This window comes from Hippopotamus amphibius, chromosome 16 (assembly GCF_030028045.1).
Source record: "Hippopotamus amphibius kiboko isolate mHipAmp2 chromosome 16, mHipAmp2.hap2, whole genome shotgun sequence".
Lineage (NCBI taxonomy): Eukaryota > Metazoa > Chordata > Mammalia > Artiodactyla > Hippopotamidae > Hippopotamus > Hippopotamus amphibius.
The window spans coordinates 59,174,439-59,308,316 of NC_080201.1; the positions used below are offsets into that span (position 1 = coordinate 59,174,439).

Consider the following 133,878-nt stretch of genomic DNA (forward strand, 5'->3'; position numbering starts at 1 on the left):
GGCCATCAGTCGCTGGCTGTGCTCCCTTGGGCCAGTCCCTCCTCCTCTCGGGGCCCCCATTTCCTTCTCTAAACCGCGACATCAGTGACAGCACTGCAAGGGGGCCCAGAAGAGGGTCTGACCAGCAAGGGACCAGCACGTGTGAGCTGGGACTCGAAGCCCGGCTGGTGGCAAGGAGCACATCCGCTCCAGTCCTTTCTGCTGAGGATCACGCCTTGCTGTCCCTCCGTTTCCTCGTCTGAGAAATGGGAATGGGTAACAGGTGCCACACGGCACGGGCTGGGAGGGCAGGGGCTGGAGGGACAGAAGCAGCTGTTTGCCAGCCGACGTCCGGTTCCGTATGTGGATGCGTCACTGTCCCCCAGCGCCCCGGCGCCGTGGAAGTGCTATCTGCACTGTTGGGTGTGGTGGCCACCCGCACGTGTGGCCATCGAGCACGTGCCATGGGGTGAGTGTGGCCGGGGAACTGAATTGTTCATTTACCTTAAATTAATCAAGAGTTTTTTTTTGGCTGCACCCTGCGGCAGGCAGGATCTTAGTTCCCCAACCAGGGATCGAACCCGTGCTCCCTGCAGTGGAATCACGGAGTCTTAACCTCTGGACCACAGGGAAGTCCCACTTTAAATTAATCTAAAAGTCGATGGCCACACGTGGCTGTGGCTGTAGTGGTTACTGTCTTGGATGGCGGGGTACGGCCATCCCAGTGCCTCCCGGCTCAGCTTTGGTCCCACTTGGAACCAGTTCTGAGTCCTCAGAGCTTGGGTTCCTTCTGCTCAGGGGTCCTGCCCGACAGCCTCACAGGGCTCTCCCAGGACTCTGGAAGGACTTTGAAGGAGATCAAAGCTGGAGAAACAAACTTAACTAAGAGTGAGATGCCCAAGCCAGGCTGGCTCTGCCTTTGTCATACAAGGCCTGCTCTGTGACAGGCCTGTGCTGAGGGAGCCATGGGCCCACAGGGGAGGAACTACAGCAGCCCCACTTCACAGAAGGGCATACTGAGGCGCAGTGAGGTTCTGAGTCCTTGCTGTACCCATGAGCTTCTGGACCTGGGCAGGTGCCAAGAGTTGGAAGGAAGCGGAACCTCCAGGCCCCCTGTACTGTGTGACTCTGTGTGACTCGGGGAGGTGGGGGTGGCCTAACACTGCTGCTGAATTGAATCGACCCAGGAGAGAGCTACCACCTAGCCTGGTCTTGGTGGTTTTCAAAACAGCGGTCACTGCCAAGGCTTCGCAGGCATGCACGGGGGTGAGTTTGCAAGCGGGGAGGACCCTGGTGTGAGCCAGCCTGACTGTGGCCTCCCGCCCCCCTGCTCCCCTTCCTGTCCCCTGAGGGGCAATGTGGCCAACCGTTTTCCATCTCAGGGTGTGCAGAACGACTACATTTTTAAAAAGGGGGTTCTCCTAAAAGGAACCAAAAGTTGAACACTCCTTGACCAGGAGCAGCGTTCCTCAGACATCGGTGCGCGTCCGGATAGGCTGGGGGCTCTGTGAAATGCAGGTTCTGAGTCAGGGGATCCAGGACGAGGCTGAGACCCCGCATTTCCCAGGGATGCTGGTCCTGGAGCAAGGGGTCAAGAGTCCCCTAAGTGTGCAGTCAGGTCCCAAGTTCCATTTCCAGGTGAGTAATAGACCCTCCCCTCCCCCTGCCCTATCTAGGGGTGTGCTGGGCGGGGGTGCAAACCCTGGTTAGAACCTCGATTGTCACAGATACGAGACATGGGGCCTTGGAAAGGGGACATCGCCTCTCAGGGCTGTAAAATGAGGAACATAGCTAATCCATCTCCTCGGATGGTGGGGAGTCAGCGGTCCCACATCTGTGACGGGCTGAGCGCGGCGCCGGGCTCAAAGAATGGTCTCCATAAAACTCTTCTATGACTGTGGCTGTCCTCTTCCTCCTGGATAGCGTCACACTGTCACTTTAGGAAGGATGGACAGGTGGAAAGAGCATGGGTGTCAGGGAGACCTGAGTTTATACTCTGACGCACCGCCTTCTGGCTGTGTCCCGCTCTGGCCCCCCAGGCTCTGTCTGCGAAGGTAACGACACCTAGCTCGGTATCATTGCCTGTCCAGTGCTGGACACGTCAATGACAGTGTTATCATTAGTAAATCATTACTAACAGTTATCATTTATCCTCACTGGGTCAGAACAAATCTTTTCCTCATTCTGTGACTCCACCCCCCCCAACCCCCCATATATAAACCCAGCATTACCAGCTGGATCTGAAACAACCATTTATCACCGGTGGGGCGCCCGCAGAATCACCTGAAGGATCTCTGTCCCCCCAGCCCCAGCTGGATGTGGACTGGACACCCCCACCCTGGTAAGGAAAGTCCGCCATGAGAATAGGCCTGTACGTCCTCTCCCCTCCGGGGTCTGAAGGGCATAAACAAGACTGAGAGGCCAGGAGCCTGTGAGGTACCAGAACTCCGGTGTCTTTTAAAGTGGAACCTTCTGAATCTATTATTATTAACGATCTAATTACTGTTATTATTAACGATCCTAATTTCCACTCAAACGGTCTGATGGGCCAGCCCGTGGCCCTCCCTGGGCTTCGGTTTCCCCCTCTGGAGAGCAGGAGTCTAGGCCTGGGCTTTCAGTCCCAGCTCTGCCACGTCTCGCTTGGTGATCTCGGGCAAAGGACCTCCTCTCTCCCGCCTCAGTCCCCCCTTTTGCCAAACTAGACATGATGATCATGCCTCCCTGCCAAGGACCCCCGTGAGGAGAAAACAGAACGAATCCACGTGGAATCAGCAGTACAGAGCCTGGCCCAGGGTAAGCGCTCACGCGTGTCAGATCTTATCATCATCTCCGGCCCTGTGTTCGAGGGGTCCAGGCAAGTGGACGGCAGATCTCCGCGTTTACCGCCTGGGGTTGCCCCTCTGGGAGAGCTGGGGCTGCTACTGCTTTCTGACCTTTGTCACAGTGTTTGAACAAGAGCTCTGGGGCCTAAGTGCAACGCCCCGACAGGCGTGTGGGCTGAGGGGTTCAGGGGGACACAGCTGAGACAGGAAGGGAGTGGCCTGGGTCGCTGCCCCAGCCCCGCCTGGCTCCCTCTCTCCTCCTCATCTGGGTCACACACAGGCTTCTTAACTCCCCCGCCGGGACCCCGTTCTCACTCTCCGCCGCCCTCTTGAGGACCCAGCCGGCCCCTGGGGTGGATATCTGCCTGCAGGGCCCCCACCAGCTCATCTCCCAGGCCTCAGATGCAGCCTCTCCCCTCCACCTGCCATGACAACAGTTGCATGTAGGTTTCCAGGCAACACGGGGGCATCCTGGCCCTCTTTTTACTCTCCTGCCACCCCCCTCGCTGGCAGAGCCACCCCACTCTCAGGAACTGGGAAGGGAAGGGAGAGGGGGTTTCTCCCCAGCAAAGATGGAGGGTTCCTAAACTCAGGAATGAGGAGGCTTCCTGCACTCTGCCAGAGAGGAAACACAAGACGTTCTCCCTACACCCCGACAAGGGTGATGGCAGAGGAACCGATGGTGGGGCTGAGCACTGTCATGGACCCAAGGGGACCCCTGTCATCCGCACCCTGACCCGGAGAGGAGACCAAGGGAAGCCCCGCCTCCCCTGGAACAGAACCCCACATCCTCTGAGACCTGTCCTGGGACCAGGCGAACTTTCAACGGTGTACCTGCCCCCCCTTCAACGCACAGGGAAACCCACCCCAGCCTGTGGGCTGCAACCTGACCCACGGGGTACAAGGGTGGGGTCTGGAGCCCACCCCAGCTGTCAGCCAGCCAAGGACAGGCTGCAACATGGTGGCTTCATGCAACGCTGACTCTAGATACCTCGAGGGGCTGTGGTCACAGAGAACTTGTGTGTGCACTGCAGCCTGGTGGTCTTAAGAGTCTTCCCACCCTTGCTATGGCAGGGAGGCAGGCCCTGGCTCCAGGGAGGCTCGGAGCTGGGGCAAAACTGCCCCTAAAGGATGATGGGGCAAGAGGGGCAGGCAGAGAGAGCCCCTGGCAGGGGGGCTCTGATTCTGGAGGAAAACCAAGGGAAGGAGTGTGGAGAGAGTGGCAGGGGGGCAAAAAAAAAAAAAAAAAAAAAAAAAAAAAAGAGCCACTTAGAGAGGAAAGAGAAGAGAAAATAGAAGACGTGGAAAACTCAGCTGACTACAGTATCGGGCAGGTAAGACAGATGGATGAAGCAGGTTGGAACAGAGTAGGGAGGGTTGGCCCTCGGGGTACCTGAGCACAGCCCACTGCTACCCCACGGGGAGAATTATTCAAAAGAAGCTGATAATTGGGATTTTTTGAGATGTAATTGAATATAACATTATATTAGCTTCATGTGTACAACACAATCCGATATTTGCAAAATGATCACCACAATTAAGTCCTGTTAAAAATCACCATGTGTAGTTACATTTTTTTTGCGTGATGAGAATGAATTTTTATGTGAAATCGCTAAATTAAAAAAAAAAAGTTGACAACACATTAAACACTTTGAAAGCACTGGGGGGAAATAACACTCATGGTCCACAGGACACCAGTGTAAGTGCCCAGGGCTGTGGGGAGGGCGAGCTCAGGGAAAACGCAGGTGGAGGAGGAAAGGAGACAGAGATGCAGGTGGAAACGGATGGCTGGAGGTGAGGGAGAGTGATGCAGAGGGACCCAGAAGAAAGTGCAGGGAGTGTGGCTGAAAAGAGATGGAAATGGAGGCAACTGTAGACCGAGAAGCCAAGACCGAAAGGCACCAGCCTGGGGGGGTGGGGTGAAGGGTCAGCCTAGGGGAGAGAGATGGGAGACAGAGGTGCAAAGATAGAGACTCGAGGTCCAGGATGCCCGGCCAGAGAGGTTGGGGACGGGAAAGATGGGGAGGGTGTGATAAAAAGAGGGTCCACTGTCCTAGCAGAGGAGACAGGTGAGCCATGGGGGTGGGGAGGAGAGGAGCCCGGCACCGGAAGAGGCTGAGAACTCAGCGCTCCTCCTTGCCCCCACAGCACCTCCGCCAGGAGACCTGCCTCTCGCCACGTGGCCTGTGTGCGCGTGCTCCCCTGTGTGTGCACTGGGCCCTGGCTTCATTTTCCAGAGACGTGTCAATGGCCCTCTGATACCGGATGTCTTAATTCTGCCGAGCCCTCTGACTCGGGGAGCACTCTCCCAACTGATTCTGGGCGGGATGGAGGGCGGCTGCTGGGGTCCCTCCAGCACACACATGGGCCCCTCACGCTGGGCTCTGAGACGGTACCAGCAACACGTGGGGCTGCATCTCCACAGCTCTGAGGCCACCTCCTGCCTCTCCATTTGTGTCTCTGTGAATGTGAGGTCACAGGGCGAGCAGGTGTGAGGACCTCTCTGGCTGTCTCTCCAGGAGGTGTTGCCTCTGTCTCTCCCTCCGTGTCTCTGTGTGTGAGGGACGGTGTGTCTCTGTACGTCCAGGTCTTTCTCCTGGCCTCTGGCGAACTCTGGGTACCGAAGCTGACTTTGTAACTGGGTGTCCCTGATTCCACATCTGGGTCTCCGGCTGCGAGTGAATGACTCTGTGTGTGTGTGTGCGCGCACGCGCACACGTGTGAGCACACGCACGTGTGCACCTCTGCCTACACATGCCTCTGTGTCTTTCTCACACTCTCCCTCCCACCCTCCGCCGATGGCTGACTCTCTCTGGCAAGTTGGACCCTGTGCCTCTAGTCGCCCCCTGCACCTCTTTGGTGCTGGAGTGGCCCCTGGCTCCCTCTCGCCTGCACCCTGGGCCTGCTCCCATGCTCCCAGAGTCTGCGGCTCCCTGTGTCTCTGCTCCCTTGCTCTGTGTGTGAGGATGGCGTGCCTTCCCCTCCCTCCCCGACTCTCCTTTCTTTTGGAAATAGTGAGTAACTCCGTATATGTCTGGCTCCATGCTGATGCGCCCTAATTGTGTGTGTCTGTCTGGGAGTCGGGTCCCCCTCTCTCGCTCTGGCTGTGCCTCTGTCTCTCTGGCTCCCACCCTCCCCTGCCTTGTCTGAATGTCTCCCTCTCACCTCTTGGCTGCTTTGCTCTCTGTCCCTCCTTTCTGAGCGTTTGAACACTCAAGTGCTAGAATTAGAGGAGGCCCAGGAGGAAGGTGGGGAGAGGAAAAGGAGATGCAGGTTAGAGGGAGCAAGGAGACAGGAAGAGGGAGGGGCTGAGCCTGGCCACTGTTGGGGGAGGGGAGTGGGGAGTTTTTAACGGGGAGAGGATGCTGCCCGCTCGCTGTCTGGACCAGGAGGGAAGCGACTCTGGCTACTCCCAGCTGCCGCGGGAGCCCGAGTTCCTGTCTGGCGGCTGCGCGGCCGGGACCTGGGATGTGAGGCGCATAGCAATGGGGCGCTGCGGAGGCTCGACTGCAGCTCCCAGCTGGGGAGGGCGTGGGGAGGGGGCTGAGGGGCAGCCCTGTGGCTCCCTTCCCCCCTCCCCCTTCCCAGCTGGGCTCTCCCCAGGGGATTTCCTCACCCTGAGAAAGTCTCTTCCAGAAAGCACAGCCTGAGGCTGCAGGGAGCAGGGCGGGGAGAAGGGGCCGGCGCTCTGGAGGAGCGGCAGGGGTGGGGGTGGGGAGAGAGGGGAAGATGGGAGTGGCAGAGACACAGGATGGGGTGGGTGGGCGAGGGGGCATCCTGAGCAGCAGGACCCACCGTCCTGGAGAGAGACTGGTTGGGCCCGTGGCCCGGGAGAAGGAGGAGCCCACGGATGTAGGGGCTTGAAAACGTGGGCGGAACCCTGGACAGAGCCTGGGTCACGGCCTCCCCGGGACTGATGGGGAGTTGGAAAAAGCCGAGGGTCAGAGACCGAGAGGTTCCAGAGAGGAGGCCCCTAGGACTGGGGGGTCTGGGATTGGGGGATCCCATGAGGTGAGGAGACAAGGGATGCGGGACCTAAGTGAAGAAAGGTCACAGAAGGGGGTGCCGGACAGATCGGGATGGAGTGACAGAGGCTGGGGGTGCTAGGGAGAAGCTCCACCCCTGCCCAGGTGAGGGTCCTAAGCAGAGAAGGGAAGTGATAAGGGGGTCCTGAGAAGACTGGAGAGAGGAGAAAGAGGCTAAAGTTGGGGTCTCCTGGAGAAGGGATCAAGGGGGATATCTGGGGGGAGAGAGTGAGAGACGGGGGGATGAGAGGATCCTGAGGGGAAGATGAGGTACAGTTAGAAGGTCCTAGAAGAGCAGGTATGAGGGTGGGAAGGCTTGGAAAGGCAGCAAATGTGGGAGGGGAGGTCCCCAAGAGGAGAGGGCTAAGGATGGTGGGAGGCAGGTAGTGGTCCCAGAGAGACACGTGCCCAAGGATAGAAGGCCCAGCAGCAGAATGGGATCAAGAAAGGGGGTCTTGGGAAGAAGGAGGGTCCCGGGGTTCGGTTGCCCATCAGTAGGGGTTGGGGGACCCCAGAGGGAGAGGGGCTGAAGATTGGGGAGGGGGTTGTCTCGTTCCTCAGTCACCCCCTCCGTTTTTCCCATTCTCACTTCCCAAACTCCCCGGTTCTCCCCGGTTGCCACGGCAACCGCTCCTGCCAGGCGCGGTCACCAAGGAAACCCCGTGCCCGCCTCTCCCCCCCATCACTGGCTTGCCCCCCCCACCCCAAGCAGCAGCGATGTGGAAGGTAGGAGGGGCAATGGGGGGGGGGAGAACCCGGACTCCCGCCCCAGAAAGGGGGGCCCGAACCTACACCCAGCGAGGGCCCCCCCCCCCGCCACAAACCTACATCCTCAGCCCCACAGCTGTATACGCCGGACGTAAATTCCGCCCCCCTCCTCCCATCCCTAGGCAGCGGCGACCCCCCCCCAACACAGAACTAGCCTGGCCCGGAGAACCCCCCCCAACTACCTCCCCCACCGGCTTCTTCTCTCCATCAGGCCCCGCCCACTGTCCTCTGCCGCTGCCCCCCCCATCCCGGAGGAGGCCTAAGACCACGGTCCCCTAATTAGAGAATGCCCCCCCCACCCCCCGCGGTTCCTCCTCCAGCCCCCGCCCGGGCCCTTCGGCGGCTACTCACAGCGAGGAAAGGGGCTCCTTCCGGGGGGCAGCATGCCCGGCCCGCGGGGGGAGGACCCCCCCAATGAGGCGCAGGGATTTGGGGTGCGAGGCCCGCTGCGGGGAGGCGCGGGGGGCGGGGCTGCGGCCGGGCCCGGGTCTCTCGCGTTCTGCCCCCTCCCCGGCTCTTGGATGGGGAGGGGGCTTCCGCAGCTGCAGCGATGGGGTTCGCGGGGCCGCTCTGCCTCCTCGCTCGCCCGCCCGGCCGCCAGCCGCCCGGCCCGGCGCCCTCGTCCGCCGGCCCGCCTTCCTTCTTGCCTTCCTTTCTTTCCTTCTTTCTTTCCTTGCTTCCTTCCTTCCAGCCTTCCTTCCTTCCTTCCTCCCTCCTCGGGCCGCCGGCGCCGCTCTCCCCCCACCCCACCCCCCCCAGGCCCCGGCCCCGGCCCCGGCCCCCGCCTCGGACGGTGCGGCAGCGACCGAGAGCAGCCGAGAGCGGCAGAGACGGGAGCGGAATACTGATGATGGAGGGGGAGCGGGAGGGAGGGGAGGGAGGGCGCCGGGAGGGGGGAGGCTGCCCGGGAAGGAACGGAGGGGGGAGAGGAGAGAAGGAGAGGAAGAAGGGGGGGGGAGAAAGGGGAGGGAGGAAGAGGGAGAGGATGGGGAAGGGAGGCAAAGGGGGAGGGACGAGAGGGGGAGGGTGGCGGGAGGGGTGAAGCGGTGGGAGAAAGAGAAGGGGGAGAAAGAGAGGGAAAGAGAAAAGAGGGAAGGAAAGAGGGGGAGGAGGGCCGAGGGGGAGGCAGGAGAGGGAGGGACCGAGGGAAGAGCAGGGAAGGACGGAAAGAAGGGGAGAGGGAGGCTAGCTTGTCCCGGACGGGATGGGAGGCCAGGGGAGGAGAAACTCCTAGTACACCTTTGGTAAATCTCTGCGGGGTGAACGCGGGAGGGAAGGGGAAGGCAGGGCCAGAGCGATGGGATGGAGGGGAAGCCGAGCTGGGGAGCAGGAGGGAGAAGGCAGAGGAAGGGAAAGAGGGGCTGCAAGGAGAGAGATGGTTAGGGGGCTGGAGGAGGCCCAGAAGCAGGGAAGTGGGGGAAGGGAGGAGGGAGGGGAGAGGTAGGCCAGGGCAGGAGGAAAGGCAGGGAAGCTTTGGAGGGGATGTGGGGAGAGGGAGGGAGCAGGGGGGAGGCGCTGGCCAGACCAGGAGATACAAAGCTGGACAGAGATGAGAGGACTAGAGGGAGGGAGACCAAGGGAGGGGTGGGAGGAGAGGGGGGATCCAGGGCAGGGGAGAAAGGAGCCTGGGAGCTAGAGCTGTGGAAGCACAGGAGGTAGGGTGGCAGGAGCTTGAGGAAGAGCATGCAGGGCTTGCCTTGAACCCCTGCTATGTGCCCACTTCATCACCCCTCCCCCACTTCAGCACCCAGAGAGAAGGATACACACACCCATTTCCCGGATAAAGACACTGGGCTCTCAGGGAAACAAGGGCAGGATCCCAGTGCAGGGTCCAGGCTCTGGAAGGGGTATCTTGAAGGAGCTAGAGAAGAGGCTGGGCTCTGGAGAGGAGCTCCTGGCCCAGACCTGTCAGCTGGAGGCGCCTGGGAGAGGGCAGAGGATGGGTCCCACAGCCTCCCCCACCGAGTTCTCACCTCCCCCAGGTGTTGGCAGCGGGTGCTGGGGATACAGTTGGAGCTGTGAAGCCCGCACTGCACCTTGGGTGCAGGGAGGTGGGGAGAGGATGCAGGGGCCTCCAAAAGGTCACCTTGCCCTCCACCGCCTCATGAACTCCCCCGTTTGCTACCTCCAAACGCTCAGGCACCAAGCGTGGGGGGCACGGGGAATTAAGGGGCGAAGACACTCAGAAGGGGGCTGAAAGGAGGCAGTCCCTTTCCAGTGCACTGAATTTCCTCCCAGGCAGGAATCTCACCTCTTCTTTGTGCCCCCAGAAAGTCCGGCTTCTAACTTTGGACACGGAGGAGAGAGAAAAGATAAAGTTTCCCTCAGTGCCAGGGTCCCAGAGAGACTGACTCCATCTGCCCTTCTTCTGAGAGCCCTGGGAGGGGCACGTGTGTCCTCTTCATCCCCATGGGCAGAAGTGGGGCAAAGTGGAAGCCAGTCTGGGGAAAGATGGGGCTGGGAGGCAGGGAGAGAAAGTGGGTCACATTTGGGTGCATGAGAAGCAGCTGCGGGTGGAGGTTGGTTAATGCAGAGGCGTGAGAACTACAGAGAGGGGAAACTGAGGAAGGAGAGAGAGGCCAGGGCCTGGGAGCAACAGGTGGGTTGTGGAGTGCTGGGTCCCCACCTTGGCGCCCGCCGCTGAAACTTGGTTTAGGGGATTGGAGGTGTGAACACGTGCACCCCAGAGTATAGCATAACGCAGGCCCAAGGTCAGTGGTAACTCTGGTAAAACAATAATAGTAATAACAGCCAGCGTGTCCTACATGCTTCCTTGGGTCAGGCTCAGGTGCTGTGCCAAGCACTTCATGAACATCTAGCTGATTCCTTACAACCAGCCTCAACTGGACTTTCAGGGATGTGAGCACCGGTGGGCACAGGCAGAGAAGGATCTCAGAGGCCCCTGCTGTGCCCAGGGTTCACCCTTTGGTTTCCAGAGGCTTGCTGTGGAGAGGCAAGAGCAGGGAAGTAGAGAAGAATGTCCACATCTTACCATCTCCTGAGGCTTCCTGGTCTGGTCTGAACCTATTTCAGAGAAACAAAAGAGCACTAGGAAGACAGGGGCGGGTGGAGCGGCAGGCTTGAGGTGAAAAGATCTAAATGAGGAGAAGGAGGCAGTCACCTGGGTTTGCAGGGAAGAGCCCCCAGGCAGAAGAGGTATGGAGAGCAGAGGCCCAGGAATGGCAACAGACTTGGCCTGTTTTTTTTTTTTTTTTGGCACACGGGCTTAGTTGCTCCGCGGCATGTGGGATCTTCCTGGAGCTGGGATCGAACCTGTGACCTCTGCATTGGCAGGCGGATTCTTAACCACTGCGCCACCTAGGAAGCCCAAAAGGCTTGGCCTGTTTGAGAGAGGAAATAAGACAGGTGCTGCCGAAGCAGGGCGAGACACAGGGAGAGTAGAAAAGGAGGAGGAAGAGTCCCGGATTAGCGCAAACACAAAACCAAGCCCCATGTGACCATCTGTCCCCTAAACTTTACCCTAGAGCTTAACTCAAGCGGCAGTCCTGAGCAACTTAAACCCGGACCCCCAACTTTTCATTCACGTCTTCAACACTGATTGGGGCCTACGATGGGCCAGAAACCCTATTACCTAAGAAGGGGTGGCAGTGACCCGGGGACCTCCCCCCCATAGTAATGGAGACTCAGAAGGTATGTTTACTATGTCAAAAAACTAAATGTAAAGTATACATTTCCTTTGGGATGGTATTTAAGAGGTTAACTCAAAATCAAATTTCTCCGCTTTAAGCTGTTAAAAAAAAATATTTAAAAAAAACTTTTTTTTCTTTTTATCCACTCCGTGTGTTAAGTGCTCATCTCACCCTGATCAGAAGTTCTGATGGACAGTTAGGTTTACCTTTGATAAATAAAATATGGGCCAAGGAAGGAAATTTTCACTTAAAGTAGTTTGGTTTGCTCAGAAAACTCAAAGTGGGATCCACTGGGGGACAATGGCTAGAGGTATCACCCCCCCACCCCCACCCCTGCTGTTTTCATGTATTTTGTTCAATACCCTTACACTGAGCAGCTGCCGCGGGTAAAGAAACAGGACCGCCACTGACTTGGAGAGTTCCAGGAGGAGGGAACATACAGTGTGAGCTCAGCTAAGCCCTAACTCTCAGGAGAGATGGTGACTGCTGACCAAGGAACACAGAGTGGGATGCAGAGTAAGATTCCTGTGGCCTGCTGGTCCAGTTTCCAAAACACCTCTGTTTGTCCTGAGTCAGTGTGGCTGGTCCTATTTCCCAGAGATGGCTGCAACACTCTCCCCAATCCCACACGCTCTGGCACTCCCCCATGTGCACGTGGCTCAAAAACTGGGAGGGCTTCTGTGACCTTTTCGACCAATGGAGAGCGGCAGAAGTGACACCACGTGACTTCCAAAGCTAGGTCATAAAAGAGATGCCGCTTCTGCTTTACGTGCTGGAATACTGGCTCTTGAATCTTTGGGGGCTTTATAAGCCGACTGAGGGACCTGAGGCTGCCATGCTGGGAAGACGTTCCAACTATTCCACGGGGAGAGGCCACACAGAGATGCCCTGACACTACCTGAAGAGGGAAGAGTGCCTGGCTAGCACACATCTGCCTTAGCTCTCCTTCCGTTACAGCTCTAGCCACAGTCTCACTGTAACCACCTTAGAGCCAGAGTTTCCAGCTGACTCTTTCCCAAATTCTTGACTCACAGAGACCTGAAAAGATAATAAAATGATTTTGTTGCGTTAAGTCACTACATATTGGTTGTGATTTACTATACAGCGATAGGTAGCTGTAACAGTCAGTGACACAGAACACGACACTCTAGTTCTTTACTAGACAGGCCATCTCCAACCAGCTACATCCATCACTGGTTGAAAGTTTGGCTGAAATAAACTGTGTGCCCCCTGAGGCTTGGTTTCTAGATATTGTTCCTCCTAAAAGGAACCAGACTTCTTGGAAAAGTAGCTGCTTCCATGTTTGGGGGCAGGGCAACTACAAAGTAAATGTGGGACATCTTTTGTGCCAAAAAGGCAAGAAAGTGCTCAAATACTAATGGGGTCTGTTCAAAAGGACTCAGGAGCCAGCTTGAAGGTCCTCCCATTGGCAGCAGTTGGGACAACCTGAGCAATAGAAAGGAATGACATGTGTGTGTGTGTGTGTGTGTGTGTGTGTGTGTGAGAGAGGTAGTTCACAGTTTCGACATTAGATTTATGCTACATTTTTTGAGATGACATATCTTTGTGAAGCTGAGTTTTTGGCAGTTCTGTGATTAAAAGCCAGGATTGCCCTGAAAATCTCTGTGGAACCGGAAATGAGAGTGGTGGTGTCTCATCTGATTCCGAAGTTTGAGAGGTTGTGCAGTGCCCAACAGGTGCACATATCCCATTAGTGAATAATTAGAATGAAATAAAATATTTTTCTTTCAATTTATGTGCATTACTTTTTCAATAGGTGCTGACTCATTAGAACATGAATACTTCTTAAGTTGCATGGACCTAACTACTTAATAAATGGAATAGTTAGTTATTTCTTTGGGGCCTTCAAAATACCATGAAAAAATTACTGAGGCACTAAAGGTACTGTGAAGTGAGAGTATTTGGGAACCTCTGCTCCAGACTTACTTTCCATCTTATAGAAAATAGGATAGAGGAACAAGTCAGAAGACACCATGAAGAAACAATCAGACAAACCCAGAATGGGGAGGATCTGACAAGGTTATATGTCTGGTCTCTTTAAAAAGTCAATATCGTGAAGGAGGAAAAAAAGCGTGGACTATTTGTTCTAGATTAAAAGAGATTAAAAAGAGACTTCCCTGGTGGCGCAGTGGTTAAGAATCTGCCTGCCAATGCAGGGGACACGGGTTCGAGCCCTGGTCCGGGAAGATCCCATATGCTGTGGATCAGCTATGCCCCTGCACCACAACTACCAAGTCTGCACTCTAGAGCCCATGAGCCACAACTGCTGAAGCCTGCACACTCTAGGGCCCACATGCCAAAACCACTGAGACAGTGTGCTGCAAATACTGAAGCCCGCACCCCTAGAGCCCATGCACTGCAATAAGAAAAGAAGCCACTGCGATGAGAAGCTCATGCACTGCAACGAAGAGTAGTTCCATTTGCCACAACTAGAGAAAGCTTGTGCGCAGCAACGAAGAACCAACCAACGCAGCTAAAAAAAAAGAGAGAGAGAGAGAGGGAGAGGGATTAAAGAGATACCACAACCAAATGCAATTACATAGACCTTGTTTGGATCCTGGTTTGAAAGACAGTCTATGGACAATTGGGAAAATGTGAATTTGGACTTGATCTTGAAAACCTTAGGGAATGAATGTTAATTTTCTCTGGTGTGATAACAATATGATATTGTGGTTATGTAGGAGAATGTTCTTATTCTTAGAAGATTCAGGCTGAAGTATTTACACCTGCAACTTACTTTCAAATAGTTTGGTATTTGAAATGTTAACAATTATGGAATCTAAATGATAGGTATATGAATGCTCACTCGTTTTTTTCCCAATTTTCTGTACATTTGACATTTTTTTCATTAAAAAATTGGGGGAGGGGCATTCCGCTGAGAGAAGAAACAATAGGGCAGGTTGTCACCTGCAATGAACCCCATCTCCCTCCTCCTGCATAAATAACGTCTGCCTCTCTGCATCCACATTTAAGATTGCCCTGAAAAAAAGAAATGGTGGTCCAGTGGTTAGGACTCCACGCTTCCACTGCAGGGGGTGAGAATTCGATCCCTGGTTGGGGAACTAAGATCCCACATGCCCCATGGTGCGGCCAAAAGTTAAAAAAAAAAAAAAAGATTGCCGCAGTATCTCTCATCTTAGAAAAAATCACCCCAAAATTTCCTCCTTTGAGAACACATCACCTTGTGCCTCATTTTTTGTTCTCTTCAGCAAAACTTCTGAGACAGTTGGAAAGACGCACTGTCTCCACTTCTTCCTGTTCTGTTCTCTCTTCAAACACGGCTGGGCTTCTACCCCCACTCCCCTAAGCCACTTCTGTCAAGGTCACCAACGACCTCCATGTCGCAAATCCAAGGGCTGCTTCTCAACCCACATGCGACTCACCCACGTAGCAGCACTTGACACAGTACCTCCTTGAAACCACTTCTTCTTTTGGCTTTAGTGACTCTAAACCCTCCACTTCCTCCTCCCCCACCAGACTCCTTTGTTGGTCTCTGGATGTGGGAGGAGAGCCATGGGGGCCAGGTCCTCATCGTGCTCTGTGCTCTTTACCTAGGCGACCTCACCCAGTTCATGGCTTCAAACCCACTCCCCGGGGTGGGTCTCCAGCCCTCCCTTGCGCACGCAGAGGACCACTGACATCTCCACTTCTCAAACACAGCAGGTCTAAAACAGAGCTCTCCACTCCCACCTCACTCACACACACCAGTTTTGCTTCCGGTCTCCCTTATCTCAGCAAATTGTACCACCCTCCAATGAGTTGCTGAAAAAGGATGTAGAAACTGTTCTCGGTGGGGCTCTTTTCCTCACTCCTCGCCCCTAAATCCAATCCATCGTCCAGTCCTGTGGCTCTACCTCTAAAGAGACTGCAAACAGTCCCTTCTTTCCATCTCTTCTGCCACCGTGGCAGCAAAAGCCACCCTCCTCCCTCCCGTGTTGGGCTGGAGGCCTCCTCACTGGCCTGATAGCTGCCACTCAGGCCTCCCCGCAATCCATTCTCCACACAGCAGCCCGAGTGATCTTGTTAAAATGTAAATTAGATCCCATTATCCCTCAGCTTGCCACGCTGAAGAATTTCCACCCTACTTTGAGTTCAATCTGCATTCCTCACCGAGGCCTCTAGAGCCCTGTGTGGTCTGGGCCCCAAGTCTCTCTGATATCTCCTGCTGCAGTCCCCTTCACTCACTGTACTCCAGCTTCTTCCCCTGTGGTGAGCTCCTTCCCACCTCAGGGCCTTTGCACCAGCTGCTCTGCCTGGGACATTCTTCTCCCCTCCCAGACCTTCACATGGCTGGCTCCCTCCATGGTACCTCTTCAAACAGGCCTTCTTTGTCCAACTCATTTAAAGGCACACTCCTACCCCTTCCTGGTCACTTTCTATAACACCTCCCTGTCTATTTTCTTCATAGCATTTATTGATAACTGAACTTTTCTTATTTATTTACCTACTACTCACTGACTATCTTCCCTTCCTAGAAGGCAGACCCCATGAGGACAGAGATCTGGTCTATTCTCAGTGACTGTTATATCCCCAGTGTCCAGAACATGTCAGGAAAAGTATCTATTTTCATTAAATTTGTTGAATATAATACATAACTCATCCAGTCTTCTGGGTACTTCAAATGCTCTTCTTGAAACAAAAATCATCTCTCAACATAACAAAACATGAACTGTTTTTGTTGAGCCTGCTATATATTAGACAGGCACTCAAGTCATCCCTTCCAAAATCCTTCCCAAAATCCCCCAAGGAAGATGCTATTATCTCCCCCACTTTACAGAGAAGACTCAAGTTCAAAGAGGTGCGTGTTGATACAAGACCACACAGTGAGGAAGTGTTAGGTTTGGATTCCAAACCTGCTCTATTTGACTCCAAAGCACACGTCTTTCCTGTTCCGCCATATTGTCTGGGACTTAACTGAGTCCCAATTTCTTTTCATTTTAAATGTGATACATTGGGAACTCCTGCTGTTGTCCATGATGGGGTAACTATTACCAGAACTGCCCTCCCGTGATAAACAGCTATAAAACTGGACAGAATATATGAGGCCACTATTTTATGTATGTATGTATGTATGTATTTATTTATGTGTTAATTTTTGGCTGTGTTGGGTCTTTGCTGTTACTTACAGGCTTCCTCTAGTTGCAGTGAGTTGGGGCTACTCTTTGTTGAGGTGTGGGGGTTTCTCACTGCGGTGGCTTCTCTTGTTGCCAAGCACAGGCTCTAGGCACACAGGCTTCAGTAGTTGTGGCACGTGGGCTCAGCAGTTGTGGCACACGGGCTTAGTTGCTCTGTGGCATGTGGCATCTTCCTGGATCAGGGCTCAAACCTGGGTCCCCTGCATTGGCAGGTGGATTCTTAACCACTGTGCCACTAGAGAAGTCCCCTGAGGCTACTATTTTCAGGCATTAAGCAGATAGGACAAGAACTATGCCATTATAACCTCTCTTATAGCACAGTAATTTCACTCTTAGGTATTTACCTCAAAGAAATGAAAACATGAATCCACACAAAGGCTTGGGTCAGACTGTTTGGGGCATCTTTGTAAATAACAACATAAAACCAGAAATAACCCCAACTTTCGTCACCAATGGAACAGATAAACCAATTGTAGTGTATTCATAAAATAGAATACTCTCTAGGAATAAAGGAAACAAAACTATTGATAGATTCAACAACATGGATGAATCTCATAGATGTTACGTGGAGCAAGAAAAAAAAAACAGACACAAAAGAGTACATAGTGTATGATTCTATTTATGTAAAGCTCAAGAAAAGGCAAGATTAATCTTTGGTAATCGAAATGGACATAGTAATTGCCTATGGATTAGGGATTAGTTGGAAGGGGACAAGGGCACTTTCTGCATTGACGGAAATGTTCTATTGTCTTGAATGAGGTCTTGCTTACGTGTGTATAGATTTGTCAAAACTCAGTGAATTGTAAACTTAATATCTGTGCCTTCCACTGTACATAAATTGTTCCTCAAAATAATTCACTGATATAAAATAGGTAACTAACAAGGACCTACTGTATAGCACCGGGAACTATACTCAATATTTTGTAATGACCTATACAGGAAAAGACTCTGAAAAAGAATAGATAGATAGATAGATGATAGATAATAGGTAGATAAAACTGAATTGCTGTGCTGTACACCTGAAACTAACACAACTCTACTCCAACTGTAAATCAACTATACTTCAATTTAAAAAAACTATATATATATAAATAATTCATTGGCCTCTACCTCCTATAATTCACAAAAATAAATTCTATATGGGTTATATATCTAAACCTAAGAGGTAAAACAATACAGCTTTTAAAACGAAGCATAGGGGAGAACTTCTATTCATCAAAAGACACCATTAAGATGATGAAAAAGCAAGCCACAGATGGGGAGAGATTCTTATGTAGAATATGCAAAAAATTCCTTCTAATCAATGAGAAAAAGGAAAACCAAGAGAAAAACAGGCAAACTCCTTCACCCTGTTGAAGGGAGCACAGCTTGGTGTAACCCCTCTGGAAAATAGGTCAGCAGTGTCCTCCAGAGTTGAACATCTGCACACCCTCCGCCTCCTAGGTCTGTATCCACCAGAAATGCATACGTGTTCACCCAGAGACACAGACAGGAACTTTCACAGGGACACTGCTCATACCAGCCAAAAACCTGAAAACAATACACATGCATGTCGACAATAGAACGGCTGAGTAAATGGTGGTCTGTTCACAGAACGGCATCCCGCACAGCAAGGAGAATAAATGACCCACAACCACATGCAACAACATGCGTGGGTCTCAGAAACATTACATAGAATGAAAAAAGAAGCCAATCACCCAAGGGGCAAAAGTAACCTATGGGGTTTAAGGCTAGGATAACGAGTGCCCTCTGAGAGAGGGTGGTGTCTGGAAGGGCGCATGAGAGGACTTCTGGCTGGCAAGTGCTCTCTCTTGGTCTGGCTTCTGAGTACTTGGACGTGTGCACCTTATAGAAATTTACTGAGCTGGACATGTTATCATTTATGTTTTTCTCTGTGTATATTATATACGTGTGTGTGTGAGAGTACAGATATAGATAGAGATAAAGGTTTACTCTTCAAAGTAATTTATGTATTAGTTTTCTATTGCTGCTGTAACAAACTACCAGAAACTCTGTGGCTTAAAAGACACAGATTTACAGATTTATTCTCTTACAGTTCTGGAGACCAGAAGCTCTAAGTCAGTCTCACTGGGCTGGAGCCATGGTGCGTTCCTTCTGGAGGCTCCAGGGGGGAGTCTGTTCCACAGCCCTTTCCAGCTTCTAGAGGCACCTGCATCCCTTGGCCTGTGGCCTCGCCGCACACCAGCCGCTGCTTCTGTTGTCACATTGCCTTCTCTGCCTCTGAGCCTCCCGCTTCCCTCTTGTGGGAGCCCTTGTGACCACGTTGGGCCCTGCTGCATAACCCAGGATACCCTCTCCTTTTCAAGATCCTTAACTTCATCACATCTGCAAAGTCCATTTTGCCACATAAATTCAGGGATTTGGACGTGGGCATCTTTATTCTGTCTGCCACAGCGATCATGAGAACACAGGTGGAAAACAGAAAGAAGTAGGAAAAAAAAAAAAAAAAGTCCACGCTCTCACTTTCCAAATCCAATCATTCCTTAACAGTTTGGTGCATTTCCACTTAGTCTTTAAAAGCATAGTTACATTCATACTTCATACAAAATGTGAGCATTCTGCTTTTGTTCACTGAACATTACCTCACCAACATTTCCATGTTAATGTGCATTCTTCAAAATGTCATTTTAAATGGCTGTGTAATATTCTATCGAGTGGATGTAGCAGAGTTAACTTAACCGTTCCCTTCTAGTTGGGTACTCTGGTAACTTCATTTAAAAACAAAGAGCCATTGTAAATAACATCATGATGAATCTCTTTGTATATGAGTCTCTGTTTGACTTGCAGGTGGATTCCCAGGCTGTAAGAGCGTGAACATTTTTCCTGCACTGACATCTACTGCCAAATTGCTTTCCAAAAGGGTGGTGGCAATTTCCATTCTGACACCGTGTATGGGCACGGATATCTGTTTTGCTGCACTCACCAGCATTCAGCAGAACCTTAAAACATTTGTTGCTCATTTGATGGGCAAAAAAAAAAGAAAAAAAGAATCACTAAGTTGTTTTAATGCTATGCCCTTGGGTTTTATCAAAAGGAATGAAACAAAAAAGTTAATGTGAAAAATCACTTTGGCTTTTGCTGCAATGTTTTGTTAATCACCCAGTAATTCAACTCCTAGGGGCTTATGTTAAAGAAATAATCAGAGAGGTAGACAGAAATATTCGTACAAGGCTGTGTATCATAGCATCATTTGTAAAAACCAAATTTGAAGACATAAATGTTAAAAATGACTAGAGGAGAGGGGATGCTGGGGATGTCGCTGTACCTGTGTCCTGTTGTTTTCATTTTGAATCGCTCTTGCCCTCGCTATTTATTAATCATTCATTCATTCATCTCACATATGGACTAAGCTCTGTGCTGCCAGCTGGGGATACAGTGATGAATGAAACAGCGGGGAACGAAAAAACTGCCCTTTTGAAGCTTACATTGTGGTCTAGTAGATGGACCTACTTCACTGAAGGATCCCTTCACCTCAGTTTTTCTTTCTTTCTTTCTTCCTTTCTTCCTTCCTTCCTTTCTTTCTTTTTTCTTTCTTTCTCTTTCTCTCTCTCTCTTTCTTCCTCCCTCCCTTCCTTCTTTCTTTCTTCACTGTGAGACTTGTGGGATCTTAGTTCCCCGACCAGGGATTGAACCTGAGCCCTAGGCAGTGAACGTGTGGAGTCCTAACCACTGGACCACCAGGGAAATCCTACATCTTTCAAATAGAGGAGGTGGAGTAGATACCATCTGTGCTCTTACAAATCCAACTTCCAAGTCTCTAGTTAATCTGCTTGTTTATTATTCCCCTGGCTAGACTGCAGTCTCCTTGAGGGAGTGTAGTGAGTCTCTGTTGTCTTGTCAGCCTGGCAGGTAGTTCCTCCTCTTTCTGGTAATAGCACTATAATTTCCACTGGGAACTCTCCCTGTCCTACATTCATTCTATGGGATTTCAGTGGCGCTACCCCATCCTAGGTATTAGGAGAAGGTACATGAGCTAGGCCCGATGTCTCCCACTTCCGGACCTCTTCTGGGGTGAGTTGCCTCGATCCCAGGGTTGGTTAGCTGGTAGAAATGAAACCTGGAACTGCCCGTGACCATCCTGATATCCTCAGGGCCGTTGCACACGCTTGGGCAATCGATACTCTGCACACGTTCAGCCTGTGCTCCTCTTGCCAAACCTACATCCTGGATGCAGAACTGGGCTGGCCAGATGGAAGGGATGCCTTTTTGAAATGTATCTATCCAGAGTTAGTGGCTTTTCATAATTTGTCCATCCCAGGGGCCTCTTTTTTTTGTTGCTGTTGTGTTATAATTTTCCCATATGACACCTGGGGACCCTGCCCTAGTGGAGAAGAAGCTGCCTGAGAATGAAGACAGCACAGAGGAAAGCAGATGAGAGAAATGGGGAGACGTCCTCCTGACAGTGATGTCTGAGTGCCTGATCCAGCCGTTCCTGATGCTGGACCTAGTTCTGAACTTTTCAGTTACATGAACCAAGAAATATGCACTCTTTCTCCATCTTTTTTTTTTCTTACACCAGTTTTCACCGCGGTTCTGTTACTTGCAAGTGTGACAGAACTGACCGATATTGTGAGGGACTGCCTGCTATCTCTTCTCATACAGCTCAGCACACTCTCATTTCCCCTCTACAGGTTGTCAGTTTTACTTAACTCTAAAATGAAAGAGATGGGACTTCCCTGGATGTCCAGTGGTTAAGACTCTGCACTTCCACTGCAGGGGGCACAGGTTTGATCCCTGGTTGGGTAACTAAGATCCCGCATGCCGCATGGCATGGCCAAAAAAATAAACAAAATGGAAGAGCTGAATCAGTGGCCCTTCATATTTCAGTGCCAATTGTATATACTTGATTTTAGAGGAATCTTGTTACAGGAAGTAGAGAAGGCAGAGTTTATCGACCCCATTCTACAGTTGAGCTAATGGCAGCTGGGGGGCGATTAAGTGATTTGTTCAAAGTCACATGAAACAAGCACACAGAGCTCCCAGGATTCAGACCTTGGGCTATATGGCTCCAAGTCCTGTGTTCCACTGACAGGTGGGGAAGCTGAGATCTGTACAAAGGAAGCAAGTTTAAAATCACAGGGAATGGCAAGAGGGTTAATTAGTGGCAGGCGCTTCTGATTTCCACCTGGTGCTTTTCCCTCTGCATTGTGCAGCCTCTTGGCTGGTAGGAGCCGTAAAAGCATTTTGGGAAAAAGAAAGTCAACATACATTGCTCCCACAGGACTGGCAAAAACTAAGTGGACTGGTGTATAAGTGTTGATGAGGATGTGGGAAAGCCCTCTGTCCCATGGCTTGCAGAAGTGAAAACTGGTGTGCCCACACCACCTCCACACCCTTGCCATGGCCCCACCCCTGCCCCTTAATGCTGTGTGTGGTCACGTGACTTGCTTTGGCCAATGGCATGTGGGTGGAAACCGTGATGTGTCAATTCTGCATCTAGGACTTAATCGGCCTAGTATGTTGCCATTAGTCCTCTGTGTCTCTGCTCTGGCCATGAGATACTTGCCGTAGTAGCTGACTCTCCTTGGCCTGGGCTCCAGAATGAGACACCCAGAGCAGACCTGAGCCAGCTGGACCTGCAACCCACCACAGAGCAGCCCTAGATAAGCCAGGCCAGATCAACCGGCACAGGATTATCATCATTATTTTTATTATTTATTTATTTATTTATTTAGGCTGTGCCAGGTCGTAGTTGCGGGATCTTTTATTTGTGTCATGTGGGCTTCTTAGTTGCGGCATTTGGACTCTTTGTTGCAGCAGGCATGTGGGATCTAGTTCCCCGACCAGGGATTGAACCCAGGACCCCTGCATTGGGAGAGCAGAGTCTTAGCCCCTGGACCACCAGGGATGTCCCCCAGCACAGGATTATTATTTGAAGTTGCTGAGTTTTTGCTCCTCATTATATAGCAATAGTTGAAAGTTACAGAAGTGCTGATTAAAATGAAAATGCATATACCCACATGACCTGATGCCGCTGCCTCTCCTTATTGACCCTAAGGCAACATACATGTGCCTGAGGAAACCTATATAAAGATGTTCACAGCAACATTGCAAGAGCAAAGAAACCAAAAATAACCCAAAGGTCCAGCAACAGGAGAACAGATAAAGACACACAAGGTTTTTTGGAACACCGCTGCAGCTCTTAAAAGAAATGGTACAGAGCTATTTAAATAAATCTGGATAGATTTCCAAGACATATTGTTGAGTTAAAAAAGCAAGCTGCAGAACAATATGTACAGCATGATCCCATTTATGTTAAAACACACTCACATGCTTGCTCAAAACAATACTACTCATTTACTACACTGTACTATGCATACACTATATTACTAGATATATGCACACACTTATAGACAAAGATCTAGAAGGACCCACCATAAGCGGATAACAAGGATTACTTCCAGGGAAGAAACTGAGATTGTGGAGAGGCGATCAAAGGGGACTTTAGCTTGATCTGTTATACTGTTTTTAAAAAGAAAGGGCACTCTATCCATATATTACTTGTACATTTGAAAAATAGTTTTCTAATATACATATATGAATATATATACATGCATACTATGAATACAAACCTAAGGTTCTATTGTTAAGTGTCCATTAGAGGCAGACAGGTCTGACTTCTAATCCCACTTCTGCCACCAGCAGCTAAATGTGTGACACAAGTCACCCCATCACTCTGAACTTTTCTCATTTGTAAAATGGGGATACTCATTTCTGTTTCATAGGATTGTCATAAATAAATAATAATGTATGTAAAGTTCTGAGAAGAGCATCTGACAGGTAGTATGTGTTCAGTTAGGTGTCAACTTCCTTTCCTCCCATTTCCCAGCCTCTCCTCACCCTAACCTTGCTTCTAACCCAGCAGTCAGACAGTGGTGACTGCTTTGGGGTGCTTCCTCAACATTCCTCCCTCCTGCTTCTGATTCATTGGGTTTCTTGAATCTCTAGGTTACAGTTTCTCATTTTTTAAAAATTTTATTTACTTATTTATTTGGCTGCATCAGGTCTTAGTTGCAGCACATGGGATCTTTGTTGCGGCAGGCGGGATCTTTTGTTGAGGCACGTGGGCTCTTCATTGCAGTGCATGGGCTTCTCTCTAGCTGTGGCGCATGGGCTCAGCAGTTGTGGTGCACAGGCTTAGTTGCCCTGCCGAATGTAGGATCTTGGTTCCCTGACTGGGGGTTGAACCCGCATCCCTTGAATTGGAAGGCAGATTTTTTAACCACTGGACCACCAAGGAAGTGGTTTAAAATCAGCTTTTCATTTTTAACTTTGGAAAATTTGAAAAATCCACCATTATTTCTCTAAATATTCCTTTTTCCACATTCTCATTCTCCTCTCTTTTGGGGACTCGGAATATAAATATAGATAAGACCCTTTCACTCTATTCCTCATGTCTCTTAACTTCTTTTGTATGTTTTCTATCTTGTCTCTTCAAGGTTCATTGTGAATAATTTCTTTTGACCTATGTTCCAATTCACTTTCTCTATTCAGCTGTTGCTTTTAATTTTAAATCTATTCCCTTAGTTTGAAGTTTCTACTAGTTTTCTCATTTTTAAAATATCTAGATAAAGTTTATGGTTTCTTGTTCATGAAAAAAAGGCAGTCTTGTATTTTATCTAAACAAAGCATATTCGTTTCTTAAAAATTAATTAATTTATGTTTGGCTATGTTAGGTCTTCGTTGCTGCTCGCAGGCTTTCTCTAGTTGTAGCAAGCATGGGCTACTCTTCGCTGCAGTGCACAGGCTTCTCACTGTGGTGGCTTCTCTTGCTGCGCAGCATGGGCTCTAGGCACGCGGGCTTCAGTAGTTGTGGCACACGGGCTTATTTGCTCCAAGGCATGTGGGATCTTCCTGGACCAGGGATCGAACCCCCGTCCCCTGCATTGGCAGGTGGATTCTTAACCACTCCGCCACCAGGGAAGCCCCAAAGCATATTGTTTTTATGTTTGTCTGATGATTCCAATATCACAAGTATTTGATGGGTCTGTTTCTTGTGTCTCTTATTTCTGCTGGTTCTCTCTCCTGGCACTTTGTCCATTTGGTTATATCTGACTGTGTGCAGCTCCCTTCCTTGAAAATATGTTTACAGGAATGATTGGGCCTTTAATGAAGGCTTTTTTTTTCACCAGAGAAAACTTTTTTGTGTGCTTATTGTTAAGAGCTTAGAAACACTACCAGTCTGAAACCAAACTAAATTCACAACCTGAGGTCTTTCGGACCATCCACGTAATGAACTGCAAATTCACAATTGAGGGTCCGTGTCCTTCTTGCTTCCTTTACCCTGAAGGTATAGCCATTGCTTTCCCAGTTTAATGTGGATTCCCTACCTTGGGTGGGACCTGAGCTTTTCTTATTCCCTTCACCTAAGCAAAAGTTCAAATTTGCCAAGTACTCTGGTTATTTCTCTGGGTTCTTGGCTTCCCTTCAGTCATGGCCTGATGAATCTTGTGAGACCTACAATGCTTTTAAGACTTAAAAAAATTTTTTTTTCCATCCAACATTTTCAGTTGCTTCAGTGGGAGGACTGATGTGAATAACCTAGCCTGCTATTATCACCAACTTCAATTACGCTGTCCTCTTAGCTTTGCTTGATTTTTCTTCTTAGCCCTTAACACTACTTGACGTTATATATTTATTTGCCTACCGACTGGGTTGAAATCTCCATGGGTGCACGTCCTTTGTTTTGTCCACTGCTGTTTCCCCAGCACCCAGAATACTGTCTGGCACATAGTGAGTACATGAGATTTATTGAATGAACGAATGAATGAATGAATGAATTTTAAAAAGCGATTTTGCAGCCTCTTTTGAGCTGTGGCTAAAGTGGGCCAAAGGGGGATGACTGGGGTATTTAGAAACATGGTCACAAATCTAGAACCTGTGCGGAGACCTTTCAAAACACAATCCCAAATCAAGGTCGCAACTTACCAAAGTGGCATAAAGCAGAAAGCTGGAGGCTCTCTGGTTTGCAGGACTTCCCAGGATCAGGTACTAGCATGGGTAGTGGGTCTCAGTTGGTATCCATGGGTGGGTCTGTCCCTGAGCCTCAGGTGACTCTGACCCTCTCATTTCTTTTCTTTGCTCTTGTCTTGCTATTCATCTCTATGACTTGGTCTCTGTCCTTGCGTCTCTATCTTTCATGTTCTCCTTCTGTCTCTATCCTCCTCTGTAAGATGCAATTCCAAGGTTTCTGACTCTGCCCGTACCCCTACTCCCTGGCTTTACCTCTAGGATGTCTGCCAAGCCAACCTCTACCTTGGTCACCAATCCCTCCATCTCTGCCCTGCTCCCCTTTCTGGTCTCTATGCCTTTTATGTTTCTCGACTGGGTCTCCATCATCTTCATTGCTGTCCCTCTGTTATCATCCTCTCTGCCTTGGTGTCTGGTGCTGTCACCACTTTGCTCTCTACTCCGAGTCTCTGCATTCTGTTTCTGTTCCCTCTCAGTCTGTCTGTGTCTCTGTCTCCTCCCACTCTGGATGCCCCATCTCGGTCCGCCACTCTTCTTCTGCATCCTCTATTCCTCTGTTTCTGTCATGGTCCCCTCTCTGACTTTGACCCTCCTCTAGCTCTGTCTCTGCCCCCTCTACTTCTGTTCCATCTCTTTCTCTGCCACTTTCCTTCTCTCTGACCCCTCTGTAGGGCGGTCCACTCCTTGTCTAACATGTACAGTTTTCTCTCACATCATCACCTTCCTTTATCTCTGCCCCCTCTGCCTGAAGCTGTTCTCTTTGCCTCTGTCACTTTTGCCGTCAACTTTGTCTCTGGCACCTTTCCTTCTATTTTTTGTCACTTCTCCCCACATGACTTCCATCTCTTCCCTCTGTTTTCTCTCCCCTTTTCTGTCACTGTCCTCTATATCTTGGTCGCCTCTGAGTCTGTCTTCTCTCTCTTTCCGTGACCGTCACCTTCTCTATATCTGCCTCCATCCCCCTCATCTCTTTCCCCCTTTTCGCTGTCCCTTTGGTCTTTGTCCCACCTGTCACCATTCTCTTCCTCCCTGTGACACTGTCCTCTCTGTCTCTATTATGGTCCCCTTGATCTCTCTCCTTTCTTAGACCCCTTGGTCTCTGTCCAGGACTCTTGGGGTCTTTGTCTCAGTCCCCTCAGACTCTGTGGACCACTCCTCAGTGTCCATCACTTCTGCAACTGTCACCTCTCCCTGACTCACTCTCTTCTCTCTCTTCCTGCTTCTTCCCCTTTGCCTCGGATGATCCCCTCCATTATGGACGATCCCACCTCTGACACAGCTCCTCTGTCATCTCTCTCTCTGTCGTTGTCCTCACTATCCTTGCCTCGGTCCCCCCTGCCTTCAGGCCCCCTGTGGCCATGGGCTTGCTTCTGTCTCCCCATCTCTATAACAACTGCCCGCCATCGTTCCTGATCACGGCCGCTGTTTCTCGCCTCTCGGTCCTTCCCTCTGTCGCGTCATCATCTTCCTCTGTTGCTTCCTGCTTCTCCATCACAGTGATTTTCTAACGTGTCTCAATTGTCTTCTGTTCCTGTAGGTCTTCATATGTGGGGATGTCTCTGTCCCTTTGGAGTTCTTTCTTCTAGTCTGTCTCTGGACGTCTGTCTCTGGGACTCTGTCCCTCAGCAAGATTTTATGGGGCCACACCGTCTCTCAGGCCTTTTCTGGGACTAAGGGGATCCCCCCTCCCTGGGAACATTTGTCAGTCAATTAGCCTGGCTGTCGCTCTTGTGCCTCTCGCCTCGCCTCAGGCCCCCTTTCCCGCCTTTTACCTCTCCATCACGCTTTAAAAAAAAAAGGGGGTGGGGGGAGAAAGAAACACGAGCGCATGCGCACCAACCACTGCGCTGGAGAAAGTGCGCGCAACCCGCCAGCGGGCTCGAAGGAGCTCACGCGAACTCGCCTTCGAGCTCACGCGCTCCAGGGACCAGCTCCGCAACAAGTGACGTCACCGAGGCTTTGCCCCGCCTTATTGGCTGCCTTCAACCAGCTCACGCTTGCTGGAGTAAGTGGCCAAGCGTTGCCGAGCGCCAGGTGGCGCCCAAGCGTCTGCGCTCAGGGACCCTGCAAACCCTACAGAGACTCGTGTTGTCATGGCAATACTCTAACTGGATACGGGCGCTAGTTGGTTGGATCCGCTAATCTGATTGGATGTCTGTTGAGTTAATTCCTGCATCTGATTGGATGCCAGGGACTCTTGATCTTTACTTCCTCTCAGCATTTCTCTCTTCTGGTCGGGTTCCTAGAGATGGAAAGAGACTTGAGTCGCCAGGGGGCGTGAGGGATGTTGCACTGGGCACTGGAACTTGGCCAAAGTCAGCTGACCAGATTGGCTCTCTCTCAGATACAGCCTCGCTTTCCCCCGCCAGAGGGCGCCGCAGTGTGCTGGGCCCTTGGCCTTGGTGACTGGTGACGTCACTGGCGAGCCCCTCTTGACTGGCTACATCTTTCTGCACCAGCAGTCATAAGAGAGGTCTAGAGAACGGTATCATAAGAAGAGAGAAAAGTGTGTGCCCAGGAATAAGGAATGACCTTGGTCTCAAATACTTCAATATGCAAAGGGCATTCATCTTTATTATCCTTTCCAATCTCCATAATTACCCCCACATGTGCAAACTATTGTTAGGGTGGACACCTACTCCAGCTATGGTCCCGTATAAAGGACACCTGTGGTTTTTGCGTGGTTGGCATGTTATCATTTGAAAATAAATTAACAGGCTTTTAAAAAATGCAGTTTTAGCTTTACAAAAAAAATTGAGCCAAAAGTACAGAAAGTTCCCGTGTACCCTAATGGGAACTCTGTACCCTAATTCTCTAGGCCCTAATATGCCCTCTCCTAATCTCATTTATTATTCACAACCTGCATTAGGGTGTACATTTGTTACAACTGAAGGAAAACACTGTATGATTCCACTTACATGAAGTACCTAGAGCAGTCAAATCACAGAGACCGTAGAATGGTGGTTGCCAGAGGCTGAGGTGGGGAGGTGGCGGGAGGAGTTGTTTAACGAATATAAAGTTTCTGTTTTTGCAAGATGAGAAGAGTTCTGGAGACTGGTTGCACAACAGTGTAAATGTACTTAACACTACTGCACTGAACTTTGGAAAGAGTTAAGATGGTAAATTTTATGTTATGTGTATTTTACCATAATTTAAAACAACACACTAATTCTGTATGCTCTTCTATGAGTTTTGACAAGTATATACAGTGTATGGCCACTTCCACAATCAAGATGTAGAACAGTTCTGTCATCCACAAAGGTCACTCTGTACCTGTATATAATCAATTCCCCATCCCTACTCCCCTGGTCGCAGGCAACCCTAGTCTGACTTCTGCTCCTGTAGGTTACTATTCCCTTGTTACAATCTCATAGAAATGGAATCATACAGTTTGTACTTTTTTCTGTCTGGCTTCCTTCACAAGACACACTGTTTCTGAGATTTGTCTGTGGGGCTGCACATATCAGTAGGTAGTTCTATTGATTGCTGAGTAGTATTTCATCCTATGGACATACCATTTGTTTACCCATTCCCGTTGGTGAACATGTCCATTGCTTCTAGTTTTCCAGATTGGGATAATTATGAATAAAGTTTCTGCGAACGTTTGTGTGGACATATGTTATTTTTCCCTCATGGGTAAACATTACTTCAGAGTGGGGTTGCTGTGTCACATGGTAAATTTACATTTAACTTTATGGAAAACTGATAAGCTGTTTTCCAAGGTGATAGTAGCAGGTTTAATGGTGCCCCTCAAAAGATATGTCATTGTCCTAACTCCCCAGAACCTGTGAATGGGACCTTATTTGGAAAAGGGGTCTTTGCAGATGCAATTGAGTTAAGGATTTCCAGATGAGATCATCCTGGATTTACAGTGGTCCCTAAATCCAACGACAGGTATCTTTATAAGAGAAAGGCAGGAAAAAAAATCATGTAGTGATGATTGTAACCAACTTATGTCTATTCAAAACAAATTGGCGATTAAAAAAAAAATTGTCCTGCCTACATTTCCCTACGCTGAAACATCTTTCTCCCTTCCAGAAAGCTGATACGTATATTTTAGGTCAGCCAATATTAAAGCGATTATGAAGATTCCTAATGCACAAAGATATTCTAATAATATATAGCAATTATTAGCAATTACAGTCACCATTATTATCCATATTAATAGCTACCATTTGAGTCAGTTACTATATACCAAATAACCACGCTGTGTCTCATGCCTATTTCACTTAATCTGCATAACATTCTTGTGAAGTAGGGGTTGTGTCATGTCTCTACCTTACAGTTAAAGAAATTGGGGCATAGAGAGGTTATATACTTTGCCCAAAGTCACAGAGCTAATACGTGGGGAGGAGGAATTTGAGTCTAGGCTCAAATTTAAAGCTCACTTGTAAAGACGTCACTGGCGGTTCAGTGGTAAGGACTCCACGTTTCCACTGCAGAGGGCAAGGGTTCGATCCCTGGTGGGGGAACTAAGATCTCACAAGCCACACGGTGAGGCCAAAAACCCAAAAAACCAAGGACAACAACAAAAAACAAAGCTTGGGACTTCCTAGGTGACGCAGTGGTTAAGAATCCACCTGCCAGTGCAGGGGACACAGGTTCGAGCCCTGGTCCAGGAAGATACCACATGCCATGGAGCGTGTGAGCCACAACTGTTGAGCCCGTGTGCCACAACTACTGAAGCCCGTGCGCCTAGAGCCTGTGTTCTGCAACAAGAGAAGCCACTACAACTGAGGAGCCCACGCACCACAGTGAAGAGTAGCCCCTGCTCACTGCAGGTAGAGAAAGCCTGTGTGCAGCAAGGAAGACCCAATGCAGCCAATAAATTAATTAATTAATTAAAAAGAAACAAAACAACCTCCCCCCAAAACTCACTTGTATACCAGATAAACTTGCTCAATGTTGTGGAATCATCAAAGATGGCAAAAAGAATAAACTAGCAGCATGCCCAGTAGAATATGACACTAATTTAAAGGATAAGTTTGACATGATAGACTGTCTTCTTAAAGGATTTTTCAAGATATTTATTAGGTTAATATCAACTTGCAGTTCTCATGGATGCTAATAGGCTGCCCTGTTTGCCTTTAAGCTGAACTTTTCAAATAGTATTGTACCTTTCTAACCTTGACATTTATTAGGGTTTTATTTATTTATTTGGTTGCTCTAGGTCTTAGTTGCAGCAGGCAGGCTCCTTAGTTGTGGCGTGCAGGATCTAGTTCCCTGACCAGGGACTGAACCCAGGCCCCGTGCATTGGGAGCAAGGAATCTTAACCACTGTGCCACAAGGGAAGTCCTATTACGGTTTTAAAAAGCGCTGCTCACTCCTCGAAGAAAGAGAGTTCATGTACTCCTAGTTAGCGTGCAATTAAAAAAAAAATCAGTTCTATGTGCTTTAAAATAGAGGGAAAGGGAGAGGGAGATTTGAGATACAGAGACACAGGGGACAAGGTGATGTGAAGACAGAAGCAGAGATTGGAGTGATGCATCTACCAGCCAAGGAATGCCAAGGATTTCCGAAAGCTACCAGGAGTGAGGTGAGAGGCATGGTACGGATTGTCACCCAGAGCCTCAGAAGGAACCAACCCTGTTGACACCTTGACTTCAGACTTCCAGTCTCCAGAACTATCAGAGAATACATTTCTGTCAGTTTCAGCCAGCCAGTTTGTGGTCATTTGCTATGGCAGCCCTAGCAATTGAATACAGTGGCTGTACTATTTTTTCATGGTAGAATTTTTTGAAATGGTGTATATGGGCAAGTGGGTGTGAATTAATGTCAACTAGTCGCGTAAGGACATTCACTACTTTGAAGGACTGTTCCCTGCCCTCTGCCACGTGATTCTGTTGCGGCTGTCAATCAAAGGACCCTCCATGTTCTCTACTAAAGGATGTTATGACTTCAGGAGATGAATTCACCGCTGGGCAAGAAGGGATGAGTTCCTGAGGGGGTCTGAGCCAATCTGGGTGAGATGGGCAGGGGAGGAGGAGTCAGCCATGGCAGGGGGCGGGCCCAGGAAAGAGCTTGCCAAGTGGACGCATGCTTCGCTGGAGGTGATCAGGCGATGTGATCATCCAAGGCCTGAGCAGAAGCAATCAGAATCCTTTTCTTGAATGATATGGAGGAAAAGGGAGAGGGAGACGGGGAGAGAGAGAGAGAGTAGAATATCCCAGTTTCGATTCCTAATTTTTTGCAATTGCAGCAGGTCGTGTCAATTTCCTATCCAACAATCACTCCTCTTTCTGTGCTTCCTTGCTGGCAAAGCCCACACCCCACGATACAGACTAGAAATGACAGATGCTCACTTTGCAACCCAGGCTGGACACAGAACCCAGTCTGGCAAATGAAAATTAACCAGAACTCTTCCAGGGAGAAAAAAAGAGCGAGCACATAAGGGAAGGCCCTGTCCACATTTTCTGCTTTAGAAGTCAGTGTCTGAGAACACGATGCATGGTACCGTTGCAGACAGTTTGTACCCATGAGGCGAAAGCAAAACGATTCTCAGAGATGCCAACCCAGTGCCTGACATTGAGCAGCTGAACTAACTCTGGGACTTTGTGTCTTTAAAATGTTTGTTAGATGAGCAAAAGAAATCTCTCCAATTTCAACTCTTTCTGTTGGGAATTCTGTTTTCTGTAGTGGAAGGCATCATAACAGATGCAGCATTATAAGCCTGCAGTTCCAAATGGCCATTTATTACCATTCCAAAGACCTGCCTGAGAATGAAGTCAATAAAGGACAAAGCAGAATCACTTGAACACCTGGATCCAACCATCCCTGAAGTCCTTCTGTATGCTCAGACTTGCGTGGTGGTCTTTCAGTTCTGCGTGTGGCTTACAGTACTTTGGGTTGCATTTTGTCTCCTATAATCACAGTGGTCCTGGCCAATGTGAAATTTAGGAAGGCTCAGAGAAATCAATGAAGTTGGCAAAGGTCACCCAGCCAGTGAATGAAACATTTGTCTGAATGCAGAGCCAGGATGTTCCAACCCAGCTTCCAGCTCCCAGAAAGGACAGGAGCCCCAGATGGAGTGAGACCCACGGTGTGTGTTTATTCTGGTGTTGATAGCAGCAGCAGTGGGGGGATCGGCCAGACTCGGGGTGTGGTGAACGGAAAGGGTGGACACAGGTGTGTGTGTGTCTAGGGGAACACGGAGGATTGGCCCATTGACATTCACGGTGAGAACGAGGGTTAGGACACCAAGTCTTGTACAAACAGCAAAGAGACAGAGAGACACACAGAGGTTTTTTTGGGGGGCAGGGGTCCCCCAGACATGCATGGCCCCTTGCCTGGATGGGTAGCCCTGGGGAAGTGAAGACAGACAAAGTGGAGACTGAATGCCCCCCACCCTGAAACAGGGAGCTGGGCCCGCCTGCCTCCCACCCCCACGCCTCCAGGGGTAGAAGGATGGGCGGGCCCAGGGCTGCCCCGCACCACGCGGCTCGGACGTTATGGCTTCGAGGAGATGAATTCACAGTCCGGGCAGGAAGGGATGGGGTCCTGAGGGGGCCTGGTTTGATCCCAAGCCTAGGCCAGACCTGCAGGACCGGACAGGGAGGAAACATCAGTGATGGCAGAGAGCGGGCCCATGACCTGCTGAAGCTCCGTCACCACCCCAGGGACCCAGGAATCTTGGTCCTATGTCCCTCCATCCTCAGATCTAGGAGTCCAGGCCCCCAGCCCCTCCTCCTTTAGACCCAGAAGTCCAGCCTCTCCCACCCGCAGTCTGGGTTCCTTACCCCTCACTCTGAGTTCTCTTTCTCTGATAATCCTTTGCTGCCTTTCGTGAAGCTGGTCAAAGTCTTTTCCTGAAGAGGGAAATCCAGAAGGCTCAGGAGCAGGGGACAGAGGCAAAACAGTTGCTAATAATCAACCTAATAAGACTTCAAACCTGTTTCCATCTTTTTTTTTTTCTTTTTTGGTTGCACCACACGGCTTGTGGGATCTTACTTCCCCAGCTATGGATTGAACTCGCCACCTTGATAGTGGAAGCGTGGAGTCCTAACCACGGGACCACCAGGGAATTCCCTGTTTTCATCATTTACAGTTCTCTTTTTTTGCCCAGCTCTGAAGTGATGGGACACGTGGTACAACAGCCCCATTCTACAGGTGGGGAACTGAGACACAAAGAAACAGTCACTGGAAACGTAAGGAGAGATGAGGATACCGGGGTGATGGGCAAGACCCTGCAGGGCCTCCGAGGAGCCCAGACCCAGTTCTGGGGGTGTTGGGGAGCCATGGGAGGGCTGAGCAGAGAAGGGGCAGGGTCAGCTCTGGGAGTAGAAGGACCCTCTGGGGCCACATAACACTGTTGGCTGAAAGTCAAGGTCAGGGCTAGTCTCCGCCAGGGTTCAGCTCCTCTCCATCGAGGAGCATGAGCATGGATGGCACACGGGAGCTTCTAGAGAAGTTTGTGAAGAGATGAGTGAGTGACTTAGAAGAGTGCTTGACGGAAGGAGGGAGATGCCCCATCCCGCCCCTCCATCCTCCATCGGTTTAAGTAGAATCACAGTCTTTTCAAAACTCACATCTGAGTTCTGTGCTCAGCCCTCTAAATCCCCCCAACCCTGGAAAAAAGTCCAAAGCAGGGCCAACTAGTCAATTCCAAGTGAGGAACTGACTCCTGGTGTAAAATTTAAGGGGCATCCAAACTCAGCAATCAAGATAAATCCTGCTGGAATGCAATCTTTAAAAAAAAATCAAAATTAATGTAAAAAGAATCCATGGTGAGCAAAATGTAAATTTTAAATAAAAGCCAGCCCTGTGCCATTTTAAATACATTAAAATAAAACTTGTTTTATTTAAAATTTTATTTTATTTATTTAACATTAAAATTTATTTAAATTGTAAATAAAGGCCAGTTCCTGGGCTCAGGAGCTGGAGACAAAAGAACTATGCACCGGATTTTTTTGTATTTTTTAATGGTTTTTTTTTTTTTTCCTGGCATATTAAAATAGTAGAGAAGATTTTGGGGGAAAAAAAAAAGAAGAGCAAGTGTATTCAAATTCACATTGTCTTAAGTTTAAATGTTTAATTTATACCCTACAAAGAATTTAGTATTAATTTTCTTTCTTGGCTTTAGTGACAGCAAATTCATCAACAGTTTCAAAATCTACTTTTTTGCTTTTCTTGGTTTCAAATGAGAGAACCATGTTTGAAAATGTCTCCTGACCAAGTAATGATCTTAAGTGATCTTAAATTTTTAATTTAAAAATCATCAAGCTGGTTCTCGAGTGCCCCACAAGGCCTCTTGGGATCTGTCCTTCCTCCTTCTTTCCCTGCCCCAGGACCACTGCTAAGCCCTGCTTGTTCGATGATTAAGAGGAACGGGCAGCCTTGCCCTCTCCCTGCAATCTTCTTCACTTAAGCCCATTCCTTCTCAACCTCCAGGCCTCTGCTCAAATGTCACTTCCTCTGAGAAGCCCTCCAGACCCCCTAACCTAAAGGGCATCCCCCCAGCCCCCATTCCAGATTCCTTCTACCTCCCAGATTCCAAAACGTTTTGGACCACAACTGACAGGGAAAAAATAAATTTAAGCTATGATCCTTGGTTTGCTGCCCTGTGAAAATGTCTGTTCTGCTCTATTTCAACTTTATTTTCTTATTCATTTCGAAAGAAAAATTGTTGATCCCTCCCCAGTAAACCACAATCCATCAATTTTCACAGCCTGCTTTAAATAACAAATAAAGAAAACCCTGCTCCATCTGATCACCTAGTGTTTTCCTTTTATTTGGGACTTAGCATCACGGGTAATAAGAATAACAGTAGCTGACTATTTACTGAGCCCTTGCTAAGAGGCAGACACGTAGTCCTGCATGAACTCACGGAATCCTCACATCTGTCCTAGCAAGAGATGGTGTTAATGGCCCCATTTCCCAGCAGAGGATATTAAGGCACAGAAAGATCAAGTCACTTGCTCCAAGTCACTCAGCTAGAGATGGTAGAGCGGGGATTGGAACCTAGGCAGCCGCGATGCATTGCGGGAATGAAGGGGCGAATGGCGTGGGGCGGGGCCTCGGGCGGCGCTCCACTCACCTCCACCAGCTGATGCCAGTGCTCCACGGGCTTGCGCGGGTTGGCCAGCATCTCGGCCCAGTGCTCGCGGCCGTGGGGGTCGGCGGCGTCGGGACCCACGCGGCACACGCCGATCACCTCGTTGTGCCCGATGCTGGCGGTCAGGGGTGGGGGTCGGTGAGCACCTGAGAGGGTGGGAGGGAGGCAGGCCCGACCCCACCGCCTGTTCTCATCCCCATCCCGCCCCGCTCCCCCCCTCACCAATCATAGTCCACCACCGCGATGCTGAGCCCCACGTTCTCCACGCTCTCGGGGGCCACGTCGAACACCAGCGCCTCGTTGTATGTGGGGTTCAGCGTGTTCTTCTTGATGGAGGTTTTCCGCTTCTTCAGACGCCGCCCCTCGCTGATCAAAGAGGCCTTCACATAGGGGTCTGGGGGCGGGAGTGGGGAGCACTGAACCGCGACGTCCTCCCTCAGACCCCACTGAGTACTCTAGACCCCTCTCCTCCCAGACCCAAGGGTTTGGGTCCCCAGCCTTGTCTCTCCCAGCCCCTCCTCCCTCAGACCCATGAGTCTGGAACCCAGACTCTTGCTACCGGAGACTTAGAGACGTCTGCCCGCCCTCCCCCCACCCCCAACCTCCTCCTCTCTCAGACTGTGGAGTCTGCACTTTCAGCCCTCTCCTCGCTGGGACCCAGGAGTCCCAGTCCCCCGCCCCTCCTCGCTCAGATGCCAGCGCCATCCTGGAACCCACCTGAGAAGCCGGTGAGGTCCATTGCTTTGAGGTTAGAGGCTTTGATGACGGTCACGGTGAGGCGCCCGGCCGTGGGGAGGTAGCAGAGTGAGAAATTGAGCTCCCCAAGATCTGCCTTTTCCTGCGGTTGGGGAAAGAGGGTCAGCGCTGCCTTGGCTCAGCTTCCCCCTGCCTCCCCGACTTTCTCTCCCATCTCCAGGCTCCAGCTCTCCTCCCTGAGCTCCAGGGCTCAGGTTTCCCACCCACTTAACAATCTGACTCCGGGCCAAACCTGGTAACTCCCTGGCCACAGCTGCGCGCCACCGTCAAAGCCTATTTGTTCTGCAGGGAAGGTTGGAAGAGGCATGGGTGGGGGGGAAAGAGCAGGAGAGGAACAGAAAGGGGGCGGGGAGGGAGAGAGGGGGAGGGAGAGGGAGAGAATAAGAACACCATGAGAAGTAGACTGAGACAGAGATGCTAACGGTGAGAGAAACAGTCAGAAAGCCAGACACACAGAGTTCTAAAGGCAGAAAGACCCAGAGCAGTGGGGGGTGGTAGAAACCCAGGCCCCTGGTGGGGGGAGCGGGGGGAGGGAACAGGGGCACAGACTTAGAGGGAGGACAGAGGCCTGGGAGGGGACAGAGTCCCCGGGGGCAGGACTAGAGACCTGGAGAGGGAGACAGAGACTTGGTGGGGGGTATGGAGACCCAGAGACAGTGTCAAAGACGCAGAATGAGAGGGGAAGGGAAAAGATCCAGAGAGAGAGAGAAACAGAGGCAGAGACCTACATCAGGAAAGGGACAGAAATCCAGGGAGAGTGGGACTGAGAAAAGACACGCACAGAAGTCAATATTAGGGCAGGCAATAGCCAAGAACCAGAATGAGGTTGCGAGGGAGGCAGAGCCTCCGCCCTGACACACACAGGTGGACCTGGAGCAGTGGCCAGAGCTAGGGGACCTGTGACCTGCCTGTACAGTCCTTCAGCCTTATCTCAGCCTCTCGCCTCCCAACCACACTGACCAGAGCCCAGGTCCCTAGACTCCCCACTCAGTCCCCTGAGGCTTTGTCCAGGCTGTTCTCTTGGCTTAAAATACCCTTCCTCCCCATCTCCTCTCAGCCCTCAAGCCTCAGCTTAGCCGTCACCTCTTCCCACAAGCTCCCAGACTCCTTGCAGCCCTGAGCAGATACTCCCCCTGTGCGTCCCCATAAAGCTGGCCCCTGACAGCAAACCGTGTGACAACCTAGGCCTGCAGCTCCCGTGGACTGTCTGGGGTCCCCAGTTCTCGATCCAGAAAAAAAACAGTTGTTGAAGGAATGCATGAATAAATGAAAGAAAGAGCGATCCCTGGAGTGATCAGGAGGGGGAGGGAAAACGAGAGGTGACAGAAGGAGACAAAGATGGATTCAGGAGGTTGATTTTGGGTGAGGCTGCCTTTGGGGAATGACAGGGAGGGGGGGTTGGTGGGACAGACAGGGGGTCCTGGAAATCAGGGCCCTGCAACTAGGCACATGGTTCTCAGAGGCTGGGCTTGGGGGACTGAGCAAGCAGGCTGCAGAGACCCCGTGAAGGGGACTTTAGGAGAGCCATGGGCACCCGGTTCAACTGTGTCTTTGTACATATAGGGAAACTGAGGCTCAGAGATGGGGAGGACCTTGAGTAGGGCCATCAGGTGGGCAAAGCTAGCCCTCTCATGATATGAGGACTGGGCTCACCTCCCTGACACACACTGCTACCCCAGACTGGCAGAGAGCTGCAATGTTGGGAAACCCACAGATTGGAACTGAGGGGGCTGAGGAGCTGGGAGGGTGTGAAGTTTGGGGCTTGGAAGGGGTCAGGACACCCAACAAAGATCTGGGAGCTGGGCTTGGGGAAGGATTGGATGTACAGGAGAGTGAGGCTGTGAGAAATGAGGAAGGGGCCAGTAGGGGGTGTTGGGGGAGTTTGGGAGATGTCAGGATATTGGGGATTCCAGTATGTCTGAGGCTTGGGGTGTCAGGCTATCAGGATGCTGGTGGAGACCGTGAAGAAACAGAGGATTCGATTAAATTAGAGAGTGTGAAAGTCAGGGATTTGAAACAAAATGTTCAGAGACCAGAGGGGTCTGGGGGGGGTGGGGGTGGTCAGGAAGTCTGGGAATTGGAAAATCCGGAGGTTGTAAGGGGAAGGAAGTTGGAAAAACAAAAGCCAGGAACTTTGGGCTTGGAAAGTTGGAGGGTCAGGAATCTAGGGTCAGAGGGCAGAAGTCACGGGGTCATGGCATGGAGGTGTGATAAAGCTGGCCGGTGGGTGCATCGCAGTTCTCTCAGTGGTTACCATCAGATGTCAACAGGGAGTCAGACGGTAGGAAGTCTGGGGCCCTGTAATGATGTGACTATTCGACAAAGTGTGGAGGGGGAACGGGGGTCCATTATGTCATTCTCTACTCTTGTTTGTACATTTTCAATATTTTGCAGCAAAATAAAGCTAAAAAGAAAACTCCAGGATCAAGGAGTTATGAGGTTATGAAGGGGGGGGGGGAAAGGAGGTGGCCACCTGAGGGGTCCCAGGTCCCCGGGGATGAGGGAGGCAGGAGCCACTGACCGAGCCACCCTCCACGATGTCCCTCCACAGCGGGCGGTCGGGGGGCTGCTCGGCCAGCTCCAGGAGGTTGTCCAGCACCACCTGGCCGATGAGGTCGTGCCGGGAGAAGCGGTCAAAGTCATAGACGCTGAAGTGCAGTTTGCGCTGGGCCAGCTCAGCGAGGGGCACCGAGAACTGAAACGTCTCGTTGAATACGGGGTTCAGGGTCTTCCTGTGCACCTGGAGGGGGTGGGCGAGGAAAGGAGAACCATGCCCGCCAGCCCCTCGTGCCCAGGACCCAGGAGTCCGGGCCCCCAGCCCCCTCCTCCCTCAGACCCAGGACGCTGGACCCCGCCCCTCCTCCCTGAGACCCGGGTGTGCAGCCTGCCACTGCCGACCTTGGTCTGAAACTTTTTCTTGCGGTCAGGCAGCAGGTAGATCTTGACGTAGGGGTCTGAGAAGCCGTTGGAGTCTTTGGCCGGGAGGTCCAAGGCCTGCAGGATCCGCACCACCAGCTGGTCGGAGCCGTAGAGGTACCGCAGGGCGAAGCTGATGCGGCCGCAGGGCGCCCCCGCAACGGCCTCTCCAGAGCCCGGGGCCCCGCCCCCCCGCCGGCCTCCGGGTCCAGTGCCCTGGTACAGTTCCGGCTTGATCTGCCCAATGAGCTTGGCCTTTTCTTCACCGCCTGGCAGGGGTAAGGGTAGGGCGGGCGGCCGCTCCTCACTGCCCGGGTCGGGCTGGGGCGTCAGGGTCTGCTGGGTGAGGGGCCGTGGCAGGGCTGGGTACCTGCGGGGGGCGGGGAAGACGAGGTGGAGTCAGTGGCTCCCATCTTTGACTGCGTCTGAAGACCCGGGAGGCTCCTCCCTGCCTCTTCCCCAAACCCGGTAGCCAGGATCCCCACCTTTGCCCACCGTGACCTTGAGCAAGGCACTTGAATTCTCTGAGCCTCAGTTTCCCCATCTGTATGAGGGAGGTGAGTATCCCCTTCTCTAAGCTAGCTCCAGCCCAGACCTGGCCTTGCACCAGCCTCTAGAAGCCTCCTTCTGACCTCAAGGAGTGACCCGGAATAACTTCTCTATGGACCCCTGGGGCCTCACACAGCCCAGACCCCCTGATCCCCCATCTGCCCGTTTTCAAGTCTTCCCAACCTGTCCTAGCCCCAGCCTTGTCCTCTCCCATTGCTCCTCCCGGCCAGTTCTTTCTCCTTCAATTTCCTTTTCTGGCTGTCTATGTTTGTAGAACACTCTGGGAGCCCAAAGCACCATCCTTAACCATCTTTGCCGTTTTGTCCCCTTCTCACTCACGCACTTGCCCTGGACAAGCTCATCTGTGCCCCAGGTTTCCACGACCATCAGCAGCCTGGTGTCTGCTAAACCTGTCTCCTGAGCTCCAGCCTGCTTCAGCCCTCAGCCTTGGCTGCCAATAAGGCACCACATACCCCTCATGTTCCCTGCTGGGCTCAGTGCCTCCTCCCAAACCTACTTCCTTTCCCAATTCCCCACAATCCACCTAGATTTGCAAGTCAGACACCTGGGGCCATCCTCCCCTCCTCTCCAATCCTTTCCCTCCCATCTCCCGAGTTTCCCCATCCCTGGGGTCCCTGCTCATCCACCCTCTCCTGCATAGACCATCACACCCAGGTCCCTAGCGATGGACAGTCATGACTGGACATGGCAGCCCCAGATGCACTGAGAGGCAGGCACTGGGCTGGGGGAAGTGGGGGTGGGCATAGAACCACGGAAAGGGATGTGGACTGAGATGCCTTCAGCTACTGACCAGCGGGCCACTCCCTGCTCCCACAGTGACTTTGACCATGTCATTAACACCCTTTGAGCCTCAGTTTCTTCATCTGTATAATGGGAAAAGGGGGAACTCAGACCGATGTATCTACCAAACCCTGGAAGGCCGCCCCAGAGACCTCAAACTATATTTTCTATGCACCCCTGGCCAGCCCCCTGGACAAGAACCACCCATGAACCCCTGGGGTCCAAGACAGTCCTTCTGGGAGGCAGTTTTTGCCTTGATGTTCCCCCAGGCCCCTCCCATTCAACAAGACCCAGATAAGCTCAGGGTCTCCCTCAAACCCACTGCTCTTCCTAAATCCTCTGACAGCCCCACCATTCACCCAGTCATCAGACTAGACTCTTGGATGCTGTCCTTACCTCTTCCCACCCCCTCCTACCCACAGACATCAGCCCCCAGGTCCATCCCTGACTCTCTGCCTCCTGACTCTCTCTACCTCGTCTCCTCCTCCACCAGCCCCGTGACCTCAGCTCAGCCTTGTTCCTCTCCTGCCTGGACTCTCGGCCTCCAGTCTGTTCCTCCAGTCTGTCTCCTAACGTGGTCCCAGAGAGGTCTTTCTACACCCAGAGCTGACCTCCTCTGCTCACAGCCTTCTGTGGCTCCCCAGTGCCCTAGGACAAAGTCTCAACACCTCAGTCCAGCATTCAAGACACTGTGTGATCTGGTCCCACCCATGTCCCCTAGGCTGCTTTACCACAGCCCTGGCCTGGCTGGATTGGGACAGTGGATTTGCAGACCCACTTCCCTCGGATTGTGAGTGACATGAGGGCAGGGTCTGTCTGCTGCGCTCACCTCTATTTTTCCAACACCCAACTCGGGTCTAGCTCATACTCGTTGCTCAGTACACATGTAGAGAATGAGCAACAATGGATGAAGGAACTGCAGGTCCCACCACCAACCCTGGCTTCGGGTGAAAGAGATGAATTGCCTTGTGCCCCAGAGACTCAGGGATCTAATCTGCGTTCTCTTCCACTTTCCTGATCCTGGAGTCCTATCTTTGGCCTCCTCCTTCCTCTGGATCCAAGAACCTAGACCTCAAGCTCCTTCTTCCCTCAAACCCAGGGGTCTGAGGCCCAAGCTTCCTCCTTCTCCAGGATTCATGAGGGCCATAGATCGGAAAGAGACGCAGAAGAGGAACAGAAGTTCAGAGTGGACCCCCAGCCCTGTAGCCTGTCTCACCTGGTGGTGGGTGCCAGGCTTGTGACCTGCTGGTGTGACTGGGCACTGGGCAAGCCCCCACCACTGGGGGGCAGCAGGAGCAGCCCAGAGCCTGCCCCGCTCTCAGAGGGCAGCTCAGGAGATGTCTGGCTCGGTTTGACCCCAGCGGCTACTGCAGCAGCGGCAACCTCTGGATACGAGTCCATGTCCAAGTAGGAGGGCTCAGGGGGTTCCGACCCCCCTAGGCTGCCTGGCTCCAGCAGCTCAGCGAAGGGTGGATGGTGGGCAGTGTGGGCATGGTGGTGTGGGCCCCCCAGCAGGGGATGGCCACCCAGGCCAGCCCCTAGGTGGTGCCCGCCGCCGCCTACCAGGCCTGCCAGCCCGACCCCAGGGCCTAGGTCTTTGCGCAGGGGGCCACCGCCCACTGCTGAGCCTCCCTTGTCCCTCCAGGGCACCCAGCACAGCTTCCAGGACACGAAGAGGGAGACACCCAGAAGGACAATGCCACAGAACGTCACGATGACCGACAGCAGGCTCACGGAGATGTCTGGAGAGAGTGAGGACAAAGGTCAGGGGTCAGGGTGGGGTCAGAGTTTATCCTCCCACTGCTGTCCCCAAAGAGCTAACCTTTAGTATTTGCCACTCAACCTCCCAAGCACTTTACATATACTACTTAGTATAAACTCCACGACCACGCAAGGTCGGTGTTTCTATCTAATCATTTTAAAGATGAGGAAACTGAGAGGCTGAGTGGCTTTTATAAGGCTGCACAGGCAGTCAATGACAGACCTGGGACTGGACCGGCAGTCTGTCTTTTTGTTCTCGATCGCCAACCCCCACTGCCTCTCTATAAGGGGATGCACCCTCCGAGGTGGGACCAAGGTTCCCCCAAATGCTCAGGGATGATCAAGGAGAGAGGAGACTGCGTGGCACAGTTAGGCGGGTCAGGGTTCAAATCCCAGCTCGCTGTGTGGCTTTGGGAACACATCTTAACCTCTCTGAGCCTGACAGTCCCCATTTGTCAAACGGGGAAAGTCAGTTCTGCCTCACATAGTGCTTTGAAGGAATGCAGGAAGCAAATGGTATGCAGAGCAAGCTGGAGGAGGTAACAGCAAACATTTCTTGAGAGGTTACTCTGTTCCAGACACGTAAGTGCTTTACAGGCATAAGCTTCCTTACGGCTGACAGGCACCCTAGGAGGCTGGCAACATTATCATGTCCATTAGTATTTTCCACAAAAGGAAACTGAGGCCAAGAGACACGAGGTTACCAAAGACACAGAGTCCTACAGCTGGGCGGGGGGGAGGGGGGAGTCAGCATTTGAGTCTAGGGTGCCTGGCTTTACCGTATTTACCGTTATACTACCACACCTCAATATTTCCCAATACATGGCAGTTCACACATGAATTTTTGTTCCAATAATAAATACTTTTGGTGCTGCCACATGTGTCCAACACCACTGCCACCACAGCTAACACCTGAATGCACACTATGTGCTGATATGCCTTTCAGAGAAACCCAAGGACAGCCCAGGTCTTGAACCGAAGGTTTCTGGTTCATTCAGTAATTGGTAACAGGAGTGGGGCTTTTCAAGGAAATGTGAATTTGATTTGGGGTTGGTTCCTGGGTCTCAGTGAAGTGGAACACTGGGGAAATTCCTGCTCTGTACAGACTGGGGGTTATGGGGAGCAGGGGGAGGAGCAGGTAACTGAACCATTGGCAGCAAGGACAGCTGGGTGGAATAGCTATGTCCTGTCACTTCAGGGAGCCCTTGGTGCCAAGGGGATGCCCTCCAGTCCTGAACGGCCCAGTGAATCTAAGTCGCTGGCCCATGGTGTTAATCCTCGTGACACTATATAACCTAGGGATGATTGATCCCATTTTACAGATAAGGAAACTGAGGCTCTGAGGGACAGGACGTGACCCTGCAGGGCCATATGGCAGGCAGTGGCGGAACTCTGAGTTTCCCACCCCGCTCCCAACCCCTTAGGGTGTTCTTTTTGAAATGACCAACATCTACTTAGAGTTCTAGGGGCCTGTTAGAAACCAGAGCAAGGACTTCCCAGCTTCCTAAACATGGGGAGAATTGAGAAAAGGGGGTCATCTTGGAAGAGAAGGGGGAGAAAAATTGAACAGATGCTTTCCCCCACTGTCAGCCTGACCCAGACCCTCTCCAAGTCAAAACATCAATCCTCCAAACTCTGGCAGATTTCTCATTCCTGTCTGCCTGGACTGGGGAGCCATTTGGTCTGGGTAAGGAAGTGTAGTTGTGCAGTAAAATATTAACCTCTCCCAAAGAAACACTTGGTCCTTGATCAGCTCCTGGGGGTGAATCTCTAAGCCCTTGGAATGTCCTGCCTGAAAGAGTGTTTTTATTTATCTGAGAAACCTTGGGCCACATCAGATACTCTATGTAACAATGTGATTGATGGTGGGGTCCTTGTGCCACGTGTTATCAGCTTGACCTCTGGAGGGGCTAAGTTCCCCCACATGGGCAGTCAGCCGTGTCTACAGGATAGAGCCCCAATAAAAACCCTGGACACTGAGGCTCGGGTTAACTTCCCTAGTGGGCCTTAGTCTTTGCATGTTGTCACACATCGTTGCTGAGAGAGTTAAACACTGTCCATGTGACTCCATCAGGACAGGACAACTAGAAGCTTGTGCCTGGACCCTACTTTATGCCTCTTTTCCCTTTGCTGGTTTTAATCTCCATCCTTTTGCTGCCATGAAATGTAACCATGAGTATAACAGTTTTTCTGGGGACTTCCCTGGCGGTGCAGTGGTTAAGAAACTGCCTGCCAATGCAGGGGACATGGGTTTGATCCCTGCTCCAGGAAGATCCCACGTGCCGTGGAGCAACTAAGCCTGTGCGCCACAGCTACTGAGCCTGTGCTCTACAGTCCGAGAGCCACAACTACTGAGTCCGAGCAACTCAACTACTGAAGCCCATGTGCCTAGAGCCTGTGCTTTGCAACAAGAGAAGCCACCGCAATGAGGAGCCCATGCACTGCAATGAAGAGTGGCCACCGCTTGCTGCAACTAGAGAAAGCCCGTGTGCAGCAACGAAGACCGAATGCAGCCAATAAATAAATAAATAAATAAATAAATAAATTTATTAAAAACAACAACAACAGCTTTTCTGAGTTCTGTGAGTCCTAGAAATCATCGAACCTGAGGGTGGTCTTGGGGCACCCCCCGACACACACACACACACACACAGAATTGCAGTAGTGTACTAGACTTCCTGGGGTCAAAATCTGGCTCTCCTGCATATAGGCTGTGAGAGTCTGAGTGAGCTGCTGCAGCTCTCTGGGCCTCATTCCTCATCACTGTCCCCAGACATCCTGCACTAGAGGTGCTGAGCCCCGCCCTGGCGCTCAGCAAATGTGACTATCCTTGTAACCTCCCAGCTCATACTTCCTCGAGGTTTCTCATCTGGACAAGGGCTCTCATGATACATCCTAGCTCTCAGAACCCTGCTGCTTCCCAGCTGGGTGACCTGGGGCCAATCACTCCACCCTCTGAGCCTCAGTTTCCCTCACTGAAAATAGAGATGATAACTATATTCAGTATCTTGTAATAATCTATAATGGAAAAGAATCTGAAAAAGAATATATATATGGAACTGAATCACTTTGCTGTGCACCTGAATCACTGTAAATCAAACCACACTTCAATTAAAAAAATTAAAAATAAAATTAAAAAAAAGAGAAAATAGGGATTACATATACCAGAAAAGGTCATCGTGAGTAGTTGATAAAATATGTAATGGACCTTGCATACTGCCTGGTACACAGTCGGTGCTCAGTAAGTATATTCCAACATTTATTGAATGACCACTGTGTGCCCAGCTTGTTCTTAGCACTTCACATGTGTTACATCATTTGAGTCTCTCAGCTGCCCCATGAAGTAGTCACTATGATCCCCATTTTCCAGATGAGGAAATTGAGGCCCAGAAGAAGCCATTCACTTAGTAAGTGGGGGAGGTGGGATTTGAACCCAGACAAGTCAGAGAGATGGACTCAAGAGCCTGAGCTTCTAGGCGCTGTGTGAGATGCACAAAGTTACCTGCAGCGGGTGTGTGGCAGCAGTGGAGCGGTGGTGGGGGAGGGTGGACAGGAGGCCCACAGGGCAAAATCTAAAAGGTCATATGTCAAGTGGACCACATAGCTCCTTCTCCTTAGATCAGAGTGTTGGGGGACCAGCAGCAGGCAGGATAGAGGCAAGACTCTAAGAGGGGCTGGCCCCGTAAGGAACAGAAAGCCGAGAAGGGCTGCTCTGAATCTCTGAAGATCCTGGCTATAGTGGAAGCAGGGGGCTGGCCAAGATGCCTGGGGGTGCTGACCTGCATCTGGGCCCCGGGGATAGCCTCTGATTCGCAGGTCGTTGAACTCTTGGCACCTGTCACTGGTGTCGGCATCTCGGACCCGTGCACAGAGGTCCGAGACCAGGATGAGTGCCCGACGGCAGAGGTCATCCTCGTAGTCTCCTGACATGGTGGCCACCGGATCCTGTGCTTGGGAGGGGCCGGGCAAGGGAGCAGATGGGGAATGGGATGAGGGAGAGGGGGAGGGGGTGGATAAGGGGCAGAAAGAGACAGAAAAAGGATGGGCAAGGGGACAGCGATTGGGGGTGGAATGACAAGGGGATGGAGATTAGGGGAGGGATGGACAAAGAAAAAGAAATTAGGGGCAAATGGTCAAGGAGGAGGAGACTGGGAAGGCCAGTCAAGGGGCAGAGAATAAGGATGCACAAATAAAGGGATGCACAAAGAGACAAAGATTAGGGTTGCACAGATGAAAGGATAGAATTTAGGGATGGAGAGACAATGGGACAGCCATTTCTCCTTTGTGCATTCAACAAATATTCATTGAGCACCAACTACATGTGAGGTACGGTGCTGCCTGCTGCAGATCTAGCAGGGAACAAACCCCACGCAGTCCCCGGCTTCCTGGTGTCCCAATCCAATGAGAGGAGACAAGGAGTAAACGAACCAACAAACACACATAAACAAACACACACACACATAAACACACAGCCCTCAGACTGTGAGAAGTGCTCTGAAAGAGATAGTTGGAGGATGTGTCACAAAGGAACCTGGAGGTGGGCAGTTGGGGGAGCTCTCTGAAACCTGATGGGTGAGAAGGAGACAGCCATGGGCAGTGGGGAGTGGGGCTGGAGTGGGGAAAAGCATTCAAATCCACAGGAACAGCATGAGCAATGGCCCAGGGTGGGAAAGGGCTTGGTAGGTCCAAGGGACAGGAAGGTGTAGAGGGGGTGGGGGAGGGATGGAGGTAGAGAGATAAGAGATGGTTGTGTGGTGCTGGCTGGGGAGGGATGGAGATGAAGGATGCAGAAATAAGGACCAAGTTGAGAGATGGAGAGATAACAGGAGGGGAGATAGAGATAATGGGGAGGGCAAACTGGGGCCCGGAAGAGAGGGACAGATAAACAGACAGACAGAGGGAAAGTCAAAGATTGAGACTTGGGATGGACAAGCCAGAAAGAATGAGCTGGTGTGTAATTCATGGGAGTGTGAAGGATGGATGCACAGAGGGGCAGTGATAAGTGCTAGGCAAGAGCATGGACAGAAATATCTTTGAGAGACAAACAGTGGACAGGAGAATGGATGGGGTGCAGAAATAAAGGACAGAAAAATAATGGCCAGAGATCACAGATGGACAAAGGATACAGCGGAGGACTGGGCAGACAGACATGGGTGCAGAAGGAAGGTTGGATTAGGGGGGCATAAAAGAGAGGAGATCAGGAGAAATAGGCGGCTGTTGGGAGAAGGGGAATTAGCGACACACGGTTTGGAGCTAGACATCAGAGATGGACTGGAAGGAGGGCGCAGGGGAAATTAGGGATGGACAGATCAGGACTCACAGATGGACAGGTGTCGTGGGGTGCTGCAGAAGGCCAGGACTCCGAGACAGGCATAATCAGACTCACCTGCGCTTATCCCTGCCGTGTCCTGGATGGCAGCCGAGGCGGCGGCTGGCGGTAGCCCATGGGGGTTGTAGGGTGGCCAAAGGGCTGCGGACTTGTCCCCACGAGCCAGGTGGTGGGAGGGGGTGCCGGATCTGGGGGTCGTGGCCGTAAGAAAAAGCTCAGTCCGAGGCTCACATCTTGTCCTACTCGGGCCAGCTGCTCGACCCCAGGCGACCCCCGGGAGGTCCAGCCACCCCTTCCCACCTCCGGGCCCCCAGCTCCCGTTAAGCTTAAAGACTACAATTCCCGGCAGGCCTTTGCGCTCGCGTTGCTGAGGCTTCATAGACCAGGCGCTGCAGGGGCTGATGGGAATTGAAGTCCTTAATGCCTTTCCCGGCTGCAGAGAGGTTGGGAATTTTTTTGGAGGTGGGGGGGTTATGAGGTTCCGGGGTCCCAAGGCGCTGCAGGGGAGAGGAATAATGTCTGGGACCTCGAGAAGCCGCGGAGTCCTAAGTCCTTAAGGACCATGGGGTGGGTAAACCGTCCCCACGCCCGAGGGATCGGTGGGCCAGTTTGGAGTACACCCAGGTGTTTCGGGACCCCCCTTTCAGGGCCACGTGCCCCTCCCCGGGGGCGGCCAGCAAACACTGCAGCACTCCCACTCCCAGGCCGGAGATCCGCGCACCTCTGCACCTACCCCCGCCCCCACGCGCCGGGGCCGCCCCCCGGGATGGGGCTGGGGCGGGGGCTGTGGCAGGGGGAGGGGGAGGAGCGGACTCACCCGGAGCTGCCGCCGCCGCCGCAGCAGCCCCGCGCGCCGGCCGCGGTGCCAGCTCGGCTCCTCCCCCCGCCCCTGTCGCAGGTCCGCGGCTCCTCCCCCTGCACCCCCTCCTTCTTCCCCTCCTAACCTGCGGCTTGAAAGCCGAAATAGCGAGGCCGCAGCGGGGAAGGAGGGAGATTTCCCGGGACCCGGGCGTCTGAGACGTAGCGCACTTCCACCGCGGAGGATGCAGAGATCGGAGATCTGAGGCTTCCCCAGGATCCAAGGGTCCCGGTCTACATCCCCACCTCTCCCAGACAGACAGAGAAGTCCGGAACCCCAGTCATCTCTTCCCCCGGGACCCAGGGTACTGAGCTCCCAACCCCCTCCACTCTCAGATCCAGGAATCCACCCCCCCTGCTCCCTCCTCCCTCGGGGACCCAGGAGGCCCAACTCCCGCCCCCCACCTCTTCTCCGCAGGACCCAGGACTTCCAGTCCTCCCAGCAGAGGAGCTCTGAGGGCTGGTGGTGAGAGGCGAGGCAGAGCCTGAGAATCAGCTGTCCCGAGTCTCAGCCCGGTGTAGAGGTGGAAGCAAGGACCTGGATGTGAATCCTTCCTGGGCCGGCTCCTGCCTTTGTGACCTTGCACTCTTTGCTGTGAGTTCCAGTTTTCGCATCAACAAAATACAGACAATAAACCTGTTTCCTAAGGAACCCGGAGGTTCGAAAAACCAGTCAATATAGAGAGAGCATTGGCACCAAGTAGGTGTTTAATGAGTATTTTTTAAAAGCAGCAAGTATACCTTTTCTCGTAAGTAATAGCAGTTAATGACAATTGCCACTATGATCTGGGCACTGGGCTAAGTGCCTTGAAAACATTCTCTGAGTTAATCTTCACTTTGGCCCTGTGAGGTGGGGGCAATTATGTTATTCCCATTTCAGAGAGGAGACAACTGAGGTCCACAGAGGTTAAATCCCTTGAAGAAGATCCAGAGCTACCTAGTCTCAGTGGCAGCCCACAGGGGTGACTTGGAGCCAAACCCAATCTTCCTCAGTGCTGCCCCCTGCCTCCCAGTGACACCCATATAAATATAATATCTAAGTAAAAAATTGCTGCTTCTTCTGCAGACGCTTTAAGACAAGTTTCCTAGGCCCTCCCTTTAATTAGATGATCCCTCCAATTGCTGCCTTTGTATACATGTTGCAGTCACCATCACACTGTTGAATCCTCCAGAAATGCCTTCCAGGTTCACTCTGAACCCTACCCTCAGTGCTTCTTGCGTTCTCTCAGATGGACCTACATTTGCACCTAGGGAAGCTTGCATGGGGGTGGTGCACCCACAGCTATGTGCACGCAGGTGCAGGCACCTTGAATACCACTCTCACAGTCAGACTTCTGCCCAGGGTCCACAGGCCGCTGTGTTGCACAGGGAGACACACGCAGAAGGAGTATGCAGCAATGCAGACACCCAGAGATGTGCACATAGATGAGCTTATTAGATCCCCATGACATGTTCCCAAAGAGGCACTCAGGCACTGTAGTGAACTGGTTGCATGTGACTGTAGGAGCGGGGTACCTGAGTTCAAATCCCAGCTCTGCTGTTTCAGCATTTGTAGCCTTGGGTGAATGGTTTACATTCTTGGTGCCTCAGCTCCACCATCTGTAAATGAGGGAAATCTTTTTTATTTTTCTAATTTTTTTAAATTGAGAGGGTAAACCCAGTATCCACCTCAAAAAGTTATTTTGCGGATTAAATTAAATTCACCAGAGATGCTTAGAGAAAATGATCAATGTTTACTGCTGTTGTAATTAGTAATTACATGCATTTGCTCACAGACTCTTTCACTGCATTTTACAAGTGAGGAAATTGAGGCTCAGAGAGGGGAAGTGCCCTGCCCAAGGTCACACAGCTGGGAGGTGCCAGAGTTGAGTTTCAAAGCCATGTGGTCCGACACTAGACGCCCCATGTTTAGCCACTCTATTGTTTGCATCTAGGAAGTTTGAGGACCTTGCCTGTCATCATCATTGGGGATGTAGAAGAGTGCAGAGCACTGGACAGGGAACCAGGAGACAGAGAGAGACATTCATTCAATTTAACCCATGCAGCCATTTGACAGATACTTACTGAGCATCTACTGAGCACCAGGCATTGTTCTCAGCACCAAGGATTTTGCCGGGAACAAAGCAGACAAAAATCCCAGCCTCATAGTCTAGTGGTGGAGACAGATGGTCATTAAATAACTCCATATGAGGATCAATGTTGTGAAGGAAAGTCCAGGGTGCTATGTGTCTGAGAAGGAGGTCACAGAAGGCTTCTCTGAGCAAGTGACATTTGAGTTGGCATAAGCCAGGTGAAGATGGGGGAGGGGAGAGGACTGCTCCAGGGAAAGGCAATAGTCTGTGCAAAGCCTGGGGTAGGAGTTTGGCACATGGAGGAGGACTGATGAGCTCCATGGGGCTTGTTTACTGCTGTGTCCCCACTGCCTGACATGGTGCCTGGCACACAATAGGCACTCAATAAATATTGGTTGGTTGAATGAATGAAGAAGTGGATGGATAAATAGAGAAGTATATGTATGTATATATGTATGAGTTGGATGGGTGGATGGATGGACGGATGGATGGATGGATAGATGGATGGATGGATGGACAGATGGATGGACGGATGGATGGACGGGTGGATGGATGGTTAGATGGATGGGTGAATGGATGGATGGATAGATGGATGGATGGATGGATGAACGGACAGACATGGATGGATGGGTGGATGGATGGATGGATGGCTGGCTGTATAGATGGGTGGATGGATGGATGGGTGAGCGGATGGATGAGCGGATGGATGGATGGATGGATGGATGGATGGATGGATGGACGGATGGATGGACGGATGGATGGATGGATAGATGGATGGGTGAATGGATGGATGGATAGATGGATGGATGGATGGATGGATGGATGGATAGATGGATGGATGGATGAGCGGATGGATAGCTGAATGAGTGGATGAGTGGATCGTTGGATGGATGGATGGGTGCATACATGCATGAATGAATGGATGAGTTTGCAAAGTACCCACGGATTCACACACACAAATGTACCTGCAAACAAATGCAGACACACATCCAGAGACATTCACAGCGTGTGTAAACACAGATTCACCTCTTCTCCTGGTGCTCCCCTTGTAGAGAACCACAGAGGACACAGAGGACATTGACTTGGAGTAACAATCCTGAGAGCGCATGACCGGCTACATGGCTGCAAGCAGTTCTGAAAGCAGAACTAGTCTCAAGGAAAACCGATTGAGATAAAGCAGTCATATAGCCCGATGGCTCCAGGCTCCAGCTCCGACTTAAAGATTAACTATCTCCTCTAGTAGTCATAAAAAAAAACAAGGTGTTCTACTTTTTTATCTAGTTGAAGCATATGCCTTGTGATGTCCATGATCGTGATTTATAATCCAGTCTCTGCTAGAATGCTAGAATGCTTTTTCTCAATAAACATGCTATGGGAATCAGAGCTCGGAACTCTTGACTGGCTTGGTCTTGAGTCCCCTGACCCCATGCTTTCCTATACTCTTGTGCGAATTTTCTTAATTCCGCCGTGCCACTCACATTCAGGTTCATTCGTGTGGATGAGATCTCCACACTCCCCTGGGAGAACAAACACCGAGAACAGAGGTAGACCAGGTTGGCCAGGGCCTGTGTGGGTGAGGACGCAGGGAGGCAAACCCTTTAACCAGAGCTACAACCAGCCCCACCCCCACTGTGGCTCTGACATAATTTCTGGAATAGAAGGAAAATGCTGATTCAGGGATCTGTGTCCCAGGCTGCATGTCAGGCCAGGGAGTGGGACACGGATGTCCTGAGAGAGTTGGGGTGAGTGGCAGAGGAGGCAGGTAGGGCTAAGGCAGAAAGACAGGGAAGGAGGTAGAGATAGGAACAGAAAGATGGCAAAATAAAGTGATCAGAAAGGGAGTAACTTTCAACCGAGTGTCTCCTCTATGCCTGGCTCAGATGTGGGGACTTTGCTGTATCTTGCTTTATTCAAGCACTATTAGCCCTTCATGGCAGCATTACTGGTAAGAGATGAGGAAAGCAAGGCTCAGAGAGGCAAAGACATTTGCCCAAGGTTGCACAGCCTGGGCATAGCATTTGATGGTAGTTTGTTTGACTCCAGAGTCCATATTCTCTTCTTCATCCTGTGTTACCTCATGCAGGCCAGGAAGGACAGGGCAGTGGACTTGGAGGATGCTGAGTGTGGTTCACAGCAATAGAGGGAAATTGTCACTTGTTTATTCATTCAACATACACGTTCTGCACTTCCCTGATGCTGAAGAGCCAGAGATGAGTCAGGAGTCCCTGGTCTGGAGTGGGAGGCAGACACAGACCCAAATCCCTGAGCAAGCCAGGCAGAGTGCACAGTGTTCAGAGGGCTGAAGAAAAAAAAAAAAGCTGATAAAGAACCAGCAGAGGAAGGAGATAGAAAACACAACTGGCAGGAGGGGAAGTCACAGAAGGCTTCCTAGAGGAGGGGGCACTTGAGCTTCTTATGAGAGGATGAGGGCATTTGGGTATCAGGAAAAGGGCAGAAGGCAGCATGTGGAGAGTAGAGACAGGAGAGAGGGGTGGGAGGGATTGATTAAACAAAGTAATTAATAAAAGGTGACTGAAGAATGTTTGAAGGTATGAGGTGAGAGAGGAAGACGGGACCAGAGCATGCAGCTCTCAAACGCCTGGCCGAAGGGTGGAAATGTTGTCCAGGGGTGCTGAGGAGCCATGGGAGCGTTGAGAGCTGGGGAGAGGCAGGGTCAGCTCCGAGTGCAGTAAGACCTCTCTGAAACCCTGTGGGGAGGGAAATGAGGGGGAGAGATTGAAGGATGTGAGGGCAAGAAGGAGGCTGGGGCGAGGGTCCAGGCAGGAGAGGACCTTGAAACGTTGAAACCTGAGTGGGTGTCAGGCTGTGGGAATGAAGAGAAGAAAGAGCAGTCAGGAGGCAGAAAGGAGAGAGCTTGGATGGGCCATGGGGGCTAGGTGTGCCTGTGGTCATGAGAATGAAAGATGTCTCCTGTCTTATAGGGATGGACTTGGCAGCTGGAAGTGAAGGACAGCCTGATGGGAGAGAAAAAGACATAAGAATGCCAAAAGGGAGTCAGGGCCACAGAGGAATTGGGCCTGGAAATGAGTCCATTTAAGTCTGGACTGTTGTAATTGCCAATGATAGAACCTCAAGTAACCTAAGCATAAGAGGGAATTTATTGGGTGGGTGAGGGTTTCAGGCACAGCTAGATCTAGGTGTCCTCGATCATCATCAGGAATTTGGCCTTCTGCATCTTTGGTTTCTGCTTTCTTCATGTTGTCTTTGCTTTTGGGCAGGCTATCTCCCCATATGGTGATGTGATGGTCCCCAGCAGCTCCAGCCTAAGCTCCAGCCAGCCTGGCAACCTCATTGGAAAAAGAAAGATCCTCTTTTATAACAGGTTCGGCAAAAGTCCAAGGATTGACTCTGTATCCTAGGTTGATTTTTAAGGTCACCCCTGAACAAATCACTCAGAAAATCAAGGTTCTACTATCTAAAAAGCAGAGAACCAATGCTTATCAAGCACGAATAAATGACAGTTAAGGCAGAGACCAGCTGAAGTGGAGAGAAGAAGACTAGAGAAACAGGTAACAGAGACCGACTGGGAAGATAGAATAAGCAAAAAGGTCCAGGCTCTCCTCCCACAGTTCCTGCTGAGAGCTCTGCAAACACAAAGAAGGGATGCCCAGTGGGCACCTGTATGACTTAACTGCTTTACTCCTGCACTTGGGGCCCAGGAGACCCAGCCCCTCCCCCATCAACTGTAGGTACCATGGCAACAAGGCCCCCTGCTTACCTTTCCCTCTCCCATACAGAACCCAGTTTCTGTTTGAATCTCTCCTGTATCTAACCAGTTCCTGTGTGAAACAGGGATGAGCGGAGGGCAAGTGGGAACAGAAAAGGGATGACAGAGGGAGGGAAGCCAGGGAGCCCCGCAGAGGCAGCTATGAGAGAAGAGAGATGGGGAGAGAGGGAAAAGGAGACTGGGAGAGATGGGGAGAGAGGTAGGGAGATAGAGAGGGGGTGATAGGGTTAGAGAGAGGCAGAAAACTATGAAGAGAGAGAGGGACGGGGGGCTGGGGAGATGTTGGGGAAACTGATGGAGAAGGAAACTGGGGAGATGGAACAAGGGAAGGGGAGAGATGTGGGGAGAAAGAGGGCAGAGAAATCAAGGGAAAGAGTGGAGGAGAGATGGGGAGAGAGACGAAGAGAAGTCAGGATAAAGAGATGGGAAGAGAAGGAGGAACGGAGGTGGGCAGAGAGATGGGGAGTGGATGAGGAAGCAAGTGCGAGAGAGAGGGGTGGGGGAAGAAACTTGAGGAGACTGGGGGACATGAAGGAAAAATCAGTAAAGTGGGAAAGAAGTAATTGGGGCACACAGGGAGTCCCAGAGGTTAAGGGAACCCAGATTCCTGTGTGGTCTCAGCCTTCCATATTTTTTTCCCGGGGCTTCAAAGACAAGAAGGAGGAAGCAGCAGCGAGAAGGAGCTGGGGTGGGTGGCTCCGTCAGAGCTCTTCTCCTCATCCTCCTGAGACAACCCCCACCCGCCTTCCCAGGATGCAAGAAGAGGAGGAGCCCCTGGGCTCCTCCACCATGGGCAACTCCAGCATGCACAGGGAGGCAGGTACTGAGTGGTGTCTGTCTGCGTTTTTATCCGACTGTGGGGGTGCGGGTCCTTCGTACAAGCATTGTGTCACGTCCTGGCTTGCAGTGTGATCTTAAGTGAGTCCGTAGCCTTTCAAAGAGAGAGCCACCCCAAATTCTTTTGTCCACTAGATTCCTGGGCAGTACCTGCTAGACCTCAAACTACATTTCCCATAAGCCTTTGCAGTTCCCTGACCAATGCTCTGGACCCAGAACTACATTTCCCATGAATCTCTGGGGCCTTAACAACTTTCCTAAGGCCATCATTCCCCCATAGACTTCCAGCCCCGGTCCTTCACACTCTCCTTGCCTCCCACACTGAACTCAGCATCTTCTCCCAAAGCCATTCCGCCTTCCTGCTTCCCGTCTTTGAATGGCCCTACCACCAACCCAGTCTGGACCCCAGGCACTGTTCCCCTGACTCCCATTCCCTCCTACGGCTGTCAGTCCCCAGCCCTATCTTCCTGCTTACTCTCTCTGCCCTGTCCCTACTTCTCTTTTCCCACAGCTCCAGTGCAGGTCTTGTCCTCTTCCTTTGGACCCTTTCTCCACCTAACTCCCTGGTCTCCAGTTTTTCTCCTTCAGTCCATCCCCCACATAGCTCCAGAGGAGTCTTTCTCACACCCAGCACTAACCCTGTCACTCCCTCGATCACAGCTCTCTCATGTTCCCCATCACTCCCAGGATAGAGTCCTAGCCTCTCAACTTGGTGTTTGAGGCCCTGTGTGGCCTGACACTAGCTGGCAGGCTGATCTTGCGGAGCTCCCTACTTCCACTCTACTTTAGCATGACATTCATTCATTCACTCATTCAACATTTCTCAGGTAATATCTTGGTGAGGATTCATTTGGCTAGCAGGTAATAGAAAATTGGATTTAATGCAGTAGAAAGAATAGGAAAGTCATTATCTTATTCAAAAAGAAGCTCAGATGTGGAGCAAGGTTTGGTTGTGCCAGGAGCTCAGTGTCATTGAGAAGCCAGTTTCTATTTCCCTGCTTTTTGGTCTGGGATATATTCCTTTCACACACCAGCTTTCAAACTTCATGGTCACAAAATGGCTGCCATAGTTCCAGGCATCACTTCCAGAGGTCTTCATGTTAAGGACCCCAAATAATCTCTCCTCACATCTCTTTGACCAGCACCAAGTCACCCTCACTCTTGCCTCAATCCCTGGCAAAAGGAATGAGATTATTATGATTATTTTAGGGAGAAACTTTTTAAAAAACCTCCACCTAATCCTACTTCAGACCCCAATTAACCAGAGTCGCTAGGGCTGGGGCCCTAGTATCTATAGTTTTTGATTGCTTGCCAGGTAGTTATCATGAGCAGTAAGGGTCTGAAGGCGTTGGTTTACACTGGGTAGGATATTTCTGAGGATACTCGGGATTGGTGAGCCTCACCTGATTGCCTGGGTGGGGAACAGACACTCCTCAAATGGAGGAAGAAGGGTGGGAATGGCTGCGGGGGTCTCCTTTCTGGGTGTGGGCTGTAAGCACCTATTCTGTTCCAGGTGCTAGGCTAGGCATAGCAAATGTCTAGTGACAAAACAGTTTCTCTGTCCTCAGGTCTCTTTTAGTGTCTTTGAAGATCTCTTTCATTTGGAGACCCCACCCCCACCCCACGTCATCTCTAACATAGACTGAGGCATCCACCTGATAAATATACTTTATGTACAGCTCCAGAAAAGTTGAGCGGAATTGAGTTGACCAGTTGGCTCCTTTTGTAGATCAATATTTGTTCATTTCAGTTTTGCTGTTTTCTTTGTGGTATTTTGGAACCAATAACATTTTTAGCTTGTTAGGTTGCGTACTGTGGCTTAGGCCATAGAAAGCCTGTGAGTCCCAAGTGTTTTGCCTGTAGTAATGAATGAAATGAACCAGCATGTTCTCATGCAAGGAGAGCAGATATGAGACACTCCGTCTCACAAATAATTAATAACCTACAATTGCAATAAGCACTCCTTAGCCTTGGCCTGAAGAGAATTCTGGGAATATTCTCTTTTGCTTAAAGGCCTTAGTGCCCCACCCCCACCCCTCTGTGGTCCCTCTGCATAAAACATCCCTTTCTCTGCCATTTCTTTGTTTGGCAAACTCCTCCTTTATCCCTTAAGTCTCACTGTAGACATCACCTCCTCTAAGGAGTCTTCCCTGATTGCCTCCCCCTCCCCATTGCCCTTTACAGTGGACACTTCCCCCACCAAACTGGAAGCTTTTGGAGAGCAGGGTGGGATCTCATTAATCTCTTGGTCTGCAGCATCCTCCAAGGCACACATGAAGCCTTGGAGATGCCTGTTGAAGTTTGAAAGTGTTGCATTTACTCAGTTATTCAATAAGTGCTTATTTTAATTTTATACCTTTATTAAGTTACATATATACATTGAAATGAATATATTAAAATCACGGTTGTAATTTAGAAATCTTTATTTCTAATGCCACATTTCATGAGAAAGAATTTTTTTCACATTTTAAACATACACCTTTGATGCCGTTAGAGTCACTTTTTGAGTCATTTCACACACCAGGGCATATAATTTTATTTCTAAGTTATTTGTGATGGGAATTTAAAATATTTTTTCTCTTATGGAAAAATTCAAACATACACAAAAATGGAGACAATGTATAAATGAATCCACATGTTCCAATATGTAACTTCAATAACTACCAACATGTGCTAATCTTGTTTCATCTACAAGCACTCCGTACACGCACTTTTTTGGGGTACATTCTATAGGACAAGTTTGTTTTATTTATATTTATTTATTTATTCATTTATTTATTTATGTGTTTGCCTGCACTGGGTCTTAGTTGTGGCACTCAGGATCTTTGAAGCATGTGGGATCTTTTTAGTTGCAGCATGCGGGATCTTTTTAGTTGCAGCATGCGGGATCTTTTTAGTTGCAGCATGCGGGATCTAGTTCCCTGACCAGGGATTGAACACAGGCCCCGTGCATTGGGAGTGCAGAGTCTTAAGCACTGGACCACCAGGTGCCGAAGTCCAGCTCTGGCGGGTCCAGGAGTACCCAAGGGATGAGTGGCTTCGGCGCAAGGAAGAGATGAGGAGGCCTGTGTCAGCTATGCAGGATCTCTCTTTATTGATAGAGCTTTGTGTGTTTATATAGTAAGCATATCTCAGAAAAAATCTTTTTATTCTCCGAGAGTAAGGGAAGGGTATATGGGACAAATAGCAGCACTGGTTTGACTTGCAAACCTTGTGACTCTGAGGTAAGCATATGTAAATAACTTCTTAATCTTATACCTAAGCAAACTATAGCCCTTAGCACCCATACAATCATGAGCATTCCTGAGTTTAAAGTATATACAAAAAGAGCCACCCCTCCCTTTGCTCTAGCATTTAGTAGCCTGAGGTGCCCGCCTTTTCCACCAAGGAATGGTGGGAGGAGACTTGGTGGGGCAGACACAGAGAAAGAACGTGTCAAACCCTGGTTCTTTCCTGAGGACATAGAAACAGGGAGGGGAAGTGGGTGATAATAACCTAAACATTCCTCTCATTCCTGGTTCCCCAAATGGTGCCCCTCTTCCTAGAAATATTTCTGAGTTTCCCCCAGGGAATGTTCTTCCAGGGGACTCTTGCTTCAGAGGGAAAGAACATGCTGGGCTAATCAAGATTCCTAGTAAGCATAGCATTACAAAGAAACAAAGAACAGAATGTAAAATGGGTGGAGATGGTCTGGGGCTTGTCCTTGCAGAGCAGTCGCCTTGCGATCCTCCTGCTCCAAAATGCCCTTCCAAGGAGTTCTCGCCTTGCGGTCCTCCTTGGAGCCTGGTGACCTTGTCACAGCATTGGCTTGTCCAGACAGCTCCCGACAACCAGGGAAGTCCCAGGACAAATTTGTTTTAAAACAAATTTTATTTATTTTATTTTATTTATTTATTGGCTGGGTTGGGTCTTCGTTGCTTTGAGCAGGCTTTCTCTAGTTGTGGTGAGCAGGGGCTACTCTTCATTGCAGTGTGAGGGCTTCTCATTGCAGTGGCTTCTCTTGTTGCTCTAGATGCACAGGCTTCAGTAGTTGCAGCATGAGGGCTCAGTAGTTGTGGCTCATGGGCTTAGTCGCTCCACAGAGTGTGGGATCTTGCTGGACCAAGGATTGAACCCGTGTCCCCTGTATCAGCAGGTGGAGTCTTAACCACTGTGCCACCAGGGAAGTCCCTAAAACAGATTTTAGAAAACAGACCTACCATGCCATTAATTACACCTAACAAAATTCACAATTTTTCTTGAATATGATCTCCTACCTAGTACATATTTAAATTTCCCTAATTATTCTAAAATTTTATTTTCACAGGTGGTTTGTTTTAATTAAGACCCAAACAAAATTGATATATTGCATTTGATGGTTATATTCCTTCAGTCTTTATCCAATAAATATTTACAACTAGGTGCCTGGTGCTTTGCTAGATACCAATAGGAAAAGACAAGTCCCTGACCTCATGTTGCTCACATTATAATTAGAGACATGGAAATAAATGTATAATTGCAACTGTGGCAAGAGCAAATACATGGTGTTATGAGTTCATGACAGGAACTCTTTACACACTCAGGGAAACTTGGTGAGCTAAGTGAGGGGGAAAAGAGTTCCATGTGGAGTTACAGCATGTGCCAAGGTCCTGTGGTGGCGGGAGGGGGGGGAGCATGGAGAGGTCAAGTCACAGAAGAGCAATGTTTCTGGAATGCAGCAAGTGAGGAGGATGACAGTGTCTGATCAGGCTTGAGACATCAGCAGGGTCTGGTCATGTGTGGTCTTGGTCTTAATTTATCCCAAGGACAATGAGAAGTCTTGAAAGGGTTTTGAGGAAGTGGAGGTGGTAATGTGGTCAGATCTGCGTTTCAAAATGCTCTTCCAATGGGGTGAATGAAGAGAGAAAGAGAGAGAGAGATTGAGAAGCTGTGGTCTAGACAATAGTGGGATGAGAAGCAGCAGACTGGGGGATTCTCAATAGAACACAGATTCTGGATGCAGAGGCCTAGATTTTTGTCCTGATTCTATCACTTGGGCTGTGTGATCCTGAGCAAGTGGCTTAACTTCTCTGTGGTTCTGTTTCATCATTTGTTTAAACTACACTGTCTCAGAAGGTTGCAGTGAGGATTCAATGAAAAACACTTTAAAAGGGGCTGTAAACACATAGTTATTATTAAGTGGACAGATTTGAGGAGATTACTATGTTGGAGGGATGGAAGGGAGGCCAGTATGGCTGGAGAGAAATGATCAGAGTGGTCAACAGAGTGACCACATGCAGGGCAGGTGCTTCTCAAAGGAGATCTTGTTAAAATGCAGATTCTCATCCAGTAGGTCTGGGATGGACCCTGAAATGCTCCCCAGACCACACATTGAGGAATGAGTCCCCATCACAGGGAGGACTTCACCCTGAAGGCGAGAGGAAGCCTCTGGTGGTGCTGAGAGGAAAAGATCAGCCCAGCTGCCCTGCCAAAACAGATGGGAGGGGGGAGGACGGGGACCAGAGAGGGGGGCTTACTGTGGTACAAGCTTAGCTGTGTTGACACCCTGAAGCCGAAGACCACCAGGAGCATAGCTGGGACATAGCCCTGTGCTGGAGACAGCCTGTCCCAGCTCACAGGAGCCAAGTGGCGAATTTTGCAAGCTGGTAGTTAAAACCACGGGTAGCATAAAATTGGTCAGGGTGGGAGTATTGAGAGCATAAAAAGTGGCAAATGTATGGGGAGAGAGAGAGAGAGGGAGGGAGGGAGAAGGAGAGCGAGAACGTTTACTAGCACACAACTGAGTTTCTTGGATTGTAATGAGGCAGACGGTAACACATCAATGTCTGAGTAAGAGGTTGTTAGAGGGAACTTGTTATAGGAGCTGGGCTGAGTTAGGTGACTTGAGGGGGAATCAGGAAAGCAGGCTTAGCTCTGGATTGGATGCTGGCAGGAAGCAGAAGCAAGTCCATGATGTGAGAGCAATCAGAATGGCACTGAGACTGCTCAGGAAAGAAGCAGCAGCACCGCTGAGACAAGAGGGGGATCTTTGGTCGGTTTTGTGGTTTGGGCAGTGTGCTTGTGTTGTGTTGAGACATGACTCCAGAAGGGTCTTACTTTTATCTTGGTCCATCTTGGTCACAGAGTGATCCTGGTTGCTGTTGGTGTTCTGTGAAATTTCTTATGTCTGAAGGGAGGGCACCAGGGTCTCGCTGGGAATGCCAGGTCAGCTCCTGGCTGTCAGGGGCTGCTTTCTGCTTTTTTCAGCTGCTGTAACAAAGAGACCCTCAAACTCAATGGTGTGAAGAAAACAGTTTATTTCTCTCTCATGTAACAGGAGGCAGGTGGTCTGGATGGGTGGGCTATCTCAGCGCCACAAGATAGATGATACAGGGACCCGTGGTGCTTCATCATCTCTAGCAAGAATGAAGCTGGCTTATTGCTACACCCACATTCCAGTCCAAGGCAAGGGGTGTTGAGTCTAAGACAAGAAAATTTATCTTAAGCAAATGATTCCAAAGTTGCACCCATCACTCCTGCTAACAATGTTGGTGAGAACTTGGTCATGTCGCCACACCTAGCTGCAAGGGAAGCTGGGAACTATTGTTTCCAGCTGGATAAAACTCCAGGATTGTAGAGCAAGGGGAAATGGATTATGTGGGACAATTAGCAGTTGGCCGTAAAAGAGACCAATTCGCCGACGGAGGGGCTGTGTGGAAGAGCCAGATTTGAGAGCTGTTATCAATCAAGTTCCAATCAATCAGGAAGCCAGTTCTGAGAGTGCTGGAAAAACCACAGATGGGATTCAAATGCTGCTGCCGTGAAGAAGCCAGGCTGGGCTGACTGGAATAGGAAGCGAAAAGGAGCAAGTCCCTTCCTTTTCTTCCTGTCTTGCAGTCTCCCTCTAGCGCACCTATTAGGCAGAGCCTAACAGGACCCCAACTATGGGAGCAGAAATGGGGTTGGTAGAGTCCCAGCCCTGGCTGGGGTATCGGACACCTGGGTGGAGTAGGGTGGAGTTTGGGGCTGAGAGACAGCTGGCGTAAGAGCTATCCCGGGGGTGGTATGGACTGTCACTTGGTGATGCCGTTTTTTGCAGAATGATGTGTGAGGGCAGCTGATATGTTGCATTTTCCATCCCCAGGAGAGCTCCTCATGGACCTAGAGACCTCAGAGGAGACGCAGGCTCAGAGCCTGGGCAGACCTGTCAAATCCTCGTGAGTGGTCCCTGGCCCCATGATTTCTGACCTCGGCAGCTCTGAGTGCGATGGCAGTGACCTCTGACCTTGGGAGGTCCCTGTCCACTGGCTGTCTTCCCAGGAAGCAGTATCTGCGCCAGGTCATTGCAGAATATGAGGCGCTGGACCGAGAGCTCCCATGCATCCGCAAGTTCCCCATGCCGCCTGCTGCCCAGCCCCTCTGTCTGTGCATGGAGACCTCAGTGAGTGCCCCCACCACCACCCCTGCCCCTGTGACCCCAGGTCCCTGGTGGGGTGGTGGGAAGGACACAGGCTTAGAAGTGAGGTGGATAGGGGTTGAATCCAGGCTCTGCGGCTTACCAGCTGTGGGCTTGGCACCAGGATAAGTGGCTGAAAATTGTGAATTTGTCAAAGGGTCCATTATCAAATGTATCACTGCTGATCCCAGAGGGGAGACTGAGAGGCAGAGAGAGGGGAGACTGAGGACAGAGGGAGTCCTGTTAATCCATCTACTATGAAATTCTGTAAAATTTACAGATATCTCAAAAACTCATTTTTTAAAAGCCCACGTTTTTGACAGAATCTGTGAAATGGTTACTCAGTGTAGGAATCCTTTGGCCATTCCTGCCTCGGAGGAGGTATCTATTAAGGTCTCACCCATTTGAGAATTAAATGAGGCTTGCTAGACACAGGCCTCAGAAGTGTTCCCTCAGCTGACCTGTGTGACTTCACCCCAGCACAGGGATCGCTGTTCTTGTTTATGGGACCAGCCCCCACCGCATTGCTCCTCTTCTTTGTGTCTTTGAACATGAGACACCCCCCTTCCAACATACGCACCCGAGGCTTGCCTTCCTGGAAGAGACCGATTTCATGATCTCATTGTAGTTTTTCAGCAATTTCATATGTCATGACATATGGTATCGCCCTCGACACGGTAATCTCAGACTGAAAACGTGGTTAGTGATCAATACATGCTTCTGAATGTTGAATTGATTGACAAGATGTCAAACCTCCTTAGGATCCCTATTTTTTGACAACCGAATAGTCCTTAAAATGCTAATATAACTATAAAAGGAAAAATTTACGGCTTAAATCCTTGCGGAAATCTTCAAGGGCTGCCGAAAGCTCGCCATCAGCGCAGGTTGCTGGAAAAGTTTTCAGTAGGCTGGCAAAGTTGGCCAAATTGGTGAATCATTCAGCCAACTGTTCATTGACTTTTAGCAAATCGGCTTGGTGAGTATTGAGTTTTTTGGAGAATGACCTAGAACGGCAGTAGATGCCTTTCTACCTGAAAGATCCCTATTCTCCCCGCTCTGGCAGGTTCTGCAGGTGGGGTCTAGGGTGGGGACTTCTGCGCCCGGACTGAACCCCGGGTGACACGGGCTGAGGTTCTCTCTCCGACATCCCCAGCCCGAAGAGGACCTTACCCACCTGGAGGTGCTGGAGGCGCTGGAGGCCGAGTTACCCGGGGCCATGGAGAGCGGCCGTGTGAGCAGCATCCGCTTTGAAAACATGAACGTCATCTGTGGGACGGCTGGGCGCCGGGACCGGTGAGCCCTTGGCGGGGGCAGGTCCTGGAGCCACCGCGAGGGGCAGGACCACGAGGCGCAGGGCCGCGGTGAATCGCGATGACGGGGCGGGGCCGGGAGTGAGGGCGGTGAGAGGTGGGGCGGGGCGGAGGTGCTGAGTGGGCGTGGCCGGGAGCTTAGTGGAGGTGTGGGCCAACCTTAAGCGCCGGGTGGGGCAGGGCGGGGAAGTGAGGGCAGTGAGCGGGCCGGGCCTGGAGCTTCCGGAGAATGGCTTGGTTTGTATAAGGACCCCGACCCTGCTGAGAGTGAGAGCCAAGAAGGGGCGAAGCCGAGAGTGGGCGCAGTGAGGGGGCAGGGCCAGGTGAGACTGGAAAAGAAGGCGGGATCTGAAGTGAGGAACTGGATTTTCAGTGATCCAGGTAGTGGCGGGGGTGCGCGAGACCAAGGTGTGGGTTCGGATCATCTGAAAGCCGCTACGAGCCGGAGCGGAACCCGGACGGAGCAGCTTGCAGGGGTGGGGCCAGAGGGATCGGGTGGGCCTGGAGTGTCTAGTTGGGGGCGGGGCTGGGAGGGACCGAGCTCAGGGGACGGGCCTGAGAGCCACACCGAAGGGTCGGGCCCTGGAGCGGCGGTTTAAAAAGATGGAGCCTCGACGGAACCAAGCTGAGAGAGAAGACGGGACATAGACTGACCCAGGTGAGGGTTGAAGTACAGGTGACCTCGGCGAGAGTGCAGGGTTGGAGAGTTTAGGGATGTAGTGACGTGTTGCGGGACTGAAGACGGTAAAAGAACAGGGACCAGGCAGGGACTCTTCGACAATCAAAGGCGGGGCTGGGACCGCCAGCGATTCCCCTTCCGTCTCCGCCCCGCCCCTCTCCTCTCGGCCTCGCCCCCTTGCAGGTGGCTCATCATGGTCACGGACTTCCAGACTCGCTCGCGCCTGCTGCGCTCGGGGCTCCGCCTCCGCGGGGTCCTTCACCCTCTTGTGCGCCACGACGAGCTGCTGCTGGGCGATTACCGCCTGCACCTGCGCCGCTCCCTCGTCCGACGGCGCATGCTCGAGGCCCTGGGGGCGGAGCCGACCGAGGAAGACTGACGTTTGGGGACGGGCCCCGACTGCGCCTGCGCACTGCCCAACTGGCGCCGGTGACCCACCCGGAACCCCGAAGGAAAGGGGCGTTGCCTTCCCAGGAAGGAGGCGGGGCCGGCTCGAGGGGGTGGATACTGTGAGTTTAATTATAAAGAATGACCTGGTACAAAAGCCATTTCTCTCTGCAAAATCTTGGTGGGGAGTCAGGGGGAGGGAGGTGATGGGGGGTAGGAACGAACCCCCATGATATAATCCCGCCTCCCTAATCTTCCCCCAGTCCCTGCAAATGGACGCCTGGGTCCCAATCCCTTGAGGGATGAGCTCTGAGGCCCAAGAGAGGGAAGACCCGGGCGCCGGGGCTTTCAACGCGTGCGATCCCTTGTCCCAGCGAGAACCAGACGTCCTCATCCGCCCCCCTCCTCTTCCTCCTCCCACCCCCCTTGGAAGACAGTTCTCGGGCTTTTATTTCAGGTTTTTTTTTTTTTTTTTCTGGATTTTTTTGTGTGTGTTCTAGTTGTTGTTTTTTTTTTTTTGTATTTTCTTTTGTTATTGTTCCTCTTTTTGCTTTCTCTTCTCTCCGCCCCGCGCTGCCCCCATCCAGTCCCTTCCCCCTCCCCACCCCAACCTGTCCTCCCCCCCCTCCCCACCCCCTACACCCTCCCCAACCCCGCGGCACCCATCCAGAATGAACAAGCCCTTGATAGACGGGCGCCGCGCAGGCCCCCTGCGGACGGGGGGCATCCTACGGACAAGGGGGAGGGGGCGGGTAGGGGCCCAGCGCGACCTCCGCCCCCCTCCTCGCCACCCCTCCCCCCTCCCACGACCCTCCCACAAGGTTCCCCGCAGATCCCTGACGTGGTGAGGGGAGAGGGCTGCGAGCACCCTCCCCCCATGGACGGAGCGCCCCCCCCTCGGGGGTAGGGGGCAGCAGAGGGGGAATGGGCTTGGGGGAAGGAGGGGGAGCTCCCTTCTTTGGCAGCTGAACATGGGGGGGGACCTGAGGGCCATGCCCTCCCCCCCTTTGCCCACAGTAGGGGAGGGGGCTTTTCAGGGGAAGGGGTGGCTTAAAATTCCCAAGCCCCAGGAATAAAGGGAGGGGGAAGCGTGCAGGAAGGAACAGCCATGCTGGAGGGAGGAGTTTCTTGAAGAGACAGAAAGGTTAGGAGATGGGGGGGGGCGGTGCCTTCGTGCAAAATGGATGGACCGGAAGCCTGGGGAGAGTGAGAGGAGGGAAGAGGGCAAAGACTGGGGCAGGGAGGGGAGGAAGTATGGAAGCAAAGTGGGCGAGAAGTGAATGTGCATAGGGTCTTCTCTTGCCAGAAAGAGCTAAAGAGTAAAGAGCTAAGAGAATAGGCAGAGTGACCATAAGAGCTGGTGTTTCGGGACAGAAAAAAAAAAAAAAGTGCCAGGAAAAGAAACAACAATACAGCCCAAGAGCGTGTGGAATGAGTGTGCAAAAGGAAAGAGGCAGTAGAGTTCCCCAAGGGAGATGGAAAATGTCACCCAGGAGCTGACAAGAACAAGTAGAAATTCAAGAATGAGTGTGCAAGCAGGACCATGGGGGTGCAAGAACATTGTTGAGAGAGAGAAGGCTTCAAGAGAGCAGTGGAAGTGCTGGGGGGGGGTGTGCGTGTGCAAGAGTGAGCATGCAAGAAGCTTCACCAAAGAGTTGACAGTGGAGACCGACAAGGATTTGGGAAAGAAAGGTGCAAGGGAGTGGGGAGTCTGGCAAAGAGCAGAGGCACGAGCGCGCTTGCGAGAAATGCGGGTGCTGGGGGTTCCTGGGAGGCAGGGGTGCAAGCAACGGTGGGAGAGGGGGAGGGGCAAGGAGGGGCGTGGGAGTGTCGCTGTGGGTGGGGGTGGAGTGAGAATGCAGGGGTACGAGCATAAGAGGGGAGGGGAAAGCGTTTCAAGAGGATGGAGGCGCGTGTCAGGAGAGAGAGGCGCACGGTCTGTGAGAGGGTGAGGGAAAGGGTGTCCCAAGTGTGTCTGCAGCAAGGGCCCAGAGATTTTTCAGGAGTGAGGGGTGGAAGGGAGGGCGCCTGGGGGAAGTGGGTGCAAACAAGTGTCTGAGAGAGCAGAGGATGTGGAGCGTGGGGCAGGAGATGCATGGTGTGCCAGGGAAACCGAGCGTGAGCTGGAGAGCCAAGGGGGCCTCGCAAGCCGGAAGCGAAGGCGGAGTGTGCAAGACAGCGAGACGGCGAGTTTGTGCAAAATTGTAGCCGGGGGAGGGGAGAGAGGTGAGCAGGCGTGCAAAGGAGCGTGCAAGAGGCTGGGGGGCTGCTGTGTGTGCTGGGGAGAGGGGAGGGTGGGGAGAGCCAAGAGGCCTGGAGAGGGGGGGAAGGGTAGTTAGAGGGGCGGCAGGTGGTGGAATCTGAGGGCATCCCCTTCCCCTGTGGCCTGGGGGACGACCCCCCAACCAGTCAGGCTCAGGGCTGACCCTCTATGGCTCTGTCTGTCCCCCTCCTCCCCAGAATCGACCCTTCCCTCCTCCTCCATCCCCCTCTGTGATTTCTTCCACCCCCCCCCCCCACCTCCGCTCCCCGCTTCACACACACACAGTCTTGTGTCAGCTGCCCCCTCCTGTGAGGTGCAAATGTCTGGCCAGGATCAGGCCACCTGGTGACCTCCGGCCTTGGGAGACAAGGGTCAGGGCGCAGTTTTAGCAGAGTCCCCGGCCCGGGGGTGGGGGGGAGAGAATGATGGTCAGGGGTCAGAGGTCAAGAGGCCAGCAGGCTCAAGAGTTCTGTGGACGGGCTGGTCCGTCCAGGCCAGCCATCACCTCTCCAGGAAAAATTTGAGAGCCCGGTCGATGTTCATGCGGTGACCCACCCTGGTCACCCCCAGATCGACGTAGTCCTCCTTGGTCAAGGCGGGCAGGTGGGAGCCATCGATCTCGTGGTCCAGGAACCGGGCTCGGTGCTCAGCCAAGCCCAGCCACTCAAGCCAATCAGCCACGTCGAACTTGGTCCAGAACCCCAGAGGTTTGGCGCCGAACGGCTTGTCCGGGGGCAGGGAAAGCAGGCGGGTCGGTGAGAGGGAGCGGGAGGCCCCTGACAAGGCTCCACCCAGACCCCCGGACATCCCGGGGTGCGGTGGCACAAAGACAGGGGCGAAGGGGTCAGCTGAGCCTCCTGCCCCTCCGGTGGGGGAGCCACGAATGTCAAAGAGGCCCGGGTAGAGGGGTCCTGAAGGCAGGATGGGCAGGGAGGAGGGCCGGGGCGCAGGGCTGACCTTGTGCTCCGAGGCGGGCAGCAGTGAAGGGCTGGGGGCCCGGCGGAGCAGAGGTGGCCGCATCTCGAACTCCACGCCCTGGAGGTGGCGGGTGGACGTGGAGGAGGAGGAGGCCGACGGCGAGGTGGCCCCCGGAGCTGCAGCGGCTGAAGGGGACACCCCGGTTCCTGTGGGGAGTGGCGGCAGAGGTGGTTTGGACCAGTTCTGAAACAGGCTGCTGACAGGTTTGGAGAGGAGCGAGGACTGGGAGTCTTCGGAGAGTCTGGAATGTGACAACGGGGCAGGGGTGGAGGAGAAGGGTTGGGGGGGGGCAAGGGCAGGTGAGAAAGTGGCAGAGGTCAAGATATAGGGAGAGAGGAAGAGAGACATGGGGCGGGGCCGGGGGAGAGAGATGGAGGAGAGAGATGGGAAGAGATCGAAGGAGCGAGTGAGGGGGTAAGATGGATGTCAGGACAGAAAGTGAAGGGAGAGAAAAATGCGAGGACAGGGAGAGGGTGACAGTCAAGAGAGATGAAAGAAAAAGAGACATTAAGTGACAATAATAATAATCGCCACCACTTACTGATGCTTACGTGTGCCAGGCATTGTTCTAAGTGCTTTTACAGATCGCATCGCAGTGGAATCCCGTGACAGCCCTGATGCAGGTGACTATTATTACCAGCAGCACAGAGAGGTTAAGTAACTTGCCTAAGGACACACAGCCAGGAAGTGGCAGAGCCCAGTTATATGGCACCAAAGTCTGAGCTCTTAACCACTACCCTATACTGCCTTTCGGGGTATGGCCAGTCACAGCAGAGTGAAAGACAGGGAGACGGTGAGAGAGGAACAAAAAGAGGGTGAGCATTCAGGGGAGAGAGATGGAAGGGGACGGGGACAGAGAGAGAGAGAGAGAGGTGAGGAGAGGGAGATGAAAGAGAGAAGAAACAAGGGGAGAAAAAGGTTCCCCTCATCCCTTTAGCTCCCTCCAGAACAGTCCCTGCCTCAGGGCCTTTGAATGGTTCCTTCTGCCTAGCTCTCTCTTTCCCCCAGGGAGCCATACGGTCTGCTCCCTTCCCTCCTCCAGTCTCTGCTCAGCTGCCTGTTACTTGAGAGACCTTCTCTAAGCATCCTGTTACTGTATTTTTTCCCTAGGATGATGACAGTGATTTTGTTTACTGTCTGGCCCCCACCTCTTCCTCACTAGGCTGTGAGATCTATAAGGGAAATGCTTTGCTTGTTTTGTCCATTGTGGGGTCCTTCTCGCCCTGAGGGTACCCGGTACAGAACAGATGGCAAATCAATCATTGGAGGACCTGTCAACTATTAATAAATTAAGAATCCTTTCCTCTATCCAGAAGACTTAAAAATCATTGATGAGATGCCTTAAGATTTCAAAGACCTCAGAAACCACCTTAGGGCGACTCTCTCTCTGAGTTCGCTCATACTTCTTTCCCAATGTACTCTTGCTTTTCCAATAAATGATTTACTTTTTTCTTAAAAAAAAAACAACAACTTTAGAATATCACCATAAGGATATCAAACCCTCAACCAGAATTAGAGTGAGCTCTACAGAAGGACAAGAGGATTAAAAAACCTCTCCCCACTCGCTCTGTGTGTCTGAGTCAGGAATGTGACTATACTTTTTCTAAGATTAGAAAGTCTCGAATGAACTTGAACTTTGCGGCAGTTTTCAACTAGCTAGCTGCTTTGGAAAACTTCTGCATCTTCCTGGATTTTTCATCTTTCCCAGTGAGCTTTTGTAAGAGACCCCTCCCCTTCTGCAACTCATGGTACAATAATGGCCTCAAAAGCCCTTTTAGATGAGTCCTGTGCTGTCCCCCTTCTACAGAGAGGTGGATTCCTTTGCCTAAAGTCACCCAGTTAGAAAGTGCAGGGCTGGAAGCAGGACCCAAAAATGCCTGGCTCCAGAACCACGCTTGTAACCTCTCTGCCCTAAAGCATCTTGTCTTGAGCCAGCACTGGGCTCAAGGGACTGGAAGATTTCAGGAATTGTCAGAACTGACAACCCACCAAGGAAACAGACATCGGTGAATTGTGCTCCAATATCCTTTGTTAATCACTCTTTTTGTTCATCATGGAATGTGGGTTGTCATGGTGATGGGAGACCACAGAAGCTACTGAGATAAAGGGAAAGTTAAAGGGTCTGGGAAAGCATGCTTCTTTGAGGGCAAACTTCTCCAAGCCAACCGGGTTTCTGTTTTTGTTCTACCACTTGCGACCCTGAAGGGACACAGCTATGCGGAAGATGGACTCTGGTACCCACAGCATCAGCCCCTCTGGCCTCCACTGCCAACCGCCAGCCCCCTGCTCACCTCTGCCGCTGCAGGGAGGATGTCCTCTCGGGGACGTAGCTGGCTCCCCCGTGGTGGCTGTCCCCGCTTCCCCCGCTGCCTCCCCGGGCCCAGGGCAGAGCGCCACCAGCTGCCGAGGAGCCCCCAAACTGCTGAAGCTTGGAGCTGAGTTCACTGATGATGCTGGCTTTTACTGTGGCCAAGGCTGAGGCCTGAGGCTGGGCTAAGGGCCCGGGCAGGGGCGGTGGCGGTGGGCCCGGGCCCTCCTCCCAGGGCAGCAGCTTCCGAGGCAGGGAGGAGGCAGATGGCAAGGGCACCGGTGGGCCTTCTGGCTCTACAGCCACTGGACCGCCGGCCACACCTGCCGTCGAGGGTCCTGAGCAAGCACTCAGGGCCAGCAGCCCATCGGTTCCAGCCCCTGTCACTGAGACAGTGGGGCTGGTGGGAGTGACAGGGTCTCGGAGTCCCCCACCGGGGCCAGGGCGCAGGCCTCCACTGGCCCCTAGCGCCCGGCCTCGGAGCTTAGAGGGAGTCATGAGCTGCGGGGGGTAAGGTGGGCCAGGAGTACCACTCCCCCCAAAGGCCTGGCCATCCAGATAGGCCACATACGTGTCCAGAAGCTCCGGCCCACTGGCCACACTGGCCACACTGGCCCCCCCGCCACCGACACCGCCCCCTGCGCTGCCCCCGCCTTCAGCAGACAGGCTGCTCAGCGTGGATGCGCTGCTGATGGTCTCCAGAGGGTGATCACTGCTGCTCCGACTGTCTACCTCCTCAATACCCGAATCCGTGCCAGGTGGAGGGTCTGGGCCTGGCTGTGGGGCAGGGGGAGCCGGGGCAGCTGGAGCTGGTGGGCCTGGGGGAGGGGGTTCCCCAGGGGCCGCGGGGGCCCCCTGGGTCAGCGTTGCCACCTCGCTGTCGTAGGAAGTCAGGCTGGATGCGGTGGAGTCCAGGGTGGGAGGCGCGGCGGCCGCGGCAGGGGGCGGCACAGGGGGTAACGGGGTGGTGGGGGTGGGCGGGTCCGGCAGCGGGTGGGGAGGCCCGGGCGTGAGGGGCGACTCCGGCTTCTCGAAGCTGTTGGAGAACTCCAGAGGCGGGGGCAGCGGCTCCACAAAGAGGAATTCGCCGTCTTCCACGTCCACCGAGGGGGCGGGGGGCGGCAGGACGAGCAGGGGGAGCCCGTTCTCTTCGCTGCCCCGCGGGGAGGTCGGCGAGGGGGGCACGGACCGGCGTGGGCTGGGCGGCGGGACCCCCGGCCCGTCCTCCGCGGGAGGCCCCCGTCCCCCCGCCCCACTGGCCCGGGGCTGGCAGTTCTCAAGGAACCGCACGTGGAGGGGCAGCCGCTCCGGCTCCTCCGGGGCTCCGGACCTCCAGGCCTTGCTCACCCCGGGGTGCGGGGCGGGGGGCTCGGGCCCCAGCTGCAGCAGGAGGGGCCCGACCCCGGGAGCCGTGGGGGGCAGGCGGTGCAGCAAGGAGCGTCGGGCAGCTGGCGGGCTGGCCGGGAGCGACTTCTCCTGGCTGCCCAGCCCTGCCCGGTAGCCCAGCTCCCGGCGGGCCGGGTCCGGCGGGGGCGCTCCCCAGAGACGCAGCACTGGCTCGTGGTGGGCGTGGGGCGAGTGGTGATGCGGGGTGGGCGGCGGCGCCTCGTAGCGGGGCGATGGGGGCCTCGGAGGGGGCTGGAGGGGCCCACCGCCCTCCGAGGACTCCTTCAGCGCCCGCTCTCGGGCAGCCAGGGCCAGCCCGAGCGGGGAGGCTGGGTCCAGGGCCTTGCCGGTCAGCGGGTGGACCAGGGGCCGCGGCGGCAGGAAGCTGGTGAAGGCGCTGCTGCCTCCGCTGCTCGCGTAGGCTCGGCTGCCCGCTCCGTAGCCCGCGTAGCCGCTGCTACTGCCGGCTCCTGCGGACTCCAGCCGGAGGTAGGGCTCGGCCGAAAACATGCCTTCGTCGATGGATTTGGAGTGGCGCAGCCGGGGGCCCGGGGGCGCCCCTGGGCCCAGCGAGCTGTCGCCGCCATCCTCGTCCCCGGCGTCGGTGGAGAGGAAGAGCGTGGACCGCCGGCGGGCTTCGTTCTGCCAGCCCCCTTCTCTCCGAGCCGCCCCCACCAGGGCCGCCCCGAACTGGCTGGTGAAATCGAGGGTGGCTGGGCCGCTGGGCGAGGCGGGCGTGGGCACGGGCGAGGGGGACGGCGGCACCGGCGACACGGCCGGCGCGGGGCTCTGCGCGGAGGAGCCGCCGCCGCCGCCCCCGCCGCCGCCGCCCGCGGTCTCGGGCTGGGTCGGGGGCTCCGCCTCGGTGCTGCTACCCTGACTGCTGCGGCCGCTGCTACTGGTGGATGGAGCCTTGATGATGATGGTGGGGATGGGGATGGAGTTCTTTTCCGACGGGGCGGCCGCGGCCGGAGGGGGCTGAGGGGACGCCGGAGACGCGGGCGAGGGGGCGGGCGGGAGGCCGCCGCCCTTCTGGGGCTCGCCTTCGACTTTGGTCTGCTTGACCAGCGGGCCCTTGCGCCCGCGGCCAGAACGGGCTGGCACGTACATGGCCGCGCTGGCCGCCCGAGGAGGCAGCTGGAAGTAGCGCAGGGCCGGGGCCTGGGAGGGGCCGCTTCCCCCGCCCGCGCTGCCGTGGTGCGACGGGGACAGGGCCCCCGGGGTCGGGCTGGGCCCGCCGCCCCGCCAGCCTCGCAGGCTGGGCTGGGGCCCCAGAGCCAATCGGGGTGGGGGGTCGTCGGGGGAGCCGCCCGTCTCCATCTCCGGGGGATGAGGGGGGTGGGCGTGGTGGTGGTGCGGCTGGGGGGGCGGAGCGTGATGGTGGTGGTGGTGGGGCGGGTGGTGATGGGCAGGCGGCAAGGGTCCGCTGTGGTATAAGCTCTTCTCACGGCCCCCTACACGCGTGTCAGGAGGGGAGGGCCCATCAAAGGATGATGGGGAAGAGGCGGGGTGGGGGCCACCTGAGCCGGGGTTGAAGGGCCCACCCCGGGGAGAGGGAGTGAGGCGGCCGGAGGAAGAAGGGGCTGGAGGTGTACTGTAGGGGGGCTCTGGTGGGGACGTGGTGGGCGGCGGGGGGATGTCCTCCGAACCAGGCACAGACAGGCTGCGGCTGAACTTCATGGCTGGGGGCGCTAGGTAGGGTCTATCATCTTCTGTTGCCCCTGGGAAGACACAGAGGATCCAGGAGCAGGGCGAGGGTGGGAGGGGATGGTCTCCCTGTTCCCCTATCCCATAGAACTACAATATTACAATAATAATAATAATAATAATAATAATAATAATAATATCTAGTAGATGTTAAGAACATGGATTAGTCTAGAGCTTCCCTAGCTGTGATAAACCCAAATCCACTTGATACAGTCATACAGGTTGTGCACTGCACAACAGCAAACAGCAGAAGGAGCAAGAGGGGTGGGGCGAAATTCAACCGAACTTCCTTCCCGGGCCAGGAGGGGGCGCCTTTTCTAATTTGCCCAAAGGCTCGGCATATGCTAGTGGTCACTTGGAGTAAGCAAAAGTGGCTTGAACCAGGAAGAGACACCGTGTTTATGTGCACAGTTATAGGTTTCTTTTCTTGTACATGCAGAAAAGAAATGTAATTAGCACATCAGATCTGTGATTTCACAGATAGAACTGCTTAGGATGAGGCTAATATTTAAAAGAGGGAGCCAATTTAGAGGTAAGCAATGTCAGGCAGATGTACAGGTAGCTGATACTAGGCAAATGACACACACTGGTGGACTGTGGACACTGAAGCCGGGGAAAAGCTAGATCCAAACAGCAAAACAACTTGGAGGAAACCGGACGAGTGAAGTCTTTTGCCTACTTATCAACTGCCAGGGCTCAGTCCTTGACTCTCTTTTCACCTCTGACTACTCTCTCTCCCTTGAGTATCTCAACTTCTTTCACTACTTCCCTGATGAAAACTCCCATGCTTGTCTTGGACCCAATCCTTGCCCCTGAGCTCCAAGCTCCTATATCCAAATGTTGCATCCACTTGGATGTCGCACTGGCATCCCAAACTCAGCAGGCCCCAAACTGAGCTCCTGATCTCCTCCCAAAATCTTCCCAAGCTGCTCTCTTAGCAAATGGCAGCTCAGTCCTACCTACCTCAGGACCTTTGCACTGGCTGTTCCTGCTGTATGGAATGCCTTACCTCCAGATATCCCCATGGCTCCCCACTTCACCTCCAGATTTCAGCTCAAACCTGCCCCCCAGAGCTCCCGACCACTCTCATTCTACTCTTTTTCTTTTTTTTTTCCATAGCACTTACCACAGTTTACATACTATATCATCTTATTTCTTATCCTTATAATCTGTTGTCTGTCTTCCCTGTCTGCTAGAAGGTAAGCTTCATGAGGACAGGACCCTTTAGTCTGTTTTGTTCCCTGACAAATCCCTGGTATATGGTAGTGCTCAGTAAACATCTGTAGAATGAATGAATGAATGGAGTCAGGTATAAGAGAGAATGAACCAGAGTCAGTGGTGGGGGCTTTGACTTACTGCATCCAGGCAGGGGCAATGATGTCCCCATTTTCTAGATGCAGAGCCCCCGGCCCAGAGATGTGAAGCCACCTGCCTCGGGTCACACAGCTGGGATGGACAAGGCCAGGATGCAAGCCCAGGTTTGCCCAGCAACAAAGCCTGAGCTCTTTACCCAACTTGATGGTCACATATGGAGGGAGTAAAAGAACATTCCCAGGCTCCCTTGTTTTCCCCATAAACTGTCACCCTCCCAGCCTTCCCTTTCCCTGCCAGAATCCCTTACATCCACGCTGGCAGGTGACATACCAATAGATTTTTGCCGAAGCATGAGCCCAGGTCCTGGAGGCAGGTAGGTAGGACGTTCATAACTTGGCTGGGAGCGGTGGTGGGGATCAAAGCTCGACTTTGGGTTGGCAGTTAGAGGAGGAGAGAGAAGAGAGAGCAGAGAAATATCAGTCAGGGCATGAAAATCCATGGATTCCCCCCACAGGCATCCTCCATTCCTTCCCCGGCCTCTGCAGGAAGGGAGAGGGGCGTGAAGGAGATGGGAGGGGAGTCTGCGGAAGGGAAAGGTTTCTGAGTCCTGACAGCAGCAGCGGGCAAAAAGAAAGGGAAAAAAGGCAGGTCATCAACTGAGCCTGTCCGCTCTGCTTCCCAAGCCGATCGCTAATCTGGGTACTTTTCTCCACTCCCGCTGTCACTGCCCAGGTCCAAGTTGCTGCTGTCACCCGCCTGGACGACTGCAGTAGCCTCTTCCCTTGTCTCCTGGCTGTCACCCCTGTCCTGCCACCCCTTTCTGGTCTGCTTTTCACACAAGAGTCAGAGGGATCTTTCAAAAAGAAATTCAGGTCATGCTTTTCCCCTGCTTAAAACCCTACAGTAGCATCTCACATCAGTTAGGAGGGGACCCAAGTTCCGAAGTCTGGTCTTCAAAGCTCCTTGCAGTAGACACTGCCTGTGTCCACCCAGATCTCCTTGGTGAGGATGCTGTGCCCATCCCCAGACACTATGAGTGTCCCCTGCCTGAAGCACTTGGCTGCCTCTTGCTCTGAAGAATCACCCTCCCCCAAAGGAGTCTGAGTGCCCAAGCTGTTGCATACTCCCACTTCTGGGAGCAGCCTGCAGCTAACCCACAGGAAGGTCTGAGGCGGGATTAACTTCATCCTGCAATTCACATTCCAGAGTTCCCCGAAGGATCAGGCTGAAGGCGAACTCCAGTGGGGACCAGGGGTGCTGACTTTCTCTGCAGCCCATCCTGTCTCCCCCACACCCTTACAGGTTTCCCCTTAGGAAATCATTGTCTCAAGCATCCTTATCTCAGGCTCTGATTCTACGAAACCCAACTTAAGACACTGTGTATGATCTAGCCCTTGCGTACATCTCCTACTCTGGTCCCACCACACCCACATTTTCTTGCTTCTCCAATGCCTCAAGATCCATTCCTGGTTTAGAACACTAGTACTGGATCTTCTCTCTGCAATGGTTTCCTCCTAATCATCAGAGATTCCTTTCCATCTTCCCATCCTCTGCTCAAATATCCCTCCCAGTCACTGCCTACTGCATTTCCCTGTTCTGTTTTCTTCACGCCACTTCTCTCCATCTGAAATGATCTGGTTTACTTGCTTACTGTCTGTCTCCCTGGCTAGAATGTCAGCTCCCTGAAGGCACCAGACATTATCCCAGGCACAGTGGGTACAGGGACAAGGGCCCACAATACTTTTAGGAGAAATGTTTTAATTTCGCTTCAAATGGGAAGGAAAAATAATTATAATGCAGCCTGGATAATATTCATCTTTGCATCAACACATCATTTTTCAACTTTTTTTTTTCAGGAAGGAGGGGATCATGAAGGCAAAAGTGCCAAAGGCCCACAGAAGTCATAATGCAGCCTACCTGAGGGTAGTGACTTCATCAGTCTTGTTCACTGCTAGGTTCCCAGTCCCCAGATAGGCCTGCTGTTCTATAACCTCCTGTCAAATGAACTAAGCATTGTCAGGCACTGCAGGGCTCTGACCGCCTTGCTTCTGCCAGGTGGCCCCATGCGTCTCCCTTCTGGGTCTCTGAGACCAGAAGTGCAGAGAAAGGAAACCCTCTTTGGATGGGCTCCCACTTTTGGGGTGTGACCCTCTCTGCCCTCACCGCCTCCACCATGCCCCCTCCTGCCCCCCTGCTCTAACCACTCCTAGTTCTCTGAATTCCCCGTGCTGTTTTTCATTTCCTAACCTCAGCATCTGCTGTTCCCTCTGCCTGGAAAATCCCTTCCTCACACTCTGCTTGGGGAAAATTCTTTGTCATCCTGGCCCCCACCCTGGCCTGGCCACCCCCTCCCTCTAGACCTGCACTGCCTAATCCAGTAGCCACTAGCCATTCAGATGTAAATTTCAACTAATTTGAATAAATTTAAATAAATCGAAATTGAAAATTCCCTTCCTCCATTACACTGGCCACATTTCAAGCGTTCAATTGTCACATGCGGCTGGTGGCTGCCCTATTGGGCAGTGCAGATGGAGAACATTTTCATCACCACAGAGAGCTTTATTGGACAGTGATGCTCTAGACTTCATAGAATGCACCTGTGCTACTCCTCTCACTGTTCTCACCCTGGATTGGGACTATTTCTGTGTTTGTGTCATTCATTCCTTCATTACACAGATATTTATGGAGCACCTGATCTATGCCAGGGACTGTTCTAGATGCTGCAGATGCAGCCATAAACAAAACAGACAAAAGTCCCTGCCCACATGAAAGACAGGCAGACCATAAACAAAATAAATTAGTAAAATACAACATGGGTCAGATGGAGGTAAGCAAGAGAAGAGAGGAAGATTATCATTTAAAATAGAGGGTATAACTTGAGCAAACTCCTGAAGGAAGGAGCCAGGCATGTATCCAGGAGAAGAGTATTCCAGGCAGAAGGAACAGCAACTGCAAGGGTCCTCAGGTGGGAGTGAGCCTGCTGTGTTGAAGAAATAGGAAGCCAGTTTGTTTGGAGTGGGTGAGCCAGGGGCTGAGGGTAGGAGATGACATCAGACAGGTGGTAGCAGGGTGATATTGGATGGGATCTGGTAGTTTTAGATGTCTCCTCCCTGGAAAGGCTTTCTTCCGTTACTCTGCATCATAACTTCCTCCACTTATCCCAGGTTAGAGTTATTATGATTATTTGCTTACTTGTTTATTGTCTGTCTCCCTGAGCACATAGCCTACCGACTACCCATAGTGTTGACCCACTCTACTCTTCTTTTTCGATAAGAAAACCCCAATCTTATTTGGCACCTATTGAGAGACTACATTTCCCAGTCTCCCTTGTGGCTAAGTGTGGTCATGGAACAAGGCTGGCCCAGATGCATAAGTGGAAGTGTTGTGTGTTACTTCTGGGAAGTCTCATTAGAGGGAAACTGAGAAGCAATGATGTGCCCTGCTTTGCACTTCTGCCTTTCCACTCTTCCTTGTTCTTGCTACCTGGAATGCTGGCGCAATAGCTGGAGCTCCAGGAGCCATTTTGGACTATGAGGTGACTTTGTGTCTAGGATGAGAAGGATGCTAGGTCTTCATGAACATGGAAGCTACCACACCTGCCTCAGATTCTTTACTCCAGACTTGTTCAACATGACAAAGATATAAGCATTTATCTTGTTCAAACCACTGTTATTTGGATGTTTCTCTTACATAGTGGAATCCAATTCTGCAAAATACCTCCAACTCCCTCTGTAAATGTAAATTCTCTAAGGAAAGTAACTTTGTTTGACTGGTTCCGTCCTATACTCCCAGGACTGAGCAGCAGGTCCAGCACACAGTAGGTGCTCAATAAATATTTGTAGAATGACGGACACTCTGACAAGATGGGGAGAGCCACTGATGATGTAACCCTAGTCCTGTTCCTCTGAGCAAGTGATGGGGAAGGATCACTGTCACAGAAAAAGAGTCAAAGTGACAGGGGAGGGGGCAGAATAATGGGAGAGGGGTTAGAGTGACAGAGGAAGAGTTCCGCTAACTGAAGAGGGAGAGGTGTCAGATTGGCACACTGGCAGAAGACCTTCTAAGTAGAAAAAGAGGGATCAAATAATGAGTTAGTTTGGCATAAGAGGGATCAGAATGGCAGAGGAGATGTCAGACTGACAGAAGAGCCATAATACCGTCTGAGGAGGCTAGGAGTGACTGCCTGAGGGGTGGACGACTTAAGGTGGGACAGGGTGACCTCCCTCAACAAACGGGGAGCATCCGCTCCCATACAGAGGGGGCAGCCAATCAGAGTGTGCCGCGTGAACGTGACGTCACCGGCTGCTGGGCAGACTCCGCCCCAGCGAGTTGACCAGAGGCCCCGCCCTCCCCTGTGCCACCTCGTGGGCAAGCTGTGGGTCTGGTGCCTCCATGGCAGAGTGTGCCCCTGTGCTGCGCACAGGCTAGAGGCTGAAGATGGGCTGGGAAATTCGCGTTAGGGAGCCAGCCCCTGAAAGGGGTGAAGGGGAAGAGATCAGAGCGGGAGGCACATGGAGAAATAGAGCTAAACAAAGACAGAGATGAAGAGACAGAGATAGAGATGGGGGTCCAGAGGTGCGGGGGAGGGACAGAAGGGGACATGAAACAGCGATGGGAAGAAAGAGGGACCCAGCAAGGCCGGGAGAAAAAGGCAGTCTTGAGAGGTCCTGCCATGGAGAAGGCCAGAGCTGCCCTAGGAGGGAAAAACATGCAGCCCAGAGGGCCAGACATGCCCCATGAGGGGAAGAGGCAGAGAATGCAACCAAGACGATATGGTAAAGATAACCAGAGAGAGAAACTGAGTCCAGAGACAGGCTGAAACCGGAACATGTACCACCTAGACCAAGATGTGGGGGACGGGGAGCAGGGGACCCTCAGAGGGGTGGTCAGTGATCAGGTAACAGGAACAGTAGCCAAGAAAACCAAAGTCACACAGAGGGGAGGACAGAGAGATGAACAGCAGAGCCCTAGAAGGAGGCAGAGCCCGAGAGGGACCTTGACCTACAGTGGATCTGCCTGGGGTCTGCACCCCCACTACTGGAGCAGTGGGTCCTCCCTGGCTCCTCCTAAGTTTTATGTAGAGGTGTGTCTTTCAGGGAGGGTTGAAATCTCTCCATTCTTAAGCTTTTAAACAGTGGCATCTTGCACAATCTTTTGCTCTGTCCACTGTGGTACAAGCCTGTTAAAAGGAGCCTGGGGGGCCACACTGAGCTTCCACACTACCTGCTTGCCCCCCTGGTTTAGGTGCACTCTCCAAGTGGGAGAGTGAAGAGGGGAGAGAAGCCAGAACAGATGGGAGATGGAGACACAGACGTGAACAAGACCACCCACCAAGAGAGGCATGGAGATGCAGGAAGGTCACGGAAGGGCCCCTGTGTTGACTCAAGGGAGGTGAGAAATTTCAGGATGGCTGGTGGGAAATGGGGGCAGAGATGGGGGAAGAGACAGCTTGCAACACAAGAGGGAGGGCTTGGGGGAGGCCCAGGGACAGGCTCCAGGAGGGAGAAGAAAAGGGGAAATGACCACTAGCCTCCAGAACCCAGAAGAAAGGGAGGCCCCATGAAGACCTCAGGTGTTTCATTTCTAGGAGATGGTGGTGGGCGGGCAGCTGGTTTTATTATTGGCCAGTGTCTGGGCCCATCTGGGAGTGTCTCTGGAGCCAGGATCTTGTCTGTCCTCTCACGGAGGTTCATGCAGGGAGGGGCTGTGCACCCTAGCAACCTGGCACTTGGTGGGTACTCCATGCATTTGTTGAATGAATGAAAATAGGACTTGCCCCAATCCGTTACCAGAGACTCCATACTGAGCCTGGAACGTTGTTGTGGGGTCTCTGGGGGACATTTGGGGGTCACAGTGGGGTCTCCAGTTTGTTATTTTATGGCCCTGGGGGGCTCACCATCTCTTGAGAGACTCTGTGCTAGAAGCTGATCTCGTTCAGTCCTCCTAAGAACCACCAAGATTGGCTTTAGCCCTATTTTACAGAACAGGAAACTGTGGCACAGAGAAATTAAAAAGCATTACAAGTAAGTGACATAGTAAGCCAAGTGACACAGTAAGTTAGAGGCAGTCAGGCTTTGAAAGGAGGTTTGCCTAGCTCTACTGCCTATGTGCTATTCTTTCTTTTCTTGGGGGGACAGGTCTTTGTTTTTTTCTTGAAGTACGGTTGATTTACAGCATTGTGTTAGTTTCATGTGTACAGCAAAGGGATTCAATTATACATATATTTCAGGTTCTTTTCCATTATAGGTTATTATGAGATATTGAATATAGTTCCCTGTGCTACACAGTAGGTCCTTGTTGTTTATCTCTTTTATATACAATAGTGTGTATCTGTTAATCCCCAAATCTGGATTTATCCCTTCCCCCTACCTATGTACTTTTGATTCTTATACTGACCCTGGGGGGAGGTGGGCATGGAAGATGACCCTAACAGGCCCAGAGATTTCAAATTCCTTGAGAAACCAAGGACAGGTGTGAAGTGACGACCTCCTACACGCAGGACCCTCTGCCATGCCCTGAGAAGTGGCCAAGGACCCTCTGCCTCTAAATCTGAAAGAAATTCTAGGAGTCTGGAGACAAAATCTGCCACCTGCATTTGGCTCTTGTAAAAGTACTAGGCCTTGTAGAGTAGGTGGTTGAGCCCTTATAAAGGCTGTGTATAGATTTAAGGGGGTGCCTGCATACTTGCATGGGGGAAAAACTTCTACATTTTTATTTTCATTACTCTCCAACTAAAACACAACATTTCCTCAGTTAAGGATGTAGGCAACAGATCAAGCCAGTCTTAGCAAAACCTGTGACTGTATCCGCAACAGAAATCACAGGTGTTTCCATATCCTTCATTGCAGAGGCTGTAGATTTTTCTAAATAGTGTTTATGTTTCTTAGGACTTTGAAATTAGAGGTGTCAAGAGCCACCAGATGCATGCTACCATTTTCAAGAAAAGGCATTGACATTACTATATCACAAATTTTGCTTTCAAAAAATATTCTGATAACTGTATTTCAGTGTAACTGGCTTCTTTTGTTAGGTATTTTATTTTATTTTATATTTTCTTTTTCTTTTCTTTTTGGTTCAAGGGGCCTGTAACCTAACTTCATTCACTCACAGGCACTGAACTCTTTGCTGAAGCTGCCCTCCTGAGGCTACACCCTTCCATCGTCATGCCCCATGGTTACGTACGTGACCTTTATGGATGACGTATTTTATTTCACGCATTTATAAGCATTATTCTGAGGACTATGCCAGCCTGCCAAGGGGTCCATGGTCCTCCCAAAGCCAAAGCACCCAGTTTTAGAGTCAATGGCCCCTTGGCCACCAGGTAGTGGGAGTGGCCTATAAAAAGGGGGGTCAGAGGGCGGGATCAGAGGGCAAGGACTGAGCAGAGAAGGATGTGTAAGAGAGAGGCCAAGTGTGACCCCTGGAGGGTGGTGGGGGGTCACCGACAGGGCTGGTGGAGGATGTGTCCCCGTGAAGGGGCACGGCCCAGTGAGGAGGGCAGCCAGGGAGGGACCAGCAGGTTCCCACCAGAAGAGCCAAGGCCGTAGCTGGACCACGGATCCAGCTGCCTGACTGCCTAGGGTTGAAATCCGGCTCCCTCTCTGAGCCTCAGTTTCCCTTCTGTACCACAACCGAGCGTAGCTCACAGGATGATTCTAAGGAGTGAAGGAGATAATCCGCGTAAAAACAGTATCAGAAATGTGATCAGCACCCACTATAGGTTAGCAGGCAGAGCGGAGACAGAGATGATAATTAATGTTTTAATAACTACCACTTGTGGAGCACCTATTATTATGTGCTGGGCCTGTGCCAGGGAGCGCCATCCAGCACATCGGTTTACCTTCCCTGATGCCCTTGAGGTGGGACGGAGATGGACAGAAAGAGGTGGGCAAGAGAGCACATGAAGAGTCGGTATGGAGAGCGGAAGGAGGTGAGGGAGATGGAATTTGGGAGGATAACAAGGAGGAAGAGGATGGGCAGAGTGGGGACAAAGGAGGGGACCCCCAAGAAGCGCAGGGCCCCTCAGGACGGGCATTAAACACGGGGGAGTCAGGAAGCGTTTGCAAGGAGAAGGGTAAAGGCTCCAAGTTGCCCTGTGCATCCCTCAAGCTTTCTTCCCTCCAAGGCCCCCAGTCCCCCAGATCAGGCTGCCTACCTCAGTGGCAAAGAAGCCTTTGGGTCTGTGTTTGCCCAGCGACGCGAGGCCACCAGGCCCAGGACTCTCACTTGCACTGATGGTCTGCTGAGCTGCCGCCAAAATTTCATCTAGTTTGTCTAGGGGGAGGCAGAAGAGGGACGGAGACACAGAGAAATGAAGTTTGCTTTGGCCTGGCGCAGAGATAGAGCTGCCAGGAGCACATTCAACGTCTTGTATGCACCAGAAAAGGGCACCCCTATCTCCCCCGCCCCTACGCGGTGGCCCGACGGCGCTGCTTGGAGACACAATCTCCAGCCCCGGCAGGTAGGACTCAGCGATGGGAAGGGGTGAGGGCGGTGAATAGGACAGCCATCGTGTGAGGGAGGGTGGAGGGGAGGCAGAAGGTAGTGGCGAGAGGCTCAAAACAGAGGTGGGAGCTCAGACTTGATGGCTGGGGCCACGTTGGGGTGTGAAGGTGATCAGTTCTGAGGTGGCTGGAGGGGACAATGGCGTGGAGAGAGAGGGAGCGGATGCGGCACCCCAGGGGGTGTGGGGGGTCGGGGGCCCTGGGCAGTCCGGGGAGCAGGGCTGGGCCATCTTACTGAGAGCCATCTGATACACGGTCCGCTTTTTCTCCATGCTGGGCACCGGCGCCGGCGGCTGCTCGTACTCTGTGGGCAAAGGATGCGGATGAAGCCCAGGGGCGCCCCCGGGGGTGCGGGGCGGAGCGGGCGTGGCCGGCGGGCGTGGCCGGCGGGCGTGCGCAAGCGCGAGTGGGGCAGTGAGGGGCCGGGAGCGGGGAGGGGCGAGTCCGCCGGCGGGATCGGGACGGGGGCCCTCCCGCCAGTCCTGTGCCCACTCACCACTCTTCTTCTTCCAGGGGGAGACTAGCCCGGGGGAGAGGCAGTAGAGGAGCCAAGAGTTAGGACTTCAGGGGGAGGCGAGGGGCCCCCTTTCTGGAACGCCCGCCTCCCTCAGGGCCCTGGGGTGGGGGCGGTCAGCTAGCTGCCTGATCCGCCCCGGCAGGGGAAACAGGACCCCCCAGGTCCACTCGGCCCTGTCTGGAGCGAGGGGCTCGCCTTCCTTTCTGTTAGTGGGAGTGAGGGGAGCTGGTGGAGGGAGAGATGCAGAATGGGGGTGGGGTTGAGGTGGGACGGATGGAGAGGGGCTAGAAAGGAAACAGGGACCCGCAGAGAGGAACGTACAGACGCCGAGAGAGACCCCGACAGAGAAACAGATGTAAGAGGACAAAGGAAAGTCGACTCTCAGACGCCCTTTCCCAGCGACACACACGCAGGCCAGAGAGTCTGACCCATGGACTGGGGGACAGAATGAGGACGAGGACCCCTGGTCACTAACAACACTAACAAACTCAAGGGATGGTCCGGCCTCCCTCTGCCCCTCTCCCTCCGCAGCACCTGGACCCCAGCAGCCCTGCAGGCTCACCCATCTCCTCCAGCTCTGAGGTCATAGACTTGGAACGCAGGGAGATGGCTGGGGGCGGAAGTCGCTTAGCCTGCTGGGGTGCTGAAAAAATGACAGTGGGGTCAGGCATCAGTCCCGTGGAAAGAAACCCCACGATCTCCCCGCGCCTCTCCCACTGCGATGCTCCCAGAGCTCAGAGAAGAGAGGCCAAGAGCATGCGCAGCCCTCGCTCAGTCCCTCTCCTGAGTGTCACGAACAAGCAGCCTTGGGGAAGGGAAGGCCACTGGTGGTGGTGGGGGGGACCGTTTGGCCATTAGGGCTTCTGAGGATCTTAGTCTAGTAGTGTGGGGGGCCCGGGCCTGGCCACACAAGCGGGGAGAGGAGCACCTTTCTTATGAACAGCCTCATCCATGTCCGGGTGCCTGGTGACCATCACCACCTTGACCATCAGCGTGTTGCCCCCTTGGCGGATCATGTTCACCACCTGCCGGTGGCCGACCTTCACCACATTCTGCCCGTTCACCTGTGGCACAGACACCCGCAAAGCACAGCCAGTAGGTGAGGGGAGGGATGCTTTCCACCTCAGAGTCCCCATCGAAGTGGCCTCCTCCTGCTTTGCGCTGTCTGCGGCACTGTGTTCGCTCTTCTCTCCCTCTGACCCACCTCTGCCCTACAAGCCCCCACCTCTCCATTCCTGTAACTCTTCTGGCCTCAAGGTTGGGGAAGGGGCTGGGCCCACCCTATGTGCCTCTCTCTCCCTCCTTGCCCTCAGCATTGTGTAAGAGTGTGTATGTGTGTGTGTGTGTGTGTGTGTGTGTGTGTGTGTCTGCGCATGCGCGCATGTTGCGGGACAGCTCTGTCATCTTCTGAGATGCTCCAGAAAGGCTTTCAGATGGAATCACTGAAGAAACAGAGGCTGGGGGGGGGGGGGGGGGGGGCGGTGCTGGGAAACTTGGTGCCAAAGGAGAATCTGGATTTGGGCAGCTGCATCCTGGCATAGATGACTAGGTGTCTGGGGATTTGTTGCTGGGGTCCCAAGGGAGAGAGCTGTGTCTGTGGAAGGTGGGTCAGAGGCTGGGTCTTTGGTGAGGCCCTTAGGGCTGGCGGCCGGCACTCACCTCGATGAGAAAGTCTCCCATTCGCAGTCCAGCTCGCCATGCCACGCCACCCTCGTCCACCGACTCCAGATACTGCAGCGCCGGGAAGGCCGGGGTGGGGGTGAATTCCTCGATGGGGGTCTGCGCTGCAGATGGGGAGGAGCCGGCGGGGTCGGAGGGGAGGGGGTGGAGAGGCCGAGCAGGGGATGGGGCTCAGACCCAAGTCACGGAGGCCTCACCGTAGCTGAGGGACCAGCACTCCGGGGTGGGGTGGTGGGTGGGCTGGGGTCCCTTCCCCATCCGTCCCCCTGGGTCAGAGAGCCCTTCTCCCGTCCCCTACCCGGCCGGCACTCACCCTTGGCCCCCCGGAGCACGAACCCAAACCCCTCACTGTCCTTCTTCTGCAGCAGAACTGTCTTCTCCTTGATGATGTAATCGCTGGCAGGGAGGGTGGGGGAGGGGCAGGGGTGGGGCGGGTGGAAAAGGGATCATGAGACACAGAGCCCATGCCCCACCAGCCACCTGGTGACCTGAGCCCAAGCTCCAGCACCACTCATCCCGCCTCCTAGGAGCTTCCTCACCCACTCCATGTGCGTATGCTCACAGCAGCCCTGACAGGCCTCCCCCTCAGAGCCCGGAGTGCTTGCTCTCCCACTCACTCTTTCCTCATTCATCCATCGATGCACCCATCCACCCATCCATTCAGCAACCAGTGTGAGGGATGGAGAGCTAAACCGCCAGATCACCAGACAGCCTGGCTGCAGCCCCTGCTAGCCACTTCCTGTCTGTGACCTTGAGCCCACGACTTTAACCTCTGGGGCCTCGGTTGCCTCATCTGTAACGGGGGACAATAACAGGGCCCACCTGACGGGGTCGCTGTGGAAGTTCCGTATAAATAGTAGATATAGTATTCAGCACAGTGCTGGGTACGGAGCACATGCGCAGTAGAATTCTTTCGCTGTCTTTTGTCGTCTTTTGGTCTAGAGGACACGTGTACTTGGATGATACTTCCCCCAACTCCTTGACTATATATATGCTACAGTAACACCTCCCCAAGTCCCTAAGCAGATTGTAACATTGCTTATTCAGCACTGTTCAATATGGTGGCCATGAGCTGCCTGTGTCTATTTATATGCAAATTAATTAAAAATGAAAAATGAAAAACCCAGTTCCTCAGTCTCATTAGCCACGTTTCCACGTGTCCGGCAGCCACAAGAGACTGGTGGCTACCACGCTGGACAGCACAGATACAGAACGTCTCCATCGCTGCAGAAAATTCTAGCGGACAGTGCTAACATCTATTCCCTGGTATATCTCAAGTGTGTCTCCTGCATGCAGTCTGTAGATTCTAGCAAAATGCAAACTGCGTGTGACTATGCGGAGAGTCCTCAGTAAGCCCACCAAAGCCCACCAGCACATTTAGGAAGTGCTCACATACCCAGTAAAGTTCAGTTAAACTCAAACCAATTCCCTGCATCTCTACAACCAGCCGGGACTCACTCAGATAATAGCCCCTTGACCTTGGACGTCACCACTCAATCCCCCCCATCCCTACCAGAGCTGCCAAAATGTATGCTTTCCTGCGTCCATACCATCCTGTAGTCACGTCTGAAACCTGGCCAGTGTACACACAGACCCCCCCCCCCAGCACACTCCAATAATATCCACGGGCCCTAAAACACTCCAATAATAGCCAAGCATGCTCCCTGCACACTCCAATTACCTACCCCCACAGATTCAGCAAAACAGCCCTCCACAAATACTCCAGTATATTTCAGTAACACCCCCACACATCCCAGTATGCTCCAATAATACCTCCCCCTCACTTTGATCTCAGTCTATTCCCATAACACGCCCCCTGAACACAAACCAGCACACGCCAATAATACTTAATGTGCTCCTATGCTCCTACTGTATTTCGGTACCACCCCCCCCACACACACACAAGCACCCCTGGATACTCCCATGACCCCCAACACGTCCACGATCAAATCCACACATTTGTACCGTAGGGACGGTGTTCTGCACATGCGCGTCTATGCCAGCCCTGCCCCCACCCCTCTTATTATAACCAGGTGGGCTCAACAGCAGGCATGCACATGTAGACACAACTCACAACTGCCCTTGCTCCATGTTCACGATGGTCCAGTAAACACGCCTACACCATACCCACTACGTCTTTCTGACCTTATATTCAACCCAGGGATCGTCCACCTATGTAGCTGGGTAGAGAGGATGTTGGAAGAGAAGGAGGGAAGGGGTTGAACGGGATGGGGGAGGGGAGGAAAGAGGCCAAGAAGGCTCCAAGAGCGAGTGAACAGGGCCGACAGAAATTGGTTGAGAGGTCACAGCTGCCTGCTCCTGACCACGAACTCTGTGGCATCCTTGTCCCCACCTCTGTGCCCACCATGTAACCTGACATGCTCCTCTGAGCCCTCATGCCCTTGCTACCCCCATAGCCCCTCCACATCTCCAGGGCCCCCAGCAGCCAGTAATGCTCTTCAGATCCCCTTTACGCCTCACTTACAGCAGTTTCACTTTCCTTCATTCATGCCACGAACCCCTACCTTTCCCACATTTCCCTCCCTGTCCCTGGAATCTCTCTTTCACCCCCACATTCTCCTCACACGTCATACATAAGCCTTCCCCAAATATCCCGTTCCCCAATATGATTCAGTAAAACTCCTATATCCATCAGATGCCAAGAAGAAGCACTTGCTATGCATGAGGCAGTATTTGAAGCCCCTCATGGGTAAATGACTCAATTGTCTCCCACAGCCAGCCTCTAGGTAGGTGTACCATTTCCACTTTACAAGTGAGGAAACAGAAGCACAGAAAGGTTAAGCAACTCACCTGAGCTCACACAGCGAATAACATTCTTCAACAATTCCCAAGAAAATACCTGAGTAACTCAGTAGTTATACCCTCCACCCCACTGTACCCAGATACCCCAGCACATAGACATCTGTCTCAAATTTGCCATGAATGTGCCCCTCCAGCACCTGAAATTTATCCCAGGCTATGCCAGTAGCACAAAAACGAGTAACATTTATTGAACCATTGCTGAATGACAGATGGTGGATTCCAAGCACTTTACATTTATTTATTCATTCAGTCCTCACAACACCCCTGGGAGGGGTTGACTGCTATAGTTCCCATTTTATAGATGAGGAAACTGAGGCACAGAGAAACAACTTGCTCAAGATCACATCTGCCAGAAAAAATGTCAAAGCCAAGATTTGAATTCCCCACAGGCAACCATATACCCCCAAAATATCCAAACACCTCTAGATCATTGAAGCACCCCCCCATCCTTCCCTCTCAGGTCTCCCCATCCTGGACATCTGCCTCTCTCCTTCCTGTGACTTTCTCACCCAATCCCCAGCTCTGTGTGGTGTGTTCCTCATCCACCACATTCTCCTTGAGCTGCCTAACTGCCCTCTTATCCCCACGGCCTCCTGCAACTCGGTACTCCTTCTCCTTCACTCCTGTGTATACCCCCCACCCCGCATCTGCATCCCTGCTCCTCCAAGTCATCTGAAAGCTTCACAGGACCCTAACGCACCCCCCATCAGCCCTCACTTCCGCAAGCCCTCTTCACACCCCATGGGGCCCTCCCTCCACCTCCCATTTTGCCCTCGCACACCCCACATCCTCTTTCCCAAAATGTCTTCCACAGATTTTTGTGACCTCCTCACCCCTCTCAGGCCACCTCTCCCCTTCCTTTGCCCTCATCCCTCCCACATCCTCTCGAGCCTCTGTGCAGAACCCCACTGTGTCCCCTACAGCACGCTAGGTTTCTCTCCTACTCCCCAGTCCCCCCCATCCTCATCCGTGGAAGCCTCCTCCTACTTTTGCATCCTCAATTCACTCCATCACACACCCTTCCTTCCACCTCCTTTTACTTGCAGCTGTATTTCATTTACATTCCCTGCATCCTCTCTCTGTGCTCTCCCTAGACTGCCTAAATCCCCACCCCCAAATCCGCTTCACATTTCCTGCATTCCCTCCTTACCCCATTTCTCCGCACACGCCACACACGCTCTGTGCTCCAGTATTCCCCATTTCCCACCACTTCAGTGTCCCCCGCCCCCTGTTCCATTCTCATCCTGCCACCCTCCTACCCAGACCCTCTAACCCCACCCCCTGCCCTAGTGTTCGCTACCCACGCAGCACCCCATTCATGCTCCGTATTGCTGACTACCTGCCCTGCAGGAGCACACACAATGCTCTCCCCCAGGCCATCCCTTGGCGACCCCGAGCCGCCTCTGGAGCTCAGCGGCCGGCTCTTGTTCACCAGATCCCACACACAGAGACTGCAGCAGCATCCACTCCCCCCACCCCCAACCCAAGGGCCCTCTCACACCCAGGATCCCACAGCCCAGCGCCCACGGCTGTACACAGCGCCCCCCTCTGGTACTCAGCCCCTCCCCATGTACCCATCTCCGCGGGCCTCTCCACGGCCTGCACAGAGGCCCCCACGCAGGGAAGCCAGCCCCCTCCCATGCTGAGAAGTGGCGCACACAGGCAGATGCAGCTCCCCGTGCAGAAGCTCAGCCGTGTCTCAGCGCACGTGCCCCACACAGGCACAGGCCTCCTGGGGGCAGGGAGAGGGGCTCACGGGGATGGAGACACACGGAGGCACTGGTGAAGGGGGGGCTGTGGGGGAGGGGACAGGCCTGGCAAAGGAGGGTGGGTGTTGGGAAATACAGCCGCAGTCCTTGGGACAGACCCCCCCCCCACACACATACACACACACACACACACACACACACACACACACACACGAGTCCCCAGACAGCCTCACTGTCGCTCCAAGTCACACACAGAGACAGACGCCGTCAAACAGGGACACACAGATGGACACAGTTGGGGGGTGGGCTGGGAGCCCACCATCTCTCCATCTCTCTCTCTCTCTCACACACACACACACACACACACACACACACACACACACACACGGCTGCAGGCAGTCACACGCGCACGCACACCAACACAGCCACAGGGACACACGCACAGTCGCACAGTGACACGCAGCGGAAAAAGAGGAGGGGAGGGGAGGCCGGGGGCGGGATGCGTGTGTGATGGGGGGGATGACTGTGAATGGGAGAGAGGGGTATGAATGGGGGGCCTTGCCAACTCCGTGAAGGGGTGTGGGGATACAGAGATCAGAGGAACATGGGCCTGTGGTGTAGATGCCTGAGGGGAGGGCTCCAGAGTGGGGGCGCTAAGGGTGGCAGAAAGGGCAAGTGCGGCCTGAACCCCGAAGTGCGGTCCATTTGGAGGGCCTCCCGAGGAGGGAGGTCTTGGAGGAAGAGCTGAAGGGGGCCTGGAAGGGCCTGTGAGGGGCCTGAGGAGTGTTTGTGTTGGGGGCGGGGGCGGCTCGGGGAGAGAGGCCCAGGGAAGGGGATGAGAAAAAGAAGCGCAGAGAAGAGGGGTCTGGAAAAGGTCTAGTGCTGAGAGAAGGTTAGGGGAGAAGGGCGGAGGGGGCGGCTTGGGGGCGGGGAAGGAGTCCCAGGGACCGGGGATTAGAGGCTGGGGGAGGGTCGTCACAGCGGCCCGGGGCCTCCTGGTCGGGCCGCGGAGAAAAGGGGCGGCGCGCTCCGTTACCTGTAGATATACCAGACGCTGCGCCGCCGGGGCCCCAGGGCCGGCCAGCTGGAGGAGAGCGCGGGGGGCGGCTGCGGCAGGGAGCCCCCACCGGGGCCGCCCCCGAGACCCCCGCCGCCGCCGACCGCAGACAAAGCCATCGCCGCCGCGGCCCCGGCCCCGGCCCCGGTCCCGGTGCCGGCCGCCCCCGCCGCCGCCGCCGCCGCCGCGTCCCCGTCCCCGCTCGGCCGAACCCCCGTGTCCGGGCCCCCAGGCCCCGCCTCATGCTGACCCGCGCCGGGAGGGGGGAGGGGGAGGGGGCGCGCACCCTCCCGCGGGAGGGAGGGCAGGGCCGGGGGCTCACATGCCGGGGGGCGCGGGGGCGCGGGGCGCGGGGCGCGGGGTCGGGCCGCGGCGGGAGCGCGAGGACCGCGGACGGCGCCGGCTTCAGCACCGCGGACAGCTCCGGAGGCGGGCTGCGGGCGCGAGGCTTAACCCCTTGGCGTCCTGCGCCCGGCGGTGGAGGGGGCCGGGCAGGGGGGAGGGGGCCGGGAGGGGAACGCGGGGGCCCCCTTGGCGGGAGAAGGGGGAGGGGCGAGGCGCGGGGGGGGAGAAGAAAGGGAGGCACTTCCGGTCTGGCCCCCCCCTTAACCCCCCTCCCCCCTCCAGAGCCCTCCCGCGCAGGTGCAGAGCGAGGGAGAGCGGGGAGAGGGACGCACAACATCACACAAGATGCCTCGCAACCGCGTGCAGGGACGCGCGGACCGAGCCCCACTTCCCAAGCAGGGACAACGCGGCGAGAGAGACCCCAGAGGGGACACGCAGCCCCCTACCGCAGGCAGACACACGATGCACCCCGACAGAGTCTGGAAGGGCCGGAAAGGGATGGCCAGGACGTTCAGACTGGGCGCCAGAGCAGAGAGAGACATCCCTCCCCCCAAAGAAGTCCAGGCGGAGGGACATCCACACAGCAGGGCTCACACGAGAGCCGCAGACCCTCAGAGAGAGGAGAGAGGGCAGCCCAGGCTAGGAGGGGTTGCAGGCGGCAGGACTGCACAGCTCCAGCAAGCGTGCAGGTCACAACACAGGCCAGGCCACCCCAGACAGGGTCGGGGAGAGCAGGGCGGCAGGCGGGAGGAGGACAAGCTCGGGCACTCGGCACAAGCCGGGGTGGGGGGGGGGGGTGGGGGGGGGCACAAGGAGTGGAGGAGAGGGGAGAAAATGCACTTGACAAGACAGCGCTAGAGGGAGGAGGAGGAAGAAGCTGAGGGCAAGAGGGACCACCCCCATCCAGCTGATAGAGCAAGTGACCCCCAGACCAAAGCCAAAGGGAAACCCAGAGAGACACTGACAGAGACAAGAAGCAGAGGCTGATGGGGAGACTCCGGGTTCGGGGGGGGGACCTTGATACTCACCCAGTGCCCAGAGCCGGAGACGTGCCAGGCGAACACGCACAATGGTCAAGCGCCTCGGACACTTGGGGCGCAGGGTGGCACCCCAGTCCCAGCCTCCCTCCCCGTATTGTCATTTCTTCCCCCCACCCCACCCCCACCCCGCCCCCCGCCCCGCTCCATCCCCACTGGCCAGAACACAGACACATAGGTTTGGACACATTTAATGGAAGGATGCTACGAATAAGGAGACCCTTCCCTGGATTAGGGGGGAGCGACGGGGGGTGGGGGGTGGGGGGGAGGACGTCATCTTTCAGATGGCCAATTGTGACCATCTCTCCCCCATAGCCTTGCCCTTCTGGAAACCCAAGTTCTAGAGTCCTCCCCTCTTCGACCCTCCCCTCCCCCAACACCCCAGGTCCTGAATCCCAGATCAATCAGAGAGATGCAAATGCATGCACGCAACTTTGTGTGTTAATGCGCACGCGCAGCGACATGCATCAAGAGGGACCGGCATGTGCAGAGACCCACCTGTCCACATGTGGTAAGCAGACACACTGGACATCTCTGGAAACACTGGCCCTCATTCTCAGACACACAGTTTCAGGGAAATAGATGTGCAGAGCCAGCCTCACGATTAGCCACAATTGTGCACCCGTAAATGACAGCCACAAATGCACCCATCTACCCAGAGCGGGACAGACCCTCTCACTGACATGGGCATGTGCATAGGGCTAGACACCTAGGGGCCTCCAGCCACACATGCACAAAGACACGCGTCATGCGCACCTACAGAGACACACGGGCAAGAACACACTCAGGGAATCCATACAAGGATGCTCGCCTGTGTAAGATGTTCACGCACAGGGAAACTTCAGCTCTGGTGGTGCATATACACACATCCACACCCCCCCAGGCACCCCTTCCTTCCCATTCCTGACCCCGTCCCCTCCCTTCCCCTCCCCTCTCACCTCCCTGGGCCAATCCCATCCATCAAGCTTCAGAAGCGAGTCAGCCAGCAGCCAGGGAGGGGAAAGGTGTCAGTGTGCCTTCTCCCCGCCCCCACCCTGCCTGGCCGGCTCTGCCCGCTGCCCCCTTCCCCGCACCAGCACAGGATGCGGGATGGTTACACTTCTGCTGCACAGGGCTGCACAGAGTGGCACGTGAAGGAGACCAGAGCCTCCAGCCAGCCATACACATGAGCTCCCCAGGCCCCCAGGCATCCCCACCTTGCCCCAATCCACCTCACTGGTCTCTGGCTACCCCAGAGCTGGGCAGTCTCAGTGGCTGCCAAGGACCGTTTGGGATTGGACTGGGTGGTCTGAAGCTAATTCTGCCTTCCCCCACCCCTGGATCAAACTTCAGAGGGAGCAGATGAGAAAGCGGGCTTAAAGGTGGTGGAAATATTTAAAAGGTGAAATGTAAGGGAGTTGGGGTGTGGGGAGGGGTGCCCGAGGGTGTAAGGATATTTACCTTGGGGCATCAAAGCTGTCGTAGGAGCCCACAGTATAATGCCGGAAGAGTCTCTTTGCCTTGTCACTCCGGCTTTCTGCAGAGGGACAAAGGATGACCTTGGACCTTCACTCTGGAAACCATGGGCCCACCCCCTGGGGTCCTGGCTCAAGCCTTCCCATCTACCTCCCGGCACCCCACTCCCATGGGGGGGGGGAAGGAAGGGACCTGAGAACCTAGGGTAAATCGGGGACCACTGGGGGTTCCTTGTTACCTTGCTTTGCCTCCTGGGAGCGGTTGGCCACCTCTTCCAGGCAGTCAGAGGGGAACCAGCCAATGCGACCTTTGACCTGGCCTTCCCAGAAGCCTCCTTCCCCGATGCTAAGCACTAGATGAGGAGCAGGGACATGTAAATGTGTCTACACGTCTGTGCTGCCCACACCCCCACCCCCCGCCCGCTCCCAACACTTGATGCACAGCCTTGCCGCAGTTCTCAGCACATAGCACAGGACCTGGCCCAAAGTCATCCTTAATAAGTGTCCAAGGAGGAGGCGGGGGATGGGGGAGATACAAATCATGTCACTCCTGTATACTAGCTTCCTGGACCCAACGGGAACAGTAAAAGGCACTGGGGAAAAGGGCTGTGTCCCATGACACGGTCCTTGCAGGTTAGGGACACATCCTCGACTGGCTCTCATCTCCCCTGGTAGCCTGCCACAACTCAGTTGTTCCGTAATTTCCCTAAACCCTCCTAGGCTCCTAAGTCCAGTTCTACACCCCCATCACTGCCCCTGCTGCCTCCCGCAGTCTCCTTGCCACTTAATCTTTTGTCATCTGTCCCCAGACCCCTGCTGCCATCGCTCTTTGCTTCCCCTGGCACTGGAAGGGAGAGTAGAATCACCTCTTTCCTTTTCTCCACCACTCCTTACTGGAGGCCCCTTCCTGCCACCCCCACCCTTTAACCATCAAGCACACATTGACCCTAGGCAAAGCTACACAGCAAGGTCAGCTAATCTTTATCCAGCTCTCACTTGGGGCCAGGACCCTAAGAGGGGGCACTTTCATTCACCCCATTTTACTGATGGCAAAACTGAGGCTCAGAGAGCTGAGGTCATCTGCTCAAGGTTTTGCCGCTTGCAATCGACAGAGTCTGGATCTGAACCGGCACTGTCTGTTTCCAGAGCAGAAGCTTTTAGTCACTGTTTTACTATCTCTCTGTTCCAGTACTTTGCTGTTGCTGCTTCTGACGATGAGGAGGGCCACAGTAATAAGTCCAAAGCCATCCATCTCACCAGCATCTTTCACAGCTCTGTTCCCACTTGGCCCTTCACATCCTTCACTCACTCCATCCTTACACCTACCCAGTACGTAACAACTGATTTCCCATTTTATAGATGAAGTTGAAGCTACAGCAGAAGAGTCTCTTGCCCAGGGATGGCTCAAGCCACACTAGGATTGGGGTTGGGGCCATCTGATGAATTCCCCTGCACAAACCACCTCCTCTGAGAGGGTCTGGGGAGACCAAATCAAGGAGATGCTCAAGGTCATGGAAGAGAGCAGGAGAAGTGTGTCAAGGGGTCTGGGGTCTTGGCTGGCTCTGCCATGCCTGGCTGGGTGGTCTTGGAATCAATAATTTGTTCACCAAACAAACATATATTTAGTGCCGGTCATGAGTCAGACATCAGGCTAGGAAGTGGGTAGAGCTGTTGGACACAGCAAATGTGGTTCCTTCCCTCACAGAGCTTCCAGACTGGTAGCCATTAGAGGTCTCTCCAAGTGACCCTACAATTGGAAATTGAGGTTAGTGCTTGAGGGATAAAGGAAAGGCTATTTGGAGAAAGGCCAGGTGGGAGTATATAAATCCGATGGCAAGGGGGGACCAGGAAGGCGTCTCAGAGGATGTGACACATAGGCTGAGACCTGAAGGATGCTAGGAGTGGAGGAGGCAAAGAGAGGGAGGAAAGGTTTTCCAGGTAGAAGGAACAGCACATGCAGAGTTTGGTGTAGAAAAGCACTTGGGGCATTTGAGGAATGGAGAGAAGGATGAGGTCCCTGGAACCCTGTGGGTGAAGTAGCATGAGATGAGATTGGTGGGTGGGCAGAGGAGTGGCTTGTAGGCCAGGCTAAGTCACTAGGCTTTGATCCTGAGAGCAGAGGGAGCCTGCTGCCTCATCAGTCTGTGGCAAAGCTCAGTGACATCGTGGATGTGGGCATGCTTTGAGGCAATTAAGCATCTTTTAATGAAAGGAAAGGATATGAAAACAGGGCAATGCAAAGAATTATTGGGCTTGACATTCAGAAAGACACATGGAAGATACAGCCCATGGCCCTCTGCCTGTGGGAAAGTCCCTCACCCCTGGCCTCAGCTACCCTTACTTCTTTTGCATCCTTCAAAGCACAGACCCGACACCCTCTCCATATACACACACACAGAGACACACACGTACACACCCATACACATGCTCCCCAGGCATGCTGCCTCCAGAGGCACTGCCCCTGCCCCCCAACAGTTAACTCCTGCATTTGGTCCTTCATCCATTCACTCAGCAGGGGTGCACGGAGGCTTCCTGTGTGCTGGGTCATTAAGCTGGGCCCTGGGGACCCAGCCCCTGCTGACCTAGTCTTCAGGAACTCAGACAACAAGGAGACAACAGGGAGACAGACTATAAAAATGATGCAATTACACAACCCGCCTGATACTCTGATCCCTGCACATGTTTCAAGGCCCACTTAAACCTGTCTCCTATGGGAGGACCACCCCCTCCCCAGCTTCCCTGGTGCCCAGGGTCTCTTTCTTCTAAGTGCCCGTAATGGGGGTTGTTTGTGATAATGACAGCTGGCGCTTCTTATGTGTGAATGCTTGTTCTAAGGGCTCTGCAGGAACGGACCCCTTTACTCCTCACAAGGGTCCCATTGTACAGATGAGAAAACCGAGGCCCAGAGCAGTCACTTGCCTGAAGTCTCCCTGCTGAGAAGTGGTGGAGCCAGGATTTGAACCCAAACAGCCTGGCTCTCAACCACTATGCTACTCGGCTACTCTGCAAGCCTAGAGTCGGGCGAGGAATTGCTCCCCCACCTAGAATTAACTACTGCAGGGCACTTCCTGTCTCCAAAGCACCACTCCATCCAAAAACACGCATCTACCGCCTTGGGAAGCCTGCATGTGGGGAATACTGCCATGGTTTTCCGCATGAAGACAGGAAAACCGAAGAGAGGCAAACCGCCACGCCAGCAGCCTCTGTTGCAGGAGCCCTCAGCGTGGCCCGGGCTTCCCACACCGGCCATCTCATCAGAGCCCCGGGGAAGTAGGCACCACCCCGTGTGGCAGATGAGAACGCCTGGCAGAGGCAGGAGGTGAAGTCAAGGTGGCTTGGCCTCACTCTCCGAACAAGATAGCGGGAAGGAGCCTGGGCTCAGATTGGGGACCTTGGGCAAGTCATTTCACCCGTGTGAGGCTCTGCTCCTGACAGCCGCTGGAAAGGGTGATGGTGAGTGAGATTGGGACCTCACAGGGGAAGTGTTCTAGCCGTGCCTGGCTGGTGTCAGTGTCCCACAAGTGCTCATCTCCCCTCTTCTGCCTGGACACCGCCTCCTGCCGGCCTCATCCCAGCTACACGTTGTGCTCCTCCGAGGCGGAAGGGGCACCTAGGTCTCTCTGAGGTCTCCAGCATGCACTGGACATTCTAGGTGCTGGAGGGCTGTTTGTCTTTGACCGGCCCCTCCCTGAAGGGTGAGTTCACCTGGCCGACCGTTGCCCACAGCCCAGCTGGCCGTGCCCCTTTACCTTTGATCTTCTCGCCCTTGCTCAGGGAGATCTCCCCCTCGGCTTGGGCCTGGTAGGACTTCACAGCCATGAAGGAGCGTCCGGGGACCGCTGAGTAGAGCTTCCTGCGTCTCCCGCGGCTGCCCAGGGAGCCCCCGGGGCCCCCGGATCCCCCTGTGCCCCCAGCCGGCCCTTCCCGGGGTGTCCCGCTGGAGCTGCAGACACAGAGGGTGTGAGAGGCAGGGGAGAGTGGAGGGAGGGGGCACCTCGGGGAGAACAGGGGTCCTTGGGTGGGAGGGAGGTGGCGCATCAGGGTGGGGGAGGGGGGTGGAGTGCGTTTTCCAGCTCTGGCGTCCTGGAGGGGGGAGCGGGCACTCCGGGGCTCCCTCTGCCTGCCCGCTGCCGCTGTCCCCCCAGCCCCGGCCCTCTTTCCTGCCTCCTGGCTTCCGGCCCTGCCCCCTCCCACGGTCCTGCACGCCCAGCCTGATTCAGCGTCCTGAAGCTGCGCTCTGACTGTGTCATCCCTGGCTCACAAGCCTTCAGCGACTCCCGGCTTCCTCCTGGGTTGGGTCCAGCTCCTCTGCCTGCCATCCCCAGCCCGCCATGATCTTCCTCCCGCCCACATCCTTAGGACAGGCTGGCCAGCCACAGCCCCCCCTTCCCGTCCTCCGCTAGCCAGCCTGGCCTCTTTACCCCAGAATGGCCCCTGCCCACCCTCCCCACCTCTGGTCTCATCTCCACGCTTGGAAACCCCTCCCCAACTCCCTCGCCCACCCCCACTCTGCTTGGCTTCCTCTCACCTCGCCCAGTCTTTCTGTCTGTCCAGCCTCTCTTTTTGGGCACACCCCAGGCCCACGGAGCACGTGATCGGCTAAACTCTGGTGCGTTTGGACATGGGTGCAAGACTGTGATTCACGAAGCCCTCACTTCCGCAAGGGTCAGGAGAGAGAGGTGGTGGCCTGAGGCTGGGACCACTGAGTGGGATGGATGGGGACCAGCCACATGTGGGACAGGCAGGCCCGGGGGGCAGCTATGGCTCTGAGGAGGGGATTCGGCTGGGATGGGGTCTGTAGGACCAGGGCTGGGCCCTCCCCTACCTGGGGCGTCCGCGGGGCTGCCTCTTGGCCTCCTCGGGGTGCCTCCCGCGGGACGGGGAGCGGGCCCGGGCGCCCCGGGGGCTGCTGGCACTTCGGAGGGTCCCACTGCTGAGCTTGGTGCTTGGGGCTGAGGGCTGCGACTGGGCCTGGGGCCCTGAGGTAGGGCCGGGGGCCCCGGCGGACGAGGTCCCCGGGGCGGCAAACACCATCCAGTCGGGCAGGGCCATGCTGGTATCACTGTTGGCCCGCAGCAGCGCGGGGGGCACCGTCAGCCCTGCGCCGGGGGGTCCCCGTCGCCGGGCTGCGTACTTGGGGGACTCCTGGAAGGGCACTGAGGGGGCACGGTGGCAGGAGGGCAGAGAGAGACAGAGGCAGGTGGGGAAGGCATACGGGCAAGAGATGGCGGGGGAGAGGCGTGAGGGGAGAAAGACAGAGATGAGAAAGAGTGGGGTGCCTGGAAGCCCACCTCTCCCTCTGCTCAGATGTTCCTGGTCCTCTAAGGTTTATTTGGTCCCACCTTGGCCCCCAACTCAGGTTCGCTGACTCCCCAATCCCGCCACGCACCCCCAGGCCCCCAGCTTCTCCCCTTAGCTCACTCACCCACGTCCTGTTCTCGATGGTTTCGGATCAGCTCCCCAAGTTCAAAATTCCCAGCAATCACTGCCACCTGGTGAGAGGGGGTACAGAGACCCCAGATAGGGGAGACAGAGAGAGAGAGGGAGAGAGAGAGAGGAAGCAGGAAACACTGTGAGGTCTCTGGCCAGCTGCCCACCCCCACACCTTCATCCTGGTAACTTTATCCTTCCTCCTCTCCCAGACCACCTGTCTCCCTCCCAGCACCCCAAAGTGTCCCACCTTCCTTACCCCCTCTGTGTTCTTCATGCCCCCTCCCAGCCAGCCCCGGCCGCCCCAGACCTGGAAAGGGGTCTGTCCGCTGTTATTCTTCACATCCTTATTGGCTCCCCGATAGAGAAGGATCCTAGCACACGTCTCCTGATGGTCAGTGGCAGAGGGTGAAAGGAAAAAAAGGACATTTAAGGTCACCAGGAGTGGACACAGGCACTGTGCTAAGAGCTTCTGGAACCACCTGATGGAAACCCGTCCTGCCCAGGACAGCAGCCACTCGCCCTTTAAGTGTGGCCGGTCCAAACCGAGAGGTGCTATGCATGCGAAATACACATGGGCTCTCAAGGACCTGGAATGAAAAACGTAATTTATATATCTCTAATAATTTTTATACTGATTACACATTGAAAGGATAATGTTTTGGATACACTGGGTTAAATAAAATATGCTACTAAAATTGATGTCACCTGTTTTCTTTTAAAGTGGCTCCTGGACATTTAAAATTACACGTGTGACTCAGGTTATAGTCTATTGGACAGCATTAACCTAAACCAGGGGTTTTCTTTTTTATCGTTCATATTTTATTGAAACATAGTTGATTTCCAATATTGTGTTAGTCACTGCTGTACAGCAAAGTGATTCAGTTATACATATATATATATATATATATATATATATATATATACATCCTTTTTTAAAGTTATTCTTTTCCATTATGCTTTCTCATAGGAGATTTAAAAAACATATTTATTTATTTATTGGCTACGCCGGGTCTTAGTTACAGCATGTGGGATCTTCGTTGCTGCGTGAGGGATCTTTAGTTGTGGCATGCGAGCTCTTAGTTGAGACATGCGGGATCTAGTACCCCGACCAGGGATTGAACCCCGGACCCCCTGAATTGGGAGCATGGAGTCCTAACCGCTGGACCACCAGGGAAGTCCCTATCATAGGAGACTGACTATGGTTCTCTGTGCTATTCAGTAGGACCTTGTTGTTTATCCATTCTATATATAATAGTTTGCATCTGCTTAACCCCAACTTCCCAGTAAGGGGTTTTCATCTTCAGCACTACTGGCATTTAGGGCCCGGACAAGTCTTTGTAGCGGGGGCCACCCTGTGCATTGTGGGACATTGAGCAGCATCCCTGGGCTCTACCACTAGATGCCAGTAGCACTCCCCTCCCTAGTTGTGACAACCAAGAATGTCTGCAGACATTGCCAAATGTCCCCTAGGAGGCAGAAGCGTCCAGGTTGAGAGTCACCAATTCAGACCTCTTGGAGGGCTTACTGTGTTGCATGTCAGGGGCTCAGCACTTTAGAGACAGTAGCCACCGAATGGCACAACAATTCCATGAGGTGGAAATTATTGTCCCCATTTTACAGATGAGGAAACTAAGGCTTCAGAAGGAGCTGGTGACAATCAGCACTTGGATTCGAACCCAGCTTTGTCTGACTCCCGAGCTTTTGCTCTTAATAACACTCTCTGCTGGACCCAGAAGGAAGGAGGCAGTGGGGACAGGGTTGGGTGGTGGGGGAAGGGATGCCATCCACACCCAGATCAAGTCCTTACCAATGTCAATCACAGCATGTCACTCTCTCTCACTCCGTCCTTGCCCTGGCCTAGGAGGTCCCTGCTGCTCTGCCTGCCCTGCTGCCCCCACCCCCAGCCTCACCAGCTTCATTTTCTACCACTTTTCCTTGCTCCCCATACTCCAGCCACACTGGCCTCCTTCTTCCTCTGACAGGCATGCTCCTGCCCCAGTGCCTTTGCACCTGCTGCTTCCTCTGCTTGGAATTCTCTGACCCTAGATCTCCCCACAGCTCACTTTCTCACTTGATTCATGTTTTCGCTCAAATGCCACTTCTTCAGAAAATGTCCCTTTGACTACCCTGTTGAAAATTACCCTTTGTCCTGTTCCTGTTTTTTTTTTTTTTTAAATTTATATGATACCTGCTATGTGCCAGGCATTCTTCTAAGCCAGAATTAACTCATTTTCCTCCTAACAGTGCCTCCCTGAAATTACACTTCTATTTTTTTCATCTCTAGCATCTCTCCCCCACTACACTGTCCATTTTGGAGAGGCGTGGTTTTGTCTGTGGCACCCACGACCTGGCAGAGTGCCTGGCCCACAAGAGCTGCTCGATAAACAGTTGCCGGATGAGGGAGTATCCTCCCCGTTCATCTTGGCCTGGCCAAACCCAACCTGGCCCCCAGCTGAGCTTCACTCCAGATTCCCCCAGATGCTAATTTAACTAGAATTCACCAGACACCTCCTTGGTCTCACCCTCTTCATGAGACAAAACCATCAGGGATGCTTGTATAGGTCCATCCTACAGGACAGGCTCAGAGAGGGTAAATCCATGGCCAATGTCACACAGCCAGTCAGTGGGGCAGCTAGGACTCAAACCAAGCCTCCTAATCCTAGTGCTCTTCTATCTCCTGTGAAAGCACAACTCCGATTGCCCACGTCCAAAGGTCCTCCAATTGGACAGCAATGTTAGCCTGGTTTGTTTTCCGGGGTGTTTGTGAGCGTGAGTGTGTGTGTCCATGTGTGCATGTGCTGCCTCCCAAACTAGGCTGTAAATTAGTGCTGTGTGTGTTTTTGCATATCTGCCTGCCCACACCATCACCTTGCCTAGCACAGGCCCAGAGCATCTCTTTCAGCTTAACCAGCAATTGACTCCACTCCAAAGAACCTCGTATTTTCTGGTGTGCTAGCACTTATCTCACTGTATTGCAATTATTTGTTTACACGTCTGCCTCTTCACCAGACTGTGAACTCCCCCCACTTTCCCAAGGACAGGCGCCACGCCGTGTCTAATTCATCTCACATCAGGGCACACAGTAGGTGCTCAGGAAACGTGCATGGAAATGATGAGGGTGGAGGACGTGGAGCTGAGTCTTCAAAATTCATTCGTTCAAGTCATTCATTCTTTCATGGAGTCAATCAGTCTATCTTGAGGCAAATACCTGTTGAATGTTCTGAGCTGGGTGCTGTGCATAGTCTTGGGGGAAATCCAAGGCATCTGACCCATCATTCATTTTCATTCACTCACTCACTCATTCAACAAAGATGCGTCTAAGCCTACTACGAGGGTGAGTCAAAAATTATCTGCACTCCAGCTATATTACAACTTCTGTTGGCTTCATTGTCTTATCAGCACTTTCCGTGCGAGGCTACTGTCTCCCCAGTCACTGCTGTGCAGCTGTGAATCTGTTACATCCGTTCATTTGTAACCATGGTGTGAGCAAAAATGGATGCCCCACTTGTGATTTGCACGAAAGAAGAGCAGCGTGCAGGGATTCGTTTTTGTGGTCAGAGGGTGTGCACGTGCACACACTTCTGCCCACACTGTCGACACTCTGCAAAAACTTCATTTTGAGGTGTTAAAGCATCCTCCCTATAGTCCTGATCTTGTTCCATCTGACTTTCACCCATTTGGTCCCCTGAAAGCAGCCCTACAAGGGTGAAAATTCACTTCTGATGAAGTGAAGATGGTGGTGCATGCGTGGCTCGCAGCTCAGCCTAAAACATTTTTTAATGAGGGAATACGAAAGCTTGTTGACAGATGGACAAAGTGTATTGAAAAGCAAGGAGATTATGTCAAAAAATGATGTATTTGTCTTTTCTAAAAATTAATTAAAGTAAATTCTACACCCAGAGTGCAGATCATTTTTGGCTCACTCTCGTACATGCTGGGGTCTTGGGGCAGAGTGATTGACCGGACTTAGGCCCTACCCCTGAGGAACTCACAACCTGGACACGGGCCTGACCTTCACCACCAGAGGCTAGACGGGCATGCCAGGAGGCCAGAGGAGCAGAGAGTGAGGAAATCTGTCAGACCCAGCTCTGGGCCTTGGGAAGCTTAAAGTCTGGGAGGGAAGACTGAGGGAGAGAAAGCAGAAAAAGAACTTGTGTTTGTGGAGCATCTATCCACGAAGCAGCATGCAGAGGGCAAGAGAAACATTCACACCCTCGATCTTTTGCAAGGTAGGTCCCTGACCCATTTCACAGATGAGAAAGAGGAAGCTCAAGGGGGGACGGGGAGGGGGGGATGGCTCAACTGACCCACTCAGTGTAATTCTTCCCTCTCTGTAACGACATGGACTACATTTTCCCTATTCAAATTACTGGCATGGTTTCTGTCTCCTGACCAGATCCTGATTGATAATGGCAATAATTATTATTATTATGGCTGCCTTCTAGGGAGGAGCACTTAACACACATGATCTTCCATCCCCTTCAGTCAGCAGACGTTATTCCCATCTCAGAGAGCGGGATGGGACCTCAGAGAGGGGATGGCACATGTTTTGGGTGCCCTGGCCTGCACACAGCCTGTGGAGTCAGAAAATCCAGACACGAGGCCTGTGTCAGGGATGCAGGAGACAGACGCGCTGGGCCGGGGGGAGGGGGGGAGACAGCAATTTGACAAACACTGAGTTCTCCCTCTGCAGGCGCCGAGCAGACTGCTTGCTGCCACAAGGCGGCACGTGGCTACCTGCCACATCCTGGCACTGAGAGTTCTGATGAGGCAGAAGGGGCTGGGGCTGTTCTGGAAGACTTCTTGGAGGAGGGGGGAGAGGCTGATGGATCAGCGACAGCATGCCAGGCCTGGCCTCCGAAGTCCCAGCAGTAACCATCTAAGGGCAGGGAGCCTTGGGAAGCAGGTGGGGAGACTGAGGCTCCGGGGGCGGGGGGGGGGGTGGGCTGACCTGCCCAGGATCGCCTCGGGCACGGGTGGCAAAGTGGCCGAGGTCATCAGGCTAAGAGCCCCAGCTCTTGCCAACTGGCCCCTACAGCACAGCTGTGGCGGCTACACGAGAACCCCTCCTGACACGTCTTTACCGCTCACCTCCATTCAGAACTCCTGAAGTGGGGACCGTCCACCCAGCCCTGAATTGCTACAACTTGCAACACACTCTTGTCCCCTTTGGGGGTTGTGGTTTGGCCTCTCCTCTGCCCCCTGCAGTGGGTGGTGCTCCACTGGCGGCTGAATGAAGATCCATTAGAAGTAGGACCCTCGGGAATTAACATATATGCACTACGATATATAAAACAGGTAATCAACAAGGACCTACGGTATAGCACAGGAACTCTCCTCAATATTCTGTAATAACCTCTATGGGAAAAGAATTTGGGAAAGAAGGGATACATGTCTATGTATAAGTGAATCACTTTGCTGTACACCTGAACCTAACACAACATTGTAAATCAACTATACGCCAATATAAAATAAAAATTAAAAAAAGAAAGAGGACGCTTGGAGTTTCTTGCCTTTCCAGTAACAATCCTGACTCTCGCCTCTCTGGTGTTTTTTGGCACAGGCTATGCCCTCTGCCTGGAACACCCTTTCTGCCCTCTTCTACTTGGCCAACTCCTGCTCATCTTAGCACTGACGGGCTTCCTCCACCCCAGCTCCCACCAAGGCCAAGCCCAGATGTGGGATCCCACAGGCACCTGGATTCCCTTCCTCTGAACACTCGGGCTTGTAACAGCAAGGTGTGTCCCTTGATGGAGGGACTGCCTGTCTTAATCACAACTGTGTCCTCAGCACCCAGCTCTGAGACTGACACAGGGAAAGGTGCCCAGGAAGTATCTGTTGAATGAACGAGTGGGTGAAATGAATGAATGAACGAAATAGTGACAGAGCAGAGGGCACAGGGAGGCTCGCGTCAGGAGGAGGGCCCGGGGCGGGCGCTGCAGGGCAGACCTTATTGTAGAGGGCGCAGATGTGCAGGGCCGTGTTCCCCGAGGCGTTCTGGGCTCCAGGCTCAGCCCCGTAGAAGAGCAGGTGTTCCAGGTGCTGAGAGTGACCGCGCTGGCAGGCCTGGAGAGGACCGGGAGCTGAGGAGGCTGGATCAGACCCTTCTCACCACGGGATCTGCCTGTCTCCTTCACCTTGAGGTCCGGAAGCCCTGCATCCACCTGCCCTTCTGCTTTCAGCCCCCTTTCCTGCTTAGGGACCCACACTGTCCGCGTCACAAGTCACCCCAAGGCCCAGGGCTCTGGGCTGGCTCCTTGGGAGGGCCATCCCCACTCATCCCAGGGATCGACGTTTCCAGGGCCAGCCCCGTGCCCCTTAGAGTCCTGGTGTTGACACCCCTCTCTTCTCCTCTTTGGGGACCGAGCTACTCCCACCCCTGCCCTCTGTGAGGACGCCAGCATCTGGAGCCCTAGCCCCTTGCACTGGGGTTCCGGACCCCTGCCCTCCCCCGAGGGTCCAGGCACCGCCCACGCCTTCCCCAGCCCCTCCTGGCCAAGTCGGGAGCACCTGGTGGATCTCCTGCCAGCCGTTCTCATCAGCTATGCCCAGCTGGGCCCTGTTGTACAGGAGCAGCTCACAGCAGCGGGGGTCACCCCCGACCATAGCCGTGTGGAACAGAGGAGTCAGGCCCCGGCGGTCCTTGTAGTTGGGGGAACCCCCAAGATCCAGGAGTGCCTAGGAAGGGAAAAAAGAGGACCGTCACACAAGTGCTGGCTCATTCCGAAGGGGCAGTGGGGAGGGGAGTCCTGGGTAACCCACACTGGCCAATGCCGGAGCTGGTTCTGCCAGGGTGCCCTTGAGCGACCTTGATACCGGTCCTTCCCCTCTCAGGGCCTCTCTCATCCCTGGGCACAATGAAGGGACTGGGAAAATGCCTCCAGAGGACCCTCCCACTCTGAAACGCTGCCCAACCTTCCCCCACGGGCGACGCTGGATGAGCCACTGAAGGAGCTTAATGCCTCAATGCCCACCTACTCAGCAGGCTGGTTGTCGCGGACAAATGAGAGAACGCAGTCTGGATGCAAGAGGGCCCCTGGCTGAGTGGGAGGTGTTATGAGGACCTGGATCCTGCGGGTGGGGCGCAGGAGGAGGTCTGGGAGGGGGCAAGCTTGGGTTAAAGCACCTCGGGCCAGGCTCACTGGGGCTGGGGGCTGGGGGCTCGGGGGCAGGGAGGGGCCCCACCCAAGGAACAGCGCTGGGCCCGGAAGGCTGGCAGCATCCAGCACGTCAGGGAAGAGTGTTGGCGGCAGCCCTGCGTGGAGAGCGACTGCGGTGGCGCTGTCCAACAGAACATTTGCAACATTTGAGGTGATGGAAATAGTCTACAACCGCACGGTCCAATATGGCAGCCGCGTGTGGGCTACTGGGCGCTTGAATGTGGCTAGTAAGCCTGAGAAACGGAGGTTTTAATTTTAGTTCACTTTAATCCATTTAAATCTACACGGCCCCATGTGGTTAGTGGCTGCTGGATTGGACAACGCAGGCACGGGGGCAGGGGTGGGGTAAGCAGGAGTCGGGACTGGGGGAGAGGGGTACGTAAAGAGGGCCTGTCAATTCCAGGGCCATGAGGCAGATCCTTGTGGCTGGTGCTGAGGGTTCTTCAAGAAAGGGTTGGAGAAGGGAAGGGAGGCTCTGTTAAGCCAGAGCATCTATGAATTGTGGTGTTTATCAACAGCTTTGGGGGAGCTCTATTCTGACCTGTGTATGAGAAAAGATCAAATGTCCTTGGGCTGGAGGAGAGGAAGAGATTTTAAAATAAGACCGGGCAAGCTCCATGTATGTATTTTGAGGGTCTGTGAGGTTCGTCTATTTGAGAAAGCACATTCTAGACACCACACTGGAGGAGGGGGCTATATTTCATGTGAGCACAGGGGGTGTGTTTGGGGTGTGAGCTGCTAGGTTGGGAAGGGTAGATGGAGGGGCCGAGGTGGGAAGCGTGAGGGCCAGTGTCTGGGGGAGGCAGGTGGAGGGGCTGTGTCTGCCGGGTGTGTGTGGGGGACGGTCTGTATCTGGGGGCACAGCGGGGGCTTATTCTGTATCTTAAAGGACACCAGGAGCGTCTACACCGCAGGGACACAGAGGTAGGTGTTGGTGTTGAGCTGGGTCAGAGGGCATGGAGAAGTTCCAGATGTCAGGAAGTTAACACGATCTATCTGGTGTAGGGCAAGGGTCCACGTGACCATCAGCTCTAGCTGATCATGAGCCTTGAGCTGGGGAGGGTGGGTGCTCCCGAAGGTCCCAGGAGGGTACCGGATTCAGTCAGAGCAGTAACAGCGGAGGAGGGGTGGAGGGAGGGTCTGGGGGCAATTGGCAATTGGCAGTCTGGGCGAGAAACACGGTAATTTGGGGGTTCCTCTGAGCTCTGGGGAGGGTCCCGGGAGGATCTGGCACCTCACCGTGAGAGCGAGGCAGTGACGGGCACACGCAGCCTTGTGTAGCGCTGTCATGCCATCCCGGGCCCGGAAGTCGATGTGGGCCCCGCCCAGGCACAGGGTTCGAATCACCTCTACAGAGCCTTCTGTCTGGGCAGCCAGCGTCAAAGGGGTCTCTGGGGGGGGGGGGGACGAGAAAGGCCGGTCACATGCAGCTCCTAGGTCTCGTTCTTGACTCCCCAGCTCTCCCAAAGCCCCCAGCCACCTCCCTACCTCCTGAATCCGAGTCATGATAATTGGGGTCCAGCCCCTTGTCCAGCAGCCGTGCCACCTTATCCGATGTCCCGAGCTGCACGTACTCCAGGAACTTCTTCAACCCCGTCTGAGCCATAGACAAGACAGAGAAGACAGGCCCGTCAGGGAGGAAGGGAGCAAAGCTGGGTTCTGGAGCAGCGCTGTCCAGTGGAAATACACAGCAAGCCACACATGTCGCTGAGAAGTTCCCAGTAGCTGCCTTTTTTGTTTTTTAAAGAAAGGGGAACTTTCAATTATATTGAAATTCACTTTAACGACCTATCTCTTTTGTAGTCTATCATATCCACAATATTACTGTTTCAACAGGTAATCCACATGATATTTATTAATGAGCTATTTTACTTTTGGGGGTACTGAGTCTTGGAAATCCAGTGTGTATTTCACACTCACAGCAAGGCTCAGTTCGGAACTGCCACACTGCAGGTACCCAGGGGGCCGTATGTGGCTAGTGGCTCCCGCGGTGGATGGTACAGGTCTGGACGGATGGAATATTTGGAGGAGGACAGATAAGTGCATGGTGGGGTGCGGATGGAGATGAGAGGGAGCCTGGGAGCTTTCTTCCCAAGCATCAAGGATCCTTCACTTCACTTTTGACCAAAGCAGCCCCCTGGCTTCCCCCCAGCTTTTAGAGGAGATACAGGGGACATATGGTCTGAGGACTGAAGGGCAAGGTACCAGGAGGATAAATGTGGCTGGAGAGGGGAGCATCCTTGCATCTGGTATAGATTCAGGCTGTGGGATTGTGGGAACTGCAGGGTGTCTATGAAACACCCCCTAGGGACTTCCCTGGTGGTCCAGTGGTTAAGACTTCGCCTTCCAATGCAGGGGGTGTGGGTTCCGTCCCTAGTCTGGGAACTAAGATCCCTCATGCCTCAGGGCCAGAAAACCAAAACATAAAACAGAAGCAATATTGTAACAAATTCAATAAAGACTTGAAAGCAAGCAAGCAAGCAAGCAAGCAAGAAAGAAAGAAAAAGAAAGGAAAAGAAACAGCCCCTAGGCAGAGGGACACTAGATGTCAGAGTCACAGGACAAGAAGTGGAGCCCTGCGTGGATATAGGGGACCCAAGAAATGAGACAGGAGAATGCGAGGATGAAGTGGGAGCCAGGTGGAAATGATGTGATCCTGGGCAGAGGTACAAGGAGCGAAGAGAGAAGATAAAAAAGGCTATGATGGGGTTATCGGGGGCATTTGGGGTGGTCCCGAATGTGACACAGCATCCCAAGTTAAGTGGGGGGCCCTGGCAGAGGAAGAGAAGGGTTGGAGGGCTGTTGGGAAGAGGTAGGAAAGTGGGTGGGGGCAATGGCAGCAGGGTTTGCTCACCTTCGTGTGCAACTTGGCCAGCTGCTTCTCATCCAGGTTGGTCTGTTTGTAAACTCGGGTCTTGTATCGGAACTGAGGCCGGGTGGGGGGGGTGAGGGGTGAGACAGAGACTCAAAGTCAGGGGTCCGGACCCCCTTCTGAGCCAGGAGTCAACTCTGGGTCAGGGTGGAAACAGCCCCAGAGCCTTGGCTGGGTGAGCAGAGGGGTGCTGGGCCACTATGGGTGTGTAGACTGCAACCTCTAAGGAGTCTGGACCCCACAAGGAATGTTCTAGAATACCAACTACAATTGGGAATCCTTTCCCACTTTGATAGGTGAGAGGAAGCTTAGGGCAGGGAAATGCCCAAGGCCACTGCCAGTCAGAGGCAGAATGCACGGTAATTTGAACTCAGGCCTCTCTGGCTCTGATTCTTAGGTGCTCCCCAAATCCAGAAGAGCCCACTGGGTTTTCCCTTGCTATGATCTTAGCTGGGAGAAAAAAACGGGGAGGAGGCAGATGGGTCTCAGGACATGCCTTCTCTCATCTGCGAAGGGGCCAGGAAGGCTGCGGGCCTCACCTCCAGGTAGGGCACCCCCTTCTCGAAGGACTGGGGGTACTCCCGCAGCAACCGCTCCTCCTCCAGGAAGTTGGCGTCACGGCCCGAGGTGGCAGGCTGGAACAGGCCGTAGTTGAGGACATCCTGCAGACTCTCGCTCAGGGCACAGAGCACCTGCTGCTTGGCTGTCCAGATGGTGGCATCGGGGTTGAAGCGCAGGCATTTCTGGTGGGGGAGGCGATGGGAAGGAGGCTGAGGTGGTCTGGGAAGGGAGTGTGGGTGATTCCGGGGACAGAGGGGGTGTTGGGGGGAAATACGCGGGGGTCTGGAAACGGGAGCCTCGTGTGAGACCTCCCGGTGCAGACTCGGGCCCCTGCCCCGCCCCCCCACGCCCCCCCACGCCCCCCCGCCGCCCCGGCCAGCGGGCTGCTGCTCACTGTCTGGTGCAGGTCAGGGATGCCAATCCTGAAGACCATCATGCTGAAGTGGGCGTCGTCCGGGACGGACATGGAGCGGCCCTGGACGCCTCGGACCGAGGCCAGGCTACCAGGCGCCCCGCTGCCCCTGCCCCGCGTCCCCCGGGGGCCTCTCCCGGGCCCGTCTGGGGAGCTGTCGGACTCTGAGCCCCCCTCGGGACACTCGCTGGCACTGTGGCGTTCCTCGTCCTCGCTGGACACGGGGCTGTGGGTCATCGTGGGGCCACGGGGCGACGGGGGACAGCAGCATCACAGGCGGCTGCGGGGGGCCGAGGGTGGCTGTCAGACTGGGCGCCTGGGCCCCTCGGAGGCCACAGGCACACTCAGTGGACAAATGGGTAAGGGCAGCAGCGCCACGCTGCCCGAAGGTGGCAGGAAGGAGGCCGGACACACCCCCCTATCAGACACTCCTACCGCCTCCAAGCTCTCTCCCGTGCACACACCCCCCCCCAACCCTGCCATGGTGCCCGCACATCTCCTTCCCTGCCCTTGGCCTTGCTCGCAGCCCCCCACCCCTCCTGCGCCCCACTTTGCCGCTGACCCAGCGTGGCGGTGTCCCAGAAACCGCAGAATCACCGCGGGAGCTACTGGCCCACTTTGCCAGGCCACGGATAACGCAGCTAAAATTAGCTGAGGACAGACAGGTGGGCGACCCACCGGCATCCTGCCCTCCTGGCCCCAGCCTGGCCCCTCACCCGAGGTCCTCCCTGTCTTCCTCCTGGATAACTGGGGGGGGGGGAGACTGAGGTGTAGTAAGGGGCAGAGGGAGGTGCCTTGAGCCTAGGGTGGAGCCTGTGACTTCACCGAAGTGTGGCTGACAATGTGTGCAGAGGACTGCTGGGGAACCAGCGTCCCGGGGGCAGGGGCACTGGGATGGGGGTGTCACAGGGCAGAACGCCATGCAAGGGGTGTCCCGGGGGAACCGCAAGAGGTGGCCTAGGCAAGTTTCTGGGGGCATCCTGAGAGGATGTATGGGTGGGTAGGGAGACTGGCCCTGGGAAGGCTGTCCAGGTGACAGCAGAGCAGTGGCCTGGGTTGGTGTAGGGTGGCTGCAGATGACCTGTGGGTGTGTTTGAGGCCTGGTGCTGCTGGGTGGGTGCACTGGCATTGCCTGGTACTGGTGGCCCCACTCTGAGGGAGACTGGGGGGCTGCGAGGGAGGCTAGGAAGTGGGGTGAGAGTCTGGGGGACTGGTGTGAGAGGTCCTCTCCAGATCCCCACTATTCTTCACCCCTGAGGTGGTCTCATAAGGGTGAGTCCCAGATGGGGTCCTTATCCCTCATTTTCTATCCCCGTCTCCCACCCCAGCAGCAGAAACCAGAATGTCTGGTCTGGTCCCTCCCCCCCACACCAGCCCGGCTCCTGCACGTTGCCATGGCGATGAGAAGCAGTGGAGGGTACTGCTGACTTTGGGGGAGTGGGGATGGGCTGGGGGTTGGGGGAGGGAAGACAAAATGTGTGGCGGGGAGGAGAGTTCCAAGAGCTGTGGGCGAGCCGGCATCTACCCCTGGGCCGGCCAACCCCTTCCCCAAGCGTGGCCACAGCTTCGAAGCCCCCTCCCCCTCTAGGTATCCAGCAGAGCTGCCCCTACTTTGCCCTTGCGGAGACCCCGGCCTCCTCCTACCCTTCGACTCCACATCCCACCTCCAGACCTGGGGCTGGCAGCCACTCCCCCTCGGCTGACCCTGGCTGACCCCCCCGCCTCAACGGGGCACTAACGGGGTGGCCAGTGGCCTGAAAGCAAAGCTAGCCCGGTTCCCCCGCGCTCACGGCTGCCCCCAACCCCCAGGACCAGCTCCGGCCCCTCCCCCTCGAGCCCCGAGGGAGGGAGCGGGCACACTCCGCCGGGGCGGCATGAATCAAACGCTCCGCGGCTAAGAATAGCTGGCACGCAGCTGGTACTGAGACGGGCTGAGGAATCGGCGGGGGGGGGGGGGCGGGGGGGGGAGAAGGGGAGAGGGGGGTGCCCTGGGAGGCTGCGGGGGGACGGGGGGCGGCTGGCGTGGCCGAGAGCCGGCCCGGGAGAATGAATGGAGGCGGAGAGAGGCGGGGAGAGGCGGGGAGAGGGAGGCGGGGAGAGGGAGCCGGGGCTGGGGCTGAGAAACTGGTGGGGGAGAGCCCGGGTCCGGGGAGAGGGGGCGGGGGCACCGGGAGCGGGACTCGGGGGCGGGAGCCGAGGGGGCTCGCCGGCGGGTGGAGAAGGAAGAGGGGACAGGATGGGGATGGCGGGGGGCGCCTGTGAAGGAGTGGGAGGGGATTGGAGGAGTCTGGAAGGAGAAGCAGGAGCTACAGGGGGTCGAAGGGGGCGGAGGAGGCCGAGGCCCAGACCCCCGCTGGAGGGGATGGGCACCAGGATGACCTGGGGAAGGGGCCTCGAGGGGTGGGGCCGCAGGAGGGGTCAAGGGGCCCAGGTGGGCCGGGAAGGGCGAGGCGGGGGAGTGGCCGGGCAGGGCCAGGAGGCGGGTACAGCGACCGAACAAGAGCGAACCTCTTGGCCCAGGAGCGCGGGGAGGCGGGTTCGGGCCTGGGGCTCCGCCGGCAGGGGAGGGGGAGCACCCTCCCATCCAGTCTGCGATCTGGGACGGGGCACGGGGGACCGGGGCGTAACCCAATTTGGCGTCGCCCGGGGCAACGCTCCCCTCCTCACCCCCACCCCCCCACCGCACACCCGGGCCGGGAGCCCGGCGCTCGGCCAAGGACGTCCGGGGCGCCCCCGCCCCCTCCCGCGGCCCCGGGCCCGCAGTGCCCCCAGACCCCCGGGTTTCGGCCCCCTTACCTGCCTGGCGGGGCTGCTGAGTCCCGGTCGGCGGCGCCCGCGGCCCCTCCCCCCTCCCCCCACCCCCCACCCCCCCGGAGACGGGGGACCCTCAGGCCATGCCCCACCGCCCCGGAGGGCGAGCGGGCCCGGGGAGGGCGCGGGCGGGGGCCGGGGGGGCGGGCGGGGGCGCCGAGGACCTCACCCCCCCCGCGGGCCGGGCCCGGCCATCCGCAGAGCGCCCCCCCTTCCACCGCGGCCGCCGCGCCCCTCCTGGCTAGCCCGCCCCCGGCTCGGTCCGGCCGGCTCCGGGCGCCGCGTCTCCGCCTGCTCTTCCTCCTCCTCTTCCTCAGGCCGCCGCCGCCGCCGCCGCCGCCCGCTCCGCGCCTCCTCTGCCTCCCTTCTCGCTCTCTCGCTCTCGCTGTCTCTCCCTCACCCTGTCTCTCTCTCTCTCCCTCCCTCCCCTTCCTCCGCCCTCTCCCCTCCCTCTGGGAGCCGGCGGAGGAGACATCGCCCCTCCCCGCGCCCCCAAACCTCGCCCATCCCCCCGCCACCGCCGGCTCCGCCCCCTCCCCCTGCCCTCCCCCACCGCTCCTCTCCGCCGCCGCATCCCAGAACCCTGACTCCACCCCTGCTCGCCCCTGTACCCCGATGACGGGGCCCCGCCCCCCTAGGGTACCTCTCCTCGCACCCCCAGGACCGCCCCTTCCCAGAGCACCCCCACCTCCTCCACGCACAGTAGGGCGCAGTTAAATATTTGTCGCTAGACTCTACCCCCCCAAATTGGATTGTGAGAGCTATAGATTCCTGTCCTGTCCCCCCAAACACACACACACAGACACACAGGCACACACCTTCCTCCATGGCACAGGTGCAGAGAGTCACTAGCTGGCCCTGGCCCTGCCCCTGCAGACATCCCCACACATACATTCTGTCCAGGGCATGCAGCGCTCTGAATGTACATTACGTGAACACACCCAGCTACATCATGTACATATCACACCCGTGTGTCGGAGCATGCACACGGCAGAGCACACGCGTTTACCCACCCCACACGCGGGCACGCAGCCGGCTGTGCTTGCTCAGAGCTCCAGCTCACACACAATCCTGAAACAGACACAGAACTCTAGGATGTGTGCTTCCGTCTCCATCAGACTCACCCACCTCAGCCTCCATCACACAGGTGTGCACACGCCCATGTAGAGGCACAGCCCTGCACCATGGGTCCCCTCCATGATAATTAGTGCTGACATTTCCTGAGCACTCCCCGTGTGCCCGGCTCGGCTCTGGATTTACTCCTCAGCTTCTCACACCAGTCCTCTGGGCTAAGGACTTGCGCCATCCCCACTTACCAGAGCGGGAAACTGAGGCCCAGAGAGCTTAAATACGTGCCCAAGGTCACCCAGCCACAAAGAGGGGGTGGCAAGGATCAGAGACAGGTAGCCTGGCTCAAAGTCTTCAGACTGTGGCGGTTCAGTACTGGGCACTCCAGAGCTGCCTGTCCTTCTTCACATGGATGCCCCCAACCAGCTCAGCAGCTAGGCTCCCTGGGGTATGGGACACACCCACAGAGACAGGGCAGATCCCATAGGGCAGTGGTGAGAGCATCGCCACAGCCCAGGCTCCTACCCTTCTCCCAGCTCCAACGGCTCCTCCAGGGACACCGGCCGGAACACGGGCACCTGCAGAGGGCAGTTCTAGGCAGCCTCTGGGCGCACTTACAGCTGCAGGCTCCGGGGTACCACAGTATGAGCTGGAGCAGGTGCTGGCCCAGCCCCAGGAGGCCCGGTTCTGGATGCACACCCACCAGCCCAGGTGGCGAGCAGCTGGGCCTGGGGAGAGAACAGCTGCCCGTGCTGGCACCAGAGTGAGAGGGGCTCTGTACCCTTCTATCGTCTGCAAGGCCTTTCCCGGCCTGTGCCTCCTCTCTCTGTGAGGGGTCCCCAGGCCCTTCATGGGCGCCTGGGAGAGGCCCGCGCTCTGAGGTAGTGGGCAGCCTGCCCAAGGTCACACTGCCCTCTGCTTTCTTGGAAAATGGAAGGCTGGATGCGTTGATTTCCAAAGCCCCTCCTGGGGCTCCCGGCAGCTGAGGGCAGATGCCCTGCTCTTGCTTAGAGCCAGAAGCTTTGGCTAGCTGCCGCCACGCTGGTGACCTCCAATGGGCTGAGCTGCCCCCTCTCCGAGCCTCGGTTTCCTCCCTTGAAGAGTGGGCCCTGCGATCCTGGCCTGTGAGCTCCATGTTTGCTGGCACCACCGGCCGGGCTGAGGCTGGGAAAGCCCTACATGACTCACGGCTCTGGCGTAGAGTGGGCATGGCCTGGCCTCCTGCTTGCCTCGCCTCGCCTCTGCAGCCTCTCTTCCACTGCCCTCACCACCTCTACTCTGGCTGCCATCCCCCTACCCTCAGCGCCACCTAAACGCAACCATCTAGTGTTCAGTCTTTTGGCTGAGCTGTTACCCCACCAGGAAAAGCGACTTCCTTCCTCTCTCAATTAAGTACCTACTACCTGCGGAGTTGGCCCTGTTCTACCTCTGGGAATACAGCAGTGAACAGGGATGCCTGCCTTCACTGGTGGGAGACAGACACCAAACAAGTAAACAAACAAACAAGGCAATGCCAGTCTTGATTCAACTAAAAAGATAAAATGAGGTGTTTGAATAAACTAACTTGGGGAAGGCCTCTCTGAGCTGAGACCTCAATGATGAGGAGGAGCTGGTGGAAGAGGCTTCTAGAAGGAGGAAAAGTCTAGTGCAGAAGCTCTGAAGTGGGAAGGAGCTTAGCATTCAGGAAATAGTGAAGAGGCCAGTGTGGCTGGAGTGTGGCGGGGCAGGGGGCGGGGGGGGGGGGGGGCGATGGGAGTGGAGGTGATGAGCTTGCAGAGGTGCAAAGGATCCATCCTTCCCAACCCCCACTGCTGGGCAGGCCAGGCCTGTGCTAAGGACAGAGCTTGGCTTCCCTCCTGAATATGATGGGAAGCTGGGGGAAGCAGGGGAGTGGGGAGTGATGTGATCTGATTTACGGTTTGGAAGCCCTGCTCTGGCTGCGGCAAGCTGCGTGGATTGGAGGGGCTTGGGAGGAAGGAGGGGGAGAGGCAGGAGGAGGCGACTGCAGTGGTCCAGGCAGGAGATGAGGCCCCTCGCTGAATGCTCAGTGCTCTCTGTGCACCAAGTCCAGCATCTGCCTACTCCACCTCCCTGAGAAAGCTTTCCTGACCCCACCCACCCAGCCTCTCCCTTCCCTTCTGGCCTAGCCCCTCACCCTGTGGGTCTGTCTGCTGGTCTGTGAACAGCTGGAGTCCCCCGTGTCGCCCCACCCAGGACCCAGCCTGCAGGAGGCTTCCAGGAAAGCATGGCAGATGGGATCCAAGGGCCCCACCTTCTAGGGCTGGACACGCAGCCACACACGTGCTCTTCACATGTGTCTCCTACAGACAGGCACATACACTCATTTGCATCTGGGGCAAGGGCTTTGAGGGCAGGTTGGGAGATCTGGGGGCAGGAGGCGCTCTAGAGCCTGAGAATGGTGGGAAAGCCTCCTCCCGCAGGCTGTGTGGGTGACGGTGGCCACAAGATAATAAGAACCTTAGCAAGACCTTGAGGTTTTCCCGGCCCTGAGGAGTGGTCAGGGGGAAGAGAGGGGAGCAGGGCCAAGCCCTGACAACTCCTTGAGGAGGTGCTGGGGCAGAGGCTGTGCCCAGGATCCTTTGGGGAGCTGGCTCCATCCTCTTCCTGACATTCTGGAGCTTCTGGTCGTGGCAGAAGGAGAGAACAGGACAAGACGGAAGCAAGCTCTGGAAAGTGGGAAGAGGAGGGTGTGTGTGGAGACCCAAGGCGGGATCCAAGCTTTGGAACGTTGGAGGTTTCCGGCCACAGAGGCAGGGCCTCCAGGGAGCCAAGAGAGGCGGAGAGAGACACACAGAGGAGCAGAGACCAACGGACCGAGACAGAAGTTGGGAGGAGAGGGACCAGAGAGAAGCTGGGAGAGGCGCAGACCAGAGAGCTGGTGATCTGCATACACTCCAGTCCCCAGAAACATCCCTCTGCTCAGAGACATCCTTCTGCAGCCTTGGGTGCTCTGAGTCCAGCCTGATGCAGGCAGCCTGGCTCCTTGGGGCTCTGGTGGTACCCCAGCTCCTGGGCTTCAGTCATGGGGCTCGGGGAGCCGAGAGGGAATGGGAGGGGGGCTGGGGTGGCGCCCAGGAGGAGGAGCGGGAGCGGGAGGCCCTGATGCTGAAGGTGAGTTGCATAGTGCTGGGACTCTACTGGGGGGACCCGGATGGGCGACTGTGGTCTTGGGAGGGGGGGTATTCGAGGGTCAGGAAAATGGGCAACGGGAGGGAGGGATAGGCTCAGAGGATGAGGGTGATGGGTTCAGAGAAGGGGCTCAGGGCAGAGAGCCAGCTTACCACTGAAAGCGGTGGCTAGAGTGTCTGGGGGCGGGGTGGTCAGAATGCAGCTGCCAGGCTGGCCCTGACGGTCCCTCCCCTGCCTCAGCATTTACAGGAAGCCCTGGGACAGCCTGCTAGGAGGGGGGACGAAAATCCTGAGGGAAACCCTGAAGGCAAAGGGGCCTGGGCGACTGGGAAGGACGATCAGGGGGAGGAAGGCGAGGAGGCACCAACAACAACCCCCTACTTCAGTCCCAGCCCCTCTCCCACCCCTGAGGACGCCGTCACTTATATCCGTGAGTAATCATTAGCTCCGCCCTGCCCCCACGCCTCCGTGATCATTTTCACAAAAAACCAATCGTCCTTTCACTGCCCCGGGATCTTTCAATTGCCCACCGCCCAGCTCGGAGCCCCTACACCCCCAGGAGCTCCGGTCCCCGGCCTTGCCTCCCAAGAGCCCGGGGTCACCCGCCCCTACCTTCCAGGAGTCCTGAGTACCCCCCCACACCCCAACTCCGCCCCAGAAGCCCTAGGTCCCGGGCCCCCCGGGTCCTCCGGTGCCCTGGCTCCGCCCCCAGCGTCCCGATCCAGCGTGCGCCCGGTCCATCCGCAGTGGGTCGCCTGGCCGGCCTGGACGCAGGCCTGCACCAGGTGCACGTCCGTCTGCACGCGTTGGACACGCGCGTGGCCGAGCTGACTCGGGGGCTGCGGCAGCTGCGGGAGGTGGCGGGCGACACCCGCGACGCCGTGCAAACCCTGCAGGAGGCGCAGAGCCGCGCCGAACGCGAGCATGGCCGCTTAGAGGGTGAGTCGCGCCGCGCGGGGCGGGGAAAGAGGGTCGATCCGGGTCGGTGGGGGACTGGTGGAAAGAGGGGGTGCGGAAAAGTCTGAGCGGACGCGAGGACCCTGGGTGCGGGGGCGAGGGGGTCCTTGGAGATTTAGGGTGTGTTGGCTGATGGGGAGGGTGAATGCGGGGAGCAGCCGGGCTATGAGGAGGAACGCTCCCCTAGGTGCTGTGGAGCCGGAGCTACTCTGGCCGCACCACGCCCCCTACAGTCCCGCCCCGACAGTCTGGCCCCGCCCCTGGCGGCCCTGACACCGCCTCCCAGCTCCGGGCGGTCCTGAGCCCGCCTCCGCCCCGCCCCCGAGGCCCTAATCCCGCCTCCGCCCCGCCCCGCCCGCAGGCTGCCTGAAGGGGGTGCGCCTGGGCCACAAGTGCTTCCTGCTCTCGCGCGACTTCGAGGCTCAGGCGGCGGCGCAGGCGCGCTGCGTGGCGCGGGGCGGGAGCCTGGCGCAGCCGGCGGACCGCCAGCAGATGGAAACGCTCACTCGCTACCTGCGCGCGGCGCTCGCCCCCTACAACTGGCCCGTGTGGCTGGGTGTGCACGACCGGCGCGCCGAGGGCCTCTACCTCTTCGAGAACGGCCAGCGCGTGTCCTTCTTCGCCTGGCACCGCGCCCCTAGCCCGGAGCCCGGCGCCCGGCCCAGCGCCGCGCCGCACCCGCTCAGCCCCAATCAGCCTAACGGCGGCGCGCTGGAGAACTGCGTGGCGCAGGCCTCGGACGACGGCTCCTGGTGGGACCACGACTGCGAGCGGCGCCTCTACTATGTCTGCGAGTTCCGCTTTTAGCGGGGCCGGCCCCACGCCTCTCCACTCCATCCCACCGCCCGCCCTCTGCCTGGGCTGTGCACCCCGCAAAGACGCCTTTCTCTCCTTGCCCGCGGATGGAAGTGTGTTCTCTCTGGCTGGCCGATTCCTGGGGGGCTCCTGCGGGGCCGGGACCCCTTCCTTGCCTGTCTTTCCTGGAAGCGGTGGGCACCAGGCTAGGTCCGGCACCAATAAAGCCTTGTGGAATCTGACTTGAGCAGGCAGCGGAGGCACTTTAGGCCTTTATCTCTCTGCAGGGCAAGGCAGGAAGGGCAAGGTCCTGTCCCCCTTTTACAGGTATTATTTGAGCCCCAGATCAGAGTGATGGACAACACATTGCGTACGTACACACTATCATTCGCTCCTGCGGCACACAGATGTTTGGAGTACACGAGTGCACACGCTGCTGACGCCTCCACCCCCATCGTGCCCCGTTCGAGGCCTTTGGGACCCAGGGCCTGCCAGTCATTGTCCTAGGCCTTGGCCTTGGTCCTGATCAAAGAGATCTGGGAAGCACACAGGAGCTAAAGGCTCTGACAAGTCCTGCAGGAAAGACTCTCGTTTAATTTTTTTTAGTGAGTCGCAAACTTCTTTCACCAGATAGTACCATAACGTCATGTTAAGTCAGGCACTGCCCTACTCCCTTCCCTTCCCCCAACTCCAGGTCATGTGTTTAGACACAAACATGAGGACCTACCTAGCCTGGAAGCTTAGGCTCCTTCCCAATTGATCCCTCCTCCATTCCCTGCCTGTGAAGCCATGAGCCAGTCCCTCCCTCCCTCTGAGCCTCAGTTTCCTCATCTGAACATGGACACAATTACCCCTACCTTGTATGGCTCTTGGGATCTTCACATGAGCCCAGGAAAGTGAGCATTTGGGAAATGGTGGAACATAAGCCACACACTACATTTTCTTCCTCACCATGTTTCGTACCTTAATCCCCTGGGGCAGTGAGGACACCCAGGCACAGCCTGGGGCTCAGCACCGTGGACAGCACTCTTTGGGGGAAAAGCTCTTTTGGAAACACCCAGTCTCTTTCCACATACTGGCCTCATGGTCCTGACCCTGATATCATCATGGAGCCCAGGCATCAGAGCGTGACCCTGTCTGTCCTCACATCTCTGTCCCTTCCCCTTCGTCAGCCATGGCTCCGCCTGCCTAAAGTGTCACCCCTGGATCCTCCAGTGGGAGGAAAGAGCCACTCTGCCATCTCCACTCTGCCACTCTCCAGAGCACAAGCCACCCACTCTCTTTAAGAGTCATTTCTCAGCCCACAGCCCGCATAGGAGGTACAGAATGGGGGGGTGGGGGTGGCCTCTGGTCAGGACGGCTTTGATCAGGGGACAGAAGACTTTGCTCAGAATTCATCCCCCTCTAAGCTTGTTTCCCGGGGTTGCAGTGGGGCAGCAGGATGTGTTATTGAAAGGCAAGGAGCAAAAATTAGGCAGACATTGATAAATATCTGCTATTGCTTGGGAGAAGTCCACCCTTACAGACCTGACATTCTGGGAAGTCAGTGGGGGCAGTTCAGTGGTTCCGGAGCCAGGTGGCCCAGCTTCTAATCTTGGCCACTTACCTACTGGGCAACTTGAGCCAGACATAACTTTGCTGTTCCTCAGTGTCCCCATCTGTATAATGTGGGTGATAATATCTGCCTCCTAGAATAGTGCCAGACATGGAGGGGTCTTTGCAGCATCAGCTCTGATCCTCATTCGGCTATCTGAACCTTACCTTCACCTCTGCTTGCTCTCTCCAGGCACTGTCTTTCCAGATGCAAAAGTCTTTCCAAGAATTGGCTAATGTGTCACCATGAACAACCTGCCTGCCCCCCAGCCCTCACAGCAGGGTTAGGTGCTGCCTTTGGTGTTCCAGAACCCCTGACTCCTCTCATGACCTAGCTCTGATCAGCCAGACTGGGGACCCTTGTGGGGCAGGGCTGGGTATGACCAACTCCCAACTCCGTGTCCGCAGCGTCCCCTGGCATGTGGGAGTTCTCTGAATGAAGGAAGATGCCTGTGTGGGGCCATGCTGGGAACCCTGAGATGAACTGGATTTCTAACTGTTTCTCTTCCTCCCTGGAGTCCCCCAGACCTCTGTCAGGTGACTCACCTGGGCTCCCACTGGGTTGGGGGCTGTCCGCATCAAGCCTTCCATCACTCTAGGTGCTACGGTTTGGTCAGCGTCTGTCATACCAGCCCAAGCACAAAGAGTTGTGGACGCAGAGATGTCCGAGGTGGGGCGTGGAGGGCATTTGCAAGGACCGTTTACGAATCAGATCAGCTCGCCTGCACGCTACATTCTGGGCTGATTCTGGACTCAGGTCTGCATATGGAAACCATGCTGCCTCCCCCAAGAAGCCCTCCTAGGTCTCTCAAGGGCCAGCGTTTGCCAATGCCACTTCATGAGCTATCTGTGGAGCACCTGCGGTTTGAGAGCTCGGAGCCGCGGACCAGGGGCCTTGGCAGTTGGTCTGGATCAATGAGTTAAGGGATCCCAGGGAAATAATGGAGGAAGGGCGCAAAGTCTGAAATGACCCAGCGGGAAAATAAAGAACCAGGGCTGCAGTGGTCTGCCAGGACTACAAATCCCAGGAGGCCGAGCGGCAGGTCCTCTACCACCTGCCGGGAACCACATTTCCCAGCAGACATCGGGCGCTTCATGCAGGTCCTCTCGCAAGCTCCGCCCCCTCCTGCCACGTGAGGCTCGCCTACATTTCCCTGCAAGCTGCAGGACCACGCCCAGTCTCCAGTCAGACCCTGGCTTCCCCCCCATCCGGCCTCCTGTTTCGGGAAATGTTGTCTGGTCGGGAGTCAACAGTTAGAAAACCCGAATTGGCAGAGTCTGACATTCCATTAGGCATAGAGTCTAATGGGCCCTCACATCTATCTCAGGAGAGTTTTTCAAAACATGAGTGAATTTCCAAGGGTATATCATAACCATTTGTTAAAAAGTGAAGTCATAGAAAATATCAGAACGCACAAAAAACTGGAAAGAAATAATTCTCAAAATTTGAGTTCTTGAGTATGAACTGAATTACAATAGAAAACACAACATAAAAATTCTTCCTTTGTCTGCAAAAGCTTTGCTTAGCACTAGTCCAAACCAACTTAGCCTCTTCTAAAAGAACAAAAACTTTTTTTTGGTTACTTTTATAAATTTATTAATTTTATTTATTTATTGGCTGCGTTGGGTCTTCGTTGCTGCACACGGGCTTTCTCTAGCTGCTGTGTGCAGGGGCTGCTCTTCATTGCAGTATGCAGTCTCCTCATTGTAGTGGCTTCTCTTGTTGTGGAGCACGGACCCTAGGCGCATGGGCTTCAATAGTTGTGGCTCACGGGCCCTAGAACACAGGCTCAATAGTTGTGGTGCAGGGGCTTAGTTGCTCCGTGGCACGTGGAATCTTCCCAGAGCAGGGCTTGAACCCATGTCTCCTGCACTGGCAGGCAAATTCTTAACCACTGTGCCACCTAGGCAGTACTCAAAACTTTTTATTTGGAAATAATTTAAAACTTACAAATAACCTGCACAATTACAAATAATATTTTGTATTTGTATATGCCTTTGCCCAGATTTATTTATTAACACTTCACCCTATTGCTTTAGCTTTATCATCCTCAATCTATTGGCAACCTGAAAAAGTAAAATAGCCAGTTATTTTACCAGTAAAACGAGTTTATTTAGGAATAGCAGACGAACTGCAATTCGGGAGGAGAAAGCTGTGGTGAACTACAGGCAAGTTTGAAGAGGCGAAGAGCTGGTCAGCTCTTATTAGATTTTAGGAGGAAGTTGGGGAGGGTTGTTTTGAATAACAGTTTATTGGAGAAGAACAAGAGTTCGAGGTTGTGGTGGTTTCTTGTTGACAGCAAACAGTGGTTAGTGCGTTGTAGCTGGGGCAGGGAGGGATCCTCCCCCCTTTTCTTGAAACTAGGAGATGAAATCCCCATGTGAAAATACATCCTCTCTTGTCCCAGAAGGAGAAAAGTAACATTCTTATCATCGTGAATAAGAAGTTGAGACCAAGAGAATTTTGTACAAAGAATTCTGTATGAACAGACCTTGTTAAAATAGTTTTTATCTTCCTTCTTCCTTCTGGTTATTCAGGCTGCAATGTCCGCTTTGTGCATGAGAGCTTGCTCTTTACAGCTTTCTGAATTCATTTTGAATGAGGTTTTCCTCTATTTTCACCCTACCTATCCATCCATCCATCCATCCATCCATCCATCCATCCATCCATCCATCCACTCATCACCCACCTCTCCATCCTAACCCAGTCGCCAGGGACAAGCCAAAGTCAGGTTTACTGATTCACTGTAATGAAAGAGACCACATTGCAAAGAAGGAGCTGGGATTGAGCTATAGAATTTGGAGGAGGAGAGGAATTTGAGTGAAATTTAAGTGAAGCTGCATGTTAATAGCTGGGGAGCAAAGCAGGGATTTGTATAAATGAGTCAACATCAGGTCTGGACTGCAAAGTGAACTCAGGGTCCTGTTTCCTTGGAAACTACAAAGTTAAGACAAATGTGGCATGTTGTGTCTAGAAACGCTATCTAAAGCTCTGTATCAGAGCTGGAAATGGAGGCTTCTTGCCTGTGTCAAAGTGACTTACACCTTACAGGCAAGAGTCGGGTGTTTATTTTTTTTTATTTTTAATTTTTTTTTTGGCCGCATGGCGCCACTTGCGGAGTCTTAATTCCCCAGCCAGGGACAGAACACAGGCCATGGCAGTGAAAGTGCTGAGTCCTAACCACTGGACCTCCAGGGGATTCCCTGTTTAATTCTCATGGATATACTTTCAAATAGCAAAGTTTCCAAAAGCCTATAAACTAAGTTTTCAGTGAGTAAAATAGCCCTAGTCACCCACAAAGGGAATTATTAGGACACTACAGCTGCAGTGTATCCCCAGGAGAGATGTTTCCTATTAACTTCACAGCTGGCTTTATCTGTGTCCATAGATGTATGTCGGGACACAGTTTTAGTCCCAGCTGGTTTTCATTTCTCAATATACATATCTTTTCTGAAGCATGTAAGGGTTAGTTACATACATCACGGCCCTTTACCCTTAAATACTTCGGTGTGTATTTCTTAAGAATAGATATTCTCTTACCTAACCACCTGTAATCGACCTCAGTAAATGTAACATTTACATAATCTACTGGTGGTTTGCCAGTTTTGTCAGTTGACCTAAATGCTGTCCTTCATAGCACTTTCCACATCTGGTTCAGGATCCAGCCTGGGTCAGGTATTGCCTTTAGTTACTGTGTCTCCTTGAATCTGGAACATTTCCATAGTTATGATATTAACAAATTGGAGGAACAACTCTCCCCCTTTTTATTTTTATTTTTTTATAAACTTATTTATAAAAATATTTATTTTATTTTATTAAAATATTTTATTTATTTATTTATTTATTTATTTATTTATTTAATTGGCTGTGTTGGGTCTTTTTTGCTGTGCACAGGCTTTCTTTTTTTTAGTTGCAGTGAGTGGGGGCTACTCTTCGTTGTGGTGTGCGGGCTCCTCATTGCCGTGGCTTCTCTTGTTGCGGAGCACAGGCTCTAGGCACGTAGGCTTCAGTAGTTGCGGCACATGGGCTCAATAGTTGTGGCACACGGGCTTGGTTGCTCCACGGCATGTGGGATCTTCCTGGAGCAGGGATCTAACCCGTGTCCCCTGCATTGGCAGGCAGATTCTCAACCACTGCACCACCTAGGAAGCCCTCCTCCTTTTTTAAAAAAATAGTTCTTCACTTGAGTTTGCCTGATGTTTCATTACGATGATTAGATTCAAGTTATACGTTCTCTACCAGAATATATGAGGTCAGTGTATCCTTCCTTTTTAGGGTCAGTTGAGAGACGTGTGCAAGGCATGCGATGGCTTATTTTCTTTTAAGTTATTTTCCATTGTCAGTGGTTCTCCATGAACATGATTCCTTCCTGGATTCCTCAGGCTTTCCCTGTGCTAGCCCCCTGTGCTTCATTCATTCACTTCAACAATCTCTCTTCTGCTCAGGCCCCAAGCCACCACCTCCTCCTAAAATGCCAGCCTCATCATTTCCAGGGGCAAGGTGCTTCTTTTCAAAGTACGGGTGGTTTGTGTGAGCTGGGCCAAATGGCAGTGTGAGCTTGGGTTTTGGAAATTCCTTTGGAGAGGCAAGTAACCTTCCCCTCTGAACCTCTCCACTGATTCTAAACACAACTGGGCTTTGGTTTCTGACCCTGAACAGTAACAGCTCCTGGCAGCCTTGTGGGCAGGAAGCCACAGCTGGGGTGGAGTTGGGGGACTGAGGTGACAGGAAGTAGAACACCAGCTCTGCCTTAAAAACAATCTCTTTGGCAATTTTGTGATATCTGATACATGTAAAACAAGAGATATGCAAATATTGTGGCATAAAAAGACCACCCACTACCCCACCACTCTATTTAAAAGTACAACATGACAAATATAATTAACATTACTGTATGTTATATATGCAAGTTGTTAAAAGAGTAAATCCTGAGAGTACTCATCACGAGGGATTTTTTTTCTATTTCTTTAATTTTGTGTCTATATGAGATGATGGATCTTCACTACACTTATCGTGGTAATCATTTCATGATGTATATAAGTCAAATCACTATGCTGTACACCTTAAACTTATGCAGTGCTGTACATTTATTCTTCAATAAAACTGGAAGAAAAAAATTTAAAGGCATTTGGGAAATTTTTTATACTGGTGCCTCCTTCTTACTAATTGGTATTCTTTATATATTCTGCATACTAATCCTTTGTCAGATCTGCATTGCAAATCTGTGACTTGTTCTTTTACTTTCTTGATTGTGTTGTCTATTGATTAGAAGTTCTTAATTATAATGTAGTCAAATTTCCAAGTGCTTTCACTTGGTACTTTTGGGGGGTCATTTAAAAAATTCTTCCCTGCCCCAAGGTGATACAGTGTTAATACAAAAAAGTCAACAACAGCATGAATGAAGAAAATCTATTTCTATTTTAGTTTTTGCTTTGGGGTTTGCTATATACATTTTAATTGACCAGAATCAGGTTCAGATTTATACTAGCTTAATTTCAGTGCGATATAGAATTGTTACTCCTATATAGCTCTATTCCCTTTTTTTCTCTTTCTGTGGAATTATTTTTATACATATTAATGTTACAAACCCAACAATACATTTTTATCATAAATATTTTACCATCTGTAGTCATTTCCTTAGCCCAATATAGCTTTCCTCCCACTTACCTCCTTTGGTCATTATAGGCAAATATATTATATTTCTATATGTTATAGGCCCAACAATACATTATATACATATTATTTTATACAATTTTTTTAAGTCAGTTGAAAGAATACAGGAGAAAAACTATGCATTTATACTATCTTTTATAATTACATAATTACCTTTACTAGTTTCTTCCTGTGGATTTACATTACCATAGGAATCACTTTGCTTTCAGCCTGAAGAACTTCCTTTAGTATTTCCCATAAGGCTGGTCTATTAACAAGAAATTCTCTTAGTTTTATCTGGGAATGTCCTTATTTTGCCTTCACTTTTTTAAAAAATTTTATTTATTTATTTTTATTTTATTTATTTATTTAATCGGCTGTGTTGGGTCTTCGTTGCTGCCCATGGGCTTTCTCTAGTTGCAGTGAGTGGGGGCTACACTTCATTGTGGTGTGCAGGCTTCTCATTGTTGTGGCCTCTCTTGTTGCAGAGCATGGGCTTTAGGCGGGTGGGCTTCAGTAGTTGCGGCACATGGGCTCAATAGTTGTGGCTCACAGGCTCTAGAGCGCAGGCTCAATAGTTGTGGCGCACGGCTTAGTTGCTCTGGGGCATGTGGTATCTTCCTGGGGCAGGGATCGAACCCATGTCCCCTGCATTGACAGGCGGATTCTTACCCACTGCACCACCTAGGAAGTCCCCTTGCCTTCACTTTTGAAAGATAGCTTTGCTGGGTATAGGATCCCTGGTTGATAGCTTTATTCTTTGAGCACTTTGAATATATTACACTGGCCTCCATCATTTCTGCTGAGAAATCAGCTAGTAATTCTATTGGGTTTATTTGTATGTGTAGAGTCATTTTTACTTCTGCTTTTAAGATTTTCTCTTTGTCTTTGATTTTCAGCATTTTTATTAGGATGTATCTGATTGTAGGTCTCTTTACATTGATCCTATTTGAGTTCATTGAGTTTCCTAGATGTGTAGGTTGGTATAATAAATTTGGGAAGTTTTCAGCTATTCTTTATTCAAAAATTATTTTTGTGTTCCTTTCTCTCTCTTCTCCTCTGGTATTCCCATTATGCTTATGTTGCACTGTGTAATGGTATCAATAACAGCAATAGTTGTTGCAGCATCTGCTAGAGACCTTCTATATTTGGGTTCAATATTTAGAAACATAGAATGGTTAGGAGAAAAAAATTGCCAATTCATCATGTCAATTCTTTTAGCTTTCTTGGGTTTTAAAATACTTAAAGTATCAAAAGGGTGCAAGGGATTTCGGGGGGGATGGAACCATTCTGTGTCTTGGTTGGGGTGGTGGTTACACCATGTATGCATATGTCAAAACCCCAGAACTGCATCTAAAAGTATGCATTGTACTGTATGCAAATAATGCCTTCATTTAAAAAATACTTAAAGTAGATTTTTGTCCTTTTCCCCCCAGTATTGAGGATACAGATTTGACAACCTTAAATTTAAAAGCGCTGTGTATAAAAAACAACTCACACTAAAATTAATAGAGAAGAAATAGACTTGAAAAAAAATGTACCTCATGTGACAGAAATAACATTAATAATCTTATCATATAAAGTGACAGAAAAGGGAACACAGCAGTTGGATTCAGGAGGCAGATGAGCAAATTACATGAAGAGACAGGTCCCCCAAAGAGAGAATACAGTGAGTAACCAATCATTTCAGGAAAATAGTGCATTGCACAAAAAATCAAACAATTCCAATAAGTCACTAACCAGGGGAAAATTTAAACTAGAAGACCCAGAGCTGGTGGGTGAGGCCTGCTCTATTGTACATCCTCACATCCTTCTGGAAAACAAAGCCAAGAGCTTCTCTTCTTTGGAGGCCACTTCTGGGAATTCAAAGAAATAGTTCTAAACATGGAAAAAAGCTTTATCACCAAAGATGTTATTTGCAGCACTATTTATAACAGGAAAACATGTGGTGGGAAAAAAAAATGTTTGTTCGGGAATTCCCTGGTGGTCCAGTGTTTAGGACTCCGTGCTTTCACTGCTGAGGCCTATGTTCCTGGATTCCATCCCAGGTCGGGGAACTAAGATCCCATAAGCCCTGCACCACGGTGGAGAAAAGCAAAAGCAAAAACAAAAAACACATGGTGGGGGGGGGGGGAGGGGGATGGACGGGATAACTTAAATGTGTGCTGAGATGGAATTGGGTGAGAATGTCACAATCACTGCATGAGATACTATGATTTTTAAGAGGCTGAAGAATCTACAGCAGCAGGGGAAATACTCACTTCTGGAAATCAATTACGCAAAACAAAGCTACCCACTTGAATATATTATTTAGGATTTCACCACTGCAAGAAACAATCCCCAAATCCAGGCAGAGAGTAGCCTGAGGAGAGCAATTATCATCTTACCAGCTGCCCGCAGTGTTCCCTTTGGAAAGAGAAACTGGCTTTGATAAAGGAGAACATCAAAAAGGTATATCATATTTGATCTATTCTAAGAATCACACTGTCTCACATCTTGACCTGCCTGAAACTGGGAGGCATCTTCCAATGGCTGGCACCACACGATTTTCCCTGGCAAGGCATGGACTCCTGCAGGAGGGGTGTCTGAAGCCTAGAAGAAAATCCTGCAGATCACTGCAGGGCACTCTGAGCCCCTGGGAAACAACTGGGTTTGCAAGGGGGCGGGGAGGGATCAGTGGTGAATAAATCGTGCTTGGAAATGCCCTGGAAATATAAATCAGTAATAGGCCAGTGTACGTAGGCCAGTGTACATGATTGCAAAGCTGCCTCAAGAGCCCAGAAGCAACGGTTTTTAGTTTTTGCGTGTCATCTTTAAAGAAACACTGCCTCACTAAATCTAGACCAGGGTTGAGGTTGGCAAACCATGGCTCACTGCCTGTTATTGTAAAGCCCGTGTGCTAAATATGGTTTTTACGTTTTAAAATGATTGCACAGAATGAAAGGAATAATGTTCATGACACATGAAAATCACACAAAATTGAAAACTCAGTGTCCACCAATAAAGTTTTATTGGCACACGGCCACGCCCAACCATTCACCTGTTATCTGTGGAAATGCTTTCCACAATACAGGGTTGAGTACTTCTGATGCGATTCAAGTGGCCCACAAAGCCAAAAATATTTACTCTTTGGCACTTTACAGAAAATGTTTGCCCACCCCTGATCTAGGGGGCATAGAGGAAGGTGTTGTATACAATATATGGACATTGATGATTCTGGTGATCCAGAAGAGTTGTGTCCCCTCAAAAAAATGTTATAATATTTAGGAGACAATTGGAAATGTGAACCCAGACAGAACTTATTTTGTGTGTGTTAAGGAGTTATTGTTGATTTTTTAGCTGTGATAATGCTATTATACATTTTAAAAGGAGCTCTTTCTTTGAGAGACTTGAGTTGAAATTTTTGCACTGAAATGATATACCTGAAATTTGCTTCCAAATAATCTGGTTTGAGGAGAATGGACAGGATGAAACAAGATCGCTGAGGTTGAGTGATGGGTACATGCGAGGGTCATTACACTATTTTGACTACTTTTATATGTGTCTGAAATTGTTCAAACAACAAAACAAGCACTCAATCAGGGAGAAATTTTACATACACTCCATTTCTCTTACATTTTCCTTTTTGTGCACACACAAAATTCATCTAGAAGAGATCTTTCAATAAATATAAAGTTACATTCTGAGTGGTAAGAAGCATTGTGTTTGTATTTTATAAGCTGTGTCTTTTCTTTCTTTGTGACGTCTATAAAAATGGTATGTCTTAGAGTCAGTGAAATGCAGCAGGTGAAACATTCTGCAGAAGAAACACTCGTGTTAATCATGACAGCTGACAAGTTTTGAGCACCTACTGAGTGCCAGGCACTGTTCTAGCACTTTGTATGTATTTATTAATTTCATTGTCATGGCAGCCCTGGGAAGCACAGAGAGAGGGGAGAGGGGAGACAGGACTGAGGGCCCTGCCTGCCAGAGGCGAGTGACAGGCTTATTAGGAGCACAGTCACATGTACACCTCCCACAAACTGTCTTTGCAGTTCCCCAGGTCCTCCATGACATGTGGCTGTGGCGACCACACGTTCAAGGGCACCAGTATTGTCTGTGGGGAAGGAAAAATATTAAATATTGAGCTTGGATGTTCAGAGCTGAATTCAGAGCTTAGTCTGTTTGGATTGCTATAACACAATACCAGAGACTGGTATTGTGTTACAAACCATAGAAATTTATTTCTCACTATTTTGGAGTCTGGGGTGCTAAGATCAAAGTGCTGGCAGATTCTTAACCACTCTGCCACCAGGGAAGTCCCCTTACTTTCAACTGAGGCAATTTTGGTGTTTGGTTTAGGACATTCCAGCTGTTCCAAACTGCTAGTAAAAGAAATCTCAGCAAGATAAGAAGGAGAAAAGGCTCTGTCATCCCTGACAGCGATGGAAAAGTGGGTATGATCCCTAGGGCCTTTGCACATGCTGTTTCCACTCTCTGGAACACTGCTCCCTCTCTCTTTGCATATTGAACACTTATCATCCTTCAGCTCTCACCCTGAGTGTCACTTCCTCAGCAAATCTCCAGCCCCGACACCATTTCCTTTGTTGCACCCCTCAACAAGTGTTTCTTCAGAACATTTAGGCCCATTTGTAAATAAACACGCTTGTTGTGAGTGTATTTATCTCATGTCTTTCTCTCTCAGTATTCAGAGTTTCCTGGAGGCAGCGGCTGAGTTTGTGTGTGTTTACCCTGTTCTCCCCAACATCCCGCCCAGTGCCTGGCACACAGCAGTTGCTTGACACATAGTCAATGAAGGTCAAATGAAAGGGGCTGTTTCCCATGTGTATCAGTCAGTTATTGCTGCCAAACAAACCACCCGAAAACTTAGAGGCTTAAAACATCAACTGTGTCTTTTGCTCCTGATTCTATGGGCAGTTCTGATGGTTGGGATGGGCTTTGCTATATATCCCTACTGACCCTGGGTGTCTAGGGAACCCCTCTTAGAGCTTGCGATTCTATGGACCACCAACCCCACATACATACAGGCATTGGGAGAATTAGTGGGGAGGACACATATTTTTTATGTTGCCTTTTATAAAAAGGAAAAACCTTATCCATCGTTATACCCACCACCATTTCCTAAGAAAAGGACAACTGGAGCTACCCAAATTAGGGAGGAGTAGGCTGAGTTCCCTTCCCGAGACAGGGCTGGGATACAAGAAAAGATAGATGAGGGGAACTGGAATGGTGCAGCAAAATGATCTCTCTGGAGCCCCTCTCTTCTTTAGCTCCACTCCCAAGTTTCCAGCCCCCAGGGCCTATCAGGACCCACATCTAATAACACTTCACGAGCTCTGATATTGATCTCTGGGGCCACCATGACTCTTGCTCAAGACTATTTCCTTGACCTACTCTGTTCCAAACTCACTGGCCATCTTCTGGCCTTATGCCCCCTGACTCCAAAACGGGCTCAAGGCTGCTGACTTCCCAGGACAGACGGAGGAGACAGACAGAGCTCTCTCAGCTTGACCCCCACCCTCAGACACAGGAAACGGTGACACAGGACTGGGATTTGGAGAGAAGGGCCTCAGGGAGCTCAGGGTGTGGGGGTTTGAGAGCAAGGACAGTTGAGGTGCAGCAGAGGTATAAGAGGAGGAGGAGGTGGCAAAGAGATTAAAAGTTCTGGAACACCTCCTTCAGGTGAAGAACTTTCTCATGCCTCTCGTGTCAACTCCACCAAAGAAGAGATATTTGACTAGTTTCATCACTGCTGCACCCCCAGTGCTTAGAGTGTACAGCATACACTATGGCCTCAATGCATATTTTTAGACAAAATGAGTGATTCCATCTGCTGGGGACAAAAGGAGAGATTATCCTCCTTAGCCAATCACTTGTCAATTATTTATTGAGTGCTTACTGTGTGCTAGGGGCTTGTGAATGATTCACATACCAGCCTCACCTCTATGGAGATAAGAGTCTTGTGGGGAAGACAAATGTGAATCAGATAATTCAACAAACAGGACTAATTGCTACTGTCACAATCTCTTAGTAGATAAGAAGCTTCTACAGGAGATTCTGCTTCAGTCAAGGTGGTCAGGGAAGGCTTCGGGCGAGAAAGGGAAATTTTTGCTGAGATCTCAAGAATGAGTACAATTTTAAAAAGCAGGGGGAAAGGAAGTTCTAGACAGAGAGACCAGTGTGAACAAAGGCTCAGAAGTGGAAGGGAACACAGCAAGTTTCAGCAGGGGAAACAAGAGCAGGGAAGCTGGAATGTGGTGAGAGAGAGGGACCTACCAGAGAATACCTGAGGGGTTGGCAGAGGCCCCACCATGCACACCTCGCAAGCTGTCAAAGAGACTGGTCTTTATCCCAAGAGCCATGAGGACCAACCACAATTTTTGAGTTGGACTTTTGAAGGATCATTCTGGCTGCAGTGTGACAAATGTCTGGTGGAGGGTGGGCAAGTATAGGAGAAGAAAGATCAGTAGTAGGTAGGAGATGGAGGTGCTGGGACGCTTGGATGGAGGGGCTGGGGAGACAGAAAGAAGTGCACAGGCACAAGAGACTATTTGTAGACAAAATCAACCAGGCTTTGTGATGAATTGGAGGTGGGGGAAGAGAGAGAGGTATTCAAGGATTCTATACCCCTATCTCAGGTGAGCAAACTGAAGCTCAGAGAAGGAAGGCTCTTTGCCCAAGATCACACAGCCAGCATCTCAATTAGAATTTCAACCTATGACTGTCCCATGTCTAAGCTCACATGCTTTCTCCAACACTAGATGTCTTTTCTCTCTCTACATTAACCCTTGGTGCTCACACTCAAGCTCGATGCTGTAAATAACATTTAAATTCTAATAATGCCCACATGTCTCTAGCTGGAAACTCTCTCCTGTAGTCTCACTGCCAGTATCTAACTGCCCATTTGGATGTATAACAAGCAACCTCAAACTCGATGTGTCCAACACTCAACTCCTGGTCTTACCTCAAACCCTCCGCTTTCCCCCCCCCCACCACTGTCTTCCTCATCAGTTGGTGGAACTCCAACTTCCAGCTGTTCAACCATCTGTGGTCACCCCGACTGTGCTATTCCTCTCACTCTGCACATCCAGCCTGTTAGCAAATCAAGTTGGCTCTGCCTTCGAGATGCATCCAAGATCTGCTTCTTACTACCTCCTCTGATATCTATCACCCTGATTCCAGTCACCATCATTGGTTCACCTGGATTTTTGAGAAGCCTCCTCATTGGCCTCCTGCTTCCATCCTAGCCCCCCTTCATCCTAGTTTCAACCCAGAAGATGCAGTGATTGTTAAAATCTAAGTGAGAACCTGTCTCTTCTCTTGTCAAGTCTCTTGTGACTCCTACTTCATTCAGAGTAAAAGCTAGAGGAGTCCTCACTGTGGCCCACAAGATGCTGCATGAACTGACCCCATCCCATGTCTCATCTCACCTCCAATCCCTCTTCACATTGCTCACTGGCCTTCCCACTGT

At 53.1% G+C, this 133,878-nt stretch overlaps 4 protein-coding genes across 6 annotated transcripts; 2 read left to right on the forward strand and 2 right to left on the reverse strand.

The window, feature by feature from the left end:
- Nucleotides 1-32,425: 32,425 nt before the first annotated feature.
- Nucleotides 32,426-46,156, reverse strand: SYT3 (synaptotagmin 3). The gene is made up of 9 exons (XM_057712252.1): nucleotides 46,006-46,156; nucleotides 41,682-42,207; nucleotides 39,098-39,485; nucleotides 38,721-38,939; nucleotides 36,161-36,281; nucleotides 35,666-35,837; nucleotides 35,426-35,558; nucleotides 33,129-33,197; nucleotides 32,426-32,927 (listed from the first exon to the last, which is right to left on the reverse strand). The coding sequence occupies exons 1-8, from the start codon at nucleotides 46,154-46,156 to the stop codon at nucleotides 33,132-33,134; spliced, it is 1,776 nt and encodes a 591-aa protein (XP_057568235.1). The 3' UTR covers nucleotides 32,426-32,927; nucleotides 33,129-33,131.
- An 8,830-nt stretch (nucleotides 46,157-54,986) lies between these two features.
- Nucleotides 54,987-65,012, forward strand: C16H19orf81 (chromosome 16 C19orf81 homolog). Of its 3 annotated transcripts, XM_057712712.1 has the most exons (5): nucleotides 54,987-55,053; nucleotides 62,173-62,245; nucleotides 62,349-62,469; nucleotides 63,638-63,777; nucleotides 64,657-65,012. In XM_057712712.1, the coding sequence occupies exons 1-5, from the start codon at nucleotides 54,987-54,989 to the stop codon at nucleotides 64,850-64,852; spliced, it is 597 nt and encodes a 198-aa protein (XP_057568695.1). In that variant the 3' UTR covers nucleotides 64,853-65,012. The 3 variants fall into 3 exon arrangements, 1 of the variants encoding a protein (XP_057568695.1); XR_009049746.1 differs by lacking the exons at nucleotides 54,987-55,053; nucleotides 62,173-62,245; nucleotides 62,349-62,469; nucleotides 63,638-63,777 and adding an exon at nucleotides 63,954-64,452 and having other exon boundaries at nucleotides 64,657-64,792; XR_009049745.1 differs by lacking the exons at nucleotides 54,987-55,053; nucleotides 62,173-62,245; nucleotides 62,349-62,469; nucleotides 63,638-63,777 and adding an exon at nucleotides 63,985-64,117 and having other exon boundaries at nucleotides 64,657-64,790.
- Nucleotides 65,013-67,624: 2,612 nt separating this feature from the next.
- Nucleotides 67,625-110,617, reverse strand: SHANK1 (SH3 and multiple ankyrin repeat domains 1). The gene is made up of 23 exons (XM_057711949.1): nucleotides 110,363-110,617; nucleotides 109,947-110,150; nucleotides 109,390-109,461; nucleotides 108,024-108,132; nucleotides 107,775-107,926; nucleotides 105,886-106,053; nucleotides 105,325-105,441; nucleotides 99,683-99,760; nucleotides 99,368-99,434; nucleotides 98,768-99,098; nucleotides 97,692-97,885; nucleotides 94,182-94,295; nucleotides 93,929-94,004; nucleotides 93,427-93,453; nucleotides 85,831-85,913; nucleotides 85,497-85,621; nucleotides 84,766-84,901; nucleotides 84,400-84,480; nucleotides 83,556-83,624; nucleotides 82,972-83,090; nucleotides 75,147-75,243; nucleotides 70,393-73,516; nucleotides 67,625-68,342 (listed from the first exon to the last, which is right to left on the reverse strand). The coding sequence occupies exons 1-23, from the start codon at nucleotides 110,615-110,617 to the stop codon at nucleotides 67,625-67,627; spliced, it is 6,516 nt and encodes a 2,171-aa protein (XP_057567932.1).
- A 6,128-nt stretch (nucleotides 110,618-116,745) lies between these two features.
- On the forward strand, nucleotides 116,746-119,412 carry CLEC11A (C-type lectin domain containing 11A). Its single transcript, XM_057712280.1, has 4 exons — nucleotides 116,746-117,391; nucleotides 117,650-117,839; nucleotides 118,157-118,348; nucleotides 118,728-119,412. Exons 1-4 carry the CDS (start codon nucleotides 117,245-117,247, stop codon nucleotides 119,171-119,173), a joined length of 975 nt encoding a protein of 324 aa, XP_057568263.1. The 5' UTR covers nucleotides 116,746-117,244; the 3' UTR covers nucleotides 119,174-119,412.
- Nucleotides 119,413-133,878: the final 14,466 nt, after the last annotated feature.

Coding starts and splice junctions, on each gene's coding strand:
- SYT3 (XM_057712252.1), bottom strand. CDS start 46,156: ATGTCAGGAGACTACGAGGATGACCTCTGCCGTCGGGCACTCATCCTG. Junction 39,486..41,681: donor AGCCTGGCACCCACCACCAG/GTGAGACAGGCT, acceptor CGCCCCCCGCAG/GTACCCAGCCCTGCCACGGC. Junction 38,940..39,097: donor AGAAAAAGTTTCAGACCAAG/GTCGGCAGTGGC, acceptor CACCCCCTCCAG/GTGCACAGGAAGACCCTGAA.
- SHANK1 (XM_057711949.1), bottom strand. CDS start 110,617: ATGACCCACAGCCCCGTGTCCAGCGAGGACGAGGAACGCCACAGTGCC. Junction 105,442..105,885: donor GCTGGCAGGAGATCCACCAG/GTGCTCCCGACT, acceptor GGTCCTCTCCAG/GCCTGCCAGCGCGGTCACTC. Junction 99,099..99,367: donor CCATCGAGAACAGGACGTGG/GTGAGTGAGCTA, acceptor GTGCCCCCTCAG/TGCCCTTCCAGGAGTCCCCC.
- CLEC11A (XM_057712280.1), top strand. CDS start 117,245: ATGCAGGCAGCCTGGCTCCTTGGGGCTCTGGTGGTACCCCAGCTCCTG. Junction 117,392..117,649: donor GGGAGGCCCTGATGCTGAAG/GTGAGTTGCATA, acceptor CCCCTGCCTCAG/CATTTACAGGAAGCCCTGGG. Junction 117,840..118,156: donor GGACGCCGTCACTTATATCC/GTGAGTAATCAT, acceptor GTCCATCCGCAG/TGGGTCGCCTGGCCGGCCTG.
- C16H19orf81 (XM_057712712.1), top strand. CDS start 54,987: ATGCAAGAAGAGGAGGAGCCCCTGGGCTCCTCCACCATGGGCAACTCC. Junction 62,246..62,348: donor GGCAGACCTGTCAAATCCTC/GTGAGTGGTCCC, acceptor CTGTCTTCCCAG/GAAGCAGTATCTGCGCCAGG. Junction 62,470..63,637: donor GTCTGTGCATGGAGACCTCA/GTGAGTGCCCCC, acceptor CGACATCCCCAG/CCCGAAGAGGACCTTACCCA.